The following is a 102,482-nucleotide window of genomic DNA, read 5'->3' on the forward strand; positions in this document are numbered from 1 at the left end:
AAATCTACAGCTGACTAGAGGCCCGTGGACAGTAAACAAAGCGGCACAAAGTGACCAAATAAAATCCCACTTGTGTGCACCTAACAAGCACAAGAAAAACTTTATACATTGATGGGGTGGTAAGTTCTGCATCTTCATTTCAAAGTCCCACTGCAGTCTGCCACCAAAACAAAAAACAAAACAAAAAAAAGTGATCGTAGAGAGCAAGAGAAAAATGAAACTTGCACCATTACAGATCAGCTAATTCCAAAGACCATAACAATAAGAAATAAAAATCACAATTAAATGTGAATCTTAGCAACTTTATTGGAATCCAGAGACAGAGTGAGTTGAGGCTAATCCTGAATTTATTAACTTTATTAAATAAATTACGTTAATAGATACAGAGTTACAGAAAGTAAGATAAAGCATGATGTTTATGACAGCTGCAGTTAAACCTATGAATTTACCATGGAATATTTAAAGTTTTATCAAATAGCAATAATCAATCCTTGTTAAATCATTTCACAAGTGGCGATTTTAGCAAAATAATATTTTCAATACAGAAGAGAATTAATTACTAAAATGAAGACTCTTTTCATACAGATCACTGTTCAACACTTAACTGACTGAACTGTTTTCTGCAATTATTACACTTTGAGCTTTTTAAATGTTCAAGGGATCCCTAAAGTGTTCAGGGGCCTGTGCAGGTGCTCAACTCTTGAGGGTCACTGTGAATATAAATTCTGCAGAGCCCTCTTCATCCCACTTTGGAATTAGTCAAAAGAGTAAAAGAGGAGGTAACCTGGCAGGCCTGGGCCCCTACTGATCTTACAGTTAAAACTCTGCCACTTTCTGAAGAGAGAAGTGTGCACAATGGCAATATAGGCTCCTCAGTGCCCTCTTTAGGGTGGCCACAAGGCATCGTGGTTCTTTCTTATCCTTTCCAAATGGTTCTAGCCAACAGACTAAGATGGCTCTGAAGGAATGGTAAAGGTTACATTTCATAAATTAAACCCAAAAGCTCTGTCCTGCTTTTTTTACCAGAATGTGAAAACATGATGCACAAAGCATGCTTTATAGCAGGGGTGGGCCACATCTGGATGGGGAAATTGTATGCAGGGCTGGGGCAGGGGGTTGGGGTGCGGGAGGCAGTGTGGGGTGTGGAGGAAGGGGCTCAGGGCAAGGGATTGGGGCAGAGGAGGGGTGCAGGGTGTATAAGGGTGCTGAGGGCAAGGGGTTGGGGTGCAGGAGGGGGCTCAGGGCAAGGGATTGGGGCAGAGAAGGGGTGCAGGGTGTATAAGGGTGCTGAGGGCAAGGGGTTGGGGTGCAGGAGGGGGCTCAGGGCAGGGGTGCAGGAGGGGTATGGCCTGCGGAAGGGGGCTCAGGACAGGGGGTTGTGGTGCACAGGGGTGCAGAGTGCTGCAGGGGCTCAGGGCAGGGGGTTGCAGTGCAGGAGGGGCACGGGGTATACGAGGGAACTCAGGGCAGGGAGTTGGAGTTCAGGAGGAGTGCGTGGTGCAGGCAGGGGCTTATGGCAGGAGTTGGGGTGCAGGAGGAGTTCGGGCTGTCTGCCTGCCCTGTGCCAGGCCCCGCACCGCTACAGGAAGCGCTGCAGCCCCTGGGGAAGGTGGGGGTGGAGGGCTCCGCATGTGCCGCCCTTGCCACGCCTCCAGGTACCTCCCCAAAAGTTCCCATTGGCTGTTGTTCCCTGTTCCTGGCCAATGGGAGCTGCAGGGGGCGGTGCCTGGAGGCAAGGGCCTGGGGGCCGCAGGGATATTGGGCCAGCTGCTGCTGAGAGCGGCATGGGGCCTGTGGCGCCACGGGGGGTAATCTCGCAGGCTGGATCCAAAGCCCTGAGGGGCCAGATCCGGACCACAGGCTGTAGTTTGCCCACCTCTGCTTTATAGGCTGATTACAAAGACCTTTTCTTGGGAGGCCACACATACTATCAGATAAGATGTATTATCAGTGTTCTATCACATGGCAAAGGTAGTTATAGAAACAGGGAAAGGATGCAGCAGGAAACTCTTCAGTCATCGGTGCTGTGGTTCATCAACAATTTTCATTTACTATGACTAATTACTTGAGATTCAGTTTGTTATATACTACTGCCTTTTAGCAGCATTTAATAGGTGAGAGATATGAGTCACTTTGTTGAATTTATCCTTCCAATGCATTTAGGTGCTACAGTTATAAACCTGAAGAGAATAAAAAAAAAGATGGGGGGGAGGTTGCTACAATACTTACAAAACTTACTAGATGAATACTTAATATTGCTTTAGAAACTCCATTAAGGAATTAAGTTAGTTTAAGTTTTATTCACTGTGTGAGATTATTGTATGAATTATGCTGGAAGTATCTCATAATTATGGGGATTTCCAATTACTCTATGCTCTCAGCATGTATTTCCCTTCTGCTTTTCCATAGTTCCTTTTCATTCGTTTTTCCTACTTTTTAGTTGGGGGTTCCATCTTGTCCAGTTGTCCCTACGATGCAGGAAAGTTTTAACAAAACTCCAAAGCATCTAAAAATTCTCGAAACAAAAGCCAGAAAGAAATGATTAAAAGCAGTAAGAACTGAATTACAAAATCAAAGGAAAAAAGGATTGTATACAGATTCATTTATTCAAATAAACCCAAGGTGGTTTAAATGCTCTGAAATGGACACAATCTCTGAAAAATAAAACTGGGGCAAAAGCAATGACTTATAGCAGCTCTAAAAATCACAGGCAACACCAAAGGAGTGCTTAGCCAGGAGCTGGCCCAGGATGTAACACCAAAAGAGTGCTTAGCCGGGAGTCGGCCCAGGACGTAAGAGACAAATGATAAATAATGACTATAATATAATGTAGAGAAAATAACTCTGACTAGCTAGTTAAATTAACACACTACCAAGAAAGATAAATCACACAATATTACCAAAACACGCTACCTCCAAGATAAGAGGTCCAAATTTCCCCATCACAACTCATACACAGCACAGTTCAAAAATATGAATACAAAACTTAGCAAGATCACTAAAGACACTGTGAAAGAACTGACATATATTACAAGATCAATGGCAAAAAAGAATACTTACACTGATTGATTGATTCCAAAACTGCCAAAGGAATCTCTTTAAAAATAACCAGCAGCTGCTGCAAAATATTTTGTCTCCAACTCCAAGTGGGGAAGAAATCACAAAGCTTGGCTGCACAGTCCCAGGCAAGCTGGGAAAGAATGTAAAGGGCCAGGGCTCTGGACATAGTTTATTTGGATGGGGAGGGGGCATGAAATTCATCAACGTCATTGACTTTGGAATGCATAACACCCGTACTGGTTATAATCAATTTTACTCCAAACTGCCAAAGGAACCTCTCTTTTGGAACTTACCAGCAACTGCTGCGGAACGTCTCGTCTCCAGCAGCGAAGCGGGGTAAAAGCCATGAGGCTTGGCTGCGGAATTTCAGATCGACCGGGACGGGAGTGCAATGGGCCTGGACTCTGGACAGAGTTTCTCGGGGGCACGACAAATAGTGACTGAGGAGGCTTGTACCCTACTTACAGGGTGTTCATCCTGACCAGTGGGTTACAGTAGCATAATGTCAAGAGACTAAAGGGTAGGAACTCGATTCCTAGTTCACAGAGGTCACTGTGCCCAAATTACTAAAATGCCCCTAATATCCCCCCTGTACAACAAGGAGGGAGGAAACCTAGACCCTGAGTTACAGGGTGAGAAGGGGCAGAGATCTTGCCCTCAATTACAGAGGGTGGGGGTGTCACACTGCTCAGGGTTCTAAAGAGCTCAATATCCGCCATAAACCACAGCCAAGTGATTTACAGCCTCCTTAGAGGATAGTCACTCTCACTAGCCAGCCACAAGACCTTAATATCAAGAGACCAAAGGTGCCGACTTGAACCCTTATTACAGGGCAGTCAAACAGCTCAAGGTACCAAAGAGCTCAATATTCCTCAGAAGTGAGGGGAAGGCAACATGCAGCCTCATTACATGCTGGTCGCTCTCACTAGCCAGCCACAAGTGCATAATATTAAGAGGCCAAAAGTGCCGACCTGAACCATCATTACAGGGCGGTCATACAGCTCAAAGATATGTCCCCTGCCTAAGCAAGAGGATGGCAACTCTTACCCTAATTACAGGGTAGTCATTGTGACTAGCTGAACAAAAGAGCATAATTGCAAGATACGAAAGGAGAGAGACCTGAACCCAGGTCACAGGGTGGTCACACGGGACATGGTACAAAAGAGGCCCTACGCCCTCATTACCAGGAGATGTGACCCTAGTTACAGGGTCGTCACGCTGGCTAGACTGCCAACGGGGCACAATGCCAAAAGGTCATGAAGGTGGAGACCTGAACTCAAATTACAGGCAGGTCTCAGTACCAATGTCACTGAGATATCCCTAATCCCTTATAAACAAGAGCATCTCTATTACAGGGCGCTCCATTCAGATTAGCTGGCTACAGGGGCCTAAGGCCAAGAGACCAAAGGACAGACCTTCTCCTTAATTGCAGGGAGTCCACACACCTCAAGGCACCAAAGGCCTCAATCTGTCCCATAAAAGAGAAAGAGGCTCGTGAAATGCACCCTGGCTACAGGGTTGTCATGCTGACTAGACTGCCAACAAGTCATAATGCCAAAAGGGCATGAGGGCAGAGACCTTACCCTGAATTACTGCTCAGGGTTCCAAAGAGCTCAATATCCCCCACATAAGTGACAGGAGCATGACTTGCACTCTAATTACAGGGTAACCATTCACCCTAGCCAGTTAAAGGAGCATAATTCCAAAAGGCCATGAGAGCACAGAATTGAACCCTAGTTACAGGGTGGTCACACCGCTCAAGGTATTAAAAGGCTCAATAGCCCCACATGAGCCGAGCCTTAACTACAGGGAGCTCACTCTATCCAAAGTCCCTTTCCTTCTCCTCCACCTACAGTGACTTGCTTTCTTTCCTTCTATTTTCTCGCCGCTTCTTAAAGGCTTCTTTCTTCTTTTCTTTCTTGGAGGTGCTGAAAAGAGAGAGACAGAGAGGTTAAGATCACCCTGGGACAGGGTTCAGCAGGCTCCGTGTCCCCAACACAACCTGAGTGTGAACGAGCGAGGCGGCCTTGTTTTCCCTGAGTCTGCACACAGCCTGGAAATCTGGCTCCAAGAGAGTTCCATGGCATCTTCATACTCTGCACTGGGATTCCACCACCTCCCAAGCCTCCCCTGGTCAGAACACTACCTAATAAAGTCCTACTTCAAACATAAGATCTCCAGATCTTCCTTTGACAACTACTACACTAAGCTTCTCTGAATCATTAATACAAAGTTAGTAGAGGTCAGGTGATTAAGGCAACTTTGAATTAACTGACATCTATAACTAAGTCAGTGACTAAAGCAATATTTATGCTTTCCAGCCTGAGGCTTTGGCTACACTTACACTTCAAAGCGCTGCCGCGGCAGCGCTTTGAAGCGCTAAGTGTAGTCAAAGCGCCAGCGCTGGGAGAAATCTCTCCCAGCGCTGTCCGTACTCCACCTCCCTGTGGGGAATAACGGACAGCGCTGGGAGCCGCGCTCCCAGCGCTGGGGCTTTGACTACACTGGCGCTTTGCAGCGCCGCAATTTGCAGCGCTGGAGAGGGTGTGTTTTCACACCCTGCTGCAGCGCTGCAAATTTGTAAGTGTAGCCAAGCCCTGAGCCTCCACTTCAGTGTTTTCTAAATTTGCCTGGTTCCCCATTCATCTCCTATGTCAGCATTTTCCTTCTTCAGCCTGGGATCCCACAATTGCTGTTGTGTTAGCATTTCCCACGCCAGCCTGGGTCTCCATCCCTTCCCCCACCTTAGAACTTCCTGACTCAATCTGGCCCTCTGCCCCTTCCCTCTCCCTCCTCACCACTAGCCCTGTTCCAATCTGCTTCAGTGTTTCCTGCCTCAGCGTTAACCCCATTCTCCCCAACCTAAATGTGAGCCCTGTACTCCCCTGCCTCAGCGCTTCCCACCATTGAGTCCATATAGGGTGACCAGATGTCCCGGTTTTATAGGGACAGTCCCGATTTTGGGGGCTTTTTCTTACATAGGCACCTATTACCCCCCCCAGCCCCTGTCCTGATTTTTTATACTTGCTGTCTGGTGACCCTAAGTCCATACATCCTGCCTGCAGAAAACACTGAAGAAGAGGCTGTTGGGGTTACTTCAAAGGGCTCTTGGCCCCCTTCTGCCCCTTCTCAGGCAGGGGAATAGTGGAGAGGAGCGAAACTGCTCTCTCTCCACTTATGAGAAGGGCACCCCTGAGGAGCTGGGCTCATTAATTCCCTCTGAGCCCTGCCCTCTAATGGACAGAAGAGGGTCAGAGAGCTGGAGGAGCATGGCCTGGGGCAGGGGACTCCATCCATCCCCTTAGGGGATGAGGCAGGGGCTCCATGCCTGGGCCAGGGTGGCAGCAGGGATAGCCCTGTGCAGAGGTGTGAGAGTAGAGCTGATCCTGACCACCACATCTCTTCCTGCAGACAACCAGGCCATCGCCTACTGCCCCAGCATAGCTGCCCACCCCACCTCTTCCTTCAGGACTAGGCCATCCCATGCTAGCCCAGCCCTCTACTTACAAAGACTGGGCCATTACCCATTGTGCTCTGGCACTGAGCCCATCCTGCATCTTCCTTCAGGGCCATGTCATCCCCTGCTGTGTCCCTTGCAGTCCTTGATTCATTTGGGCAATGATGATGATGGATTCTGGAAAATGTCCTTTGCTGGCCGTCCTCTGGGGTCAAGTATGACAGCTATTTTAACTGTGCCCTGAAAAATCAAAAAGCTAAGTGTTGTACCCAAGGATAAAAGGTATCAAGTGTATTTAGGATATAGAGGTAAAATATAAGAATTAATGTTTTAACACAGGGCCTACAGAGCTCAGGCTTGTATAATATTTACCTTAGCCAAATTAGCATTTAGGATAAATTAGCTATATTGCAAAGATAAATTAACGTAAGTAAGTTAATAATTAAACTTGCTGCGCTTGTGTCTATGTCTGTGATATGCTGATGTTTTGAAAATATCGGCTAAGTTTGGATAATAATGTCTATGAGAGATCGGTAGACACCAAAACATGACTATTGGTAGCAGGGGTGAAATGTCAGAGACTGTTACTGTGGTGATAAGGTGACATAATTGTTAATGAGTAGAAGAGAAATAACAAGCTAGCCTATGAAAAATGGGGCACCCAAAAAGGAGTGAGGTGTGGAGGTTCAAATAAGGAAAAGGAGTTAAAACTTCATAAATATGGATGAGCCCCAGTTGGTGTCAGCGTAACACATTATAAAAGTTGAAACCTGGCCCGCATGCCTTGGTGGGGGAGACACCATGATGACCACCACTGGTGGTGCTGATCATGGTGAGAATAATGACAAATAGGTCAGGTTTTTCCACAGGGCATGCCGTAAATAATGCAAACACAGTGGAACTTGGTTTATCTGATGTAATTGGGACCGGGGCCAGATCGGATAATCAAAAATTCAGATAATCAGCAGAATGAGCAAAGAGGTTATTTTAAGCTGAGGAGTTGCTTTAAAACTGGCTGACCCCTCCCAGGCAGCAGGGCTCAGACTGCGGTAACTTGCCACAGGGGGCCATGAAGCTGTGGGGCCCTGGGCAACTGGAACAAAAAGGATGAGAAACACTGTTCTTGTTTGTGCGCTGGTGGTTTGGTTAATACAGAAAGCGAGATAACGGAGGCTTGGATAAATGGGGTTCTACTGTACTAAAATAAAAGGGATAACTGGTGCAAACACACAGGTAGGGCTACAATTACACATCACAAGTGAAATCATAATTACACTTTCACCACAAATTTCAAGTAAGGGCATGGAAAAAGAGTCTTTTCTCTTCTCCTCTCCAAATATATATTAAGGGTGAAATTTTGTTTTGGCCAGAATTAGCACATCTCCACAAACATGGGCCAGTGGAGACTCGTTTCTATTTACACTAGTATAGGAAACAGCTGAAGCCCATCTGCTCCTGTTCTTTACCAGTGCTGAGCAGCAGAGAGAGAAAAGGAAAGCCTTGGCAAAATATATATATATTACTCCTACCAGGCTCCTTCAGCACAAACCCTGCTCAACTAGAAGGTTAAATACGTCAGTCCAGAAAACCAAAGCTGCTTCTTTTCCCCTCCAACCTCACTACCAACTTGTAAGATCCTGGCTAATTTGAAGCAGTTTATTGGACTAAGCATCCCATCATGCAGATAGGGGCTGATCCTGCTCTTCTTGAAGTCAATGAAAAGACAATAAGAGCTGGATCTTACCTTCAAATAGCACTACAAGAATGTGAGGCGCTTCCAGGAATTAATATTGTACCTTAAAACTTAATGGTATTTCTGCTGTATTTGTATGAGAGAATTTTCAAATGTTCACTGTTTTGTCACTGTAGTACTATTTTTTTTAAAAGGTACCAGAACAGATACAACTTAGATAATTTTTTACCTCAAGGTTCCCAAGACACAGACAAGGTTTTCATCTCGAGGCCAAAAGACCAAAAACATCAATACTACACATTAAATATTAGTCACATGCCAAATTCCATGTTTCAAGATTCAGTTGTTTTGAGTTATTTCAAACATATACAAGTCACAATAATGAACAGGAAATGTATTTTCTCCTTTTCATAATTAAAAGGTCAAAATGTCTTTTTGCTCAAACTTTCCAAAATATTCACCTCTGTGCACAGATCAAAAATGGAAAATGTGTGCCTCAAAGGTGAATATTTTAGTAAGTTAAGGCCTTTGAAAATGTTGTGTTAGCAAGGAAGTGGTTTGCAACCTTAACAATGACATTTACTTGCTTTCGTGTTTTAAAAAGAAATATGCACCACAGGTCTTAGGAACACTCATACCAATATCTGTTTAGCGATGGGCCTAGGCCACAAAGTTTAAATCTGGATCTGAACTTGTTTGGGTTGTTCCAATTCAGGATTTTGGTTCAGTGTCCATCTCTAATTTCAGTATGTGAGTGAGTCTGTTCTCTATCAGGAAGAGATGCTATTTTGATGCTACTGTTAAGCAAGGATTCTATGTAATGGAAAGTACAGTAGGATTGAGACACAGTAGCACCATTAGAAAGCAATTTAAATCAATTCTAAATTATTTGTTTAATTTAGAATTTGATTTAATCATTATTAAATCAGCCATTTTCTTTTCAATTATAGATCTTCATTTATAACTCTGAAGCTTCCTAATGTCCAGCGTCTTCACAGTTTTCTTTACACTTGTTTACACCTCTAGCTCGATATAACGCTACACGATATAACACGAATCTTGGATATAACACAGTAAAGCAGTTCTCGGGGGGGCGGGGGAGGGGACTGCACACTCTGGTGGATCAAAACAAGCTCGATATAACGAGGTTTCACCTATAACACGGTAAGATTTTTTGGCTCCCAAGGACAGCGTTATATCAAGGTAGAGGTGTATTTATACTGTTTGCAAGGTAGCATGACAAGCATCAGACAGGACATAACATTTTCAAATGCTGAAGCCAATTCTTTCAATTCAGCTGCGTAGGAAACAGACACCTTCCAACAACAAAGTGGGTATTCACCCAAGAAAGCTCATGCTCCAATACGTTTGTTAGTCTATAAGGTGCCACAGGACTCTTTGCTGCTTTAACAGACTTGGGTAACCTAAGAAAGCTCTTTATGGGAAAAACTGAGAAGGTGCATAGCCACAGTTCATCAGGAAGTAGCCACCATACTGAGTGGTCCCTCTCACCCTTACTATCCTAAAAACAAATCAAAGCAACATGCACTTACAAGGAATGCTTACCAAATACAATGCAGTCTCTAGTGGTCAGCTAATTCCTGTCCATGCTAAATAGTAAAATAAATAAATCAGATTCAGGTACTGAAGGGAAGAACATTTTTTTGTTATTTGTTTCACTGGCAGGCAAAGCGAGAAGAGACTTTAATGCAAGGGGACAGTCTATTTCCTCTCTTCTATTTCCAATCTGAGGCATCGGAACCAGGTATTTCTTAATTTTAACCACCTAGATTTTGGGTTAGCTGGCCACAAGATCTGGGGTTTAGCCTGCTGGTCAGAAGGAATGAGGATCTAGCATTCTGATCAGCCACACCCATACTAGCCGGCCTCACTTTATCCAATACAACTCTCAGAATAATAAATAATAATAATTCCAGATCTGAAATATTTTGATTCTACTTAGCTCTTCAAAATGGAAGCACAGCCTGGAACACACTGAAGCCACTTTGAGGACACATGAAGAAAGTGACCAACTACCTCTCGTTTTTTAAGTGCTTCCTATGGTTTGCAGTCATAAGGCCAGATTGTCCTCTACACTGGAAAAGTACAGGAGACAAGATTTTATATGCTGAGTTTTCCTATGACTTTTGCACAGCTTTGCCCCATATGGGCAGAAATTTGGCTCCATACACCCTCAAATCCCCTGCACAACAATGCATTCTGGTATCACAGCATTCATGATGACACAGTTCCTAAAGAACAATTTTTTCCTCTTAGAAATGTACTAGACTTCACTGTGTTACTTATCTTTTATAAATCTTCCCCAGAGTAGTCATTCACAGTATCCATAGATGGGCTGGATTCCCCATTTCTTCTACAAATTTCTCTATCTAAAGATCAACAAGAATAAGTTATTTTGTATGCAGAATAAATAGTGTCTTTTCATTACCTACCAACTTAATTTTAAAAAGTCTCATAAAAGCTCTCCAATTCTCTCTTTTCATAGAAAATTTTCATAAAAATAAAGATACTAAAATACCATTCTGCTATTCATATAGCAGATACATCAGTACAAATTTGTTCAAATTAGAAAACAGAGATTCAAATGACCAGATTGAAGTACTACAAACTTTACTAAAAACACATAGAGCAGGTATTGCTTTGATGAGTTTGAGGAAATATTTTGCTCTGACAAGATCCTTTATTTATAAAGACTGGATCTGTGGTTAGTATAAAAAGAGATTTCAAATTTCTGCAACACCATCATGTTTAATATGCAGCTAAGTAGCTGATGCAGGCACTTACCTAATTTACTGTTTCCTCAAAACCTTGAAATGTACTTTTGCAAGTGGGTGTTGTTGGAGTCAAGCTCTGAGTGAAAGAGAGATTATTCTGGAACTCCAGAGCTACATGAAAGCCTGTCTGTTTGGTAGTAGAGAGCAATATAAGAAGAAAAAATGAACCAACGTTTCCATTTGGCCAAACTATTAATAATCCGAATTACAGAAATTAAAGATGAAAAAGAGCTAACTGTTTAGTTTACCTCTTGTCAGGGCAGGATTCTTCCCAATTGCCTTTAATGTAAAACAAACAAAAGCAGCAGTAGAAAAATGTATTTGGTGGTTCTAGGTATCAGTATCTTGTGATAGTGCCAGATTTGCAAAAGCTGGCCTCCCTTTTTATGATGGCAAATATGGGGGCACTGGGTTACACACCTAATTTGTGCAGGAGCAATTAGATATTTAGACATCCAAGAAATGTTAATGCAGGTATAAATAACTAGGCTGACAATTTTACAGGTGAAAAAAAAAAGAGGCTGGTAAAAGCCAGGAAGAAAGTGTTGGTGATTACTCTTTAAAACTAACTTAAACACAGCACTAGAAAATAATAGTCCCATATTAGTAGGAGGATAGACTACATGGTTTTAACAGGTCTTTTCCATCTCTAATATATCAGACATGTCAATTTAACAACATATTTTTGGCAAATATTCTTTAAAATTGTATTCTGTCTTGGTCAGTGGTGCAGTTATTAATTGAATTATATTCATTTTTTTCTGTCACTACAGCTGCTAACAGACCAACTAAATTATACTTACTATACATTAAAAAAAATAAAAATCAAACATTTGTCAGTCCAAAGGCCATGCACCAGAAAGCCTTTTAAACTCTGAAATGTCATACACCATCCTAAATACATTGTCAATGTCTTTTGGAAAAAGAAAAATGGTTGAACGCCGCCATTCTAATGCCACTGCTGGAACAGACACACGGTGATCTTTGTACATGGAAGACAATATCATCAAATAGAGATTCAGATAGACCATAATTTCAAATATTCATTTCAAGAGAATATTAAGAGTGCTAATGTCCACTATATTTCCATTATAAACAAAAATTATGTAAGCAGTTATGTAGTCAACCAACACAAATAGTGGTGTATCCTAGCTACTAGGGAGCACCTTAATTCAAAGCACTGATGCGCAATAACGAGTTGCAAGACAGAGCTTTATTGATCACTAAATGAGCATGCACATGGCACTGAATACATTCCCAAACTCTTCTCCCATCATTCACTGGGCTCAATGCAACACCTGGAATAGATTTTCTGAGGGCAGACTCTTCTTTGGCTTGTCAGGAACTGGAAGGAGCTACCCCCAGGGCATTATGAGTAGACAAAACAGATTTGATTTATTCAGATGTTCTCAACTGGCTAAAAATCAAACAAAAATACGTCACTAAAACCAGTCCTTATAATCATCTGCCTTGATTATTGCTGTTTGGTAAATAATGCTCATAGGAGAAAGAACACTCACCAAAACATGCCATTTTCTCTGCTACTTTGGATGAGCACAGGAAACTCTCTTACTCTCAATTTTTCAATTAGAATTTGTGGAACCAGAAATATCCCCAGCATATTTCTGTTATGTTTGCATGTAACCTACCCTTGTACAGTTTTATGAATCTCTTGACTGACCTATTTACATTTCACTGGCCTTCAATTGAGGTCCACACTGTTAGGCTGAGGAAAACATTTTAATATTTATTCTAAAGATGTTTATTAAAGCCACTGTCTTGGAATGGGTCTCTGAAGAGTGACCACTTATTTTTAAAGGAAAGTGACCTGTTTATCTGCAGCAAGACATTGATTTCTACCTTGAATTTCCAAAATCATTCTGTTCATTTAGGATTGATTTTGTTAAATCTTACATGGCAGAGTCAGGCCTGTCAACATTTATTGGAGGCCGCCAAGGAAAGCCAAAGTTGTTGCAGGAAGTGGTATTGGCAATTTAGAAGGTGTCATTCTCCTTCTAAATCAGGACTGTCCCAATGCCCAAGCACACTATAAAGAAATATTATGATGCTAGAAGTGATGCCTTGCAGATGAGAGGCAAACCCACAGTCCAGATTATTTCTGGTTATTAAAGACCTTACCATTTTCAGAGAGGATCTACAATGAGAATCAAGGGCTCTCAGCACCTCTCAAAAGTTGTTTGGTACCTTCCAGAATCAGTCCTCACACTAGATTTGATCAGAGGAAATACACATATTACATAAGACAAAGGAAAACTGAGGAAGTAATGGGCTTAGAAATTACATATGGGGTTTAATTTTAAAAAAATATTTGTTTTTATCTTGCTGTTCTTCCCTACTGTTGTCTAAATTTATATTATCTTCAAATTCTCTAACTATTGTTATCGTTTATTGATACTTCAAGCTACTGTTTCTTTTTAACTCTGAGGTCAGCATCTGTTGATTATCACTCAATTTTAGTTCCCAGGACAGAGGAAGCACATGGAAAATGCAGAAGGGAAGGTAGGTAAACGGGAAGGAAGGTCAAGTGATCAATAGGAACATACTGAGAACATGAAAAGAAAATTACACAAAAAGATGTATACATGATTCCGGTTGCATACCCTAATAAAAACTTTATGGACTATTAATATGCTTAACATGTGCACACAGATTTTTACTTACAAGCATTACTGGTCTTCACAAAAGCTACTGATGTGGCTTGATAATTAGGTGGTTTCTGCCAAGCTTTTGCAGATGTGGAAGATTTGGGGGCAAGGATGTGCTTTCGTCTGTCTGGAATTGACACAGCCTACAGAAAGAAGGAAGTTTTGATAATTTATACCTCTAACTTCCATAATATTAACTATTAGATCGTCAAATCCACCAACCCTACAGCTGATGCTACAGCTAGAGGGCAAAATTCTCTGGTGGAACTCCCTGCGACAGATATGGCAATTTCCTGCAATATCCTTGAAAAACCTTATTGAATTAAGTTTAAGTATCTTTGGAGTCCATTGTATTAAATGCAAAGGTTATGTATTAGTGGATCAAAGGACTATGTTGAACAATGTGGTATACAACATCTTTTGGGACAATACACATAAAGTGGATTTCCTGGGAAATATCGAGGAGGCGGTGAATGGAAATTCTCCACCCCAGGTTATGCAAAAAACCAGCCTTTTTAAGCTATGCTCTGAGGAGTGGGCCTTTGTCTGCTGATGACCTGTCACACGAGGTCAAGATCAAAGGCTCAAACTGCATAAAGAAAAGACTGATCTATTAATGTTTGTGCTTATTCTGAGCTAAGACTGTATGAATGGGTAACCACAGAGAAAACCCTATATGAGGTTTGAAGGACTGATTTCCACCAGAGCCTTTGTGATCTCTGGTAAGTTGTAGGTTCTTTATTGTTTCAATATGTTTTTTGCTGTAATGCTGTCACCTTAAGAATAAATGTGCTTGCTTTTAACAAGCCATGTGGTAACTCATAACCATTGGCAATTGCAATGTTTGTGGCCTTCTGAAGAGAAAGCAAAGTGAAGACCTGACCTGTTTAGGCAGTCTGACTTGCTGAGAATATCACAGTATAGGCAGGGATCTGTGCAGCCTGGAAAACCCTGGTCAGAAGGGAAAGAGACATGGGGCTCTGCCCAAGAGACATGACAGCTGAGGAGCTGGGAACCTTGTGGGGGGGCACCAGCTGCAGTTGTCCTGAACTGTGACACTCCCTACCACCAGAAATGGGGATGAGCCGATGGCTCAATTCTGTCAGACCAGGGCTTCTGAAACTTCATTGCACCGTGATCACCTTCTGACAAAAATTACTACACAACCCCAGGAGTGTGGACTAAAGCCTGAGCCTGCACGAGCCCCACTGCCCTCGGTGGGGGGACCAAAACCCAAGCCCAAGGGCTTTGGCCCTGGGTGGTAGGGCTCAAGCTTTGGCTTCAGCTCCAGGCCTCAATAAGTCTAATGCCAGCCCTGGCAACCCCATTAAAATGAGGTCACAACCCACTCTGGGGTCCCGACCAACAGTTTAAGAATTGCTGCATTAGACCTTGATTAAGCAAGGTACTTAAACACATGCCTAATTTTAAGGAAACAAGTAGCCCTATTGAACTGAACCATGCTGACTAAAGACCTTACGTTGCAATGCAAAGCGCATCTCTTTGCACAATCTCCCAATAAAATAGCCTCAACATGGCCAGAGAACTTTCTTCACCCAAAGATATCTTCCCCTAAAGCATTCTAAAGCACTGGGGGAGGGATAGCTCAGTGGTTTGAGCATTGGCCTGCTAAACCCAGCATTGTGAGCTCAATCCTTGAGGGGGGGGCATTTAGGGATCTGGGGCTAAAATCTGTCTGGGGATTGGTCCTGCTTTGAGCAGAGGGTTGGACCAGATGACCTCCTGAGGTCCCTTCCAACCCTGATATTCTATGATTCTATGAAAAAGATGCAAACTAATGGAAGGAAAGGAGACAAATAATCAGCTACACTTTCTCCAACTAGGTTCTCAGTTGCACCCATCTTCAGAATATCTTAGTGCCTGACTAGAGAGTAACTGTCCCTAGTCTTTGCCCAGATACTCAGCAGGTTAAAAATATCTAGGTGATAGGCACAGTAGAAATACATAGCTAGACAGCTACTAAAAATAGGATGTGGGGAAAGGGCAAAGGAATGAGACCTTTTGATCCCAAACCTGTCAGCTTACTCCTCTTTCACATTAACTAAATGAGAGAGTTATTAATATATTGTACATCTTAGATTATGATTTGCTAGGAAAGGAAGAAGCCAAATTTAAAGATCAGCCACAAGAAATATAGATTAAGAATAGCATCACATGAAACCATATACTACAGCCAAAACCAACATAGATGGACTAGGAGAAATACAGTGAAATATTAGGCCTCAGAAACTCTGTAAGTTCCTTACAGAAAGAAACACTGCTGTACTTCTTTATGAAACTGCTATTACTGAATCATTGTATGATGAGCTAAATAAGGCAAGATGGCAACTGATTGCATTTCTTGAGCATTCATCCCTTAATGACCCTGCAACATTTCTAGTAGGGACACATTTAGATTAAACACAGAGAAATGGGCTGGGTGAGCATTTTTAGCATATCACCGGCATATTTGGATTGTTAATATGGGATGGATTTCTGGCACCATACGACATTATGTAACTTATCTAAAGTGAAAGTCTAACTTGTGCACTCATTATGAGGCTATGCACTCTGTGTCCAAAAGCAAACTTTATGCAGGTATCTACTGATAGGAACATGTCTATCACAATCAGCTTTCCTGCAGACCAAAAGCCATGCAAGCAGAACAACAGGAAAGAAGTTTAACATGTAAATCCGGATATTAATATCTTAGTGAAGTCTTTCATTGAGTTATTGAGTTAACAAGAATTGATAGAAGGCTCGTGACTGGAGGAAAGCTAACGTACCAATATTTTAAAAGGATAAATGGGCCTTTATAGTTATAGGCCTATCAGTCTCACATCAATCCGGGCAAAATAATAGAACAGCTGATACAGGACTCAATAATTGATTAATGCCAATCAACCTTGGTTGATGGAAACCAGATCCTGTCAAACTAACGATCTTTTTTTTTAATGAGATTACAAGGGAATGGTGTTGATGTAATATATTTAAACTTCTATAAGGCATTTGACTTGGTACTGCACGACACTTTGATTAAAAAACTAGAAAGATATAAAATTAACATTGCACATTAACTGGATTAAAAGCTGGCTAACTGATAGGCCACAAACTAATTGTAAACAAGGAATTCTCATCGAACAGATTTGTTTCAAGCAGGGTCCTGCAAGGATCAGTTCTTGACCCTAACATTTTTATTAATGACCTGGAAGAAAACATAAAAAAGTTACAGCTAAAGTTTGCAGATGACAGAAGAATTGGGGTGGTAAATCATGAAAGGGACAGGTCACCTATAGAGCGATCTTGATCCCTTGGTACGCTGAGTGCAAACAAACAGTATGCATTTTAATAGCACTAATATAAATGTATACATCTAGGAAGAAAGAACGTAGGCCATACTTACAGGATGGGGGACTCTATCCTGGGAAGCAGCATCTCTGAAAAAGATTTGGAGGTGTGGTGGATAATCAGCTGAGCATGAGCTCCCAGTACGATGCTGTGGCTAAAAGGGCTAATGTGACCTTTGGATGCATCAACAGGCGAATCTCAAATAGGAGAGAGGTTATTTTACCTCTGTACTTGGCACCGGTGCAACCACTCCTGGAATACTATGTCTAGTTCTGGTGTCCACAATTCAAGAAGCATATTGATAAATTGGAAAGGATTCAGAGAAGAGCCACCACAAGGATTAAATGATTAGAAAACATGCCTTATAGTGACAGACTCAGGGAGCTCAATCTATTTAACTTAACAAAGAGAAAGTTAAGGAGTTAACTTGATTACAGTTTATAAGTAACCTACATGGGGAACAAACAATTAATAAAGAGAAACATGTAACAGCCAAATGGCTGGCCGCTGAAGCTAGACATATTCAGATTGGAAATAAGATGTATATTTTTAATAGAAAGAGTAATTAACTACTGGAACAATTTACCAGGGGTTGTGATGGATTTTCCATCACTGACAATTTTTAGATAAAAATGAGATATTTTTCTAAAAGATCTGCTTTAGGAATTATCATAAGTTCTATGGCCTGTGTTGTACAGGAGGTCAGACTAGATGATCACAATAGTCCCTCTTCTGGTCTTGGAATCTATGAACCTAAGAAAGAGCAGGAAGCAGCTGGAAGAGGTTGAGGGAGAGGAGCACTGTCCTTCCTGCTGACCAGAAGAATGGAGGGGGGTAGTCAGGGGCGGCTCCAGGCCCCAGCACGCCAAGCGCGTGCTTGGGGCGGTGTAGCAGGGTGGATCCTGCTCCTGCTATGAAGGGGTTTAAAAAGTGGCCTGACAGGGCTTGAGAGCGGTGGCTCTCAAGGCTGAGCTGATTAGGGAAGTGGCTGCAGCTGGGGGCCACGCCCCAAACTGAGAAACAGGGCCTTATAAGAAGGCAGGGAAGCCAGAAGCCAGTCAGTCTCTCTCTGTTTGTAGAGGGAGATGGGCCTGGCTGCAGGGAGCTAACAAGGTACCTAGGGTGAAGCAGGGCTGGGGAAAGGCTGAGCAGCTGGGGAAGCTCCAGCCTAGAATGCCCCAGGCTGCGGCCTAGCAAAGGTCAGAAGGTACTGGGGCGTTGCAGGGGGCAACTTAAGGGTAGGCCAAGGCAGCAGGTCCAAACCCCTTTGCCTGTGATGAGAAGGCTGATACTGCAGTCTGTCCCAGGATGTGGGGCTAAATAATGACTGGGCAGTAACCATTCTGAGGCAAAGCGGGGATAGTAGGGTGGGGGTTCCCCTGGGAGGGGGAAACCCAGTTAAAGGGGCACCGGGGTCCAGGGAGGGACACGGGGGCCAGTAATAGTTAAAGGGGCACCAGGTCCAGGGAGGGACACGGGGGGCGGTAACAAACAGGTGGATCACCGGCCTGCAGAGGGCGCTCCGAATGCTGGACTGAGCTAATTCCTGGAGTGACCAGCAGGAGGCGCCGCAGGGGTGAGTCCGACCCTGTTACAGGCGGCAAGCCATGGGGGGCGCTTTGCCGGCGCCGCAAGGGCGGCAGGCAGGCTGCCTTCGGCGGCGGGTCTGCTGGTCGGCCTAGAGCCGCCCCTGGGGGTAGTAATATCCCATCCAGCCCCATAGAACCCTCTCTTACCTGGACTGGGCTTGCACCCATGAAATTTGCAAAAGGACCAGTTTTCCTCATGACCTACTGTGGGCATTAACCTACTCACCCTTTTTCCCTGAGGGTCCGGGAAGGACATTTTTCCCTTACAGTGAAATTGATGGAGGCCAGTGGGGAGAAGAAGGTTTGCATTCCCCACAGAATGTCTTGGACTCAGGGGTTAGGTTCTAGCATTGTAACTTAGTATTTAAAACCCATGGCAGATCTCCAGTACAGGTACTCCTTATGAAAGGGATACAGTTATCAGAGAAAGTGGATCAGAAAAGGATTTGAAAGAAAGCATCTCTTAAGGGAGTTGAGGGAGGTTGGGGGCCCTACATCTGGAAGCTGACTCCCTCCTTTTAGAGCCCCTTTTTAGCTCAGACAAAGGCAGAGCAGCAGGGCACCAGCATTGGGAAGACTGGGACCAGGTTGCAGATTATGCAGAAATGATTAAGGAATGATGCTGCCCTGCACTATACAATTCATTGCCAGGTTTTCCCAGATATTTTAAGAGAATAAACTTGCAGCCTAATTAAACCACATCCATTGCCTACTGTCTTTCTTCCAGAGTGGTCAAAAAAGTTGTTCCTTCTTTGTTCATTTGTGCTCATCTCAGCGATGCACAGGGATAAAATCCTGGCACTGAGTGATCCTGCTGATAAATGGGATAAGAATAACATGTTTGCTATGTGAAATTTAAAAACCAAAAAGCACAAACAAATCATAGCTCATTCATGGATAAGGCCTTCAGCAAGAGAATATGGTATATGCCAATGAAGGTGTCCCCAAGAAGATGGACAAGGTGGGGAAGGGGGGAGAATGAATACATAGATGACATGCAAGGTAGTAAATAAGTTATCCATATTTCTAATTGCCTTCTAAATTTTTCTTCTAAGGTGAAACTCCCCAGGTCTAGTATGGGGCCATGGAAAGCCCTGTGTGAGTGATCCCAAAAGAAAAAATAAGCAGTGGGTTTTCAATATGGTCGTGGATATATCAAAACTGTCAAAAATATCCAGAGTCTGCAGCAGCCCCCTGCATACCATGGAGTCAAGCTCCATGATGGCTCTCCCTATAGAGGGCAAATTATTGTAGGGGGATTGGGTAAGTGGTAGGGGTCAGTTGCCACTGGCCACAAATCCTGCACAGTGAGTGTGTAGAAAGCTATGTCTGCTACTAGACCACAGGATATAGTAACGGACACAGGCTGGCTAGGCAAGTGCTTCAAGTCCAGCCTCTGGGCTGGGAGAAGGGAGGATTCCATCTCAGTCCCAATATTTGTCCTCCCTGTGCAAAGCCTGTTTACTTGGGCTTTGGGGAGAGTCGTGGTGGGTACCAGAATTTCAGCCCTACTGACTATTATCCATCTAACATCACTTTTCTCACAAGGAAGAGGAGATGACGACAAAGGAAATGGCAGGGGAGCTCATTAAATCCCCATAATAGCAACCCATTTCTCCTTTTATTAAAGTCACCCTTTTCATCTGTTTTTAATTTCTAATTTTTTATATTTTAGATTTGATCCCTTAGAATAGTTACATATGCTATTTCAGAAGAAAGTTCAGTTTCTGGGGTCTAGCTAAACTCCCCATCCCATTCCACTATCAAAAGTTACATGCTATACATGCAACAAACCGATAGTACATATTTTCATATTTAAAATATTAATTTACTTGGCATATCGTAGATCTATCTTCCCTGTAGAATCTGCAGTGCATTTAGTCTGAGAGATCCAGTCACTTTCTCTACTGGTTATTGATTCATATACCTGAAGCTGAATATTTTGAGATATATAGACCATCTTCTTGCCCACATCAGCAGAGCTTGGTCTCTGTACACATTGTGATCTAGATCAGGCAAACAAAAATTGTTGGAATAGTATATTTCTTTATTTCCACTGACCCATTCTCAGAAGCTAATATGATTTAATACTATGAACTGACAAATGTACCGCATAGGTTTGTCATTACAGCTCCCAGTAAATGGAAAACAAACATTTAACTGAAATCATACCACTGATGTTTTATTAAACTTTTTAGACATTTATTTAAATATATAATGTACTATATATGTGGAGACAATAGACATTCGATGAGCTGCAGAGCCATATCAAAGAACATTGAACCATGGTGATAGCCACGTGATAAATGTTATCAACTAATTAAAAAGTTTGCAAAACCTATTACATATATCCAGGGAAGATTCTAAAAAACTCTGTCAGTTAGCTTCTCTGGGTTTAGAAATTTTGTTGTGGCTCTTCAAAAGACTGTATGCAGATTCCTCCCACTAAAGTATTATTAGGAGAATAGCTGAATTCTGTCATGTGTGGAATCATCCCTTTCATTATCAGACATTTACATCACAAATTATTAATCAGATCACTTCCAGCTTTCCTTTGGGTAATTTGGCAAATGAAAGCAGACAGCTTGATTCAGATATTCGTTCACAGCTCCTGTGTGCACACATAAACTCAGATAACATTAGCCTTATTTTGAGAGGAGACTATTATTTTTCATTCAGTTACTGTAGAGCAAATTAACACGTACACATGGAATTATACTACAAGTATGTAATGAATCTTTATTCCTTCAATGTTAGTATAAACGAGTACTGCTTGTCCTTGATAACGAACTGGGGAAAATACAAAGAGACACACTGTATAAAATAGATTTGTTTTAAAGCATTAATGTTCATTTAGAAGTCAATTAGGAAATACACACACACACGTTAAAATGCAGATTTTATTAAAGCATTTGATATACTCTCTCATGCGAGGTTAAACACAAAGGTCATTCAAATTTGGGAACAGAGGACAGTCACATGGAATGAAAACAGACTGAAAGAACAAAAACAAAGGGTAAAGATAAGCACCAAACTATTGAATGGAGGGATGCATCAGGTGGGATACAGCAGGGATACAGTACTTTGTCCTGTCATATTTAAAATGGTCTCTAATGATCCAGAAAAGGGAGTAAATTGACATTAGTAAAATTCGTAGGTAAAATTACATTTGGAGACATTGTCAACATAAGTTAGGACAGAGCAATACCACCTAGTTCTCAAGAAGACTAAAAATGTGGCCAAAAAACCCCAAATACTAAAAGATTCAACTTAAAGATACAAATTAATATATTGGGTAAAATGATATGAAACATATGTTGAATGGGAGAGAGCAATATCAAAGAAAGTAATGCCAAGTAATATAGGATTTTGAATTTTTTTGTCTTCTAATAAGTCTACAATGTGACATGGCACCACAAAAAGACCAAGGCAATTTTGAGCCGCCTACACAGAGGCGGCGTATGAAAACAGAACCAAGTCTCTCTCAGTATTACTCTGGCAACACCACACCTGGAGTATACACTTGGTATCACAATACCAGAAAGATATAAAATTCAAAGACTGCATGGTATGAAATTCAGAAAAGATTAATCAGAATTAATAGGAGCCAATAGGTTCTGATTTATAAGCAAGGCTGGATTTTAATTGTCACTATCAACCAAACAATCCTTTATAAGGTGCTAGACATGTTTTCATTGCACACCTGAAGAGACAAAGAACTTCTACTCACAATGTTAGCTTGTGGGAACTTTACTTTGAACTATTTCAAAAGGCTATGTATAATTTGTGAATAACTTGCTTTTATTAAAATTGGCTGTATTTTGGAACCAGTTAAATGTTCTGGAATGGCTTCTTCAGGGAAGTTTTTGTTCACTTGGAAGTTCATTCAGTTCTAGCAATCTTCATAGACACAAATTGCCTGGTTTTACATTCCTGCAGTTATCATTTAGCAACGCAGAATAACACGAGAAGAATATTCTTGGTCTGTGGACTACCTATGCAGAAAGACACCTAAATGCAATACATTTCCAATCTGGACAATATTACGCAAGAACCTGAGAAAATAATGTTTCTCTTTTCACTGAGTCCAGCTGAGCTATTTCTTGAATTTCTTGCATATAAATTCTAAGGTATGCTTTCCATAGGACACTGTCCTGAAAGGTTGATATGCTAGAACAGATCTGATCCTCCAACTGTAAGTATATGAAGCCTTGGCAGAGTTAAAATCTCACTGCTTCAAAGAACTTTGCAGTTGGCAGATTAAAAACAACCATTCTGCTCCTGACCAAAGCTTCTGGGCACAAACACGAGGGTATTTTCTGGCTCTCTACTTAGAAGCCTTCCCTGTGATGGTTAGTAAAGCAGCAAAACCCAGTATCCTGTCATTCACATGCTGAGCTTTCACTTGGTCTTCCTCATACTTCAGATGTATGCTGTGCTAACTCATTAACGACGTTTGATGTTTTATGATTGGAACAACGTCACATTGTTGGATGCAGCAGTCTCTTGGCAAGAGATATAGTCAAACTGGAAGGGGGTTGGGGGAGAGGAGGAACATTCAGAGGGGCGCAGTGGGGCCCGAGCCAGCCCCCACTGGGGCAAGGAGGAAGCACCGGCCAGCCTGGCTCTTCCCCCAGCTCTGCTCCGGCCTCAGCCCCTGGCCGCAGCTCCGGCCCCGGATCCCAGTCCCAGCTGTGGGCCCTGTTCCCTGCCACAGCTCTGCTCTCAGCCCAGGATCCTGTCCCTGACCACGTCTCTGCTCCCAGCTGCCAACCCTGGCTCCCAGGGGAGCTCGGACAGATTCCATTACGGGAAAGGAGGGACGCGGCAGAAACATTTTGGGGACCACGGCTTTAAGAGGTTATTGTTCAAATAGATGTACGAAATATTTTACCTTTGGATGCTAAAACCTTGAATTACAACATGCTGAAGAGCTAAAAAAAGGCATGCCTACATTCCCTTTGTAGTGTCGCAAACCAGGACTGGACTGCAGCTCAAGCTGAACCATGGCTGGGAGCAGAGCTGGGGCAGCGAGCGGAGCCAGGACCGCAACTGAGGCCAGGGCCGGGGCAGAGCTGGGGGCATAGCAGGACTGAGTGTGCTCCCTTCCTACCCCCTGTGGCGGCTGCCCTGATGTTCCTTTACACTCCCTGTGGGGGGTGCACCCCCAGTTTGGGTTCCACTGGTCTACAATAAAGGACAACCCAGAGAAAGCAGAACATGACCTTGGCTGTGATCCAGAATAGCAGCAGGAGAAAGTCCAGAGGAATCTCCACGCTGGAGCTCTTTCACAGGCTGCAAATTCAGAGCAAATGTACATAATGAAAAGGTTTTGGTCACTGAGGCAGTGGCAGGCGGTGGCACATACTGACCACTGAGGGAGAGAAGACTTGCCATTTGGCTACCACTGCTCTAGAACTTCAATAAAAATAGTGAACAGCTAAGGACCAGAAAGCAGGAGACTAGAACAAAAATCCTGAGTGAGTCTAACTAGGCCTTCGTTGAAAGACCCTTTTTTCCCCCAATGAAGTAGTAAATACTGAAGTTTGGCCGAGGCTATGTACGACAAATGCACAAAACCACCATGTATCCAAAAACTTGGGTGATATCCATATTAGAAAGTTTCTTACCTATGAAATAATCAGAAACAAGCTTCATATTTGTGATGTGCTCCATGCAACTTTTATTCTGATTCTTAGTGATTCCAAACGATAAAGCCAATTCATTCAATAAATATCTGTGGAGAACACACATTTTAAATTAATACAAAAACCTCAACCTCCCGTCTTCTCCCGCCTCCCTTCGCTATCTCATCCAAATACTTAAATGGAAATTTTCATCCAGGCACCTAAGAGGACACCTGTCCATTTTTAAATGTAATTCCTTTAATTTGTGATTTTTATCTATAAATTATTATAATATACTGTATTTTAAGGGAAAAGCTTGATCCTAAAATTGAACCAATATAACCTAAAAGGATCTTGTGTGTAGATTGTTGACCAAGAGTTATAACATGTTGAATAATTCTTTTAATGTGACATGAATATGCTGCACATGGAAAAAAACAATGTAAAAATAGATTTTCCAGTAATTAAAGAGAATAGCTATATATCTGCATCAAAAACCCTGCAGTTTTTATTTGTATTGCATTGATTTAGTAGACTGGGAAGTCAGTCTCCTCTAACTGTTAATGGTAGGCATGAAAAATGGACATAATCAAAAACAAAAAAGGTTTAAGCATAGAGAGTACAAAAACCAAAGAACCAACTAGGAATAAGAAGTGATGAGTTCAGTGGAAATAAACCCTAAATTGTCTCCAGGGAACATCCAAACAATATACAGAACAACATGGCTTATAATTGTTAACTCAATGCTGAAATTAACACTAAAGGCCTGGTCCAAAGCCTGAGACTCCCATTGACTTCAGTGGGCTTCAGATCAGGCCCTAAGTTTGTAACAATCAAAGGATCAGAGAAACCAGGCCGCCATTTGCAAACACAAATCAGTTATTGTGTCTTTTGTACAGCACTCCTTTGCACCTTTCTCAAGAGTGGCTTTGAAAGTGCCATTTAGGATCATTCTTTTATAAAAACGCAACATAAAAACGGCCATATTGGGTCAGACCAATGGTCGGTCTAGCCCAGTATCTTGTCTTCTGACAGTGCAAACTGAAGACGCTTAAAAGCGAGTGAGCAAAACAAGGCAATTTTCAAGTGATCCATCCTCTCTCTGTCCAGCCCCAGCATCTGGCAAGGCTTAGGGACACCCAGAGCCTGGGGTTACATCCCTGACCATCTTAGCTAACAGCCTTTGATGGACCTATTCTCCATGAACTTAACTTGGATTCTAAAAAGAATTAGAGACAGTTTTTGCCTTCAGAACATCCCCGGTAACAAGTTCAGCAGGTTGACAGTACGTTTTGGGAAGTATACTTCCTTCTGTTTAAGCCTGCTGCTTATTAATTTCATTGGGTGATGCCTGGTTCTTGTGTTATCAGCAGGAGTAAATAACACTTCCTTATTCACTTTTTCCACACCAGTCATGACTTTGTAGACCTCTGTCATATCCTCCCTTAGTCTCTTTTCCAAGCTGAATTGTACCAGTCTTTTTAATCTCTCCTCATATGGAAGCTGTTCCATACTCTCTTCTCTGTACCTTTTCCATTTTTTTGGGGACATGGCAGCCAGTATTCAAGGAGCGGGCATACCATGGCTTTATATAGCAACATTATGTCTTACTATCTCTCTTTCTTAATGGTTCTGTCTTACTATCTCTCTTTCCTAATGGTTCATAACATTGTTAGCTTTTTTGACTGACACGGCACAGAGAAAACACATTTTCAGAGAACGATCCACAATGACTCCAAAATCTTTCTTGAGTGGTAATAGCAAATTTAGACCCCCCTCATTTTGTACGTATATTTGAGATGTTTTTCAGTGTGCATTACTTTGCATTTATCAACACTGAATTTCATCTGCCATTTTGTTGCCAAGCATCTAGTTTTATGAGATCCATTTGTAACTCTTCACAGTCTGCTTTGGATTTAACTACCTTCAGTAATTCTGTTTCATTTGAAAACTTATGAGTCAGAAGTGATGCGGCATGTACTCCTTTAAGGCACTAAAGAGGTGAGTGTTCAGGTCCACATGTAACTTGACATTTTCAAACACAATAAAGCACATAATGGATTTTCTTCAAAATTTTATTTCAATTTAAATTATGGGGCCAGCCAGATTTTCTGGTAAGAAATGCATTTTTTCTCAGAAGAAATGAAATACTTTCATGGAAGTAGAATTACAACTGTATACATCAATATTAAAAAAAAACAACAACCTCACATTAAATAACTTTTAGTAATATCTTTAAGCCTTCACACAGATGAGAAGAAACTACTTCCAGTACAGCAGAATTTTTTTTAATATGAATAGCATGTCAAATGATCTTAAATTTAAATACAACTTTTTCTTGAATGCCAACATTCAAATGCTTTCATATGTTAAAAAAGTTATCATATTCACTGTTTCCCAGTCAGAGAGAGAAAAACCAATACCCCAATCCAAATTTCTTCACTTCTTTACATATATAAATTTTAGCATTTCTACATTTTTCTAAAGTGGAAGCCTTGTGTGTTATGGAGAATAACTTGGCAAATAATGTTTTCTTCCACTCAACTATGATAAACCAAAATATAAGACTGCTAGTGCTGAACTATAATACCATCTATTGGCCAATTTTGCCTGCCTACAGAAATGATTTTAAAAACAGAGATCTCTCATTTTCAGTAAGATTAATTTGCTATTTTCCAGGAGACAATATGAATCAGTTTACAATGGACAGATTAAGAACCTTAAAGAGATCAATGACAATATTAAGAGCCATTTTATATTACCAGAGTGAAAATACCCAATTTTCTGGAGCTATTACCTGATTTCCCTCACAATGGCTTCAAAATTAGCTAAAATGTCAATCAGGGGTTGCATCTTGCTATCCGAAAATAATTTTAATTAGTAAGAGGACAGGAAGCAATGAGCAATTTTATGGCATTCTCAATCAGGTTCAGCCATACAGAATTTGAACGTTCCAACTCCAACTCATAAGTTAGTTGTGATTTTAGCATAATTATAAGATGAATAGATACAATTTTAATGACATTGTTTACAAATATTTAGTATATGTTTTTTGTTATGGTCACAGTAACAAAAGCCAACATGGTGCAAAATCTGTTTTTTTTTTATAAATACTGATAGTTTGCAGCATTTAAGAACAGGACTTAACAAAATTAAATCATTTTGTTACAAGTAGGCCATCTATGAAATTATTTTTCTCGAAGTCAAGGGGAAATTATTCACTTTGATAACTATAGTACTGAGATATCTACTGCAAGAAAGCAAAGGTGGTCTCTGTAGACTCCCCAGAAGAAAAAGGAATCAATATTAGTTTATCATAATCTTGACCATTTACAGAACACAGCACTAATTTAATTGAATAAGGCCAATATTAACCAGTAAGAATACAGATTAAAGGATTCCAGTTCTATATTTTAGCCTAACCTAATTGATGGCACCCCATTAGATAAGTGAATACATATAAATTGTTTTTTTCCTTTTGATGCTGCAGTATTTAAGAAATGTTAAATCAGCATTCTCAGATGATCCAAAGTATTCAGCTACATATGAGCATTCATTTTGCAGAACTCAATATTAAGTAATAGTTACAGACTAATACAATAACATTCCTCTGCTGTACAAATTAAATCATATTTTTAAAGAAATGAGCAGCCTAGGAGTTATATACAAAAGAAACCAGCAAGCATTGTTGAAATGAAATGCAAAGTGTCTCTGCTAGCTCTACTGTTTGAAATACCTTCAAAGTAAAATTAACAAAACCCTTAGAACATATTTCCAAGTTTACAACTCAATTCTCAGAAAAATCATATGTCAAAAAAAATCTATAAAGCAGTGAAAGGCATATTATATACATTTTCCTTATGAACCTCAAGATTTCACTCTTTTAAAAGTTGCTAAATTGAGTATTTGCAAGACAACTGTTTATCCCAACAAGCTCACATCTTAGATACATTTCCCCTTTGATTACAAGTAAAGCACTGCACATTTTTTTTTTAAATCAAGGCATACAATTTTATACTACGGTGCCATGTATGCACAGGTCACATTGTGCTCATATCTCAAACAAGGTAAGTGCAAACATATGATTTAATCAGATTTGCAAGCATGCAACCTGTTGCTTAACTACATTAATACCTTCTTTCCTAAACCAAACTATCATCTATGTTTGCTTTCATGAATCTAGTATCTTTTTTTCCCAGTACTCCTAAAACAAGCAGTGTCTTTGAATTCTGAAATGACACAAATATCAAGAAAGTCCACATTGTGCAAGAAAGCAGCAGCTATGTTTTTCAACTTGGACTAAAAGAGAAGAGAAAACAAAAACCGTTCACTGAACAGCAGAATAGCAGTAATGTTCCTCATGAATTGATAAGAGTGCCTGATGCTGAATATCTAACAGCAAATGCTGAATTTGGGTTTAATATTTTAGGGGTTTATTGGAGATTAAGCTTCTTGTTGTGCTGGTCTCTTCAAATCCCTGATCTGTTTAACTAAATAGGTCTTCTCATCATTAAATTGTTCGTCCTCGGTCCTGTCATTCTGAAACTTGCTGAGGAACTCAATAAGTTTGGTCTGGTTCTTTAAGAGGATATCTAATATAGGCTGTGTCTTGTTAGGATTGGCTACAAACACCTGCAACAAAAGAAGAGGGATTTTAGCACAGATACAGGAAACAGAAGGCTCAGTTAAAATTATACTTAGCTAATAAAAAGTGAGATAATGGTTTAAAATAGGGCTGTCAAATGATTAAAACGAATTGCAATTAAGTCACGAGATTAAAAAATAGTCACAATTAATCAATTTTAATTTCACTTAATAATAGAATACCAATTTAAATATATTATAAATATGTTGGATGTATTTCTACATTTTCAAATATATTGATTTCAATTACAAAAGAGAATACAAAGTGTACAACACTCATTTTATATTATTTTTTATTACAAATATTTGTACTGTAAAATGATAAAGATGGTATTTTTCAGTTCACCTCAGACAAGTACTGTAGTGCAATCTCTTTATTGTGAAGGTGCAACTTACAAATGTAAAATTATTGTTGTTGTTTTTACATACCTGCACTCAAAAACTTTAGAGCCTACAAATCAAAGCATGAAGGAGCACGTGAATGTTTAGCATATCTGGAACATAAATACCTTGCACAGCCAGCTACAACAACAATGCCATACAAATGCCTGTTCTCACTTTCAGGTGACATTGTAAATAAGTAGGCAGCATTATCTCCAGTAAATATAAACAAACTTGTTTGTCTTAGCGATTGGCTGAACAAGAATTAGAATTGAGTGGACTTGTAGGCTCTAAAGTTTTATATTATTTTAGTTTTTAATGCAATTACATAAGAAATAATAATTCTACATTTGTAAGTTGCACCTTCACAATAAAAACATTGCACTACAGTACTTGCATGAGTTGAACTGAAAAATACTCTATTTTGTTCATCTTTTTTTACAGTGCAAATGTAATAAAAAAACAAAGGGAGCACTGTACACTTTGTATTTGTGTTGAAATTGAAATCAACATGTTTAAAATGCAGAATACAAAAATATATTTAAATTGGTATTCTATTATTGTTTAACAGTGTGATTAAAACTGATTAATTGTGACTTTTTAAAATCTAGTTAATTTGTTTTGTGCTCATCACTTGAGTTAACTGCAATTAATTGACAGCCCAAGTTTAAAATTATTAATGTTTTCTCTCCTAAATATCTGCACATGAAAAAACAAATGGAATATTTAAGAAGATTAATCTGAAATGAAAACCAGTTTTATATGTTATTGAGGTAGAGACTGAGGGCCCAATTCTGATGTTAATGGGAGCTGCCTGGTCATGACATCCTGAAGGAGGCACTCAGCACCTCATAGGATTGAGTTCTGTAGCAGGTGCATGATTTTATGTATCTAGCATCATCGTTAGAGAGACTAGAGATGGTTTAAAACCTTTCTGCAGGGTTTTTCCTGAATGGAACTAAGTCCCCAACCTATTACTAATCATTAGTTTATGTCTACTATTAATAAAAAGGGTAACTTGTTTTGACAACCATGATTTAGATTTTTCAAAACTGATCAGTTGATTTGAAATACTAGATGTATCCTCCATAGTACTATGTAGCATGACACAGACCTGTTTAGAATCCTCAGAATGATGTTGAGTTATGCTCAGAAATCACAGCATGCATTCATCCCCTTTCATCATTCTCAATTCATACAGAATTTTAGAAGAGGAAGGTTATGCTAACAATAACCATACAAAACCATTTAGCATTTCCTGAGTAAGGACTTTTCAGCAAAAGAAAGAATCAAGTAGTTTTTCAGAGCAGACAGATCTGAGGTTTGCCATCATTATCGACTAACCTCACTACCTGTGTAAACGAGGCACACTACAGAAGCTATTCAATGGTTCTATGATTTTCGGTACTGTCGAAGAAAAACTCAGTTCTCGCTTTTTGTTTGGGTGCAGCAAAATCAAATACTTTATTATTTCTCCAGTAATTACAATGGAGGGAGAGAGTGCCATAGGACACAGGGTCGCCCCAGTCCTGGACAGGTCTCTCAACTGGTAAACAATTATATCAAGCCTTTATACCTTTGTTACAGACAATTTCTAGCAATCATGGAGACAGTAAAAAGCAACAAATACATTTTGTTTATACATAGCAGAAAGGCTTATCTTATTTGTCTCACTCCTAAGAAAAGCAAGCCTGCATTTTGGTTAGTGATTGCAAGGTCGTAATAACTTTGTACACAGTTCTTGTCCTGTCGCCTCGCACTATCTTTGCTCCTACAAGTCTCACGTCATTAGGGTTACAGTATGGCCTGACTCTTGCTAACTGACTGACACGCATTAAAATCCGCTTCAAATCCTTATTGAAGCTTTCCCTGCTTCCACAGTACCATACCTTAAAGACATGAAAGGCCTCAAACTGAATGTTGCGACTCTTGTCTCGTAGAAGGTTCATCATTAGTTTCAGATTTTCAGGTTTACTGATGTATTTTGTCATAATTGTAAAGTTGTGTCTGTCCAATAGCAATTCACCAAGCAACTAAGGGTGGAAAAATGTGATAGAACGATGAAGTATTACGGAAATCTTATGAGTTCAAATACAATTTTTATCATAGGGGTTGTGAAGCACTTTGAGTAATTGACATCTGTCAATACAAGAGGCGTAACAAACTCTTGGTTCTCCTGACTCCCAGTCCAGGGTATTTTGATGTGCTGCTTTTTCCATTCTCTCTCTCAGCATGGCTGAAAAACTGCCTACCTTTCTGTCTCCCCCTTAGCCTGTGACTCCACTACCACTTTTGTCGGTAAAACTTTTGTCGGTCAGGGGAGTGAAAAAACACACCCTCTGACCATCACAAGTTTCACTGACAAAAGTGCTGATGTGGACAGTGTTATGTAGGCAGAAGGGGCTCTCAGTACCCCCATAACGAATGCCCTTTGCTAGGTGATAACTAGCTACTGTACCATATTTATGCTCAATATGTCTGGTATCTGAAACGGATAATTCGATGTTGTCATAAGTCAGCTACCCACAGTCAAGGTATCATCCTCCCCCCCAGTTTTATAAATAAGGTATGAGAGGATCTGAGAGGTTGCACAAGACCCTTTCTGCCAGCGCAGTCTCTACTATAACAGCTATAAAAGAAGAGTCATCCATGCAGCCATGCTACATTGCACAAAGATCAGGCCAAATCTGTGTACTTGGCTCTGGAGTCTGTAAAACAGGATTATCCCTACATGGCCATCTCTACAAAGCACTGACACAGACAGAATAGTCTTTAATTATAAAACCTGATACTGTACGTAATGCTTTTGTGGTTAAGGCACTGGGACTGGAATATAGGAGGAACCAGGCTCTATCCAGGGCTCTACTATCCCTGTGTGTGATGTTGGGTAGGTACTTTTCAGGTGGTGGTCACTAATAGTTACAGTCTTTGGCTATTTTTGCATCATCTTACTTTAAAAGGTAACGTTTGCTTTTTAAAAAAGCAAACTTTAACCTAAAATAAAAAGAAAATGAAACAATATAAACACATAATTAGCACTATGACAATTATATTAGTGTGTAATGAAATGGATCAGCTCTGCTTTTTAGTCCTTTGTTCCACTTTTGAGGTTCCCAATGCACACTTAATCTTCGGAAATTGATCTTTTCGACTACATCTGTTTTTTTTTAACCACTCAGAAAAATATTAAAAATTCTCTAGTAAAATGATTACAAAATGAAAACACTGACCTGACCGTCTATACATATTTCAAGTCTGAAATTACCACCCAACCATGCAAGCATATCTAATAATGTGGGGGAAAAGGAACCTGTCTCTTATAATCTACTAACACTATACACAGTTAAAAAATAACAAAAGAAAATTCCAAAAGAGAAAAAAAATAAACAAACAGTTATGGTTGCTTAACAGGAAACCCCCCTATTCACAGTGGTGCTGGAACACTTAATAGTGGGGTGCTGAAAGAAGTTTTTATTTTTTACCTAATGCCTCCCTTTATTCCTGTCCACGCTGCCCCACCCTTCAGAGCTGGGGCCGAGAGCAGGGCCATGTCTCCGGGAGCAGGGGATCCGGGCAGGGCTAAGGGGGCCAAGGTTGAGGCCACAAAAGGGCAGCTGGGACCCCGCATATGGGGCCCAGAAGCAGAGTCCTGGGTGTGGGGCTGGCACTCAGGGACCCGAGAGTAGAGCCCAGGCCACGGGGCCAGGAGTGGGAGCCTGGGAGTGGAGCCAGCAGATGGGGCCCCAGGAACAGGGAGCTAGCAGACGGGGCCCCAAGCACAGGGACGGGGCCCCAAGCACAGGGACGGGGCCCCAAACCCTGGGCGCAGGGCCCCAGGAGGGCGGCCGGGGAGCGAAGTCCCAGGTGCAGAGCCAGCAGCTGGGACCCCACATAAAACTTGGGGGTGCTACAGCACCCCCAGCACTCCTCGTTCCTGCGCCTATGCTGACTCAAACACTTAGAAGCAAGCATGTGTGTCCAGTTAACGTGTCTTTCTTTAAGAAATCAATCCCCACACACTGCACTGACCCATCTATAAGCAAGTCCCATACACTCCAACATGCACTTGTAACTGATACCTGACAACTGTGCAATACCTTCACTCCAACCTCATACTTCCCTATGGAAAATTAACACATCCCACAACTGACCAGCATGGATGTTTAATAGATATTTATGCTGATGTTGCTGTGGTTAGCGATTATATCTATTTAAGTGTATTTTATTAAATTATGTACCTGGGCCCTAAGTTTTGCAGAAATAAGTCTACAACTAATCAGTGCTTATGCTGGTACAACTATTCCCTCATGGAAAAGGGGATAAATTGTACCAGTATAAGGCACCTTCACATCCCTGATGATATACATTATACCAGTGTAAAAACTGTGCGCAGAGCAGTCTAAATCATTCCTTGGACAGTTTCACCCAATACCCTGACTGAAAGCTCTTTGGTACATGCGCTGTCTTCATGTGTGTTTATACAGTGCTTTATCACAATGGGGCCCTCATCCCATTTAGGCCTTTGGGAGTTTCTGTAATATAAGAAGATTGGTTTTTGTGAAGACTGGCTATTATATTCAATGAAAGATCTCTCTTGCATCCTCAAACTGGAGAACTGTGGTTTACTGTCAGCCAGGTGTCTCCAACATCGAGTTGTTTCTAGCTACAAAATTTTCAGTCAAGAAATATCACTCTGTACAGATACCCCACAAATAGGGATGGATGTAAGTCCTGGAGGAGCCCTGCTGCTACCAAATCTGTGCCTCTGGGATAGGTAAGGGAGCCCCTACTGCCATATCTGGGGGAAAATGGGGGCCCCCTACCCACTGCTCCAGCCTCTTTGGTTCTGCCTGCTGTCCCTGCTTCCCTTGGGCTCCACCCCTGCAACCCTAACCTGACCACCATCACTCCAAGTGGAAGATAGGGCTATGCTCCAAGTGGCACAGGTGCCCGTGTTGCTGTGCGCCCCAGATTGCTTTGATTCAACCATGCTCCCAAGTGATGAAAATAAACTCTTCGGCAAGTCCACAAATAAAACCTTATTAAAATAGTTATTGAAATCAACTATTTTTACTGTTTTAAATTGGGATCCAAACCAGTTATTTAAATCACTTCACCCTGAAATTGAAGTAATTTTCTTGGGGGAAAAAAGGGCACTCAAAGTAAAACTACCTTACCTTAAGTGACTGCCTTTTCGTCACATAATTTTCTGAATGAAGTAACTTCTCATACTCACTGAAGAACTGAATGGAGAATGAAGAGAAAAATCAGGAACTTTCCAAGTGGCACAAGCCCTGCTTCTGAATGAATTTAACTGGGGGGGGATCCGTAATAGGTATGTAAATAAAAACTTAGAATTCTACTGAAACAAGGTTTGTAGTATTACATGACAGGTTTTCAAAATTCTAACAAGCTTTTTTAAAACTTAATTTCTTTGCTATTTTGGGAACTGTAAACATTTGGACTACCATATAATGAAGGAAGTTATTCTTTAAGCAATAAAATTTTGTAGACTATGAAATGATTTAAGCTTTTATTAATATCAGAATTGGCCAGCAGATGGAGCAAAACTATCAAACATACCTTTGTGACTAAGGCCTCATATAGACAACAGAAAAAATGGGGAAAGGTTCCCTCTAATGGAAAACGTATTTTCACAAAGCTAGATTTTCATCTTTTCAAAATCTTAGTTCAAGTTTTTGATGTTGAAATGCTGAGAATTTTAAAACAAATTTCTATTTTAAAAATACTATGGCACAAAAAAATGCCAACCTAACTTTGACTAATGCAATACATAAACTGTCCTTGGTAATTCTTAACTAAGAATCCAAGCAATACGACACAAGGAATGAAAAAGTATTTAAACTTTTTCAATCAAATGAAAATTATTCTGTATCAAACATCAAAAAGTTCTGAGGAATTAAATATATTTACTCACCCTATCATAATGCTGTTCCAAAAATTCTGCACTCAGCAACTTGTGTCTAGTAAGCAAATCCTGAAAAAGTATGTCACGTTTAAGCAATATTTTCAGATTTTTAAAAAAAGTATTTATTCAAATAATAAATATTCATTCTGGATGCCTCTGAAGAGTCTAATTAACCCAAAGAAGGATTTTGATATACTATGGAAATAAAGAAAAAAAGTTGGAATATTGGTATAGATCCTTGATTGTGGCTGTGAAAACTCATAGCACGACTTAGGAAGGGGTCTGCTATATGCTGTACTGGTTCTCAGAGAAATCAGAGCAACCTGAAGGCTCTCAACTTGTGTTGGCTTCCAACAGCTCCAAGGGCTGATACAACTGCTTGGATCACTGGGGCACAGGGAAACTCAGGCCTACTCCCTGCAACAGAAATGACACATACCACCAGAGGAACTCTAAAGCACCAAAGGGTCCACTTATACTATACATTATTTGTACAGTGTTAGCACCTAGAGGTCCCACTCATGAATCAGCACCAATCAGGCAAGGCACTACACAAATAAGATAGTCCCTCCCTGCCTTGAAGAGTTTACAATCAAAGTAAAATTATTAAATTTTAGTTCTGGAATAAATGTTACCCTGAACATAGCACATGTATCCAAAGCAATATCTTATCACCATGTCCTTAGAAGGAAGAAATGTTCAATTGATCCAGCCCCTTTACAGAGAATGTCACAAACTTTGTTCTCTGTCTCCCTAAGCTGACTCCATATGTGACTAACACTTGACATTTGGGATTATATATTTGTGATGCTGGAGAAATGTATGCTACTGTAACTATTTAGATATGGTATGCAAGTTACCTTGAATGTGGCAAACGCATCTGAAGCAATGTCAAATGTTGACATTTCCACATATCTGAAGAAATCATAGAACTGTTCTGACCACAAGATTATTTTAGCAAGTGGTTCATGTCTAATGCATTCTCTTAACATTATTCCACAATTTAGAGCAATTTCTGGAGATTCGTACCTGCAAAATGAGAAGTCTATATAAATACCTTTTAAATGTGGTACTGTAGTACTGCAACTTTATATATAATTAACAATATGCTATATTATGTTATCAAGACAACTTAAACATTTCAATAATTAAAAGGCATTTATCTGCATATTAAGTTCCACTTTCGGATGTTCTACAAAATCAGATGATCAATCTGTTGCTTGTATGAATCACTTGTATAAAATGGGAGCACACGAAACATAACTTTATGTTCAGACTCAAAATCAATGCTCTCTTTTCATAACTGCAGGTGGAACTTGACTCGTATCAGGCTTTTCTAAATGTGCAGTAGGTGCTCTGCAGGTTAGGACAGCAGAAGTTTGCCCTCTAGTGGCATACACAATACACAACTCCCAGTATACTGCCAAACTTGTTCATTTTATATGGAATACTGAGTATGACTTTTTAGGTGAACTTCATAAGTGAACAGACAGCCCGTTCCATGTGGTCAAAAGAATAAGCATTTGCACTGCACGTACACTGTCAAAATTTTGATATACTATGACATACTATACTAAGTAACATCACCTGAAATCTATGGGTCTCTTGTAGGTCCACATATTTAAATCAACATGATTCTGGGAAATCATATATCTTTCAAAGCCTAAACCTTCTGCTAATGGTTGGTTCACATTCACCGTAATATCTTAAAATTATGTAAATTTGGCTATACCGGATGTAACATATGTAAGACATACAACAGATCAGTAAATATTTCTATAAATTAAAACCAACACCTATTTCAAACATTTTTACTCATGCACACACAAAAATGTTTCGTGGTGGCTGTCCTAGGTTATGCTGTCCTAAAAATCAGCAATGTGGTCCACTGAACATGATCCTGGATTTGAAGTTAGAAGATTCTGCCACTGACCAGTCTGACAGTTTGGGCAAGTTATTTTACCTCTCTGTGCCTCTGTTTCTATGCCTTTCTTTGTAAAGCACTTTGAGAAAGCACGTATAAGAATTTAGTATCATTCATTTGTTCTTACTTTTATATTATACTATGGTTAATAACAACCTTGCCTTTTGAATCTTTAAGATATCTTGGGTTCTGTCAAAATGAGACTGTAGAATAGGAAAAGTTAAAAGTACTCTGTGGAACACTGAATTTCTTTACAATTGCAAAGATACATTTTGTTGCTCCTCTAGACGGCTAGGGGGTTCTTTGTGTTCATGAGGAAGCCAGGGATTAAAATGTGCAAAGTTCCTGCTCTAGTTGTAAAACAATTTTTTTTGGTATGTATCAATACTCTGCTGGCTCAGACAAGTGGCACAGATAAAGAGACTAAAGAGACAATGTGACATAAGCATGACACCACACATTTGGTAGGTTTCAGACTTGGCAACATCTCTAATTACTATGTAATGCAAAAACTTTAAGGAAAAACTAAAGAGCAGATCTTTTGTTTAAATATCCAGAAAACCTGTTATTTTAACATCTTATTGCTGTCGTCATGATGTGGCAAACAGCTATTCCAAGGGATTAACTATTTAATCTAATTCTTTATCTTTTCTATAGAATCTTATACCATACCAATCACTGTAGCATTTGAGTACAACTACAGTATACCCCCATTTACCCAAACCTCATTATCCAAATCCCTTTCTTGCCCCTGAGCATGAGATACCTGCCCTCTGCAGCACGTATCTCATGCTGGGGGACAAGGAAGGGATTCAGATAACATGGAGATTTGTAAAATAGAGCAGAGACCCCTGGCCAGTACTGTGAGGAGCAAGATGAGCCCCCAGTTGTGGAGGAGGGAACCCCACTGCTCAATGGCTGAATTGTTCCTGTTCTCCTGATTATCTGAACTCCCAATTATCCAAATAAAATCAGTGTCCCTCAGTCTAATTGGATAATCAGGAGTATACTGTACATCATGATGCATGAGAGCTTATTTGAACAATATCCATCAGTATACATGCTACAGCTACTGATACAAAATTAGTGTTTGAAATGTTAACATTTTTAAAATGGTTTTATGCAAGACATTAGTGAACTTTCCCACCCCAAAATGATAAAATGGGATTGCAACCTCTAATATTTTCTGTTATTCATAGCACAGAATAATAGAAATGTAAACAGTCCATTTTAAATTAGGGATGTTTGTTCCCTAATTTAAAAAACAAAGGCTTTTTACTTAAATTTCTGTTTACACGAGCACCTCTATTTTGGTATGCAGCTGCAGACTTGCTACAGCATAATTGATTTGGCATGATTCCATGATGTAACAATGCAGGTAATACAAAATAGAGGTGGAAACAGCAATCTGGCATGCAGTGAATACACTGAATCATATCTAGAAAAGTTGGAGCTGCTTGATGTCTCTGTAGTTGTATTACCCAATAACTATGAAGCAGGAGCTGCACAGTAACTCAGAGGATGGGACAGCAAGTTCATTTAGCCAGAGATTAGAACAATCATTCAAACACTCGGTAAATAACTAAGATCAGGAATAACAGTTTAAACTCTGGACAACCAAGTAAGTTCAGTGAAAAGGAACAGATTTTATTGTTACATTATCCCAACAAGAATGTTTTTAGCGCAGTATAGTTTTCAATTCTCACCCTGTCACCCTTCACATTAAAGGATTCATATTTTGATGTTCTATTGCTTAAATTATCCACTTGACTTAAGTTACTTTAAGGGAAGTTACAGGCCCTGTGGCAAAATTATTTAAACAAATTGCAAAGGAAGAAGGGACATTTCACCACTCTCACTATCCTGCTTTTACCTGAAAAAACCACTCCAATACTTCGTATAAAACTATTTACACCAAATACTGTACATACCCTTTTAATAACATGAACAATATATTTTGTTGAGTGCAGATGTATTCCACTGTGGGAGTTCTTGTACCAATTTGCCTTCTGAGAATGTTGTTGAAAATTTGAGCAACATCTTTTTTGCCCTGTCAAAAACGTAACCAATTAAGCATATAACATTTAGTACCAGAATGTATAGCAAGAGTTAATACATACATTAATATACATACACATAAACATGACCATTTCACAAAAAAGTTCCCCAAATACTTTGTTTCTCTACATCTATTTCAAATCTGTCACAGCATTCAATACATCATTGTATCAACTTACATTTGGATAGCTTGAATAACCTACTGATAATGTTTAAAACAATAAAACCCCTTTTATACTTCATCTGATATTCCTAGAGTTTCTCTGGATTCATTTTGTACCAAAATTATGTTAATACTATGCCCATTTTTAACAATGCCACGGCCCTGAGTAAGATGGAATTCTTCAATGTTTCACTCTGTCACCTCTCATTTTCAATGTGCATGTGTTCAAGGTCCTTCTACTAGGGAAGACTGAGACACATCTTGGGCTGCAATACCAACAACATGCAGACTGCACTCCAATTTACAATTTTTTTATTGTGTGTTTTCATTTATGATGGAAAACAATAACAATTATAAATAAAGTCAAAGGCAAGTATAACAAAGGCATATTCCTCATATCATATGATCTAGGATAACACAGTCCCCCAGTTTTCTCAATACTTGATAGAAGTGTGGATATGGGTAAGAGCACTATGCTCAAATTCAACCTAGATTATCTTAAATTAAGCTGGTTGATAGCAGTAAGCACTGGAAAGAAAGACAGTAGCTCTGCATGCACCCTATATTGGATGCATGTATCTACCATTTGCCAATACTGTCTGTATCTTTGGAATCATATTCAGTTGATCATTACTTTGGGCCAGTTAGCAGGAGTGCCTAACAGTGCGTGCGAACATTACTTGGAATTACCCTGGAAGAGGACTTGGAAGTTATTTGTTTCTATATGCAGCTCAAGGAGCTGGTTACCACCTTGGGCAGAACAGGATCTAGCTACAGGTCCTGACTTGGCAGTAAAGATCTGTTAAGTAACTCTTAATCATGGTTACTTGAATTTTATAAATCTGAGACCAGAAGCAAACCATTATTATTGATGATCCTTGTTTGTGGAATGAACTTATTCTGGCACCATCTGAATCAGTGTGTAGCAAGCTTTAAGGTAAAGAAATAGACCCCACACTTTATGGAGACTTCCAACAAATATGGCAGAACAACAGCTTATTATTTTAGATTTGTTTTAATTATAGTATTGGACTCCTGACGCTGTGACAATGGATGCTACATGAGTAGAAAATAAACCATTTTTTTAGAAAATCCCAGGAAGATCATAGTCTTTAAAAAATGACATTTTTGTTTGTTAATTAGCACGGAGAGTTTGCTGCAGTATTGTTGTCAGGATATAAGTGTTAGTTTGTTTTGTAAATGCTTGTTTTCTGATTTATAATTCTATTGAAAGCCTGCCCAAAGCAGCATCAGAACCCTTTGTTCTGGTAATGAGTAGAGCAGTGTTTTGAGAAATATAGCCATCAAGTCTCATCCACTAACACTGACAATTTTGCCCAGGATCTCATTATTCCCCCTTTACCGCCAGCAACAGCTCTCCCTCTTTATTCATATAATTGAGCTGGTGGTGGTACACAGTAATTCCAAATATAGTTATTGTTAGAAGCATCTATTACTTCCAAGTGATGTAATGGTCTATTTAACAAGGACACATACAAATTCCCATGTCAACAGCCAGGATTCCCAGAGGTGAAGAGTAAAAGTGTGCCAGCATTGTCGGATTCTACCTCCCTGATGCAAAAAGATTTTGTTTTGTTTTTCTCTTTTTTTTTTTTTAAACTTTTCAAAGGATGCAATTACTCCCACTAACAGATACTTTAATACAAGTCAGCAGGAAACTGATTGACAAATTATTGCTCTTTGAACAGTTTTGTTGATTTCCTTACATGGAAAAATGATTCTACATATAGACACAATTCCAAACAAATGTTAATATTAGAGTAAGAATTGGATGTTTCAGGGCAATTTCTTAATGAGGATCTAAAATAATTTCATTTACGTTAGGGGGCCCATCACCGTGGTATTTAGATTCAAATAGATTGTAGACAGAGTGCAACAGTCAGAAAAAAAATCCCTCTCTATCATCCCAATTTATAAAGATAACGCCCTCAGGAACGATCCATAGTCAAACAAATACTTAGTCAAAAATGTGCACTGATCCATGCACAAATGACTTCAGGTTCTGTCATACCGCCAGAAGGAGCCAAGAAACATCAGCAAAAGCATCTCATCTGTTTTCAGCTCTGGACATAGTTGTCTCAAAAAAATAGTAAGGTCCAATCCACACAGGAGTTAAGAGACTAAAACCAAGATTTTGAATCGTGCTCAGTAACTGATGGGAAGTTAGTGCACGTGGTGGTGCATAGGTGTGCTGACATCAGCCCACAAAATTAGGTAAGCAAATTGCCACATTCTGCATTAAAGAGCATTGCTTTAGTCCAAGATGAATGGCTCTTAACATGACCTGAAAAAGAGCTCTGGAAAGCTTGTGTCTCTCACCAACAAAAGTTGGTCCAATAACAGGTATTACCTCACCCACCTTGTCTCTCTAATATTCATCTCAGCAAGGAAAAGCCACATCCTTCTCAGGTAACAGAGCAGTTGGGAGTCCAAAATAGAAGGCTATTACCAACCATCAGCAGCCCCCTCAGACTGAAATGTACAGCTACCTTTAATACAGAACAATCCTACGCAATCCCATGCCATTACAGATCTAATAAAATCAATTTGTACACAACCATTTTCCATTACCAGAAGAATGCTTCCCAAATAACCAGAAAGACTAAAAACTGGACTGATAAAGATCTTGAAAGTCAGCAGAATCCAGATGTAATTTCTCAATATCTTATCCTCAATAACCAGGGACTATCTCAATTGCTTTCACTCTGAATTTCCTTGGGTTTTTGTTATATAGAGACATATATGTGGTGAGAAAAAAAATTCCCATCAGTTTTTATTTTCAAAACCCTTTTTTATGGGGTACAATTTCTAGTTAAGACTTTTCTTGTTAGAAACGCTGACAAGTCACTTTTAAAACAACTACTTGCAGACTCTCATAGCTTGAAAACTCGGGTTCAGGTTTCTGTAGGATGTGTTAAGTTTTATCTCTGCATTAATCTACTCTGGAATGTACCTTATAGGAAATTCAGTATATGACAGATATAAAGGATCAAATGGTAACAGAATCAAACAATATTCTGGGGTGTTGGGGAAGAAAGTTAACTTAATTCTGGAATGTAACGCTACAACATCCCTTTAGACTGTTGTGTTTGCTTCATGGCCAACTTTTTTATGCACAGGACAATTTTACAGCAATCATAATTAGCAGGATAGCCTAGTCAAGACACTAGAATTCTGAGCTCTGTTTCTAGCTCTGCCATAGACTTCTTATGCAACTTGTAGGAAAGTTAGTATTGGCTTGTCTACACAGCAGAGAGGCGTGGGTGTGTCACCAGAAGGGTCTACATGGAGCAGTCAGAGCACAACACATTAGTGCACTCTACAATTCACATCTCATAGTCCGCAACCCGCTACCACGTAGACAAGCCCTAAATCAGACTGTGCCTCAGTTCCCTAGCCATAAAATGAGGATGATGATAATACTTCCACACTTCAGAGTGGTGTTGTGAAGACATTAATTATTGTGTATGAAGTGCTCAAATAAATACTGTTGAGCAACAAATGAAAACTTACAGAAAGATAAAATTAAGGTTCATATTTTGGAGTGATCAATAAAATCTGACTTTCCTGTCAAAACAGAAAAATGATTAGGGAGAATGTAAAAAAATATACTTTTGTTTCCTATAGGGAGAGGAGTATTAAAGATTTAAAAAATGGCTAATTAGTGGCAGCATTAATGAAAACTTTTTAATTAATTGATAAATGAGAATAGTCATATGACTCAGTATTATACTGTAATAACTCAAAAGGGATTTAAATAAGACTATGGGCATTATGGCATTAATACAATCTAGGATTTTAATCTCTGAACACAGCAATTAAATTACATTAAAGATTAAGCAACACCTCTGTTAGAGTTCTAGGATAAAGATTTGAGATATTCATCTACTTTTCATTTTTTATGTGATCTATCCTTCCAAACTCCTCAGAAATTTAGTCTCACGCATCTGGTTAATTTACCAAGTAGTTCGTATTAATGTTTCCCAATTAAATCTTAAAATACAACTGCTATCATTAGCAGCATTGAAAAAATAAAAATTGTGTAGCTAGGAAGTGAACCTCTTACTTTAATTAAATAGGAATTCTGATGGTCAGAATGCAACTTACCATGTGTGTGGCTCATGAAGTTTTGTAACTATTTTCTTACCTCAAAATCAATCAGTTGTAAGTCAGCTACTAGGGTGCTAAGAAGACCACTGTTGTACAGTTCTTGAGCAAGCTGTGCCACAGCTTCTGTTTGTGGCTCTTTTTCATTTGTGCCATATAATATCTCCTTCATGGCAACAAGATTTTTTGAAACTTCTTCAGTGGCCTGAAGAAACAAAATAAAGAGTAGATATATATATAATCTGACCTAGAGGCAAGATGCAAGAGACAGTTGACAATACAGTAATTATGTTATCTACAATGAAAACATCTTCCCTTTCCTCATCCTCTCAACCCTGAACTTACAGAAACCATTTCAGTAATAATATAGAGAAGATAAGGAAGAGCAAAATTGTTACCAATCTGTAAAATGGATTTGTACATGTGATCAACCCAGAAAACATTACCTGGAAACATTCCCATCACTAATAAATTGCTCAGGTAAATACATTTCTATAAACTGTGTGCCTATCGAGTCTCCTTTATGCTGTTAGGCTTCCATTCCAGTCAACAGGAAAAGAACATTTCCATTTCTGTTGATACGAATCTGAAGAAGCAGAGTGCTTTCCTTCCAGCAGATTTCTTGCACTAGCAAATCTCATCACCAATATTCAGGGCAGTCCTCAAGTAACAGAGATGTCTTCAACTGCTGGGACACGTAAGCTTGTGTCTTTGTAGTGCAGCATGCCCGACTGCATCTCTGAGGTCTACAACGATGGCTTTGAACAGTTTACAAACCAAGCAAAGGTAGAGTAGGCAGGTTACTGTCTGTTCTCCAGTGGGTTCTACAGTCACTCAAGTGATGAAAGGACCTGACCAAAATGCATCAGGTATTGTTCAAGAGGGGGTCTTGACCCCAATCCCTAGGAGTTGCTTTTCTCATCTCATGGATGAAGGGTCTTTTGTATGTGTATCCATTGACACCATTACTGTTAAAAGGTTCTCAACAAGATCAAACAAGAATTGGCCAGAGTACTACTGATTGCACCAACATGGCCAGGACGAGTTTGGTCTCCTTATCTAATCAGGATTCTCTTCTCACCCTCTGGTCAGTCCTCTTTTACTGATTCAAGATGTCAGTCGAATATGTCACCCCAACCTACATATTCTAAGGTTCCAAGAATGGTTCCTCAACAGTTGTCAGGACTAGAGATATCTTGTTTGTCAGAGGTACAACACGTTTTATGAAACAGTAGAAAAGAATCTACAAGAAATATCTCCAGAAATGCAAACATCATCATCATTGGTGTAGCAGTCAGATTTCGCTGACTCACTCTCCTCTTCCTACGGTATTGGATTACCAGTTGGAATTGAAAACATTTGGTCTTTCTACGAATTTCATTAGGGTTCACTTAGTGGCAATAACAGCTCTTCCTTCACTCACCCATACGAGGTTTTTCCACTCTTCCCTCGTCCAACTATGGCAAGATTCCTAAGAGGTTCATCAAATCGCTTCCCATAGATCAGAGACCCTACACCTAGCTGGGACCTGAACCTAGTCCTTAATTGCCTTATGAAACTTCCTTTTGAGCCACTAGCTACATGGTCTTTAATAGATTTATCAATGGAGAATTGGGGGCTTTAATGTCAGACCCCCGCATTTGTAGCATTCACCACAGAGTAAGTGTCACTGCGGGCCTATCCAAGATTTTTACATAAGGTGTCCCCAGAATTTCATGTTAATCAAACCATTTATCTCTTCTTTGCCCACCCCCCAAAAAAACCAACATTGGACTAGTCAAGAAGCCATATTCCATTCCCTAGATGTCAAGAGGGCATCAGCCTTTTGCCTAGATAGGAACAACCCATTTAGAAGCTCTCCTAGACTATTTGTATCCATAGCAGACACAAGGGTTCAGTAATTTTGAAACAAAGTTTAGAGGGCATCTCCAGTTGTATTTAGATCTGTTGCAACAGAACTTGGGGTTTGAGAGTAATAGCATTCTACAATAGCACTGTCTGCATCTATAACCTTACTTAAGGGTATATCAACTGCAGACATCTGTAGAGTGCCAAATCGGTCCTCTGTTCATGCTTCTGCTAGTTATGCATTGGTAGACGTGACAAGATCAGATCCTGCTGCAGGCAATGCAGTTGTCTCTTCCATACTGAACACTGCTCCGAAACTTCCACTTCCTTAGGTGGGTACTTCTCGGGAGTCACCTGATGTGAAGCACCCACAGCGACACTACTCAAAGGAGCAGTTACTTACCTCTGCAGTAACTGGACTTTTGATATTCATACCTCTGTGGATGCTCCACTACTTGCCCTCCTCCTGCTCTGCTTCAGTGTCTCCCATGTGGGACTTTGCGATAGAGGAGCTGAGGCCAGTTCACCTGCGCAGCCCTATACAGCCTTGGTGCAGTGCAAAAGATGTGTGGAGACATGTGCAGGCTGAACAGACACTGCTACCAAAAATCTCTGATCAAAGGTGCAGGGTGCTGGCGCACGTGAAGTAGAGCACGCACAGGGGGACACATCTTGAACTCCAGTTACTGCACAAGATGAGTTACCTCTTCATCAATGTACTACAGACAATTGTAGTTCTTGGTGTTCTAAGGAGAGCCTTCCCCTAGGTTATGGTATACTTAATGATGATCTTAAGTCAAACAGTCAGATCAACAAATTCTAGACCTTGCTGCTCACCAGTCAGAGGGAACACACGATTGCATTTGCTTGCAGACTGGAGCTGTTTGTTTTAGGGAGTGAGGGAAAATTAGGGACAGTCTTACACACAGCTTTTGTATCACCAGAATATCTATAGAGAAACAGACATATTTAAAGCAGTACAACTCTCCAGTAAATGATTTTTTCAGACAAAGGAAATGCAGATGATCTAATCTACCTGAATTTCGGTAAGGCATCTGATACAGTTGCACATGGGAAATTAGTTAAATTGGAGAAGATGGGGATTAATAAGAGAACTGAAAGGTGGATAAACTGGTTAGAGGGGAGACTACAACGGGTCATACTGAGAGGTGAACTGTAGGGTGGTTACCAGTGGAGTTCCTGAGGCATCAGTCTTGGGACCAATCTTATTTAATATTTTTATTACTGAACTTGGCACAAAATTTGGGAGTGCGCTAATAAAATTTGCGGATGACACAAAGTTGGGAGGTATTGCCAATATGGAGGAGGACCAGACTATCATACAAGATGATCTGCACAACCTTGTAAACTGGAGTAATAGAAATGGAATGAAATTTGATAGTCCCTACCCTGCATGACCTTCCTATTTTCATTAACAACAAGAATTTCTGCTATAAGCTGGGGACTCATCAGTGACAGTGGATGAAAAAGACCTGGATACATTGGTGTTGATCATAGGATGTCTGAGCTGTCATGTGATGTGGCTGTGAAAAAGGCTAATGCAGTCCCAGGAAGTGGGAAGTTCTGGTCTCTGTTTAAGAAAGAAGAATTCAAACTGGAACAGGTACAGAGAAGGGCTACTAGGAAAAAACCTACCTTATGTCAGGTGACTCAGAGTTTGGCTTGTTCAGCCTAACTAAAAGAAGGCTGAGGGGAGATATGATTGCTCTCTATAAATGCATATCTATTTAGACACCTGAAATCTAAAATTGGCCTCCACCCTCTATTCTTTTTGAGTGTATAGACTCCCCTTCCCCTGTGCTGGTTCTATTTCTCCTAAAAGGAGAAGTGAGGTCACCACTTGTGCCAGCAATTGATCATGAAAGGGATCCCTGAAAAGGGATGGGGAGAGAGAATGGGTAGAAGGGACAGATTTGAAATGGATAGCATAACCAATTGTTATGGCTTCCCAAACCTATTTGTCCAATGTTATGTTCTTCCATGCAGCCTAAAAATAAGAAAGGTGACATCCAAAAGGACGAAGGAGGGTAAGGTGTTGCAGCTGTAAAACCTTATTGATTGGATGATTGAGACTCTTTACTAAGCCATCAAAACTGTGGCTTGGAGGACACAGATAGCTGAGATGTAGATGCAGCTGAAGTATTTTGTGCCATTTATGGTGGGGTTCCTATGTAAATCTATCTGCCTGCTGCAGACACAAACATTTAGCCTAGACTATCACAAGCCCTAGACACAGCAACTCAAGTTTGCTTGCTCAGGGTCATATCAGTATGCACTACTGATGTTTGTGACAAATTATCAAAACAGAAACTGAACACTGGGACTGACTAAAGTCTGGATAAAGGATATTAAAGGATCCCTGAACAGAAGCTGTCACGCTGTATGGAGTGGCTCATTACTATGAGTGCCTATCTCAGGGCTGACTATCAGGGAAAAAAAAGAGTAGACACCACAAACTGATGGTATGTTCTGTAATTAAATTTAACCAAGCTAGTAACCAATGTGAACTCCTGGATCACTATACCAGTCTTACCACGGAGTCACAGAGAGTCCTCCAGTCCTTTTTGCCACCCAGACAAACTGAACTTTGTGATAAAAGGTTATTAAAACAAAAAAAATCACACCACATCAGGTTTCTCCCAGTCCCAAGGGACTAGTCCCTTATCCCAGATCTTACACCAAAGACAATGCTGGCAACCAAATCTATAATAAACTAAAGATTTATTAGTAAAGAAAAGAGACTTAATGAGAGGTTGAAGCGGATAAAATATAACAGATAAATCACAGTTTGTAACTCCATATGATGGCAGAGATGTAAAACTGCCAGTTTCCCAAAGTCCTTCTGGGTCACCCAGAATAATTCTGGGAATCTTCATCTTCTCGTTCACATATTCTACCCTGTTAGAATCCAAACAGTCCAGATATAAAGGATCTTTCTTTGAATCCATATTTACAGTATCTTCACACAGAAAGCAAACTGACAGTGTCTCTACCCACATGGGCTTTTCCTTTGATGAGTGTGGAATGCACTTTGAGTCTTTGACCACAATGCCCATTTTCTTTGGAATTTGCACCTTTTCTGATAAAGTCCTTCATTAGTATTCCCAAGGCTTCTTTCATGTCTGATGAGTTATTTAGTTACAGCGGTATTTACAATGTAAATGTTTGCTATTACATTATGACAAGAACAGATAAGTGAAAATAATGCAAAGAATGTTCCATTAGTTTTCATTAAGTTTAAACACCCAAACTTTTTGCACTGGCAACCCATTTCATAAAGCAAGCCTCTGAGTTCAATCCCCCTCTCGACTCCCAGTTTGAAAACCCCTGCCCAATACACTCTCATACAACTAACCATTACTTTGAGCTACACAAGTGAATTGACCTGAATATACTTTAGCATGACCTGGTCAGCCAGCGACACAGAAGCTACAACCAATAAAACTGTTTCAATTAGAATCATTAGATATCTCCTGTAGGTAGCTCCTTCGCTGACAGTGAACAGAAAATAATTAGCTGGAATGTTCCGGGATCCCTGAGGCTGGTGCATGCTTAGGTGAGACAGACTTCGATCCAAGGTACAGATGCCACAAAAATATTGAGATTAATAACTTTTTCACTATACTCAGAGACACAATGGACACTCCTATTTCCCAGGCACGAGAAGATGGTAGTTGCAGAGAGGATTTGTTTTCATTCATCATTATCTTTTCAGGGTATGCTTGCTCTTCAGAGTAATGAGAGTCTCTTTACACAAGTTGTTTTTATTGGAGCCACTAAAGGAGTAGCCTACGAGGCTTTACATGACATTCTAAGACCAAGCAGTTTGACATTTAAAAAAACAGGTGGACAAGGTTTTGTGGTTTTTTTCCTTCTGAAACAAACAGAACAAAGGGTTTCAGAATTAAATTATTTTTAAAAATATGAAACCTGATGATTTAGGCTACATTTTCATTAGAAAAATCTAAATCCTGAGGCAAAACTGCCTATTATGAAACAAGTCTGAAGAATAGTTTGCTCCTCAGAAGAACTGTCATGAGAAACTACTCCAATTTATCAGTGCACCTTGCTTGTTTTAAAAATCTTTTCCTCAAGAATATAATATAATATAATATATGGAGATACACACCTCTGCCTCAATAATAACACTACCCGATATAACACGAATTCGGATATAATGCGGTAAAGCAGAGCTCCGAGGGGGCGGGGCTGCGCACTCTGGTGGATCAAAGCAAATTCGATATAATATCGTTTCACCTATAACACGGTAAGATTTTTTGGCTCCCGAGGACAGCATTATATCAAGGTAGAGGTGTACCTATCTCATAGAACTGGAAGGGACCCCAAAGGTCATCAAGTCCAGCCCCCTGCTTTCCCTGAAAGGTCATCGAGTCCAGCCCCCTGCCTTCACTAACAGGACCAAGTACTGATTTTGCCCCAGATCCCTAAGTGGCCCCCTCAAGGATTGAACTCACAACTCTGGGTTTAGCAGGCCAATGCTCAAGCCACTGAGCGATCCCTCGAGCCACATAGTTAAATACAAACACAACAACATGACTTTATAAAAGCTCACTGCCCTACTTAAAGTAGGAGGGATATTTTGTGGAACAATTACTGTTTTAAGCATGTTTAACTAGCATTAGCTTGCTGACAAATTATTGAAAAATGAACATTGTACAAAACCAGTTATAATCTAATTATTTGTACACATGGTTTGCCCGTAGGGTCTTCAACAAGCACAATGCTTCATAAGCACACCGAGGCATAATGATTACCTGATCTGAGCCAATGAAGTTCATGTACACTCCAGGTTTAATTACACTTGTATTATTGGTAGTACATGAAATAATAAAATAATACATTAATAAAAAGGGAGAATGATTGCTTTCAGAACACTATTTATCTAACAAGCAGTTTGCTAAGAAGGTTACTTTTTGTGGCTTATAAAGCTGTAGAGAAGCCTAAAAGTCAGCAAAACCAATGTACAACTACAGAATAAGACAGTCTAGTTTTGAAATAGGCAAAAAGCAGGGACTACTGTGAACTGTAACATCTCCATATTGGTTTTAGCTCTTCAGTTAGCTCTTTTATACTGCCTCAGATTCCCTTTGATTTTTGTTCCAAATCCCAGCTGTTTTCCTATTGCAAATATTGTGAAATTTTTATCAATGTGACCTTAGTATGGCAACAAGAAATATAGACTGGACATTAACTCTACAGGTCACAAATGAATATTCCAAATAAATATAGCACACAAACAATACACGACCGTTTTATTCTTTTACATTGAAGAGGATGTAATTTTAGGGGGAAGAAAGTGGAAAAAAATTTCAAGCCCCCTCCTGAGACAAGATTGCTGTTAGAAAATAAGGCTGGGTTCACCAGGCCCAATGACATGAAGATAAGAGAGAGCTGTTGCATCTCCCACTCAACTCTAAATTGTGCAATGGGGTAAGTACATTTCTTATAGTCCTTTAAACATTCAGAAATGTCTTCAGGAAAAATCCCGTTCAGTGGGGATTTCATTTTTTTTTTTGAGGGGTGAATGTAAGGTGGCAGGAAGGAGGGAGAGAAGCTGCACTATCTATCAAGAGGAGGGTATTGACAGTCTCTCCTGAGACCACCGCTGGCACAGCCACTGAAGCCAAGTCCACGTATCAGAAAGGAGTAACCAACAATGAAGATTCAAACAGTGCCTGTCCTACTTAAGGATGATTTAGGGATAAGGGCAAAAAGGAAAAAGGGATACCAACAGCTTTGGGTGACCAGGGTTAGCAGGTGCCATTTTGGGCAAGACTGCTGGTGATAAGAATGACTGGGGCTCTCACTTTTTTCCGCCTCCTTTGGGAAAAAACTTGAGAGGACTGCCATAGCAATCAGGTATACTTGAAGGCTCTCTTGCAAGGAAGAGGACTAGAGATTTAAGCTATTACACAGTAAAAAAAAAAAAGCTTGTGTTTCCACCAAACATTTAATACCTTTCAAAAAGCCTATGGAATTCTTGACAAGCCACTCTGATGTTAATATAAAAGTGAATAACTTCCCAAATAGGCCTTTCCATGACTTGATAGTTTTCCATGCTCTCAGAGCCTGAGGAGACCTTTTGAATAAGCCTCATTCAAAGTCCTTAGGAGAAGCTGTTTTTGAGATAAGACATGGCCAAAAAAAAACAACCAACCAAACAAAAAACACCCAAACCTTAGAATTTTCAAAACATGATTAGCAAAATAAATAAATAGCTGGCATGTTCCATATCTCATTTCATATCTCAACAATTATTTGTCTGAATCACAACTGTGGACCAAAAAATTAGTCTCTGGCCATGTACTACAGGTACAAAATCTGAAGTATGTTTTCTGAGGATTTTAGAGGAAGAAGCAAAAATTGATCTTATAACGGAAAGCAAGTCTCAACCTTGACTACTAAGAGACTCTTACTTCTTCATAAGTTCCTCTTGATCTAACTCTCATAAGCAACAGGGACAGAAAGCAAGCTCATTCTAGACTCCTGCTCTGTCCTCCTACATGTCATATGCTAGAGGAACTGACCATTCATGATGATCAGTGCCATTTTTAGATGGATTATGGTCAGAGTGAACCCTAGGCAAAACATTACCTGAAAAAAAAATGACTTGGGCAACTTTCAGTCTAAAGCGACTATATTCCCACACATACCAAGTACAATTTTGCTTCACCTTTACTAGAAAGCAGTAAGATTGTCTTAACCTTAACTATATTCATGCTACTCTCTGACTTATTTTTGCTGCTAATTTGTGTGGTCATTAAAGATCAGTTTCATTGTATTTAAAGCTACTACTAGAGTAAGGCTGATTCAACTACAGGGATCAAGGAAGAGCTCTATTACAGTATTGCGGAATTTCTCTTAATAGACACTAACAGGTTTATAGTGTAAAGTAAATAACTACATTAGAGTGCTAAGTGAAAATAAAATTAACAAAGTTATTAGTAAAAAGAAAAGGAATTGCCACCTACAAAGGTACTGGCAAGATTTTCCTATGTAACAGAAAGGGCTATGTTCAAATGTTCAACATTAATGGATTCCTGCTTTGGGTAAAGAGTCCCCAGTGTAAGTTCAAAGATACAAAGAAACTGATCTGAAAACTGAAGAAAGTCAAGTGGAAAGTAAGATTAACTTTCAGCCATCAGAAAATCTGTCATTTTTCTCAGCATAAGCCAGGTACACTTTTCTAACTAAATGCTGGCAAAGAGTGAGCACAGATCATTGTTTGACAAAAAAAGTTGGGAAAAACTGACCATGTTTGGGAATAAACGTCCAAAACTAAAATATAAATAAAGGAAAAGAAATTTAAGAAACAAATAACATGTTCACTTCAATAAATTAACGCATCAATTAAAATACAGGTTATGAAATCACTTATTATACCAGAACAGGTTGCATGTCTTTCAATATCCACAAACATCCCTATGGTTTACTCCCAAAATAGCACTAGAGACACATAAGCCTATTTTACATAGACACACACAGCCCTTAAAGTTTCCTCCACAGTTAAGCAATGCAAATCCCAAATATTTTGTTTAGAGGGTTCGTATAGCTAAAGTTCTTGAGCTGCAAAATCTTTCATAAAGAAATAGGGCTTAAAAGCACCATCTTAACTAATAGAAATGGTAGGAAAAGATTCAGGGTGAAAATTCACATTAAATATCTAAGCTAAGGATAAAATACATTGTCTTTGCACTTTTATGCTATAAAATCATCACAAATGCTAACAAGCTGTAGCTCAGAATCTGCATTTACTACACCTCTACCCCAATATAACACTGTCCTCAGGAGCCAAAAAAATCTAACCATGTTATAGGTGAAACCGTGTTATATCGAACTTGCTTTGATCCACCGGAGTGCGCAGCCCCGGCCCCCTGGAGTGCTGCTTTACTGCGTTATATCAAAATTTGTGTTATATCGGGTCGCGTTATATTGGGGTAGAGGTATATTTGTTATCTCAAAAGAACGCATTCTACACAGCAGCATCCAACGGGTAGAAAATACTGAGGTTACTTAATATTTTATTTTAGGTTCTTAATATTATAGTATTATAAATGTGTGTTTTGGAAATACTACTAAAATGTATGCATTTCTGCACAATATCCCATTACAACCACCAATCTGGATCAGCATTATTAATCTATATTTTAAGGTAAAAATTACACCAATTTTTCAGTAGAGACCCATTTGTAAAGGCAACATTAAAGAACCTGATTCCCTTAGTGTAGGTGCATACTCTCTAACTTATTACTTCAAACAATTTGTATAACGAACCAATTAAGTAGTTAATCTTTAATTTTCCTTCCGCTGTGAACAGGCTTTATACATTTGCATTACACAGTGATTCAGTGTAAAGTAAAAAGTTAGTTCACTGAATGAAACTACAATAAAAGCTTTATTTATGACTTCTTGTCAATATGACATCATATTTCACTTTGAAAATTAGGATCCAATACAACAGCACCCTACATTGTACATGTATACAGTACAGACCATTTTAAGGAGTCATTAGCTGAAGAAGGGAAGGTTTTTATTTTAAGGTCTTCGATAGGAAGTTACATTCCCCCTCCCTCTTCGGTGATATGGACTACACATTCAGTGTAACAATGTTGGTCCTAGGATATTGGAGACACAAGGTGGGTGGGGTACTATCTTTTACTGGACCAACTTCGGTTGGTGGGGGAAACAAGCTTTCAAACTCAATCAGAAGAGCTCCATGTAAGATAGAAAGCTTGTCTCTCTCACCAATAGAAGTTGGTCCAATAAAATATATTACCTCTTAATCAACAATCTAGACAAACAGTTCCCAAATGACGAGTCAAGGCAAGTGGGAGGGCCAAGACTGGAGCCATAGAGTAGATTGATACAAAGTCAGAAGTAGGGAAGAGCAAGTCTAACAAGTTTATTACATAAATAAATATTTACCTGCACAACAGCAATCATGTGCGCCACAAACCAAATAAATTGGCAGTATAAAAATAAATGCTGAGGCAAACCAAAAAGGGGGAATAGATAAAAATAAATACAAATTAATGTTCTAGTTCAGAGTTAAGTCTGATTTATATTAAAGGAACTGTTTGAACATGGAACCAAACATATGGAAAAAGTTTTCTCCTCATCCAAACATCTTCTGAAGAGACTCTTCCTCCTTGCCCTTCTCACGCCCTCCAATAACTATCAACATCAGCAGGCTGCTGCCTCTGACTGAAAGAAGTGAGTGGATTGCATTTCAGTAAAGTGGCACAAGCATATGTAATCAGAGTAGACGAAAACCAAATAAAGTGTCGAGAGGTAGTGTCAGCTTCCTTTTCAAAAGATTTAGTGTCTAATTAGCTAATTTTCAGTCTTCTAGTATGTACTGCAAATCTATAAAACATTCAGAAATAAATTGTGGAGAAATAAATTGTTACACCCTAAAAAAAAAAATCATTGAACTCTGAGCTGTAATGAAACAGATTTTGTTCAGGTACTAGGGAGACTACCTCTTGTATAATTGAAAAAGATGTGCCATAATCTCTAACATCTCATGTGTTTGTATCTCACAAAATTTCTTCCATGCTGATCATGTAGCACATGCTTTGTGTGAATGTGTGCATACACTGTCCAGCATCTTATAATCTGTCTCTTTCCATCTTCTGAGAGTGAAAGAAAGGCAAAATGTGTAATAAAGATAAATCACCCTCCTAATGGAATGTCAGGGTTATCTTTTAAAGTTGAAAAAACTTCTATTCAAATTTTCTCTTTACAATTCTACATTCCAAGAGCAACAATTTATTAAATGGTGTATCAGAATAGTAACAGAATTATATGATGTCATAGTAACAGTAATATGATTTTCTGCTATTGCTCCATGGGAAATATTATAAGCTACATATTAAATACAAAAACTATGCTAATGCAGTGCTATAGTAGAAATGTTCAAACTTGTGTGTTTGGAGTCTCAGCCATAAGAGTTGAAGAGAATAAGTTCATTAACAGTGGAATTCTTTTGTACTGCAAAAACTTTTCTTCCAAAGAATTTCCCTATAAGCATAGGTTCATTTTAACCAAAACTGAAATTTTCATACTGCAATCCATTAAAAAGGCAGGGCTACCCTTCATCTTCACAATAAATCAGTTCTATTGTACTGCATTGTGTAATCTTAGATCACATATTTTAAATTACACATGGCCAAGTGTAGGCAAAATATGAAATTCCACGTACTTAATTTTAAGAAAGGTAAACAAGTGCAGAAAAAGTAAGTATTTAAAAACAAACAATACTGGAGGAATAAGGATATCCTTTACATCACAAATAATCAACACTAATACAATGGACACACTGCTCAACTTGTGTTCATTATAGCTATTTGGCAGGTTATTTATACAGGTCCCTAAAAGGAGCAAGAAGAGTAAAAAGTGGAGCAGAAGACGAGATAAACAGAGAAAGAGGGTAAAAATAGTACTAGCTTGGAAATCTGGAAGAGATATGTTATTTTGCTACCCCTTTGGTAGCACAGAATTATGAGCTATGATATGGTAAACTACCTTTCAGAAATAACTAAGGGGGAAAAATAAGCCTTTTTTTCCTCTTGATAGGCCAATCTTCCATGATACGTGTTGAGATAACCAGCTTCCATTCATCTTGAGGTAGGGATGTTGGTCTTTTAAAAGGGTAATTGGAAGATTATGTTGCAGAGAGGATGAAAACTACAGTCTAGGCCTTACAAATGAAGATGAGTAAGTAAGATGTAGATGTGCACAAACACTTTTTTCAATACAGGCTGACTTAGGCAAAGAAGCATATTGTCCATATGTAGGGCTGGGTCAAAAGTTTTCCATCAAAACTGGTCTTCTATGGAAAACTGGGTTTTCAACCAAATTATTATTATTATTATTATTATTATTAACAAAAAGTAACTGTTTTCTGCAAAAAAATTCAATTTTTCATTGAAAACCCAAATATTTCCATTTGGAAATGCTGCTGTAGTGCTTCATGTGCCCAGTTCTCCTCTATAAGCATGATTCCCTAGCCAGACTACATCTCTTACGATGCACCATTGGAGTCCCTGGCCATGGTACACCGCCCTCGCTTCTCCAGGACGACAGAGGAAACAGCTCTACAACTGTTTCCCATTTGGGGATACAATTATTTGGGAAGTATAATCTAACACAAATCCACAGGGACCTGACTCTTTAGATTTTCAAATGTCTTGTTTTCAAACCAAGCATGATTAGTCTCCGATTCAGAGGCGAGAGTGGGCTTTCAAGATCATTAGCTTCTATGTTTGTTCCAGGTGGGCCCACAGGATAAAGCTAGCCTATTCTGAGAAGTCTCTTGGTGAATGCTCTTGTCCCAGACATTTCAGATAGTAAATGTGCATTCATCAACTTTTGTCCACTGGACAGGAAGCATAATGCTTGAATACATATGGCATCTACAAGAAATCAACCAAACTGTGATGTTTGGGTTGTGCAACAAAGTACCTACATGTTTATATGAGTCACCTATGTAACTTTAAAGTATGCCCTCCGCAGTTTCCTTCTAATGTTTGTTACCGGCCTTGTCTTACTTCATTTCAGATTAGATTGGAAGGTCTTTGAGGCAATTTCAGTTGTGATCCACCACACTGCAGATCCGTAAGTTTATCATCATAGTTTCTCAGTTACACTAAGCAAATTGCCAATAAAATATATATTTTTAAAAAAGTTAGACTAAATCACTAAAAAATTAAGCTAAAACTACCAACAGGGAAAAGGCATAGTAATGAGAAAGCAGCAAAGAGTCCTGTGGCATCTTATAGACTAACAGACGTTTTGGAGCATGAGCTTTCGTGGGTGAATACCCACTTCGTTGGATGCATGTAGAAAATTCCACTACATGCATCCGACGAAGTGGGTATTCACCCACGAAAGCTCATGCTCCAAAACGTCTGTTAGTCTATAAGGTGCCACAGGACTCTTTGCTGCTTTTACAGATCCAGACTAACACGGTTACCCCTCTAATATTAATGAGAGAATAAGTAAAGGGGTGTGCTTGTGGCCTTGAGCCCTTTTATATCCCCACTTTGAATATTTAGATGCGAGTGACTGACCTCAAGAACTACAGCAATATGTTGCAGGAGAAAAGTGTGTCTTGGTGTCACTGAGTCCAGAAAGGGAATTTTGCAGAGGAAGGGCAATTATCTGTTTAGTATAGTGTGGATTTGAAAGTCAGTATTTTATATCCTGAAAAACATGCAAAATTTAAAATCTGAGTGATGAATGCCCTTATTTTTCAATCTTTTTTTTTTTTTCAAATTCAGTGTACTACACATTCTATATTCAGAGATATAGTGTGTATGCATCAAGGCTTTGATTCTGTGAGCATTTAAGGCAGCATATATACAACTTTAAACAAATATTTTTACACCTCAGTCCCACTGAAGAGGCCCCATGTTTAGAGTTTCACCTCCAAACAATTTTTTGTTTCTACCTGAAAATGTTTATACTCTGGTTATAGGAAGTTTAAATAAACCCATAGTACTAGTGACTGAGGTAAATTGTAATCACATTCTTTTTTTTAGGTTACCATTGAGAAATTAATGTTCATCCATTATATGAGTTTAAAGGCTCTCTATGAATCATTCTAATGAAAGATCAGTCAGCATTTATCTCTACTATGTGCTTGAGGGACTTCCACTACCTGGAATATTATTTGTACACAGAACAAATTTACTTTTTTTTTTTAAATTAAAATATCTGGCATTTGAAAGTATGGATGCTCTGAGCAAATATATTCTGAGATCTATTAATCAACAAAGAATATCCAACCACTACATCCTCTGTAAAAATTTCCAGATTTACTTCGCACTTCCTATCAAGAATGTACCACAATATCCTGTATTAGCCAAGATAACAACATGTGTATTTTGATGTACAGAGCAGTAAAAACTGCATGCTGATTTACATCTTTGTATGCAAGCTGGCTTACAAAACATTTTAAATTTCATCTTTAGTTATGGCTTTGGGATTTGAGAGTTTTACTGTTTTTAAATGCTGGTTCCCTTTGCAGAATATTACCCACTCACTTACTGCCTCTTTCAAGTTGAGGTCTTTGCAGATGAACTTCTTGCACCAGCATTATATAGGGAAGGCTAAATGGTTCTTGTGCCTTCCTTTAGAGTAATTCCTTAAGCAGTTATTTAGGTGGCTGATGGCTCGTCCATATTTTCCCACATAGCCTTGTCCTTTGGCAGTTGTTTTGGAAAAAAGAAAATTCTCAAACAATGCAGGCTGAACATTAATTAGGAAAACACACTAATCCTTCTCTTACACTATGATGAAGTTTTTAATTAACACTTCATTCCATCCACTATTGAATTGTATGTGCCTCCCATACTATTCATCTCGCCAAGAGACCTGCAGATACTTTTTACCATCGTTTATTATTAACTTATTGGCACTGAAGTAGCACCCCAAAGGCTCCAAAAATAAGGATTAGAAACCCACTGTGTTTGGTGTTGTACAAACATATGGCTCCTGCACCAAAATGTTCACAATATAATCTGAAACAAGACATAATAAGTAATGAGAAACATGGAAAGAGGACAAGAGTAATGATAAAGATCAGGTCGCTACATGGGTCAGAGTTATTACATAACTTGATCAGTCCTGACAGTTCTAAATCACAACAAACTTTATTTGAAACAAATAAAATATACTACTGCAGACTGATGCACAACATAACCATTACTTGTTGGCTGATTTCTTGTAGGAGACATGGGTCTTAGGGAGGATCTTCCACAGGAGTCATTTAATAAAGAAGATGCAATGAAACTTGTCTTATGTGATAAGCTCAAAGAACTGACAACAACTGGTTGCTTAAGGAAGGTAATCTTATTATAAAATTGTAGAATTGTATTTCATATGTAGGGGGTTACTTTGGAACAGTTTCTTAACACAGAAGGTTGCCTAACAAAGATTCTCATGTAGAGGTACTGGTGTACTTCTAGACTAAACATTCACTACGTCAACTGAAGTTTTCTTTAATATCCAGGCCATTATTATTATTTGCATTCTGGTACCATATGCGTATTCCTCGAGTGGCTTCAGGGTAATGGTCGTTGCTCAATGTCCACGGGCGTTAGGTCACTAATATGGAATTTTCCCCTTATGTACAAGGATTGCTATTGACAGTCAACAGCTGTATATCTTTTTTCCATTAAAATTAGATCCATAGAGAATTAATTCCTTCTCTGTAAGCAACCAACTTAGAAGTTAATTCTAAACATATCAGTGGCCAAAGGCAGAAGGACCCAAGGTCAACAAAGATCAAAGCACCAGTTTAACAAAACATAAAACTTTTCTTCATCTTTAGTGTGTGAAGGGAAATCAAAATACTTCTATTTAGTTTACATATGTTAATTTATAAATCCTGTAAATTCTGTTTTCCCTCCCAAAATTAAAGTTTAATATTTCACTAGCAAAAGATTAAATCCCATAGAAAGTGCCATAAATATACCTTTTCTGCCTTTTTGTCAGAGATATCTTGCTTTTCTAGAACTGCCATACTCTCCTTCAGATTCTTCACTATGTCTGCAGGAGACTTGTGGGACTTGCCAAAGGGGAATGGCATTATTGCAAGCTATACAGGTCTTCCTTCTGCAGCTCCTACTTCACCTGGAAACAGAAAATAAAAGAATATCAGAGGCGGAAATAGTGGGTCCACAGTGATAGCATATATGAAGAGCTAGAAAGCGTTATAAAGGCATCAGTATGCAGTGTAATCAGTTAAACTAGAACACAAAACCATCTCTAAATTGTACACTATTTGAGTTTCTAATTTTCTAGAACATGGAATAAAGAATCCAAGAAATCAAACTGAAATCATTATCTAGCGTTTCAGACAGATATTAAAAATTATACCCAGGACCACGGTACTGTACAAATAGCACAGTTCAAAGTCACATGCTAGCCAGATAAAAATATAGAGGTTATTCCAATTTATGCTGGCAAGAAAAATCAAATCACTAACAATAGGATTTGTCCTGCCTTATTGTTGCTGAGTACTGAAACTTATTTTCAAATGAATGCATAGATGGCTGCTTGCAAAAGAATTTTATTACCAGTACCAAGGATTAAACAAAGCATTTAGGGTCAGACTCTGTCAGACTGAAGATCACATTAACAGAGACAGTTCTTTCAAAGATGAGGTATGCCCTCTGCCCTAAGTTAGCAGACTTTTCCAAGGGATAGTTAGCACTTGCATTAAATATATTCATACCTATGTCTAAATTAAATAGGAAGTCGAAAGATTTTCTAGTGCATAAGTAAAAAAAACTTTTACCAGTATAAATGCTTCAATACCAGAGCTTTAGTTCCTAAACTTGTTTATCTTCATTCACACAATATAGTTTCCCCTGAAACGATTTCACAAATTGCACTTCTAGAACTCTAGACCAGCTACAAGTGAACAGAAAATCCCACACTGAAAAATGCTGATGGGTTACTTCTGCAGGAGACAAAAGACATTTGAAGCTGACAAAGCAGAGGTCACAATGTCATTACAAAAAAAGGATGTCACCCTGAACTTCAGTTATTTTCTATCTCTACCTGCCAATGAGAACGATAACCAGTCAGCATGGATCAGCATAAAAAACTAGCATCTAATTTATAGCAAAGCTTCTTATCTAATATAATACAAACACTTGTTACATGTCACTTAAATAAAAGTTCCTCCCATAGGTCACTAAGCTAGAATACTGAAATTTTGTACATTCACTCATTATGGACTCCAAACATTTTAGTTTGATCTTTCCATCACAGGTCACTAAAAGCTTTTCAGTTTTAAGATTTCAACCATTCAAGTGCCTTTAGTTGTAAATTAGAAGTATTAATTTGCAAAAGTTTAGCTTTTTACATGAGCCAGTTATGTCAGGTATGAGGCCAAAAATTTGAAGAACTGAATGTCATAGGATACCAGATCTATTTAAGATTTTAGCCAAGAAAATTCCCATAAATATGTAAATCGAGTATGTAATTATAAAACTTACTATAACTGCTGCATGCTGCTGTATAAGAAATAATACAGCTGCTCATGAAGAGATGCATTCCTGCAGTAAGTAGTATTTAAATCAGTCTACTCTTGAAGCGAAAGTAGCAAAACATCAGTATAATGGAAGTGACCAGACCTCTCACGCTTCCAAATACAGTATTTTCACTTATTAATTTATGCAAGCAATATGTCCAATATTTAGATGTGGTGAAATTACTCCTTTTCCACCATATCTCAAAACATCTTAATCAGCACTGATAAAAGGCTGAAAAATTGAGTATCTATGAACAGAGAATTGATAACTTGAGATAATAGCATACCCGTTATTGATGAAAAATTACTTTAAGACAATAAAATTAAATAATGTCTCAATATTTTACCAAATGTGAGTGCAATGCAGTACCATCTTCAGCGAAAACATGACTATCAACTATTATTTAATAAAAATGATGCTATTTTCAAACAGGGATTTACAGGTATTCCAGGATTTTTTAGAAGCAAGAGAGGGGCAGGATGACACTCCTTTTAGAAATTACATGTGACATTTAAAGTGTTTCCATAAAGTATGATTCCACTCTGAAAACTGCTTCTGTACAAAGTGGAATCAAGGCTTTCCATATCTGTCTCAATCACTTCCAGACAGAATCTGCTCAGTTTACCAGTTTAAAAGATTTTTTCCCCCAAATCACTAGCCCTGCCAACACAAACTGGGATCTAAAAGTCAAGCTGAATTTTTTTATGGTTTGCTTATCATTATTGGTAATAAATACAATAAAAGCCAAATTGTCCACCAGTTACACCTGTATAACCCCTTTATCTTCAATTAAGATTGGACAGGTGTAAATGAAGGTAGAATTTGGTCCAAACTGTTTTGTTGAAGATGTGAGAGCAAGAGTAGAAATCAAGATCCAGAACCAAGAGAGCTATGGGGAATAAATGTTACTAAATGTAGAGTAGAAAAAAATATTTTATTATGAAATAAACATCTATGACAGAACACAATGTAGGGAGCAGATCTATTGCTATTGTTATATACTCTTTTTTCTGCCCACAATTACACTGCTTTCAGAATAAAAATTATCGCAAAGAACTACACTAACTCATTTAACTATAGGCAATCAGATAAATCCAATTTCTAGGTTTACAAGTTTTATAAACTTCCCTCTAGAGGATAGTGCCTTCACCTATTTAAAATCGTCTAGCCTCTACATTTGCAGGAAGGCCTGTGATTTGACTTGCCTGTCATAGTTTTATGAGCTCCATATCAGTAATACGGTACATGGACATATACATGATTTTGGGGTATATTTGCAAGAATTTTAATTTGAAGATTTGAGGATAAAAAAATTAATAGAATTCAATACATTCCCAAAAATGTCACGTATTCATATTTGACTATACTCTATCCGTAAATAGAGAAGTTTCATTGTGAGTTTTTGATAAGCAATTTATAAAAATAAGCCAACTGGCAATAGCAAGCAAATCCAAGTCCTGAGTCACAGCAGGTGCAGGGAGAGATCACTGCTGCAAGGTGCTTTATGTATTATATAAAACTAAGCAAATGAGTTATTTGTGCTATTTCTGTTGCAGAAATAGAGTGACACTAGTGGGAACCTCATTTGTGTCTCCTGAGACTGAAATTCCTACTAAAAAGCCAGTGCTGCATCTTGCTAAAGAAGCCGGGGTATCCCTCTATATTTTAGAACAGGGGTAGACAACTTGCGGCACACGAGCTGATTTTCAGAGGCACTCACACTGCCCAGGTCCTGGCCACCAGTCTGGGGGGCTCTGCATTTTAATTTAATTTTAAATGACGCTTCTTAAACATTTTTAAAACCATATTTACTTTACATACAACAATGGTTTGGTTATATATTATAGACTTATAGAAAGATACCTTCTAAAAATGTTAAAATGTATTACTGGCACACGAAACCTTAAATTAGAGTGAATAAATGAAGACTCAGCACACCACTTCTCAAAGGTTGCCGACCCGTTCTAGAAACATAATGGATACAGCTGTGAAGGGGGAAAAAACATATGAAGTGTGACAGACTGACATCCTAAAATACCCTGAATAAACCTTTTGGAATTAAGATAAACTTCACTGAATAAGGGTTAGTACCTTTGGGGTACATTGTATTAAAAATGTAATTGCGTATGTGTTGCTGTGGAATTGTATGTACCTCCTCTAGCATGGAGGTGATGCTCATGAATTTCCTCAGTTATCAGCCTTTGAATCCACACCTCTGGGGAGATATGCATATACTAGTTCAAACTTCATTCTCCAGAGACCAACAGACAAAGAAAAGACTTTTGGATAAAAGCTTGGGGTTTAAACTGACTCAGGGCCTTCTGCCTGATCCAGCAAATGGACAGGACCTCTGGTTCACGGACGGCCCGGCCCCAATCCTTAGAGAATTGGAAGTACTTGGCCTACTGAGGCCTCATAAGACTGTGTAACTGTTCTGAGCTGAAGCTCTGATGAACTTGTAACCACAAAGAAACGCATAGGGTGGGCTGATGCCTAGTAAACTTATTAGCATGCATGTTCTTTTATTGTTTTTAATGTTTTCTCTGTAATGTTTTTTACCTTAAGAATAAAGTAAGCTTGCTTGGAAAGAACTATGGGGTAGCTTCCATTTATAGCAAGACTCAAGTATTAAGGCCAGAAGGGACCATTACGATCATGTAGTCTGACCTTCTGCAAATTGCAATACACAGAACCTCACCTCAAGCAGGTATGTTTAGAGAGACTGTCTTTACTGGGAAATGCACAGTGAAGGCAAGAAATTGTTCAGCCTAGACGTACCCTTGTCAGAAGGAAGTGAGATGTGGGTCTCCACCCAAGAGAGGCATCAGCTGGGAAGCTAGAAGCCTGAAAGTGGGTGTCCTTGCTGGACCACTGAGGAGGAATACAAGTCCAGTTGCCCTCAATTGTAACATGAAGCACTTAAACAACAAGGAGTCCGGTGGCATCTTAAAGAGTAACAGATTTACTTGGGCATAAGCTTTTGTGGATAAAAAACCCACTTCTTCAGATGCATGGAGAAGAAGAAGTGGATTTTTATCCACGAAAGATTATGCCCAAGTAAATCTGTTAGTCTTTAAGGTGCCACTGGACTCCTTGGGGACACAGACTACCCCCGATACATGAATCGCTTAGGATCTCTCTCTCTTGCTAACCTGGGGAAACTTTTTTGTTTGTTTGTTTTTGCAGACTAAAGGTAATAATTGGAGATATACCAATCTCCTAGAACTGGAAGGGACCTCGAAAGGTCATCGAGTCCAGCCCCCTGCCTTCACTAGCAGGACCAATTTTTTTGCCCCAGATCCCTAAGCGGCCCCCTCAAGGATTGAACTCTCAACCCTGGGTTTAGCAGGCCAATGCTCAAACCACTGAGCTATCCCTCCTTACTTAAACAGCTTTGTTTGCCACTTTAAAAATTACCTCGAGACCTTTTTCAAAAAGTTAGTCTGCTAATAAGCACCTGGACAGCTTTATCTTTTGAATTAGCATGTTTCTTTGCTTCGTCCCTCATTCTCAGTAATCATTATTCATTAATCATTATTCATTTGTGAATTGAGGCCACAAATAACCTTCCACTGAGCACTTATCACAGAATCATAAGCACACTTTACTGTCTGCACTAACCTAACAGGATCTGGTAGAAAGAGAAAAGTTTGACCCAGCCAAATGAAAACCAAGATGTTTAAAGTATCACTATTGTGTTCAAATTTGGAAAACACAGAATGTAACTTTTTTTTGTTTAGTGCAAGCGGATATCAAAAACAAGAACACGGCACAGTCAATTCTCCAAAAGCTAAACAGGGCACTAAGAATGTGATATAATATCTTTTTCCTCTAAGACTTAGACTTAATTTCAAACCAATGACTTAGACTCTAAGTCATTGGTTTGAAATTAACACACAAATAATGTCTATAAACAGTTGCCACAGAATGGCTACATATGAAATGCATTGGTGTTTTTGGCCCAGTTCCTACTGGACGAGCATCCACATGATAAAGCCTACTATCAATTGATAGTCTTACTGTAAGGCTCAGCAGAGATGCCAAATGGTGGATGTGTACAGAAATTAAAGGTAATCCCCCTAGTTCAGTGTTGAGGTACCTGCTGAAACAAGTACAATCAACCCTTAGAGTTCAACAAAATCAGATCTTCCTTTCCCTCCAAAACCAAGAGTATATTAAAAAGCTACATTACATTTTTTGTCTAACTTCTGATTTATTTATTAACCTTCAAGGAAAAGCTCCCCATTTCCAATTTCATTATTTCAGTGTGAAAATATTACTTTAAATACAGACAAAGATGCAGGCCTCCCTCCTACCTACTTAAAGGAGACTTCACTTGTACCCTCTCTTACAGCTTGAGGTTGGAAACTGCCATTCTATCCTTTTCCTACTCTCAACCTTACCCCACCATCCTTGTTTCTTTTTACAATTAGCATCTTGCTTACATGGAACTACATTTTGGATTTTACTTATGCATGCCATGTTCTGAAGGGGTCCCACAGCTGGCAGACAGGGTCAATACTAACAAAGTGAACATCCAGACATTTGGGGTAACAGGACATGGTGGCTCATTGTGTCAGATTGTACAGAATTTCTAATTGTGCCAAGGTCTGATTTGGCTGTGCAAAATTTGCTTGATAAACATTAGTTTAAATCAACAGTTCTCAAACTATGGGCTGGGCCTCCCAAGGAAGTGTGGGAATGTGTGCTGCCTTTAAAAAACAAACAAACAAACAAACAAACAAAAAAACTCTGGCTATCAGCCCCGGGCTCATGCAGAAGGGCTGTGCACACGCAGGAGGTGGGGGATAAAGGGGCAGCTGGATACCCACCACCCGGGCTCAAACTCACCCTTCCCCTCCACCAGGAGGCAGCCCAGGCTCCCTAACCCTTTCCTCCTCCTCCTATCCCCGCAGTCCCTCATCTGGAGGTGGTGGGGCTCTGGCTGTCAGTCCCAGGATGGCAGCAGTAGCACAAAAGTAAAGGCAGCAGTGGGGCACTAAGTCTTCTGTGAAAAGTGATATTGATGAACATCACTTTTCACACTGACACCCTTATTTCTGTGCTGCTGCTGGCATGGCATTGCCTTCATATCTGGGCACCCAGCCAGCAGACGCTGCTCTACACTTTGCCTTTAGAGCTGAGTAGCAGGGTGCATAAACAACTACTGACACAAAGAAGGGGAGCCCAATCAAATAAGTCTTTAAATCATAAATAGTTTGTAACGGCTGTATGGAATATGGGTTAAATTGTAACCAATTTTAAACTACTACGGTTAACAAATGATAACCATTAAGATTGCCTTGCTGCTTTAAAAAATAATAATAATAGATAATGCTTGAAAAAGTTAATCTACAGGGACACTTGTTTCTCTTGCTCAAGAAAAACTAGAACAAATGCAAGAACACTGACATGCAGTTTCTTCCTTGTGATTAATTTAATATACTAAGGAACAAGATTTCTACTTCTCATTTGAAATGTCAGAAAGTGCACTCTCCTACAGGCTAATTCAAATACGGGTTAGAAAGAGATACACTGAAACAGTGTAATCATCCAATAAGGGAAGTTATTTAAGCAAGGAGTGACGAAATTAAAAATAAGTTGATTGCATGACTATTACTAAGAAAAACATTCTGAGAACAAAGTACAAATAGTAGTACAGTACATCTTCACTTACTGGCATCTCTATTAAATTACTCCATAGAGGGCTGGATTACAGGCACTCAAACTTCACTAGCGTGGACCTCAACAACTCTCTTGAAGCTAGAACGAAGTTCAAGGAACACTGAAGAACAGAGGAAGGCAGAGAAAATATTGTCTTCCTATGACATTTTTACAAAACTATGAAAACATTTGTACAAAGTATCCCTTTGTGAGGTATCATTTGAAAACTCATAATTCACTGACCATTATTGTCCTTGTAAAGTATGCATGGCAACACTGTATGTAAAGTTACAAGATTCTACCGTATGATGTTACAGTAGCCCAAATCAGTTCCTCAGAGACAAAATGCTAGTCAGCACCTCAGCCAGGTTTCAGCATAATCAAATGGACTATCACCTGATTAAGGGGACATGTTTGGAAGAAAGGCATAAGTGAGAAATTTACATATTGGCAAATAAACAGCTGGGGTTCCCGTTCAAAACAGACTTGCTGCCACCTGAACTCTAGCTGGAGTGGATACTCCAAAAAGAGAAAGGCTATAAGAGGGGGAACAGAGGACAGAAATCACCTCTCTCCGCTCATTTTTACTCACTGCATCAACATTTGAAAGATAAAGGAAGCATCAATGAACTGAGTGAGTGGTCCTGATTGAAGGAGTTCAGCCAGGAAAAGCATGTGATGAGAAAAAACTTTGCTTTGAATTCAATTAGCTTGTTCAGTTAAGTATTAGTTTACATTTTACACCTTTTATTTCTTTGTAGCCAATTCTGACTTTTATGCCTCATTACTTGTAATCACTTAAATTCTTTCTGTGGTTAATAAATTTGTTTTATTGTTTTATCTAAATGAATGCATGTTTGAAGTATCTGGAGCCTCCATTTGAGATAACAGGGTTTGTGCATATCATTTTCTATTAATGAAATGATGGACTTTCTGTGAGTTTGTACTTCACAGAAGGAAAGAACTGGGCAGTACAAGATGCACATTTCTGAGGACAAGACTGGCACTGGGAATTTGCTGGTGCCACTCTGCAATATAATTTAGAAGTGGCTGGCTAGAAGTATTCATATCATTTAGTTGGGAGAGATTTTGCATGCGATAGGCTGTGTGTGACTATGCTGTGTGTGAATGAACAGGTCAGGAGCGGTTGTTCTCACAGCAAAGCAGTGTGAAAGTTGGAGGGTTGAAGGGACACAGCTGTTCAATTGTCCAGATTGTACTCTGGTGAATGTCACACTTCCATTTCTGGTTATGTATTAGATCAGAAATCCCGGACTGCCCTGCTCTGGCGGAAAAAAAGTTCTCTCAGACTTGTCAAATTTCCCTGTGACTTCTAGAAATTAATTATATTAAGATATAGTTGCACAGAATTCCTACTTTCACACATTTGGCAAGTAATCAGCTACAACAGTCAAATTCTAATGCCGCCTACAACTTTATTCTTTCAATTGTAGGGCTTCTAATTTAACAATGTCTTTTTTGTCTGTCACTTTTTTAAAATGTACCATAGACCAAAACAGTGTCAAATACTCAAATGTATGTTGACTCATTTAGAAGTACAGAGGTTGAGATGAAATGGTTGTATTCCATTTAATATGTAATGGATGAGGGAAGCAGGCCAAGAAAAACAAGTTATCTCTTGGTAGCTATAATGAAAAAGCACCTTTTGATAACAATTGCACAGATATGTTAAGACCTAACGCCTAATGAGCAAGCACAGAAAATGTTCTTCTATTGTGCGAGCAGATAAGATGTAGCAACTTGTTAAAAATTAAACAAAATCGGCATAATTTAAATAAGGCAGAACTACTAATATCAAGTCAATTATTTAGAAACAATGTTAAAAATGTACAGATTGACTTAAACACAAGAAAAGATGACAATAATGAGTCTAAAAGGATAAAATTTTGTTTTATTGTTAAGCCAATATTAAAAACAGAACAATCATTTACAATCTTGCATCTAATCACACCAGTTTCAATTATTTTAGGAATTTATTTCAAAATACCTGTCAGCAAGTCTGATTGGCAGAAGCCCTGGGGAGGGGGGTTCGCCTTCCTCTGCAGTGTGGGGCACAGGTCACTTGTTGGAAGATTCTCTGCACCTTGAAGTCTTTAAACCATGATTTGAGGACTTCAATGGCTCAGACACAGGTTTGATCCAGGAGTGGGTAAGTAAAATTCTGTGGCCTGCACTGTGCAGGAGGTCAGATAAGATGATCATAATGGTCCCTTCTGACCTTAAAGTCTATGATTCTATGTCTGTAACAATACAGACACACACAAAAACTTCCCTGGAAGAAGTATGTTAAAGAAATCCCTATGACAAACCAGTTCCTGTTTCTCTGCCCCCCACCCCCAAAGCCCAGCCATGGGGGTACTCCCCCCCAGTCCAGACAAACGCACTCACTACCCCTCAAGAGCCCCAGTTATGGCCCCCTGCCAGCCCAGACATTCGCATCCTCTTCCTCCTAGAGCCAAGGGATCCAGAGGGAGAAACAGCCTGATGTTGGGTCCCAGGTTTGTGAGGAGTTTCCTGCACGCCATCTTCTTTCTTCAGGGTATGCTGGGAAATGGAACCCTCCATGCTCCCCCCACCTCCCCCCGGCAGTCTCTTCTATTTGCAATCTGAGCTCTGCTGGGTCCAGCAGCCCCTGGTGGCAACCAGCAGCTCTGCAGCCCGTTTCTGGGTGGGAAAAAGGAAATTCCGCACACAACATTAATTTTTGCGCAAATTCTGCATTGTGCAGTAGCACAGAATTCCCCAAGGAGTAACAGGCCTTATGGCCAGAAGGGACCATTAGATCATCTAGTCTGACCTGTGTAAGACAGACCATAGGATTTCACCCAATTACTCCTGTATGGAGCCCAATAACTTAGGTTTGACTAAATCCCATATCTACCAGAAAGGCATCCAGCCTTGATCTGAAAATATCAAGAGATGGAGAATCCACCACATCTTCTGGTACCTGATCTCAGCAGTTAATCACCTACACTATTACAAATTTGTGCTGGATGTTTAATTTGACTTAGTCTGGCTTTAACTTGCAGCCACTGGTTTTTGTTACATCTTTCTCCACTAGAGTAAAGAGCCCTTTGGTACCCAGTACTTTCTCCCCTGGAACGTTTTATAAACAGTTATCAAGTCATCGCTCAATATTTTGATAAGCAAAATTGATTTAACTCTTTAAAGTTCTCACTGTAATACAACAGGAGGATTTTGTCAGCATAGGTATATTTGCAATCCCCAATAGCGTTGAGTATAAGTACGGTTATATTGGTATAACTGAATCTACATTAGGGCTTTTACCAGCATCGCTATGTCAATAACAAGAAAGTCAGACGCACACCCCCAATAGGTGTATCTACGCCAGTGTAACTTGTGTGTCTAGATCATGCCGAGGTCATTTTTTTTCTAAACCTCAAATAATTTTTGTGGCTTCTCTCTGTACCCTCTCCAGTCTTTCAGCAGTCTTTAAATATTGTTACCAGACCATACACAGTATTTCAGAATGTCTTGCCAATGCCTTATGTAGATAAAATCACCTCCTTTCCTAGTCTCTATTCTCCCCGTCTATACATCCAAATATTGCATTGATCCTTTTTGCCACAGCACCACATTGGGCATTCATGTTGAGTTACAATGACCCTTAAATCTTTTTCAGGATTTACTGACCTGAAGAGCTCTGTGTAAGTGCGACAGCTTGTCTCTTTCTAACTTCACTAACAGAAGTTGGTCCAATAAAAGATACTACTTCACTCACCTTTTCTCTCTGCTATGCAGGATAAAGTCTCCAATTCTGTAATCAAAGACTACGTTCTTTGTTCTTAGATGTACAACCTTGCATTTTTGAACGAACCCAGTTTACCAAGCAATCCAGATCACTGTGTATGAAACTGCCCTATCCTCATCATTTGTCATTATGCCAATCTTTGGCATCCAAAAATTTTATCAGCAGTGATTTTATATTTACTTCCAGATCACAGATAAAAATATTGAACAGCATCAGACATAGAATCAATCCATGCAGAAACACTAGCATGCAAAAGTAAACAACATTAAAAGCAGCAAATACTCCACTATAATGCTTGGCATGAATTAACTGTATACAGTTATCTGTATACAGTTTATAAATGATACTTCTTATAAGTCACTACAAATTTTTTCATCTATATCAGTCAAGAAAGGCATATAGAGTGGCTGTTAGGGCTGGAAGTGCCTACTTTTTTCATCAAGATTATTGTACTCCATCCAATGCACAATATTAGCATCCTGCTTATAAGGTAGAAACACTATCATCAATTATTGATCATGCAGTAGCACCCAAAGGTCTCAATCAGGACTTTTTTTTAAACTGTTCCAGCTATTATTGCTTACCGCTTTGCTTCATGCAGCAATGAACTATTTGCAGTGTTACCAATTGAAAGGTGGTAAATTTTAAAAAAATCCTCTTTTCTAACCAAAGAACAGTTTTAAAATGAAAAATGGTAAGTGACAGCTATTAAGCGCTTTTCTACACAACAAAATTGGTTGACTTAATTTAGGTTGACCTACAGACACTACAGTAATTCAATCAGCTGTTGGTGTCCACACTATCCTCCTGCCGGTGCAGTGTGTCCTCACCAGGAGCGCTTGCAACAACTAAAGTGGGGCATTGACAGCTCAGTGCAGGGCACTGACAGTCACCCAGGGCTCACAACTGGAGCCCCCCCATCTAGCCCAGGGTGACAGCCCCAGCTGTGAGCCCCACGCAGGCTCACTTTCACAGCACAGAGCCTACCAGCAGTGAAACTGACATTCTTTTCATTTTCACACTGCTACTGTTTCTGTTCAGGGGAGCTCCATGGGGAGCTGGGGCTCTCAATGCCAGCAGCCAGGCTCGGAGTGGGGAGCCCAGGCAGCAGCCTGCTGGGAGGTGGGCGCCCGTGGGGCAGCAGGGTTCCCAGCAATGTGAGGGGAGCCTAGACAGCAGCCCACTGGGAGCAGGTAGCCGAGAGTCCGAGGGCAGCCAGGCTCTAGCTGGAGCCTCCCACTCACCCTGGGGTGACAGCCCTAGTTGTGAGCCAGGCACAGGGTTAACAGTAGGGAACCTACCAACCTTTCTTGTCAATATCACGGCTCCACCAGGGAGCCATGAAATTGACAGGAATTTTAGCCACTAGCCAATGTAAGTACCGCAGTGTCTACAGGGACACAACATCACCCTAACTACACTAACATAAGCCCTATGCCTCTCGTGGAGATGGAGTTATTATGTCAGTCTAGTACGGCACTTACATCAGTGGGAGCAAGATTGTAGTGTAGACACTGACAGTTAGGGCGACATCAGCTGCCTTATGTCGACCTAACTCTGTAGTGAAAACCAAGCCTAAGAAAGCCATTGTACTGGACAGAATGTGAAATGGAACTGAAGAGATGGGTTCAAAGTGACCTTAATGTTTTAATAACTAGAGTATCCAGGGTAACAGAAGACTTAAAGGGAGGTAGGATACAAAGGAAAGTGATGGCTTTCAGGAATCTGCTACTATTAGATTTCAAACATAAACCCTGTTTGCGAACAGACTGTCAAATTAGAAACTGAGTTTTGATTTGACTGCTCAGATTTGTTTTATTATTTGCTGTCCACGAACATATTATGATCTAAGTTTTGTTTGTAACAATGTTCACATCCAGCCAGTTTCTGGTCCACAGCAGAAATTTAATAAAGAGCCGGTGAAAGCTGATGTAGTTTATAAAGGTTAGCTCATCAACAAGGGAGCAGAAAGACCATTATGTAACTCAGGTGATAGTCAGTACTAGTTCCACATATTGGCTATTGCAATACTGAACAAACAACCAAATAATCCATACAAATAGTCTGCTAACCTTTCAGAGCTCAAATGTGTTCTGAAAAATTATTGATTCCAACACAATCTTTTATGATTTTCTTTAATTAGAAAGCACACTTGTTAGTTAAAACACAAAAGTTTTACATTTTTAAATGAAATAATATATACTATGCAATTCAGTTAATAAGTATTAATTCCTCAAACACAGAAATGTGCAAAACTGTGTATTGTTCAAAATTAGCTTCCTATGCGATATGTAATTCCCAAATACTTCAGTCTACTAATTACTTAGACCTATCATTTTTTCATATTCTCTCTCAAATACCAATACACTTATCAATATTTATGCTTCTATTTATTTATTTATTTATAAACACCTACCCTAGAAAGAAGTTTCAAACAAAACAATAAGAATGGGCTAAAACACTGATTCCACCTTCCATGATTATACTTGCACAATATTCTAGCAGTGAATTATGACAACCCCATTTCCTTAAAGTGCTCATCTTGTGCTACATTTAAGATGATGTTAGCATCAAAGGATTTCAGTCTTTGCTTTTCAGCTGATTGAACAACAATCACCAACTCATCTTTGCCATTTTTGGGATAACAGAGATTGCTCCTGCATGAAACTCATGTTGAAAAGTATAATCACAGGTGCATTTTGGTGCTAATCACTGAAAATGTCTCATAGGATCATATTCATCAATGTTCTTCTATTCTACTTTTACAGTGAAAGTTTTGTTCAGTGCCATATTTGATCTCTGAGAACCAAATCAAATGCTTTCAGCACTTGTTGAAATGAGCACAAATCCTTTTTTTCACACTAACTTGCTTGACAATGTTTACATTTCACTTTAGAACAATCTGTTTTCATTACTTTAATCTAGTCTGTAGTTTCCTACCTCTGTTTTAGGCATGTTGAGTGAGGTGAATTCATACTCAGATGTTTGACAACCACTGATCACCTACTTGCATTATTTACCAACATATTTCACATTTACTACAGTCAGTCTAAAAAACAACATAGTAAATTCAACACAAGACTGAATAATCAGATTAGCAATGCAGCTCATAACCATACCTATATTTCCCACTAGCCACACTCCTCTCTCCAATCACCAAAGACTCTAAGATTCTACTTGTCTGACAGATGAGGAACAAGATCACCTACACCATGATGCAGAAGATTCACAGATTTTTATTAGGCTTCATTAGCTCAGTGTCAGAGGTTCCCCTACCGAACAAATATAACCCACATTTTGCCCATAGCAACTGAATAAACACACAAGCACATTTTTATAGACACTTAGTTCACTAAAAAGATAGATCACAACTTTTGAGGGATTTTATAGATGACTTTCAAACTCAAATACCACTATTATTCTTAATATTTAAAAACCAAATCCCAAAACTTTGTAAATGTTCTAGAAAAATATCACAGATTTATGACTTAGCTTCTCTTCCTGGTGTGCAGTTTAAAGTCACTCCACCCATTCATTTGCCCAAAAACCTTTATGCTGTACTACATACGGTATACAGATAGGCACATAAAGGCCTCACCCATTCCCTGGTAAATATGAAAAGCAAACTGGCAATTCAAAAATCTCAGCATGAAAGATGACCAGCATCTATAATACACCACACAATTTGAAAAGTTTACTTCAAACCTTTTACTGTGCAATTAGCTGTTCCAGGCAATTTATAACCTTGAAGCTCTTTAATTTAGAAAATGTATCTGATTGTATCAGGAAAAAGCTTTGAGAATCAAAAGTCCCAATCTAAGAAAGAAAGTATTAAGGCTAAAACCATCCTCAAATGTGTTCTGTTTTTTATGATGTTTGGGAGCCTATAAACTAGTAAGAGCAGCTTCTTTTGGCTACAGTAACCAAAGACTAGTCCTAGAAGCCTTCACAATTCCCTTAAGACGGGAGTCACAAAATAAGTGACATTAGGAATGGAAAAGATGTATTAGACCTCTTAGCCCATCCCATTGCTAAATACAGGTATCTACCTACAGTTAGGGGTTCCATTTTTGCTATTCTTTTCCTTGAATTATATGTTTATTTTATGCACATTTTCAAGTTCTATGTTCTGGGTATTATTGTTTAATTTTTTTTTTTTAAGAATTCCACAGCATTTCAGTCAACATTTTCCTTTCAGATATCATTTTAATTTCAAAGACTGCTCTTTCACTAACACAGGAAAAGCTATATGCAACAAAACATTTTCAGTTCCCCTCTTTAAGTGAGGGACATAATACCATAGCCAAAGTTGAAAAAAGGAAATTAAAAAAAAAAATGTTACTGTGAAAACTGACTTTGTGGTTATCAGTTAAATCCTAAACCCAAGTATCAGAGGGGTAGCCGTGTAATGATGCTCAGAGGGGTGGATTTTCCACACCCCTGAGCGACACAGTTATACCAACATAAGTTTGTAGTATAGACCAGGGCTTAGTATCAACGATGTAAGTGAGACAACTCTGTGGCAAACCAGTCATGAAAAAACTTATTATAGAGCTGAAGGTGCTGCACTAACACTAACTAAGGCTAGCTGAGACAGCAGATATGTTACAGCTGATATGTTAAAGCATAGTTTAATGCCTCCAGTTCTGACTACTTTTGTGCTTTTGCAAGAAAACAGTCCCAGGGTATGTCTATGCTATAGTGGCATAGACATAGACATGTGAAAATATAATGTAAAAATTAAAATAGCCATTCTGCAATTAACTTGTCTCATCAACCCAAGATGTAGTTGACACTTGTAATGTGAAATTGACAAACTGACTGAGCTTAGTACATAATTTAAGGATGACATATTTCCTTTGAAAGGAACATTTTCATTGGAAGTTATATACTGATTCATATAGGAAGCAAGAGACAGTAGTTGACATACAAGTTTCTATTCTCAGACTTGGGAGTCATGGCCCTGTCAATACCATGAAATCCTTCCACCCACTTTGTCATGGCCCTTGCTCAGTGAAGAGAACAGAAATGGCAAACTGGTCAATTAAATTTTGCTTGGTTTTTAAGCACAGTTCCTTATCCAAAATTAGGAGCAGCTGTACAGGCATTGCTTGCTGAATCTACCCTTGGGATCATATCATATCTCAGGTAGCAGCTTTGCTTTCCAGCAAATCTTGTATTTTTGCCTCACATCCTAGATCCAAAAATATAGTATCCCACATCTTCCATAAACCAGTTACTAGCGGATCCATTATATTATGAAAATGGAGTTATCCATCTCGCTTGTCCTCAAATAGAAATACCAATTCCTCAGCCAATCCTAGAGGAAGGACACAAGAATGATGAAGGAGGCGGGAGCAAAATTTCCAGCAGGTGAGAAGACGTGATGAGATCAACTTTCTGCTCAGATCAGCAGAGCTCAGACACTGGTAATGGGTAACTGTACCTCTACCCTGAGACCTCTTATAGATAAGGTCCTAAAAGATGCAACTTTACCTCCCTCTATTCATCAACATCTGCACAATGAGAGAGTATGACACTCACAAGAGCCACTGCCAACATTATGCCTATGACACTCGGTTCTGTATCTCATTTTCCAAAGATGCAACTAATGCCATTAAAATGTTATAATACTTACAAGAAATCACCTCCTGGATGAAAAGCAACTGTTTCAAATGGAATCCAAACAAGACTGAAGTGATACTGATCAGATAGAAGAACACAAACCAAACAACTAGCCAGGAGGCTACCCACTTCTCCCACTAAAGCTCTGTGCCTGACTTGCCTCATCACTGAGCCTAGACCCCTAGACAATTAGCAGGCTAAGAAGAATACAGGTTTTTTTTTAATTCAGATTTTTATCTATTTTTATTTTTAAGATTTTGGTTTTTTAACAATTTTGATGGGTAGGGTTTGGGTTAGGGTGGGTGCAGTCTTGAGTGCGGGAGGCTCCCTGTATAGCTGAGGGACCCAAGACAACACGATGCAAGGTGTAGGAGAGGCAGTGGTAGACTTGGCCAAGCAGAGCAGAGATCCCCTGCCAGGACTGTAAAGAGGGTGAACCCTTGACTGTGAGGGGGAGGCCATCCCACTGCTGAACAGTTCCTGCCCAGGGATGGCTCCCACACTTCTGGCTAGTGAGTGAGCGAGCAGGGCCATGATAGCACAGCTGCAGAGTGCTCCTTGCACAGCTGCAGGGCCAATGATGCCAAATCCCTGCAGGTGCAACGTGTGAGAAAGGTTGCAGACCTGGTGGGACAAAGCAGAGATCTCTGGCACCCTTAGCTGGTGAGTGACAGAGTGGGGTCTGCGACAGTGGGGCTGAAAAGGGCTTCCTGCACAGCCAGTGACACCTGATCCCTGCAGGAAGGACAACTATTACCAAATGATTTTTTTCCCCCAGGGATTTCAGTGTGTCAGCTGAAATCTATGTTTACAGGCAGTTACTGATTAAACTCAAATCCTGCCAAGCCTACTTAATCAGCTAGTGTGCCAATGACAAAAAAAATGCCTTCTTTCACCTCCATTTTGCTAAGAAACTTTGCTCTTTTTTCCCCTATTAGGACCTGGCCACAGTGATCCATATAGTTGTCACCTGCAGGCTAGATTACTGTAATTCTCTGTATCTAAAGGCGATATGAAAACAATGCAAAAACACCAGCTTATACAGAATGTGCCCTATATTCTAGTCCCTCAACTGTCTTGCAGTATGCTTCCACTATCATTTCAAATCCTTCTCCTCAAAGACATTGCAACAGGGCCAATTGCCTCCCAAGAACCCTCCTGTGATCAGGGTACCCTGCCTCAGTTTCCTCTCCAATTCAAAAACTCACAAAAAGCTTTCATGAGTTCAAAATAATTCAAGCAGCTGTTCCTAGGCCTACCCTAGCTGGATTCTGCAAGATCAACCTTTTGTAGTAAATGTTCTGGTCATGGTTTAAAAAAAAAAAAATCGTACCCAAAGCAGAGCTTCCTGTAACCAGGACAGGAAAAAGGCTGAAGACTTCACAAAGTCCACTAGGGACCTTGTCACACCAATCAATCTGGAAGTCACCCCGATACTCACTGATGGGACCACTACAAACACTTGAAATGGACTGATAGATATTTTTTAGTGTAAACTTTCTGGAATGTCAGATATTTTACTAAAACCACAAAAGAAATATTTCCTTTTCTTCTGACAAAATCTGTTGGAGACTGAATCTCTTCCTCGCAGAGTCTTTTACTGGAAAAAGCTTCCTTTCATATTCCTCTGAGCACTATGGCTCCTGTCCAGTTGAGAAATTGTTGTATTACAATTTAGTAGGCAGAGTTTGTTAAAATGCCATTTTGGCTGACATGTGGATCCACACCAACAACCTATTCAGAGTGGCTAACTGGAATTCAGAAGAGAGAGTTTCACAAGTTACATTATCTTACCTTCTAGAATACTGAATATCATCAGAGTCAGAACTGAAATGAATCAGCCAACTCTATGGTGGAAGGGGAGAGAAAATATTATTTGATTCTATTGTAAATTCTCAGGGTAAGTGAAATGGAAGCAGGAAAGGCACAGCAAAAGTAGAGATGGCTATGGTGGGCTGCATACACGAGTAATTCTAAATCTGTTCTACCCTTACACCACTCTTTTCTCTTCTGCGACCAATAGACTTCCTTGCTATGAACCACCATCACTGGAAAAGATGCTGCTCTGTCTCTGATAAAGACAGAAACATTTAGGAAAGACCAAAAGAGTAGATCTCAGAAAAATGCCACACACCAAAAGCTGAGAACTCCAACTTCATGTCAGATCACTCTAGAGTTCCCAAAAAGTTCACCATACCCAAGTATTTACTGCAAAATAACTGCACACCTTGTATCTTAAAGAGCATTCCATTCATTGTAGAATGGTAGTTTGAAGGAAGGACTGACATCAACAGATAATGTAAAAAAATTGCCTTTCAACTGATTACTTATATCGGGTGTGCTGAGTCTTCATTTATTTTCTCTAATTTAAAGTTTCACGTGCCAGTAATACATTTTAACAGGTCTCTTTCTATGTCTATAATATACAAACTATTGTTGTATATAAAGTAAATAAGGTTTAAGAAGCTTCATTTAAAATTAAATTAAAATACAGAGCCCCCCGGACAGGTGGCCAGGACCCGGGCAGTGTGAGTGCCACTGAAAATCAGCTCACGTGCCGCCTTTGGCATGTGTGCCATAGGTTTCCTATCCCTGACTTATATACACATCAGGCATCATGAAAGAACTTCAGCAACTCTCTGTTTCGCCAATCTCTTAGTTTTCGTAGGGCCATATTTCTTTCTTCAAATCCTTTAAGCAGAATTACCCGAGATGAGACACGTACAAGTTGGCAAAAGTGGGCTTTTGTTCTGTTCGCTCTTGATGATCCGTTGGCAAGAACAAATGGTACAAATGCCCAGTTTTGCAAAAAAGTTGGGACGTCCAGGGCAGGGCTTAAAAACAGGATATATGGTCACCCCAGGTTGTTTCAAGAACTGCCCTGGCAGCTCTTACCACAGCTCAGCTTCCGGCCAGGCCAGGCAGCAGAGTCTTGGGGGAAGGGGAGGGGCATGGGGCAAATGTTCCACCTCTGGAAGTTAAATCAGTCTTGGAACCCCAGTAACTTCCCAGCTGCTGATGAAGCTGGCTCATTACAGTAGAAGATCTACAATAACTTCTCTCCCATTTAACAACATACATTTTCCAAAGTTTACTTCCCTTCAGCAATGATTTATGTGCAGAAAATCTGAGGTCTATCAGGGTTCTCTCTCTTATGGAAGAGGTTGCAGGGAAAAGGATACTCAAAGCCTTACTTGCATCCGAAGAAGTGGGTATTCACCCACGAAAGCTCATGCTGCAAAACGTCTGTTAGTCTACAAGGTGCCACAGGATTCTTTGCTGCTTCTACAAGAACCAGACTAACATGGCTACCCCTCTGATACTCAAAGCCTTAAAATCTCAAATAGTGATTTTTTTTCAGTTTATACTTAATTTCTAGGCATAGCCTAACTTCACCAAACTATCTTAACAATCTTTGTGTTTACTAGAGTGGTTTTAAAGTCATAGCAAATGGAAACTAGATGCAACGTTAAATATAAAGTGCTTGCATGGCTCTAATATAGCCTCCACTTACAAAATTTAATAGATTTTAAATACTACTCAATTTCAATTATAGGTTAATATTGGATATTGATGTTTCAATGTAGTGCTTTTCTAAGAGATTATAAATCTGAATAATTTTTAGAGCAACACCTGTTTACAAAGCTCTAGCATATTTTTAAGAAGGTACTTCAAGTTTAGGTCAGTAGAAACGACAGATCAGTACTGTGTTCGAAAGGCACAAATTTAGGATCTTGAGTCCAACAATTGCTATCATTTCTTCACTCGCCACCATCTCTGTCCCTGAAGGCTTACCTCAGTTCTCTCAAGTCACTAAAAGAGCTTTCATCTGATAATTTGCACAGTATGCCTCAAAATACATTCTAGAAATAAGTCTTCTCAAAACCCATTTTTAAAGAACTCCACAAGCCTTATTCTATTCTGCTTACAGATTTCATGATGGAATTATATTTGTGCAAATACTTACGTTGTATGCAATTAATAGTTTATTCTTCCTAAAAGAAATTCTGTATCTGACAGACAGCTTCCATTGTAATTTGAGGAAAAGGTAACTCATGGAAAGGAAAATAGTTAAATACAACGGTAGCCATTAGTTTTATTAATGGAACCTGCAGATACTTGTATGATAGGACAAGTTATCTAAATAGTTAGGACTAACGGCAAAATAAACACGTATCACCTATACATTTAAGAAGGATGTCATCAGTAAACAGAAGCATGGAGCTTTAATTTCAGTTTAGTCCATCAATTTCTTGTTTGACTGTAAATTTCATTCTGTTTCTGCCGCTAAAAATAAGCTTGGGTAAGAGCAGAGACAATATTGCACTAATAAGGATTTTGCATGACTTTCTTGCTAAGGCGAGGCAGCATGTGTGGAATACCACATGAAAGTGCAAGTTTAGAGGAATCTTACATCTAATTTGAACACTCGCAAAAATCGAGGAGAATTGACAGAACCAGAAAGTGACATGCACTACCTAATCTACAAACCTTCAATCTAAAATATTAATTTCAGCCTTCATTTCTAGCAATCACCCTACCACAGAAAGATATTTTGATCAGCTCCAACATTCCAGACAGATAAACATGAAAAATTAGCAGCATTTTCGTTAGCTGCATCTCCAAACGACTTCTGTTCTATCACATCATTTGAAATCTGCTATTGCAATTATTTGATAGGCAATTTTCAACACTGGAAACCAAATATTATATTATGGTGAAGATTGGCTGTAAGACTTTCTGTAAGACTGTGTTTTCACTAGAGACGGTTTCAGGCCGAATAAGCACAAGGGGGGTTGAATTAAGATTGCACAGGCAACACCGCTTCTGCCATTTGCTAACTTCTGAGTGCTTGTCTTTGCATCCTTAATGTTCTTTTAATGCAGCTCTGTATGTCAAGTACAAAATGTGTTAGTCTTGATCATATCCCCTATGGACATTACCTACAGTTCCCCATAAACAATTCTGAATTATTGCCAAGCTCTGCTCAAGAAAAGTTTAGGACTGGAATGGCAGGTGTTGCAGGTTTGGAGTGCAATGCATTGGTAAGGTGTGTTGAAAAGCTTCTCAATGCCAGTTTGTGTTTTACTCAGTTTAAGACAATGTTAATTCCTTACTTAAAAGCAGAGGCGACGCCTGGGAGGTGGGGGGAAATGCAGGGTCATGTGCCCCACCCCACCCCAGATTTGCTACTTGGCTTGTATTGAGCATGCTCAGTAACACTGCTGAAGCTGGCTGCCCTCACTCTGCCCTGCCCCACCCCCACTATCAGAAGACTTGGGTTGTCTCTGCTTAAAGGAGAAAATCACCCACATTTTAGAAACAAATCTGAATTATATTCTGTAAGTGAAGCATATTTTATCAAGGGTGATATTCCATAAGGTACAGATATTAAATACGGTATATTTTATAAGCTATAACAGGTTATTAGCTTTTCCTTACTGTAGGCTTTGATGCCTTCCTTTAAGGAAAGAGAACTAGTACGTGGAGGGGAACATGTTTTGTTTTCTTCCGATTATATCACTGCATTTTAGTTCCTATATACAATTGCAGCAGCAACTATATAGAAACTGCTTAGTCACATCTACAGTCAGAGATTCCATCGCAGCAGGATGTACTGAAGTACTGTCAGCACACGTATCTGCATAGTAATCACTGTATGAAGCCTTACTAATAGTTCCATTTCAGGGGGGTTTGGCGGGGGAATGGTGGGGGGAGAGGGAGAGGATTTTTTTGTCTCCTCTGCACTTCCAAACACGAATACTAGAAAGAAGCTATTAGCCGGAGGACCAGGGCTTGAAAAATCCATTCACCTACAGAAAGTAGCAAGCATTCTCAGGTGAGCTACTGGATCAAATTAGTAAAGAAAAAAGCAATACTGAAGATGACTGAAGACTTGGGAAGACAGAAAAGTATCCTTTTATATTTGAAAGGTTCTCCATATAAAGACTAAAATACTTCTTTCTTTTAAAAAGTGTAAATAAGTTCTGCAGAAATGTATTTTGTTAGATTTAAATTGATTGTGTAGGCCCCACTACTGGCCAGAGAAAGATTTCTACTCACCAATGGCAATTGGAGATTTCATGCTCTACCTTTTCAAGAATATTTGTTTTCATAATTATCACTTTTGGTAATTTGCCTTAATATAGGTATAAATAGAGATTTACATTTCTACCCACTAAACAAATCTGTGAAGATGTGAAACTGGTTGAACTTGTATGGAAATAAATGTATTATTTACCCACAAATATTCATCCTCAACACACCAGAAAAGTAGACATTTTAAGCCCTTGATTGAGTCTCAGTTCTACTGTTTCCTAACTATGCTCCTTTATTAAGAGTTTGAAATCTGTTTTTCCATTAGTTAACTAATAAACCGCTGGTCACACTTCCTTTAGTAACAAAATGAACTACTTTAATATTTGTTAGCAATGCTGATAAGAAGTGATATATAACAGGGCGGTAACCAAAAGCACTAAAGTTGCACTTCATTTTACATATGAAGTAATTTGTGTACAGAACACGTAGAGAAAAATGCACTCAAAATTTTAAGGATTCAATCTAGCCAAAGAAGGTAGTTTTTTTACACTTAGAAAAATCTCTTACTATTCTGTTCCCTGAATTCCACTGCTCTCAACTGATATGTTTAAATATCTTTGCACCAAATATAACTTTTCAGTTTTCTGAAACAGATAAAAAATGCTAAATTAAACTTTTCAGCAGAGACTTTTATGGGGGGAAAAACAGCATAACACACTTAATGTGCTTTTAAAAATAACTCGCCATCAAAGCTGACATTTTATTGGAAGCATTATAATGTTACCATTACATGGACAGGTAAGCTACTGTGTTAGGTATTTCCTCGAAAAAATGTCATTCCCTTTTTACAGGTTTTCAAGAGGTATCTAAGTTTGAATTATATCCAAAGAACACACGTTTGCATGTTTAAAATCTATCAGTCAGGACACTTTTATAATGCTCTGTGAACACACAGGGTACTAGCTAAAACACTCAAAACTGTGGAATCTGAATGTAGGTTGAAGTATTTATTTAAAATAAAAAAATTACTTCCTGAATTGATGTTTCTTTAAAAAAAGTCACAACTGTTTCTGAGGAATGAACATGATTATTCCTGGACACACTGAATGTGTATCTGCTTCCTGTTTGGTTCATTTCTAAATTCATCTCTTTATACAAGATATCTGAATAGGTGATAAGTTAATACATTATTTCATTATGAGGTAATATAAAGAGAGTGCAAATGTGTTTGGATACAGAAGGACCCAACTCAAATGACTCCAATTTAAGTTACTGGATTCTCAGTAACTTTCTAAATTTAGGCCATTTATTTAAGTATCTAAATACAGCAAGCTAACTTTAAGCACCCATTTATTAAACAGTTGGCCAAGGTTGTTAAGGCAAACCAATACAATATAACCTTTATATTTGGTGTGTTTCTTATTATGCTCTCCTCCTTCCTATTAGAGTAGAACTAACTTTCATTAACACACAAACAACTCTTAGTGTGCAACAGGTACAACATAAGTGTTACTATGAGGTCTGAAGAGACAGTGGGGGCAATTAAAACATGTAAAAAAAATCATAATATTGTGCACAGAGAGTTAGGTGCCTAACCAAATAGGTAATTTTCAAAAATAATTCTCTCACTCAAATAGTGCATGTTCTGGTGCATCTAAGAAAAATATCAAGCTTTGCATGCATATATATGTTTTATCCACAGCAACGTTTGGTGGAAGATAATATAGCAGGGGAAAAATAGGGGTTTTTAATGGATTCAAGCTAGATACAAAGGACACCCACACTAAAATCAAACCAAGCTTTCACTCCTGGATAGCAAATCCTGTAGTCAGGATTGCTAATATATCTGGTATCAAAAGGTAAATTAGTGAGAAGAGTGATTAAGCATGACATCACTTGGTCCATATTCATTCTGCAATTTCCTTATAGAAAGTTAAAAGATTTTTTTAACTCGATCATTAGCCTATTCGTTTATAAGCTGACCTCCCGCCCCTAAGATGGATAAGTAAAAATGGAAAAATTTTAATGACCCGTTCATAAGCCAACCCTATAATTCAGGGGTCAGCAAACTTTGGCTCCCGGGTCATCAGGATAAGCCACTGGTGGGCCAAGATGGTCTGTTTACCTTGAGCGTCCACAGGCACAGAGGTAAACCTAAGTAAACAAAGTGTCCTGGCATGCCAGCTGCTTACCCTGACGGGCCAGGACAGCAACTGGTGGGGAAATTTTTTTGGGGGGGAGAACCTGGGGGTCAGGGGAGTTACCCCTGTGACCACCCTCGACATGACCCCACCCTAGCCTGGGACCCCCACACTTTCCCCATCCCATCCCTTCCCACCTTATCTGGGGAGGATGTCTCTGGCCTGGCCACAGCCTGCTCTGGGGGGCTGGGCAGCGCAGCCACAGCCTGCTCTGGGGGGCTGGGCAGCGCAGCCACAGCCTGCTCTGGGGGGCTGGGCAGCGCAGCATGACTGCAGCTTGCCAGCACAGGAGCTACAGCTGCTTCGGAGGCTGCGGGGAAAGCAGCATGGCCAGAAGCAGAGAGTTTCTGGCCCCACCTCTTCCCTTCTGGCTCTGCTGGCTGTGCTGCCTCTCCTTGCTCCCTCTGTTGGGGGAGGGGCTGTGTCCCACCTCTCCCTCTCTATACTGTCATTACCAGAATCCTACTTATGGCAGAAAATTCTCTTAGTTTACCTACATTTTATGAAACCCAATAGCGTACTACAGAGATTACTAAGTTTTAAAGAGAGGATCCTAAATAAAAGTTTAGCTGCAAGCCCCCAATATGCTTAAAACGTAAGTTATTCAGCTCTGCATATAATTCTATTATACATAAATAGTAATCTCTTCCTTTCCCCTCCTCCCCCCCCCTCCCAAAAAAAAACCACCTCTCATGATTCAGAATGAACTCTGTGGAAGGGTTACAGCCTAGTACTTTTAGCCTTCAAAAAGAACTTGAAGAACCAAACAGACAGTGCACAATACACAGCACCATAAAACTAAGGTCTAGTTTGACTAGCACCAGTTACCCAATGAGAAACTACAGAATAACTCTGATGACAATGTGAAAGATCAATGTCATTCCCCTCCTGAATAAACATTTTACAATAGCAATCAGAGAATTCCAAGAGGTGGCGTTTTCTTGACATATTTACACCTCACTGGGAATACACTTTTGTCTGGGCCTAGGTTATAATGTTACCAGAAATTTAAGATAAGATACAATCTCATCTTATGCTGGGGTACTTTATCTTCTAAGGAAGAAATCCTAAACTATCATCATGCTATCAACAAGATTACAGTACAGCTCACAAAAAAAAAATCTTAAAACAACTGTATGTGGCTGACAGGCTCAATCACTTCTCATGTGACAAGACTATTACTGAACTAAATGTAAAAAACAATTCTCTTATAATAGCAAGTTAATGACAGATAATCTTACAAGCACAAGTAGGCCTGTGGGACATCTTTTTTGTGATTTTTATTTTTAAAGATCAGGTAAGTTTTGTACCATTACACAGGAAGACTAAAACTGTCAAATGGTACTTCTGATACTAATAACTAATTTGCTTATTCTAATTTACACGTTATTATTTTGTTAAACCCCTTTAACTAGAAAAGCCATGCATAAATACACATCAATATGTATTATAATGCAAATATACATTATTTTGATCTCATCTGTTAAATGAGAAACTTTCTGTATTTAAAAGTGAACTAAAGAATATTTTTGGCTCTGAATAGCTCAGAGTATTGCATTTCCTCTGTAACAGCGTATGACCTCATAAACACCTAAACACTATAAAGAGATGCATTTCCTGATGATACCCTAAACTGCTGTAAGGAAAAACATAGGACTCTGCACTGGAGTTTTTGAAAAGTAAGTAAAAATATTAATAATTTTCAAATATTTTGTTGTAAATGGCAGTTCCTTTTTAGATTCAAATTTTACATAATTATTTTTAAAAGACTGTATGTCTCTTGCCTTAAAGAAGTTGAAAAGTGGCAAGGTCACAGTTTAATCTTTTCCCTTGCACTGGATGTGCTAATTAATTCATGTCATTTTCTTATGATAAAATATAGGTTTAAAATAAATTTGCAACTAGGTTACCATTTTTTATAGAAATAAAAATTAGTTTAAAAAGCCAAAATGTACCCTTAGACAAAACTAGAGAAAAAAATTCCCTTCCACAAAAATGTTAGGTCACATCAGATTTTGGGGGAGCCCTTTGGAAAGTAAAGACCCAGTCCTGACAAGTTACTCTCACTCAGAGTTATTCCTGCATAGACTCCTACTATGACTATACATGTAGTGAAATTTGTAGGATCAGGCCCTAGTGCTGGAAATTGTGTCACAGTAGAAGATTTTACTATATATATACACACACACACATACACACAAGTCAGTTTCCTGTAATATAAAGATATCAATAAATATCAGAAAGGTGAATACTGTGGTGTCCTAACCAAATTCTAACTTAGGTAATTAGTTTGCCTACCTAAAATTCTCCCTGTGGTTTCATTTGGAAACAGTATTCTTCTTCAGTTCCATCCTAAAATGTTGTGCAGTGTTGCTGTGCGTTGTTAAACAGTAGCCGTTTTACATCCCAGAAGTGGCTCCATTTCAGTGATGGATGAAGTGGTCCCTGTTATAGTTTGTATATCAATTCGTTAAGTTTGTAAAGCATTTGAGGAACCTTCAGGATGAAAGGCACCATACAAATTAAATATAAACAACATTAGTTCTCATTCATCCTCTTCAGAATAGGCCTAAAACCAATCTACACATACAAAGCAATTCAAGATGTGCACAGAGCTAGATCACCAGTAAAAGCTAAAAACCTCTCAATTAATAACTTCTTTATAAATTTGTTTTAAGATTTTAGCAAAGTCCGAGATTCAGATCTGTTAATTTGAAAGGGAGTGAGCATTCTAAGGGCTTGGCTACACTTACAAATTTGCAGCGCTGCAGCAGGGTGTGAAAACACACCCTCTCCAGCGCTGCAAATTGCGGCGCTGCAAAGCGCCAGTGTAGTCAAAGCCCCAGCGCTGGGAGCGCAGCTCCCAGCGCTGTCCGTTATTCCCCACAGGGAGGTGGAGTACGGACAGCGCTGGGAGAGCTTTCTCCCAGCGCTGGCGCTTTGACTACACTTAGCGCTTCAAAGCGCTTCAAAGCGCTGCCGCGGCAGCGTTGCCGCAGCAGCGCTTTGAAGTGTAAGTGTAGCCAAAGCCTAAGTAAAGGTGATTATCAGCCTCAATCATGGGTTCCACTTGGGGCTGAACTCTTAAAAAATTACCAAACATTTCCCTAAATTTTACTGAATAATATCTGCTTTGTAAGTTAACAAACAGCAATTCTGCAGCCTACAAAGTGATTAAACAAGCAAGTAATAATTACTTTAAATGTATTCACTGAAACTGTTAATGGACATTTGCTGTGATTTCATGGCACTTAATTTTTCATTTATTTTCTCAGTGTCCAAGAAGTCAACTAAGTCAGTTTCACAAGCAGGAAGGAGCAAACAGTCCTATCAGTCCAGGAAAAACATTTTACCGAATGTGTCAGGATGCAAGGGGGCTTCGCCCCTTTCTATCACCCGCCCTTGTGGCATTCCCAAGCTCAACCCCATTATTTACTTTATTTCAGTACAAAGCAACTAAAAAAAAAAGGCACTGGGCTTGTTAGCTATACCTATTAGAACAGCCCAATTACTGAAAGTCCTTATGTATCTTTTGTATATTGGCCTTCTCTGGGCCTCTGTGTGGTGCACTTTTGCAAAGGTGAAGTCACTTATACTATTCTTTTTCCTCATCATTACTGCCCTGGGAGATCAACTCACTAGCAAGACCACTAATTTCTCTTCATTTAGACAACAATTCATAGTCCTAATTAATTCCTAATCCACAGCCAAAAACGTGAAGCATATCCTGGTCTCATTAAGACAGATCATTTTCTCACAAGACACTGACAAGCAGATTTTTGTCTCCACTGGTTTTGTAACAGGAAGTTTGTTCAAACCCCAGATCTGAAGAGGAAACAATGCGTGTCAACATCAAGCCAAGACAGAAGGAGCAGCAGCTAGTGAGGCATGGAGACCCTCCCCCCGATATTTGTCCTCAAACTGAAGACACAGAACTGGCTCTCTGGGCCTGCCCCTACAGAGGAGAGGACCCACGCTGAGTTGGGGGAGGCGAGAGGAGAGCCCGTGCCCAGATCACCTGGCTCTGCCCAAACGGGAAGTTCCTCACTCAGATACTCAGGAAGGAAAAGACCAGAGACCTTCACAACCAGCCTCCCCCTCTCCCCACCACGGGGCCTAGGGTGGGGAGGAGCAGAGCTTCACAGGAGCCTCCCCCTTTCCCCAACCCCCGCAGGGCCTATGGGGGGGGGGCGCTCCACACCAGCCTCCCCGCTCCGCGGGGCCTACGGGGCGGCGGAAAGGCGCCAGACACCCCTGCCCTCAGGGCCCAGGGGCTCCAACAGCCCCAATCCGCCGCCTCTCCCGGACCGGGCCCGGCTCGGCGGCAGAGCCCAGCCGGGGCGGAGCAGCTAGCGGCGGCGGCGTGTCGGTACCTTCGCTCGGCTGCCGATGGGGCGGCGCGGACGGGGCCTGGCGGCAGCTGCCTCCCTCCTCTCGGGGTCGGGTCCGCGGCCGCTCGTTAGCGTCTCCGGCAGTGCCCGCTCCCACCCTGGCGGCTCTGGAGGAGGCGCACGACGCGAGGCGCTGCCTGACGGTCTCTCGCTCGCCCCCTCCCCCGCCCCGCGGTGCTGCGCAGCGGCCCTTCCCCGCCCTGCAGCTGCGGCGGCCTGCGCCCAGCTCCCGGCCTCGGCCGCTCTGCTGCCCCCGGCGGCGCGGCGGGATCAGCACCGCCACCGGCTCCTGCGGCCGCTCCCGGCTCCCACCCCAGCCCCGCGGCTGCTCAGCGCGGCTCGGCCCAGCCCGGCCCTCGGAAACGGCAACAGACCCCGCCAGCCCAGCTGCGAGCGGCCGAGCGCGCCTCGCTCCCCGCGCCCAGAGCGGCCCTTGGACCCGCTCCCTGCCCCCCCCTGACGTTACACAGACACCCCCCCCCCCAGCCACAGCACACACTAACCCCCCCAGCCCCGCCCCACACTAACCCCCCCAGCCACAGCACACACTAACCCCCCCAGCACCACCCCATAGCCACAGCCACAGCACACACTAACCCCCCAGCACCGCCCCACACTAACCCCCCCAGCACCACCCCATAGCCACAGCACACACTATCCCACCCCCAGCACCCCCCCATAGCCACAGCACACACTAACCCCCCAGCACCGCCCCACACTAACCCCCCCAGCCACAGCACACACTAACCCCCCAGCACCGCCCCACACTAACCCCCCAGCACCACCCCACACTAACCCCCCCCAGCACCACCCCATAGCCACAGCACACACTAACCCCCCCCCAGCACCACCCCATAGCCACAGCCACAGCACACACTAACCCCCCCAGCACCTCCCCATAGCCACAGCACACACTAACCCCCCAGCACCGCCCCACACTAACCCCCCCAGCACCACCCCATAGCCACAGCCACAGCACACACTAACCCCCCAGCACCGCCCCACACTAACCCCCCCAGCACCACCCCATAGCCACAGCACACACTAACCCCCCAGCACCACCCCACACTAACCCCCCCAGCCACAGCACACACTAACCCCCCAGCACCGCCCCACACTAACCCCCCCAGCACCACCCCATAGCCACAGCCACAGCACACACTAACCCCCCCAGCACCACCCCACACTAACCCCCCCAGCACCACCCCATAGCCACAGCACACACTAACCCCCCAGCACCGCCCCACACTAACCCCCCCAGCCACAGCACACACTAACCCCCCCAGCACCACCCCACACTAACCCCCCCAGCACCACCCCATAGCCACAGCCACAGCACACACTAACCCCCCAGCACCGCCCCACACTAACCCCCCCAGCCACAGCACACACTAACCCCCCAGCACCGCCCACACCAACCCCCAATAACACCCCCAGCACCACCCCATAGCCCCCAGCCACAGCACACACTAACCCCCCCAGCCCCACCCCACACTAATCCCCAACAGCCACAGCACACACTAACCCCCCAGCACCGCCCCATAGCTCCCAGCCACAGCACACACCACCCCCCAATAACATCCCCAGCACCACCCCATAGCCCCCAGCCACAGCACACACTAACCCCCCAGCACCAGCACACACTAACCCCCCCCACCACCGCCCCACACTAACCCCCCCAGCACCAGCACACACCACCCCCCAATAACACCCCCAGCACCACCCCATAGCCCCAGCCACAGCACACACTAACCGCCCCCAGCCACAGCACACACTAACCCCCCCAGCACCGCCCCACACTAACCCCCCAGCCACAGCACACACTAACCCCCCCAGCACCAGCATACACTAACCCCCCAGCACCGCCCCATAGCTCCCAGCCACAGCACACACCACCCCCCAATAACATCCCCAGCACCACCCCATAGCCCCCAGCCACAGCACACACTAACCCCCCAGCACCGCCCCACACCACCCCCCAATAACACCCCCAGCACCACCCCATAGCCCCCAGCCACAGCACACACTAACCCCCCCAGCACCACCCCACACCACCCCCCAATAACACCCCCAGCACCACCCCATAGCCACAGAACACACCAACCCCCCAGCACCGCCCCACACCAACCCCCCAGCACCGCCCCACACCAACCCCCCAGCACCCCCAGCCACAGCCACAGAACACACTAACCCCCACACACCGGCCCGTAGCCCCCAGCCACAGCACACACTAGCCCTCCAGCCACAGCACACACTAGACCCCCCCCCGCACCGCCCCATAGTCCCCCAGCACCACCCCATACCCCAGGCACAGCACACACTAACCCCCCCAGCACCACGCCATACCCCCAGCACTACCTCATACCCCCAGCCACAGCACACACTAACCCCCCAGCACCACCCCATACCCCCAGCCACAATACACACTAAGCCCGCAGCACCACCCCCATAACACGCAGCCACAGCACACACTAAATTCCCCCAGCACTGCCCTCATACTTCCCAGCCACAGCATTCCCCTATGTCCCCACAACCATAACACACACTAAACCCCGCACAGCACCACCCCCATACCTCCCAGCACTGCCCCCATAGCCTCCCAGCACCACCCCATCCCCCCCAGCCACAGCACACATTAACCCCCCCAGCACCAACCCATACCCCCCAGCCAAAGCACACACTAACCCCCCAGCACCACCCCATACCCCCAGCCACAGCACACACTAACCCCCCAGCACCACCCCCATACCACCCAGCCACAGCAAACACTAACCCCCCAGCACCACCCCATACCCCCAGCCACAGCACACACTAACCCCCCAGCACCACCCCATACCCCCAGCCACAGCACACACTAACCCCCCAGCACCACCCCATACCCCCAGCCACAGCACACACTAACCCTCCAGTACCACCCCATACCCCCAGCACCACCCCATACCCCCAGCCACAGCACACACTAAATTCCCCCAGCACTGCCCTCATATTCCCCAGCCACAGCATTCCCCCATGTCCCCCCAACCATAACACACACTAACCCCCCCACAGCACCACCCTCATACCCCCCAGCACTGCCCCATATGCCCTAGCCACAGCACCACTCCCATACCCCCCAGCCACAACATGCACTAACCCCCCAGTACCACCCCCATACCCTCGAGCCACAGCACTCCCCCAGCCACAACACATACTGACCCCCTCACAGCACCACCCCTATAGCCTCCAGCCACAACACAAGCAAAACCTCCCACAGCACCGCCCCCATATGCCACAGCACCACTCCCATGTCCCCCGGCACAGTACTATCCTCATACCCCCCAGCCACAACATACACTAACCGCCCCACAGCACAACCCCATTCCCCCTACAGCCACAGCACCGCCTCCATACTCCCCGAGCCACAGCACACACTATCCCCCCCACAGCACCGCCCCCATGCCACAGCCACAGCACACACTTTCTCCCCAGCCAGAGCACTTCCCCGATACACCCTACAGCCACGGCACCACCCCCCCATGCCTCCCAATACACATTGCCCCCCTCATGCCCATACCCCCAACATCATCTCCCCATGCCCCACAATACACATTCCCCTCCTCACCACCACCCCATGTCCCCCACAGCACCCCCCATGCCCTCATTGCCCTCCTCACCACCACCACCCACATCCCCCACAGCCACAGCACCACCCCCCCACAGCATCACCACCATACCCTTGCCAGCCACAGCACACACTGTCCCCCCCAGCACCATCCCCATACCCCGCCCCCCGTCTCCAGTCCAAACAGCTACAGGGGCAACAGAGTTAGCAAGGCTGCACAGATGTTTTGAGGGCTCTTGATGCAAAATCTGAAACTGAAGCCACCCACCCTTCTAAAAAAAAAAGTGTGAAAACACAGAGGGGAGGACCGGGGTGGGGTGGGGTGGGGTGGAGGGGAAGCAGGAGGAACAGGGGTTGGAGAGCCCAGAGCAAACTGCCCCTTTTGCCCCTCCCCCCATCTTTTGGGGTGGTCCTGGTTAGTAGCAACATCAGCAAACTATTTTGTAGCATCCTCAGTATGCCCATAATATACTATCTGATCAGCAGTAACGTAACCCATTAAAGTAAAATTTGATTCCTGTCTTAGACATGAACTGTGAACTACACCATTGCCTTACAGTTTCTTGGTAACAAGTACCAGTATATAAAAAACAAAACACAGGACAAGATAGCATCCTGCTTTATGGATTTTTTTTTTAAATCCCACAAACCTTTTGAATCTATTTGGCAGCCAGGACTTACCTTTACCTTGCTACAAAATGGAATTGGGGAGAAAACACTTGACTCATTTGACTCATTTGAACCCATGTACTAATCCATGAATTCACAGTAAAAATAAACCACATGCAAACCAAAATCTTCAAGCAAGAAAAGGGAGTAAAACAAAGATATAACCTCAGTTGACTCTTTTCATCATATATCAATTACCTGCTGTATCAATCCTATTGGAGTACTCTCCAACCCCAGGATTCTCACTGAACTACTTTGAGATAAAGTGCATACTGCATATTGCTAAGATAGTCATATTATCATTTACATAAAATAATCTTGACAGGAATTTACACCTTATTGCAGAGATATAGATATGGAATATGACCTAAATTATACATACCTGAGCCTCAAAATAAATGCATCAGGAAGATTCAGATTGAAGAAAAAGCTCTGTGAACCTTCTGTGCCATAAATAACCCATAGACTCCAAGGCCAGAAGATACCATTGTGGTCATCTAATCTGACCTGTATAACATAGGCCATAGAACTTCCGCATAATAATTGCTAGAGCACATCTTTCACCAAAACATCCAATCTTGATTTGAAAATTGTCAGTGATAGAGAAACCACTAGATAGATACAATTCTCCAGTAAAACTCCAGTTAAAGTTATTCAAGTTATCCCATTCCGCTATGTGGGCGGGAAGTCTGGTCCAAACATAAAAGCCAGTTTTAACATTTGGAACAAAATCTCACATCTGGAGTTCTGCTAACAAACACTACTCCATGTGCCCAGAACTCCAGCAATAATGGAGGAGCAGAACTGTCATTTCCTCCTATTCAACCCATATCATCCCACTAAACTCGTGATGCCTTCTCACCCAAAGCAGCTAACACAACCTCCACTGTAAGGGATCAAAAATTAAATCCAACTGAAAGCCTGATTCACTCCTATTTATCAGCATTCCCTGAATTCAGCAACACTAACCTTCCAATTTTTGCAGCAAGTAATTTTCCTAAAGGGGCTCAGCTTTCAAAAGTTTTGGAAATGCTGCTCTAGGCTAACACCTGAAACACCCGATGTATGAATCGCTGGGACGAACAATTAAAAAATAACACCCTAGACCGCTACAGAACGCTGCACAGAAGTATCACACTAACAGATTCCTTCACTACTATGGCTAAGGCAGACTTTCACCCAATGCAGAATCAACAATGACTGTAAACTAGAGGTGGAGACTAAAGACAGACCAAGCAGAGTTCAAGCCCTGAGAGAAGAATCTGGAAAAAAGAGCAAGACTTTCTATTTCGATGTCCAAACCACACAAGAAAATGTAACAAAGATATTTCCTTAGATTATCAGGAATGATAAGAAACTTTTCATCAAAAATCAATGTATGCCTAACCCACACAAAATTGTATCTGTGTACTAAAGTTGATATTTGATTATATCCCACCGACCCCACTCATTGTGTTTTTCGATTGTAAGGTCTTTGTGCTAGATAAAGACTAATTTAGTTTATGTTTGAACAGGATCAAGCATTAGGGGATCCTGACCATGATTGGAGCCACTTGGCATTACTGTAACAAAAAATAATAATCGTAACAGGGAAAGGAGAGATGCCAGTGATGGCACCACACTGCTTCGCAATCTGCCATCTGATCAGGAAGGGACGTTGATAATAGTTGAACATGACATAAGACCTTGATCACAGGATCAAGAATTGTCTCATCCTTTTGATTACACTAGTACAGGTTGCCATATCAATAAGTATTGAACTTAACTGATACCCATCCCACAAACTACATCACACATGCATACTGTATACACAGTGCTTGAGTGTTTGGCTCGGGGATCTGGTTCAGGTTAATCTCTGCTTCTTAAACATAAGCTGTGTCTAAACAAGCCTTTTTACACAGAAATTTCCCACCTTGGTTATAAGTGCAGTTCCACTGGCCATCAGCATTTTAATCACTGAAATGATCTTATACTGTTCAGGGGAAGTAAGGATAACATAGTGGTTAAAATGTCACAACCCCAAGGGCCTTATCTACATTGGGATTACTACCACTGTTGGAACTGCACTGAAGGTGGCAATACACTTTTCAGCCAACATATGCAAAGCTCTTATCAAACAATCAACATTTCCCCCTGGTTTTTTAATTCTCTGGTGAAAACATGCTCTTTCATAAATCACATTTCTCTGTGATATAAAGTATGCATTAAACATAACCAGAATCCTTTCATAGTCACCTTTGTGACTGTCTTCAGTAAAGTCAAAGAATGTAAAGCTATGTTCTGCTTGCTTCCCCATACCATAAATTAAAGAAGTTCTCTGTATAATATCAGTTTCCTTGTGGAGCTTGGTAGCAATGTGAAATCTTGCAAAATATTGTTCCAGCCTGTCCACTCTGAAGCTTTGTCAAAGCTGAAGTTCACTGGGGCATTGAAGAGTGGCATGTTGATGAGATCCTGCAATCTTTGTTGCTTTGTTCCTTCTGTGTGCAACCTTTGTTGCTGTTTCCCTTCTATTTCTGTTCTTTGTTTTCTCCTGACACCATGCGATGTTCCTCTACCAGATAGGGACTGGCTATCGAGCTTGCTTATACATACGGATGTGTTCCTTATAGGATCCTTTAATGCTCTGCTGGTATGGCTGAGGTTTGTTTCAATAAGGTATTTTTCACACAGTGTCGCCTAGTGGCTGAACAGTATAATACAGTTTAGCAGTCCATTACAGAGTAAAGCTGAGCTCTTGGGGAACCAAATGGAAAAGTTCTCAGGGAAACCCCAACAAAAGTACATGAAAGTTGCATGTTTGCATGTTAGCTACATGCTGCTGTATTTGCATAGCCCCTTGAGAATCAGGACACCATAGTCAGATCTCTGGTGGCTCTCCCCTCTTCTCCTCCACAACATAGATCTTGGCGAAGGAGAGATCTAGCCCTCGAAATCAGGGCCCACTTAAGATAATACCCCAAAAACAATGGCAAGAATGGAAATGTAGAATTATAATAACCTGAACAACCATAATTCTGCACGTGGCACTGCCTGGCAAATAAAAAACGGTTACTCACCGTTGTAACTGTTGTTCTTTGAGATGTGTTGCTCATATCCATTCCATGTAGGTGTGTGCGCGCCGTGTGCACGTTCGTCAGAAGACTTTTACCCTAGCAATTCAGTGGGTCGGCTGGGCGCCCCCTGGAGTGGCGCCACCATGGTGCAGGATATATACACCAGCCGACCCACCCACTCCTCAGTTCCTTCTTGCCGGCTACTCCGACAGTGGGGAAGGAGGGTGGGTTTGGAATGGATATGAGCAACACATCTCGAAGAACAACAGTTACAACGATGAGTAACCGTTTTTTCTTCTTCGAGTGATTGCTCATATCCATTCCATATAGGTGATTCCCAAGCCTTACGTAGGCGGTGGGGTCGGAGTGAGATGTTGCAGAATGCAAACTGCTGAGCCAAAGGCTGCATCATCTCTGGACAGTTAGACCAAAGAGTCAAATGTCCGGATAGAGGACCAGGTAGTAGCATGACATAGCCCTTGGAAGGGTATGTGAGTCGGAAAGGCAGCAGAAGAAGCCTGAGCCCTGGTGAAACGAGCAGTAAGGTGGCTCGATGGAACATGGGCCAAGTCACAGGAGGTGCAAATGCATGATGTCACCCAAGATGGAAAGCTCTGGGAGGAGACAGGTAGGCCCTTCATCCGATCTGCCAATACAACGAAGAGTTGGGGGCGTACAAAAAGGCTTGTCCGCTCGACATAAAGAGCGAGCGCCCTACGGACGTCTAGGGAGGGCAAATGTGCTCCTGTCGCGATGAATGGGGCGTCGGAAAGAAGACCGGAAGGAAGATATCCTGGATGATCTGAAAGGTCAACAGCACCTTAGGGAGGAAGGCCAGACGTGGTCACAACTGCCCCTCGTCCTTACGCAATATAGTGTACCGTGGGTCCACTGTGAGAGCCCGAAGCTCGGAGACTTGTCCAGCCGATGCAAAGGCTACAAGGAAAAAACTGTCCCTCCGGACAGGTATCTCAGCGAGCATGTTGTCAATGGTTTGAATGGAGCAGGCATAAGTCTGCTTATAACCAGGTTGAAGACTCAGGAGTTGGTGGGGACGGCGAACTTGGGGGCATAAATGCCCCAAGCCCTTGAGGAACCTAGAAACCACGGCGTGTGAGAATATGAAGCGGCCACTCTCCCTTGGGAGGAAGGTAGAGACGGCTGCCAAGTGCACCCTTAATGATGAACTGCGCCAGGCGCTGCTGTTTGAAGATCATAGGCAATCCAAGAGGAAATGGATCAGAACCTCTGCGGGGGAAACATTGTGTTTCATAGCAGCAAGAGAAAGACTGCCAGTTGGGCGGATACGTTAACCGAGTGGAAGGCTTCCTACCACCCAGGAGAATCCTGTAGAACCGAGGCAGAACAACGTAACTCGGATCGGTTTAGGCCTGCAGCAGGCATGCAGAGATGTGCAGGGATTGCAGGTCTAGGTGGTAAAGCTTGCCGTGATCCAGCGTTATGAGGTCTGGTCAAAGAGGCAGGGGAATCGGTTGGCTACCGACAGGTCTAGCAACATGGTGTACCAGTGCTGCCTGGACCACGCTGGAGTGATCATGATCAGATGCACTCTGTCCCTGTGAGTGTTAGGACCTTGCGAACCAGTGGGAGCGGTGGGAAAGCAGACGGCTCGTCCACGGCATCAGAAAAGCAGCCAAGATCGAGCCCGGGGAGAGGCCTTGGCATGAGCAGAACTTCTCTCTCGTTCTGTTCCCATGAGAGCGAAGTTCCGGAAACGTAATGGATAACATCCAGAGGAATCAACCACTTGAGAGACAGGAAGGAACTGCTGAGGCGATCCGCCAGAGTGTTCCGGACCCCTAGGAGAAAGGACGCTACCAGGTCTGTCGATTGAGCTGTGCAGGAGTCCCGGAGCTGGATAGCTCCCTGCAAAGAGAGGAGGACGGTGCTCCTCCGTGCTTGTTTATGCAACGGGTGTCCGTTGTGTTGTCTGTGAACACCGAGACACAACAGCCTTGTAGGTGCTGCTGAAGCTCCTGGTACACAAGGCAGACTGCTCTCAACTCCCGGACATTGATATGCAAGGGCAGCTGTTGAACCAACCAAAGGTCTGGAGTGGGAAACTGACCCAAGTGAGCACCCCAGCCAAGAGATGGGGGCGTCCATCATGAGGGACACCGAGGGTGAGGGTGAGGTGGATCGAACAGCACCCCTGCACACGTCAGGGAGGGCGTCGACCCCCAGTCGAGGGAGCCTAGGATGCTCGGGGGGATCAAGGCGACCATGACCATGCTGTCTCCGGCCGGGTGGTACACTGAGGTGAGTCACGATTAAAGTGTACGGAGGCAAAGCCTGGCATGTTCGGTTACGCACGTGTAGGCAGCCATGTGGCCCAGAAAACCTAGGCAAGTTCAAGCCAAAGGTGCCGGGAAGGTCCGTAGAGCTTGTACAATGGTTACCATCGCGTGAAATCAAGGCGTAGGTAAGCAGGCTGTGCAATACTGAAGTCCAGGGTGGCCTCAGTTAAGTCTATTCCCTGAGTGGGAATCAGGGTGGATTTCGCTATATGGAACATCAGGCCTAAACGCAGGAATAGGACCTCGTCGACGCCCACACGAGTGGTAACTTGGGCCCCGGTGGCCCCTGGAATGAACCAATTGTCCATAGATGGAGAACGTGTATCCGACGGTGGCGGAGAGGGCGGCGACTACAGCCAGACACCGTGAATACAGGGGCTGTATAGAGGCCGACCGGGAGGACCGTAAACTGGAAATGACGGTTGGCCACAAACCGGAGGTACCTTCTGTGCGGAGGATAAACGGCGACGTGAAAATACGCGCCCTTCATATCGAGGACGGCATACCAGTCTCCGGGATCCAAGGATGGGATGACGTTCCCCATGGATACCATGCGGAACTCCAGGTATTTCATAACTTGTTGAGCTCCTGCAGGTCTAGGATAGGTCTGAGACCTCCCTTCACCTTGGGGATCAGGAACTAGTGGGGCTAGAACCTTTTGTCCCTTTCTTACTTGGAACCTCCTCTATAGCTCCGATGGTGAGGAGCACCCGCACCTCTTGCAAGAGGAATTGCTCGTGAGAGGGGTCCCTAAGTGGGACAAGGAGGGATAGGTTTGCTCGATTGGTGGTTGGGAGGACCCTGATTTTGGCCCTTTAGGGGTCCCGACCAACGCCTACGACTGCCTCAGCGTCGCCTGCTGGCAAAGCCCTGTTGTTGTCTAGGCGTAGGGTAAGGGCGGTGAGGCTGGCGGAAAGGTCGGCAGTGAGACCTCGGCATGTACATGCCGAGAGGGAGTGCATAGTGACCTCGCTGTCCTTTGGGCCTTGCAGCCTAGGGTCAGTTTTGAGAACAGGCCTTTGTCATTGAAGGACAAGTCCTGTATAGTGTGCAGGAGCTGTGAGGGAAGGCTCGATAACTGGAGCCATGAAATGCGCCTCGTGGCAACACCCGAGGCCAGAGTCGTGGCTGTGGAGTCCGCTACATCTAACAAGGTCTGGAGGGAAGCTCTCGCCACTTTTGGCCCTTTTTCCAGGAGGGCATCAAACTCTTGATGGGAGATCTGAGAAAGCGACTCCGAAAATTCTCCCACCGCCGCCCATAGTAACGGCTAAGCAGGGCTTGCTGGTTTGCTACACAAAGTTGCAGGGCGCCTGCCGAGTACATCTTATGGCCAAGGAAGTCCATTCGCTTAGCCCCCTTGGACATAGAGGCTGGTCCCTGTAGGCCATGGTGTTGCGTCTCATTGACGGACTAGATGACAAGGGAGCAGGGGGAAAGACGTACATATAGGTGCCTGTCGCCCCTGGAGGATACCATGCACATGCATTCGACTCCCGTGCCCACGGGCGGGATAGTGGCCACTTGGAGATTCATAGTGAATGCCACCCGTCTCGGGAGGTCCTGATGGGCCCCCAGGCCGATTAGGGGAGGGCCCAAGGAGTACGCTTCTGCCACCGCCCCATTTGGGGCAGAGGGAGAAGAAAGGCCGGGGACAAGTGGGTCCTGTGTGGGCTCACGCTCCTGGACGACCTCCTGATCCGGTGGGATGTGGGAATCCGGTGGCAGAACCGGACTTCCTCCGTACCGGTCGGAGGGGGACGGCTGACTGTCGCCCCTGGTACCCAGTGCTCTGACGGAACAGAGCGCGATGGGATCACAGGTAGGCCTTTGGTCTGATGGCACGCCCAAGATGCACAGGGCAGCCACTGATGGGGGTCAGGGTCCTGGCCTGGGGCACCCGGAAGACTCTGGTGTGCACATCCGAATGGATGGCCATGGAGAAGTTAAAACCCTGGGCAGAGTCTCCCTCTCCAGCTCATGGCGCTCAACGCGGCACCGGGGATCGGTACCGTGAGGCCTACCGGTACCGGGAGCGAGAATGGGACCTGCGACCGGAGTGGTGCCGGGAGACTGACCGAGATCTCGAGGCTCGACGCCGGGAATGGCTACGGGAGTCCAGTGCCTGGAGCGGTGCCGGGAGCTGGATGGGCACCGAGTGTACCAGGTCGGGGAACGGGACGCTGATCGGTGCCGCGGGTACAACCGGTACTGATATGGGGAACGGTGCCAGGACCGTGAGCGGTGCCGGCATCTGGCTTGGTGACAGGACCGAGAACATCTGCGGGACCGTGATCGTGAATGGTGCCGCTCTGTGGTGCCGACGCAGGGTGGCCTGAGCAAGACAGGCTCGCCAATAGACAATATAACCCGCACCGGCGGTGCCGGGGGTTGAAGCAGCGCAGGCTCTGTCACTGCCATGAATGCCCTCGCTGTGGAAATGTTTCCGGCGTGGAGGGAATAGTGAGCTCAACCACGGCTCGCACCGGGGAGCGTTCAGGCGCTGGACTCAACGGCTCTTGCGTGGCCGGAGTTGACGGGTGCCAATATTGTCGGTGCCGCGGCAGGTATCAGAACCGGGCAGACCGACTTAGTATAGCGCTCGGCTGTGGAGCAGGCGGCTCTGACGCAGCTGAAGAGCGAGCTTAACCGCAGCTCGTACTGGGGAGCGTGTCGGTACCGGACTCGACGGCTCTTGCATGGCCGGAGTGGCCGGTGCCGATACTGTCGGTGCCGCAGCAGGTATAGGTGCCGGGCAGTGGGACTTAGTAGAGCGCTCGGCTGCGGAGCAGGCGGCTCTGACGCAGCTTAATAACAGGCTCGACCACGGTTCGTACCGGGGAGCTTTCCAGCACCGGACTCGACGGCTCTTGCATGGCCAGAGTTAGCGGTGCGGATATTGTCGGCGCCGCGGCAGACATCGGTGCCGGGCGATCCGACTTAGCATAGCGCTCGGGCTGCGGAGCAGGCGGCTCGGACGCAGCAAGAATCTTGAGCCTCTTCATCCTCCAGGAGAGGGATCCATGCCGGGTGGATATTGGAGCTATCGACGGCCGGTGCCGAGAGGCCTTGGCGGTACCGGCGATCCGGTGCCGAGGGGGCGCTCCTTGAAGACTAACCAGCGCTCGGTGCCGAGAGCGGAGGAGCAAGAGCTGCCTCCGTCAGGAGCTGCTTGAGACGAAAGTCCCGCTCCCCTTTGTTCTCGGATTAAAGGCCTCACAAATGCGGCACTGTAGCGGGCCGGTGTGGCTCCCCTCCTCCCCGGAGAGGGTTGAGCCCCGGACACAGGAAGGGGCGGGGCTACAGCAGGGTGAGCCCGCCCCTCAGAGGGTCAGGCGGCGACCCGGAAGAATAAAAGCCGGGCCTCTCAGCTCAGTCAGCTCTCAGCCACCGGGGAAAGCAGACCTGCCTGAGGGAGCTCCTACCGGAGGAACCACTGGAGCCCCGAGCGACTGCCTGGACTGGACGGAGAGCACCCTACCTCGCTCCTGGGAAGACCAGCCGGAACTCCCCCGCGCCACCTACGACGAGGAGCCCGGGGAAACGCCCCAGCTGCCATGCTGTTACCCCGAGGAGCCCCCGGCGCAGGATTGGCTGGACTTCCCTAAGGACCTACCAGACCTACCCCCCCAGCCCAGGTTGGGACGAGCCCATGCAGTGGGACTTCCCGGGGCGAGACGCCGTGGACCAGGTAGGCCAAGAGGGGGATAGTGGAAGTGGCCCG

At 41.6% G+C, this 102,482-nt stretch overlaps 1 protein-coding gene and 2 long non-coding RNA genes across 8 annotated transcripts; 1 reads left to right on the forward strand and 2 right to left on the reverse strand.

Moving 5' to 3' along the window:
* Nucleotides 1–4,587: 4,587 nt before the first annotated feature.
* LOC123377708 lies at nt 4,588–10,488 on the reverse strand. The gene is made up of 3 exons (XR_006582284.1): nt 9,777–10,488; nt 6,585–6,757; nt 4,588–4,988 (listed from the first exon to the last, which is right to left on the reverse strand). It is a non-coding gene; the product is annotated as an uncharacterized LOC123377708 (long non-coding RNA).
* A 15,804-nt stretch (nt 10,489–26,292) lies between these two features.
* Nucleotides 26,293–89,329, reverse strand: CAB39 (calcium binding protein 39). Of its 4 annotated transcripts, XM_045030785.1 has the most exons (10): nt 89,097–89,329; nt 87,022–87,168; nt 59,835–59,992; nt 43,503–43,667; nt 39,045–39,163; nt 36,050–36,218; nt 35,199–35,258; nt 34,438–34,503; nt 31,150–31,293; nt 26,293–28,867 (listed from the first exon to the last, which is right to left on the reverse strand). In XM_045030785.1, exons 3-10 carry the CDS (start codon nt 59,946–59,948, stop codon nt 28,679–28,681), a joined length of 1,026 nt encoding a protein of 341 aa, XP_044886720.1. In that variant the 5' UTR covers nt 59,949–59,992; nt 87,022–87,168; nt 89,097–89,329; the 3' UTR covers nt 26,293–28,678. The 4 variants fall into 4 exon arrangements, with proteins under 4 accessions (XP_044886720.1, XP_044886721.1, XP_044886722.1 ...); XM_045030786.1 differs by lacking the exon at nt 87,022–87,168; XM_045030787.1 differs by lacking the exon at nt 89,097–89,329 and having other exon boundaries at nt 87,022–87,179.
* On the forward strand, nt 38,521–86,366 carry LOC123377644. 3 transcript variants are annotated; one of them, XR_006582261.1, is made up of 5 exons: nt 38,521–38,734; nt 55,931–55,981; nt 56,915–56,971; nt 59,088–59,203; nt 86,296–86,366. It is a non-coding gene; the product is annotated as an uncharacterized LOC123377644 (long non-coding RNA). The 3 variants fall into 3 exon arrangements; XR_006582259.1 differs by lacking the exon at nt 86,296–86,366 and adding an exon at nt 67,106–67,679; XR_006582260.1 differs by lacking the exons at nt 55,931–55,981; nt 86,296–86,366 and adding an exon at nt 67,106–67,679.
* Nucleotides 89,330–102,482: the final 13,153 nt, after the last annotated feature.

Source organism: Mauremys mutica, chromosome 9, assembly GCF_020497125.1.
Source record: "Mauremys mutica isolate MM-2020 ecotype Southern chromosome 9, ASM2049712v1, whole genome shotgun sequence".
Taxonomy (NCBI): domain Eukaryota; kingdom Metazoa; phylum Chordata; order Testudines; family Geoemydidae; genus Mauremys; species Mauremys mutica.

What these genes read in the sequence shown, in the direction of transcription:
- CAB39 (XM_045030786.1), bottom strand. Translation starts at nt 59,948, where the DNA reads ATGCCATTCCCCTTTGGCAAGTCCCACAAGTCTCCTGCAGACATAGTG. An exon ending in TGGAACAGCATTATGATAGG is followed by an intron (nt 34,504 to 35,198) that starts GTGAGTAAATAT and finishes TTCTCCATTCAG; the next exon opens with TTCTTCAGTGAGTATGAGAA. An exon ending in AGGCCTTTCATGTCTTTAAG is followed by an intron (nt 28,868 to 31,149) that starts GTATGGTACTGT and finishes CTTTTGTTGCAG; the next exon opens with GTGTTTGTAGCCAATCCTAA.